Source organism: Salminus brasiliensis, chromosome 22 (genome assembly GCF_030463535.1).
Source record: "Salminus brasiliensis chromosome 22, fSalBra1.hap2, whole genome shotgun sequence".
Classification (NCBI taxonomy): Eukaryota; Metazoa; Chordata; class Actinopteri; order Characiformes; family Bryconidae; genus Salminus; species Salminus brasiliensis.
This window is the reverse complement of record NC_132899.1, coordinates 33191188-33312095: the sequence shown is the minus strand read 5'-3', so window position 1 is coordinate 33312095 and position 120908 is coordinate 33191188. Positions and strand designations below refer to the sequence as shown.

The 120908-nt window shown below is 47.1% G+C and overlaps 10 protein-coding genes across 11 annotated transcripts; 5 read left to right on the top strand and 5 right to left on the bottom strand.

The window, feature by feature from the left end:
- Positions 1-441: 441 nt before the first annotated feature.
- Positions 442-17030, top strand: mms19 (MMS19 homolog, cytosolic iron-sulfur assembly component). 2 transcript variants are annotated; one of them, XM_072667584.1, is made up of 31 exons: positions 442-538; positions 1031-1079; positions 1498-1598; positions 1778-1863; positions 1967-2041; positions 2190-2259; positions 2356-2484; positions 3004-3065; positions 3559-3645; positions 4035-4109; positions 4820-4897; positions 5005-5143; positions 5235-5389; positions 6445-6523; positions 6852-6977; positions 7738-7819; positions 8053-8150; positions 8247-8399; positions 8833-8988; positions 9620-9719; positions 10695-10797; positions 11298-11372; positions 11696-11822; positions 12064-12170; positions 12784-12840; positions 13445-13631; positions 13755-13837; positions 14027-14191; positions 15394-15453; positions 15593-15693; positions 16286-17030. In XM_072667584.1, exons 1-31 carry the CDS (start codon positions 451-453, stop codon positions 16314-16316), a joined length of 3084 nt encoding a protein of 1027 aa, XP_072523685.1. In that variant the 5' UTR covers positions 442-450; the 3' UTR covers positions 16317-17030. The 2 variants fall into 2 exon arrangements, with proteins under 2 accessions (XP_072523685.1, XP_072523686.1); XM_072667585.1 differs by lacking the exons at positions 14027-14191; positions 15394-15453; positions 15593-15693; positions 16286-17030 and having other exon boundaries at positions 13445-13696; positions 13810-13852.
- Positions 17031-19156: 2126 nt separating this feature from the next.
- Positions 19157-32886, bottom strand: zdhhc16b (zDHHC palmitoyltransferase 16b). The gene is made up of 11 exons (XM_072666695.1): positions 32808-32886; positions 32141-32690; positions 26081-26331; positions 25347-25541; positions 25114-25202; positions 24241-24269; positions 24001-24134; positions 21929-22014; positions 21719-21842; positions 20718-20788; positions 19157-20388 (listed from the first exon to the last, which is right to left on the bottom strand). The coding sequence occupies exons 3-11, from the start codon at positions 26318-26320 to the stop codon at positions 20286-20288; spliced, it is 1071 nt and encodes a 356-aa protein (XP_072522796.1). The 5' UTR covers positions 26321-26331; positions 32141-32690; positions 32808-32886; the 3' UTR covers positions 19157-20285.
- Positions 32887-34312: 1426 nt separating this feature from the next.
- On the top strand, positions 34313-41633 carry prkar1ab (protein kinase, cAMP-dependent, regulatory, type I, alpha (tissue specific extinguisher 1) b). The gene is made up of 11 exons (XM_072666696.1): positions 34313-34421; positions 35612-35791; positions 36098-36265; positions 36444-36535; positions 36667-36728; positions 36834-36880; positions 37281-37439; positions 37536-37596; positions 37756-37877; positions 37976-38057; positions 38232-41633. Exons 2-11 carry the CDS (start codon positions 35618-35620, stop codon positions 38402-38404), a joined length of 1140 nt encoding a protein of 379 aa, XP_072522797.1. The 5' UTR covers positions 34313-34421; positions 35612-35617; the 3' UTR covers positions 38405-41633.
- Positions 41634-41733: 100 nt separating this feature from the next.
- Positions 41734-60970, bottom strand: fam20a (FAM20A golgi associated secretory pathway pseudokinase). The gene is made up of 11 exons (XM_072667749.1): positions 59626-60970; positions 56766-56959; positions 56245-56295; positions 53879-53957; positions 53688-53780; positions 48826-48941; positions 48065-48245; positions 47459-47568; positions 46521-46602; positions 46328-46387; positions 41734-45272 (listed from the first exon to the last, which is right to left on the bottom strand). The coding sequence occupies exons 1-11, from the start codon at positions 59958-59960 to the stop codon at positions 44984-44986; spliced, it is 1590 nt and encodes a 529-aa protein (XP_072523850.1). The 5' UTR covers positions 59961-60970; the 3' UTR covers positions 41734-44983.
- A 4620-nt stretch (positions 60971-65590) lies between these two features.
- Positions 65591-81277, bottom strand: LOC140544207 (cilia- and flagella-associated protein 337). The gene is made up of 20 exons (XM_072667633.1): positions 81207-81277; positions 80515-80689; positions 79227-79373; positions 79015-79137; positions 78238-78409; positions 76811-76857; positions 76543-76680; positions 76137-76325; positions 74865-75056; positions 74507-74758; positions 73843-74007; positions 72185-72334; positions 71443-71627; positions 70657-70796; positions 69686-69831; positions 69373-69590; positions 68194-68354; positions 66823-66932; positions 66579-66725; positions 65591-65742 (listed from the first exon to the last, which is right to left on the bottom strand). The coding sequence occupies exons 1-20, from the start codon at positions 81275-81277 to the stop codon at positions 65605-65607; spliced, it is 3066 nt and encodes a 1021-aa protein (XP_072523734.1). The 3' UTR covers positions 65591-65604.
- A 1068-nt stretch (positions 81278-82345) lies between these two features.
- Positions 82346-88359, top strand: lrrc45 (leucine rich repeat containing 45). Its single transcript, XM_072666731.1, has 18 exons — positions 82346-82452; positions 82990-83281; positions 83366-83427; positions 83555-83625; positions 83718-83896; positions 84306-84434; positions 84889-85001; positions 85107-85165; positions 85413-85490; positions 85619-85754; positions 85889-85966; positions 86054-86165; positions 86266-86336; positions 86633-86725; positions 86810-86902; positions 87094-87267; positions 87514-87661; positions 87792-88359. Exons 2-18 carry the CDS (start codon positions 83035-83037, stop codon positions 87986-87988), a joined length of 2040 nt encoding a protein of 679 aa, XP_072522832.1. The 5' UTR covers positions 82346-82452; positions 82990-83034; the 3' UTR covers positions 87989-88359.
- A 524-nt stretch (positions 88360-88883) lies between these two features.
- On the top strand, positions 88884-95433 carry rac3b (Rac family small GTPase 3b). Its single transcript, XM_072666625.1, has 6 exons — positions 88884-89066; positions 90762-90833; positions 91782-91899; positions 91988-92050; positions 92945-93104; positions 94019-95433. The coding sequence occupies exons 1-6, from the start codon at positions 89032-89034 to the stop codon at positions 94147-94149; spliced, it is 579 nt and encodes a 192-aa protein (XP_072522726.1). The 5' UTR covers positions 88884-89031; the 3' UTR covers positions 94150-95433.
- Positions 95434-97378: 1945 nt separating this feature from the next.
- Positions 97379-102742, bottom strand: dcxr (dicarbonyl/L-xylulose reductase). The gene is made up of 8 exons (XM_072666736.1): positions 102476-102742; positions 101602-101699; positions 101257-101411; positions 100798-100840; positions 99571-99670; positions 99369-99433; positions 99121-99238; positions 97379-98426 (listed from the first exon to the last, which is right to left on the bottom strand). Exons 1-8 carry the CDS (start codon positions 102525-102527, stop codon positions 98323-98325), a joined length of 735 nt encoding a protein of 244 aa, XP_072522837.1. The 5' UTR covers positions 102528-102742; the 3' UTR covers positions 97379-98322.
- A 1173-nt stretch (positions 102743-103915) lies between these two features.
- rfng (RFNG O-fucosylpeptide 3-beta-N-acetylglucosaminyltransferase) lies at positions 103916-110777 on the bottom strand. The gene is made up of 9 exons (XM_072667662.1): positions 110328-110777; positions 108402-108899; positions 107110-107158; positions 106813-106915; positions 106435-106588; positions 106253-106338; positions 105999-106164; positions 105804-105889; positions 103916-105244 (listed from the first exon to the last, which is right to left on the bottom strand). The coding sequence occupies exons 2-9, from the start codon at positions 108822-108824 to the stop codon at positions 105178-105180; spliced, it is 1134 nt and encodes a 377-aa protein (XP_072523763.1). The 5' UTR covers positions 108825-108899; positions 110328-110777; the 3' UTR covers positions 103916-105177.
- Positions 110778-112246: 1469 nt separating this feature from the next.
- Positions 112247-120265, top strand: sgca (sarcoglycan, alpha). Its single transcript, XM_072666727.1, has 11 exons — positions 112247-112283; positions 112869-113027; positions 115611-115765; positions 115853-115922; positions 116005-116203; positions 116287-116449; positions 116572-116780; positions 117325-117351; positions 118198-118383; positions 119939-119965; positions 120069-120265. The coding sequence occupies exons 1-11, from the start codon at positions 112247-112249 to the stop codon at positions 120073-120075; spliced, it is 1239 nt and encodes a 412-aa protein (XP_072522828.1). The 3' UTR covers positions 120076-120265.
- Positions 120266-120908: the final 643 nt, after the last annotated feature.

Here is a 120908-nt window from a genome sequence, read left to right as displayed (position 1 = left end):
CGTGCGCGCGCTGTGACCAGTTTTGAATCTCCCTACAGCGCTGGATCGCGAGTCGGTTCAGTTTAAAGAGCCGATTCCAGCGGTTCGCCCAATCCAGCGACTCGTTCATACAGGGGTTATTTAATAATAAGTTAATAATATATAATAACCCGCGTTATTACAATTACAGATTTTAATGTGCGTGTCGAACACAATGGTTAGGATTGTCGACGTCATTTTTTAATTTTCAGGCAAATTGATTTTAGCTAAAAAAAAAATTGGAATTAAAAGTATTAAAGTATTGAGTATTGATCTTTTTGAATGATTATTATTAGTAAAGCATAATCACGCGAATCGATTCCCCGTTCCGTTCGTTTCCATGATTCATTTATACACGTGAATCGATTTAGTGCAATTGCGATTCGGTTGAAGGAGCCGATTCGCCCACGAGTCGGACATCGCTAGTTCGCGATGGCGGCCGAAAGCGTTCAGCTGGCCGGTCTGGTGGAGGAATTCGTGGCGGGACAGGTGGACAGCAGGGCTGCGGACGTTGCGGCAGGTATGTTATGCGTTTGCCGGTGACGTAAAGAGCCAGGTGATCTCGGAAAGAGGCACGAGCTCCCAAGATGTGGGTTAGATGCTCAGGTAGCGCGACTCGCATGTCGCCACACACACACACACACACACACACACACACACACACTCACACACACACACACTCACACACACACACATCCTGTGGGGTGAAGTTGGCTTCTTGTCTGAATCTCCCCGGTCCACCTTAAACAGGCAGCAGGCAGGTCTCGGCGGCTGCCGGGCGCAGAGTGTAACCGCTGCCCTTTTAAGGTGGACCGGGGGAGATTCGCCAACAGGAGGCTAAGTTCAGCTCAGAGGACTTTACAGGCAGGCTGAGGCTCGGTGAACCTCCCAGATCCATAAATCTGATGGTTTATGATGCATTACTTTAAAAAATGACCCAAAACACCAGCTGTCACCGACTACAACCCTCCCATACAGCAGCTGACCTGTAACCTCTCTGTCTCTCTTGTAGGGGTCAAGGCTGGACACTTCTCCGCTCTCGAGCTGGTGGAGGCGCTGGGGTAAGAGCCTGCTTTGTGAATAGCGCTGCACACAGGCCCGCATGGTGGACCCTAATTTGGGTTTTATGATGTCACAAGAACCAAAATGTTACCTGGTAGTTTAGCCCCGCCCATTAATGAATCGCATTTGAGCCTGGACTGCTTTTTGAACAGCCAATCAGAACAGCCCAGAGCTCCAGAGCTTGTAAGGGATGCATCACATGGATGTGGGTTCGATGCTTGGTTCCAGCTTGGTTAAGATGCCACTGTTGGGCTCTTGAGCGTTTGCCTTAGGCCTCCTTGCTGCAGGGGGCGCTGTAGCATGGCTGAGCCTGACGTTCTTAGACTGTGTGACGATAACTGTTGTATGTTAAGGGTTCGGGCTCACAGATGTTATCAGCCGAAAAGTGACCCAAGTGTTTCTGCTGGTTGGGTTTAGGTTGAGTCTCACAAGTTCTCAGTCTCAGACGCGAGGCCGAGGGGTGCAGCTCCTCTCTGAAGTCCTGCAGGAGTGCTACAGCGGCCTGTCTGAGAGGGAGGGTAAGCCTGTTTTCACTTTCTGCCGTGCATTTTGCATTGGAGAGCCAGCGAGCACCACCCTGATCTGGTGCCGATATCTGATGTTGTTGTTGTTGTTGTAAGCTAATCCATTCCAGCCTACGCAAATCAAGGCTGTCCGATTACTTTAGTCATTTGGTGTTCGTGACCCCTGTCCGCAGTGGAGGTCCTGATCGCCTTCTACGAGAACAGGCTAAAGGATCACTACGCCATCACGCCACACGTTCTCCGAGGACTCAAGGCCTTGGTGAGTCGCGGACGATTTAATCGATTTTTAAGAAAACCCAGCGAACAGTGAGGAGTAGAGACTCTCCGATCCAGCAAATGACCGACTGATCTCTGTCCTTCAGGCCAAGAGCACAGTGCTGCCCCCTGGTTCTGCAGTGTCCATCCTGAAATCCCTCTTCCAGGATGTAAATGTGCAGGTGAGTTACTGATAACGCTCTAAATGTAGGTACTGTGATATACACTGAGGAGGAGGAGGAGGAGGAGGAGGCGGAGCTACAGCCTCTCGTTAGGGGGAACTTTAATAACCTCCTCTGTGGTGTTCTGGTTGTCTGGTTGTTTGGACAGTCTCTGATGCTGGCCGAGCGCTCGTGTGTCTACAACATGCTGATCAGCCTCATGGAGTCCAGAGAGGAGGGTAAGGAAGCTCGGATGGAGTGCTGACCGCCGTCACATGCTCTGGCTAATGCCTCCAGCTGTCATTTTCCGTTGCTTTCCCTTTTCTTCCCCGCAGAGCTGAAGGGTTTGGGCCCGGACTTCGTGTTCGGATTTGTTCAGGCTGTGGACGGAGAGAGGGATCCTCGCAATCTCCTGCTGGCGTTCCAGATAGCCAGAAACATCATCCACAGAGGCTACGACCTCAGTGAGTACAGGGCCCACACTCGCCACGGCTGCAGGACACCAGGGTTGTGATTAAATTGCAGGTCTTGAGGGGTGGTCAGTACCAGTGTCCATCTGGGGGGGCTATAACAGGTGGTTTTAAGGTTCTGGCTGATGGGTGTATACTGTATTAAAATCTACATATAATAATGTGACCTACTAAAAGACTGGCCTGCAGCCGTCAGCCTGTCCCTAGGCTGTGGCAGCACTGGGAACCTGGGAATCTGCGACCTCCTGCTGACAGCTAAAGCTTACACAGCTGCTGTTATTTACATTGTTATAAAGTTTTATTTCCAGTTTATATCATTATTGTATGGTTTTGTCTTTTATTAATTTTTATCTGCTTATTTGTTGCATTTGTATGATATTTTTTCCCCCTATATTTTCAGTCCTCATAGCTGCCTTTATTTATTTTTTATATTTATGTTTATAATTTATTAGTAGTTTAGTTTTTATATGTATGGCTTTAGTTAATAATCGGACTGATGTGGTTCTCTTTCAGGTCAGTTTACAGAGGAGCTCTTTGAAGTCACGTCCTGCTACTTCCCCATAGACTTCACGCCTGTAAGTAGGGTTCCTAAGGGTTCCACCGTTCTTCTGCACGGGAACACAGAACCTCGGCCCTGACACCCTCTGAGAGCATGTACCCTCGGGTGCTAGGTGTCTAGGTCTAATGTAGTAGAGCCAGTGTGGAGGTTTATTTTGCAACCAATCAGCGTGTCTCTCGCCACTCCCTTTAAGAGCCAGGTGCGGTCAGACTGACCTTGGGGGGGGTTGCTATTTCAGTGATGTAAAGCGTTGGGTAAAGCGTCGCTCATTTCGAGACCACCGCGCCCATCAGCGTAGAAACATTCACAAGCAGCGCTAGTGATAGAGCCTTCAGTTCACCTGACTGAGTCACCTGTTGAATGAGGTCGCTATGGCGACATTGATTTAATTTGACCTGCTGTCGAGTGTTTTTGGAGATAAATGAATTAATATTGACATGATTGAGTCTGATTGGCTGTCTGCTCGCACCCGGGTTAAGCCCGTCATCTGCTCTTCTTCTTGTGTGCAGCCGGCCAACGACCCTCATGGGATCACGCAGGAGGAGCTCATCCTGGCTCTCCGGAGCGTCCTGGCGGGGACGCCGCGGTTCGCAGAGGTAGGTTCCGACCAAGCCTTCACAAAAATGCGGTTTAGCCCGGCCTGCTGCAGCGAGGGGCTGAGCGTAGCTGCCTGTTTGTGAACTGTGGCGTTCATAATGAATATATACGTTAATAAAGCCTCGTTTCGATGGATTCTCGTCTCCAGATGCTAAACAGTTTTCAGGCGAAACACGCTGGGTCAGCTTTTCACGAATATCTCTTGGGAATTGGGGTCAGATTTGACTGCAGAGAGTTTCTGCTTCACACACAGAGCTGCATTTCTGCCAGTCCCTCCAGAGCCCCTTTGTGTTTTCGCAAAACTGGAACCACATATTCAAATGCATCCATACCTGTGTGTGTGTGTGTGTGTGTGTGTTTCACTGATTTGCATTCTCTGTCTCTGCAGTTCCTGCTGCCGCTCATCATTGAAAAGCTCGACTCGGACGCCCAGAATGCCAAAGTGGACTCTCTGCAGACACTGGTAAAGTCTGTTCACTTGCAGGAGGACAGTGTGGAAGCAGGCAGTGATGATGATGGTTATTTTTGCCTGGTGGTTTAGTGTTTACTGGTGCAGAGACGTACGTGTGAGCAGTACAGAGCCAGGACCCCCTACAGAACTCTCTGGACCTCCTGAAAGAGTCCACTGTAGAATCCACTACTATCCAGCACGGCCCTCTATATGCTATTTGCTGTCCAGCAGGGCCCGCTATCATCCCACTGTCTAACAGGGCACTACCGCTATCCACTGTCCAGCAGGGCCCGCTATCATCCTACTGTCTAACTGGGCACTACCGCTATCCAGTATCCATTATCCATGAGGCTGTGAAAATGAGTCACCTGTAATTGGTGGGTTTCTGTGAAACCGACCAATGGGCACTTAGAAGCTTCTCGCCGTTTATACAGTAGGTCATCCCGACAGTCCACTGCTTCAGTGAAGCTGAGACTCTGCTGGACCCGTCCAGAACTATTCGTCCACCTGAATAAAGGGCTGCTTTCACAGGAAATATGAGGAATCTCTAAACGACTTTAGGGCCAGAGCATCTCTTCATGTGGTGCTCTAGGTCACATGGGGCCTGGTTATAGAGCTGGGCTGGTTTTGAACAGCGGGTGCTAACATATAAGCAAGTGCATTTAAGATGAAGATATTAAAAAGATCCAAGTGTGAAAGTCACCCACTGCTCTTTGCTCCAGGCCGCCTGCGCTCCGACATACGGACACAAAGAGCTGGCTGAGTTTCTCCCAGGCTTGTGGTCCTCCATCCGCAGGGAGGTGAGTGAATTTCGTGCAGTCGATACAGTAAGTTGAACAGATCGTACACCAGCCTGAAACCCCGTATTTAAGCTGCCGGACCCCTTCGGGCTTCGGCTCTCATGCAGGTGTTCCAGACGGCGAGTGAGCGAGTGGAGTCGGCGGGTCTGGCGGCTCTCGGTGCGCTCACCTTCTGCCTGTCCCGCTCTGTCCTCACCTCAGACTCCGAGGACGCTCTGCAGGTGTTCCTGGACCTCGTCCTCAAAGGTACCAGCTCCAGCCTCCTGATCTGTGCACTTTTCTGAGCTTGGAAGATCGTGGATAGACGCTAATGGTCTCCTCTCTCTCTCTGTCTCAGACTGTCAGCACCATCTCTACGAGCCGGACCTGAAGCTGGTTTGGCCCAGTGCAAAGCTGCTGCAGGCTGCTTGTGGTGCCTCCTACAGGTCCAGCCTGGTAGTGACTGCGGCGGTGCTGCCCGCATTGCTGGACCAGTACAGCTCCAGAACTCAGGTGGGTCAAGGCTAACCTGAGCACACCACAGCTTTTCCAACCTGAACGGAGCAGTGGGTAGGAGTAGCAGTAGTAGAAGTCCATCTAGGGTCAGGCTCTCTCCAGACCAACCACCAACAAGGGTGGGCAAAACTACCCCATCTCTCCATTACCAAAAACAGCAGAAAAGGTGACTACCCAGGTAACGTGCCCATGTGGGGCCTGTATGGGTAGTTTGGTCCATGGGTTCCACTTTGGCCTCACATATGTATCCCCACCAGGGTCAGTGATGGGACCAGGAGGGGTTCACCTGGGTTGTACACTGCCTAGATGGGACCCATGTGAGATTAAGGACTTTTTAGGTCCATTTGGAAGACCCAACTGGGTCCCAGCGACCAAACCGGCCTGGAACCGGCCTAGCCCACATTCTGCCCATGGGAGCCACGCATGAACGCGCTGGCCGGGTAAAACGGAAAGGCACTAGCTAGGACAGTGCTGCGAGGGTAACTTCTCATTCTGTCACATCAGCTAACAGCATGATGGGCGCTGGCTAGCATCGCCCACACTGAGCGATGGGGGAGAGGGAGGACCATCGTACCCACTAAGACTAAGGGAATAAGGGCAGTTAGCTCTCTGGGACTCCCGGACACTGACGGATGGCTGTGGCATCTCCGGCTGTGCAGTTCTAGCACGTAGGTTCAGCTAGAAACGTATAGGGACTTTTCAGTAGTTTTAGGCAATCAGTGTTTTACTGACTGATGTGATGGTCAGTCCACGGTGGTCACACTTCCTACCTGCTAATAAACCGCGGCCTTAAATATTGTTTTTGGCTCTTTGTCCTAAAAGGCGACGTTGTAATAAATTGTATTCTGACGTGTTTGAATCCTGACAAATGCCGTTACCGATTAAACCACAGGTCATCGGTATCGCCCGATTTTGTCGGCCAATTGATGTATCGGTCGGGCTGAAAGGTTTACACAGCGCTTAATAAAATAAGAGTGTGCGCGGCAGTCTAGAGTCGTACGCCTGGACTGTTGCACCGAGGGTCTTGTCCTGACTCGCTTCTGTCTGTTTAGTGTGCCCAGCGGCGCACTCTGCTGGAGGTTCTGCACGGATTCATCCAGCCCACTCCGAGCAGCCGGCCTGCAGAGGGAGGTATGTGCTAATAAAACGTGTTCTGGCTTATCTGCCTGCGTTTATCCCGCCAGGTATGAAAAGGCTCCACTGGCATTTGCATACCCACATTTGATCAGTTTCCCTCAAATACTTGGAATAACGGAGCTTAATTGTTGCTGTTTATGTAAAATATAAACATATATGTAAAAAGACTAAAGGTGCTGCTGCAGAGCTGCCCAGCCAGTTTGAGCAAAATCCTATCCTTAAAGTGTACTGTGTACTGTGATCTCCTGTCCAGCTGTAGACAGTGTTGGAGTTAAATGCTCTGTAGTTGGTTTAATAACAGTGGGGTTTTTTGGTCTCTCAGAGGAGAGCGTGCTGTTGCCCTTCCAGACATCTCTGTGTAGTACGGTGTTTTCCGCGTTGGCTGAGACGAGCGCAGGCCTTCAAATCACAGCTACCAAAGTTCTCACCACACTGGGACAGCAGCCCGGTGAGTACACACACACACACACACACACACTCAGTACAGCCATCTCTGTTGATCAAATACTTCCGATTTTAGCCCCGCCCGTTCAGCCTATGGCAGTTTAGCCACACCGTTCAGTCTACAGATTAGCCCACCTGTTCAGTCTACAGATTAGCCCACCCGTTCAGTCTACAGATTAGCCCACCTGTTCAGTCTACAGATTAGCCCACCTGTTCAGTCTACAGATTAGCCCACCCACTCAGTCTACAGCAGTTTAGCCTCACCCGTTCAGTCTACAGATTAGCCCACCCGTTCAGTCTACAGATTAGCCCACCTGTTCAGTCTACAGCAGTTTAGCCTCACCCGTTCAGTTTACAGATTAGCCAACCCATTTAGCCTACAGATTAGCCTCACCTGTTCAGTCTACAGATTAGCCCACCTGTTCAGTCTACAGATTAGCCCACCTGTTCAGTCTACAGATTAGCCCACCTGTTCAGTCTACAGCAGTTTAGCCCCACCCGTTCAGTCTACAGATTAGCCCACCTGTTCAGTCTACAGATTAGCCCACCTGTTCAGTCTACAGATTAGCCTCACCTGTTCAGTCTACAGATTACAGATTACAGACCTGTATGACTCAGAACAGAAGCACCTTGATGGAGGAAACCGTCCGACAGCTGAGATCCATTAATCGGGGGTTTCTTACTGGTGTTTTTGTACATGGACAACTATAAAAACCAGAGTCGCAGAAAGATTGACATGAACCGTTTGACTTGGTCCTGTTTAGGCCTGCTAGCAGAGTCTGAGGTGGAGAAGGCTGTCGATCATCTGACCAGACTAGTTCTGGAGGAGGAGGACGCTCAAGTCAGGTATGTCCATTAGCGTCAGACTGACTTGCCTTGTATGTGGTTGGATATTTGCCCATTTGGCCCATTGTCCGTTTAGCTTAATTGGGCAGCCGCGGCCTAAAGGTTAGAAAAGCGGGCTTGAGCCCAGAAGGTCACTGGTTCGATTCCCTGGACCTAAATCCAGACTGTACTCTTGTGTTACTTCTTAAATGTAGAGATCTCGAGAATGTTGTCGATACTGTCTCCTCTCTCAGTTTGGCAGTAGTGGAGTGCGCAGGGTCGCTGTCTCGGCTCCATCCCGCGGCATTCGTCTCCCGAATGGTCCCACGACTGAAGGAGGAAATCTTCTCAGGTACCTGTTCAGCCGCCTCCCTCCTTCAGTTCAGTTTTCTCAGATCACGTTTGAGTCAAGCTTCTTTATCAATAACCACTTCATTAAACCCCACAGAACACGTAGATGAGTCCACTCCGTCGCGGGGTCAGTCTAAGGGAGCTGTTCGGCAGCGCTGTGTGACGGCTCTGGCTGCAGTGTCCACTCAGCCCAGTCTGGTGCGGGAGAGCGCTCCGGTGCTACTGCAGGTTTTATCTTCAGTGCATGCAGGTACACAGCACTGGGACTTCTTCTCATTACCCCCGTATGTCCAAAAGTATTCAGACAGCCTTTATGATGAGTGAAATCAGCCCAGACACGTTCAGTTGCACCCATTGAAGAGCAATGGTCAATGAAACGGGTTGCTCTGGTCACCATGTCCGAGGCAGAGCATTAGCTAGAGGGGTATGACTCCCCCCTCAACAGTTGTGTTCTCTGCCATCCAATACCTTTGATGCTTTTGTGGGGCTGTATGCAGTCAAATCCTCCTTACAGCAATGTTCCAAGAAGAAGAGAAGGTTGATACTGGGGGGAAACTGGGACAAACTCCCAGACAGGGATTAAGCCTAGTCCTGGAAACTGACCCATAGCGTACCTGTCCACATTCCCTTTGATCACCATCACTCGTCATCACACTTCATTCGTCCTGGCCTTCTCCATGCAGGTGGCAGCAGTTTCTCCATGGAGGAGGTGACCTCGGTGTGCCACAGCCTACAGAGGATAGCCGAGCAGGCCCGAGGTGTGGAGGAGATAGGCACCTTTTTCCACGATGCCGTCATTCCTCGACTACTGGCTCTGACCCTTCAGGCAGCTCTGCAGGGTAAGCATATATATGGGACGGGTAGAACAACTGTTTAGTTCGGTGGTGTGAAACAAAAGCTCTGTTCTAGATAACCTTCCCCAGTCAGAACCAGAACAGAGTTCACAGTGGTGGTGAAGCAGACGTCTGTCTGAAGCTCTAATAAAAGCTCCTCGAGTTCTGAGAACGGTTCGGCTCCAGAACCTGCTTTTAAAACCGCATATCATTAAAATGGTGGAGGGATACATGCTGCCTTTAGGGCGTAGTGCTGCAAAAAGTAGTCCCTAAAACGTTTAGTTGAGATTTTCCACTATTTTACCTCCATTTCACTGGTGGGTTTGGATAGGAAATCAATTCTGGGCTGTAGCTGTGAAGACATCAGCGTGGGCAAGTTTCTCTACAGTGAAGCGAACTGGCGTCTTCGTCTTGTCCACAGTGGATTCATTTTAGTCGGCCTGGTTGAGTCAGAGTTTCGTACTTATGGGTTTAAATACAACAGCGTCAACCCATCCCCAGAACAGGCGAGGCGAGGTGAGGCAAGGTGTAACTACAGTACGGATGCAGTGTTGATGGGTATTATAGGTCAGTAATTAAAAATGCTCTAAAAATAAAAAGATTCTCTAATTTCTTTTCTTTTTGTTCTTTAATGCAGGTCAGAAGAGCTCAGATCACAGCAGCGCTCTGGCACAGGAGGCGGTACTGTCTGCCTTAGTTCCTGTCATAAGCACTGCCTGTGCCGCGCTGCAGACAGAGTGAGTCACTCAGACGGCAGGAAAACCACACACACACACACACACACATGCACACATGCACACACACGTTACTCAGACAAGAGCTTGCAAATCAAGAGAAATGTAATCGAGCAGATGCCACAGGAAATAAGCTTGAATCTGCAGCCTGAGCCGAGCCTCATAAAGAGCTTGTAACTGGGACTGCACGTATTTCAGTATTTCATCAGCTTTTAGTCACAGATATTCATAAATCCCTTCAGTTCAGAGCCAGAATATTAAATAATAAACTGCCTTTATAAAAGTCAGATAATCAGTCTGATAATAAACACTAAAATACAGTAGAAGAAAAATAAGTTTGTGGACACCCCTTCTAATGGATGCATTAAGCAACCTTAAGTTGCACCCATTGCTGACACAGATGTGCAAATGTGCACACACACAAACACACACACAGCTCGACTCTTCCCTGCCTAATGCCAGGCTTGGGCTGGAGAAGGGGTATATAAAGCCCCCCAGCATTGAGGAGCTGTGGAGCAGTGGAAGAACTGTGTGTTCTCTGGAATGATGGTGGTGGAGCTCCATCCAGTACGTTTAGGATGGGGCGAGGTGGGGATCATCATTCCAACGCCCTGACCTCACTAATGCTCTTGTTATTAAAAGCTATCAAATCCTCACAGCTAGTAGAAAGCCGCCTTGTCTGGACAGTAGAGACAGTTTCCCCAACAAAATCAGGATCAGCTCTTTTAATACCCTTGATTTCAGAAGAGACGAGAGAATGAGCAGGTGTCCCAATACTTTTCGTATATGATATAAGTTATGATCAATATAGAAAGCTTTGAGTATTTGGCTGATTTAAATGATCAATTATAAAATGCGTAAGGATAATATTTAATAAGATGAATAGTATGAAAATATTCATAATATTGCAGAACTTTGTATCAGGATTGTCGCCTTCCCTTTACTTGGTGATGCTAAAACTCCTCTGGTCCTCTTTAGCCTAGCTTCCCAAATGGCTGCCCAGGTCGTGTCCCTCTTCCTAGACGGAGACGTGTCCTTCCTGCCTGAAAACGCCTACCCATCCCAAATCCAACTGCTCAAGGTGAGTAGCCCGGTTCTTCCAGCCTAGCCGTACATAACGGGCAGTACAACGCCCCCTGCGCTTATGCAGCCACTGCTGGACTCCTCAGTTAGCTTTTCCAGTCAGTTCTTGAAGGTGATGAAGGTGTTGAAGCAGGAAAAATGGACAAGCGTAAGAATCTGAGACACTTTGTCAAGAACCAAACTGTGATGTTCTAGACAATGTCTGGGTCAGAACCTCTCCAGAACATCAGCAGGCAGGTCTTGTGGGGTGTTCCTGGTATGCAGTGGTCAGAGAAATCTCCAATAAGCTTACTGATGAGGCTCACTGATGCTCATGGAGGTCCCACCTCACAACTTGCAGGACTTGCTAACGTTAGTCTTGGTGCCAGGTCCCACAGCAGGACACCTTCAGAGGTCTTGTGGAGTCCATTCCTCGATGGGGATGGGTTTAATTACACATTAAAAACTGTTAATAAATGATAATCTTGCTGTTGACGCGTTTGGATGTTCTCTCTGCAGAGCGAGTCCGAGTCGTGGACCCGGTCCCAGCTGGTGTGTCTGCTCATGGCCTGTGTGTGTTCACTCCCGCGCAGCGTAAGTGTGTTCACTCTGTACACTCTCCAGGGACGGCTTTACGCTAGATGTTGGAGCGTTGCTGTGAGAATTCGATTGCATTCAGCTTTATTGAGATTGAGGGCATCAGTGAGGTCGGGCTCTGATGTTGGAAGACTAGACTAGATTAGCTCTGACACTCCAGCTCATCCCAAAAGTATTGGATGGAGTTCCAGCTCACCCATCATTCCAGTTCCACTGCCCCACAGCTCCATGCTGGGGGGCTTCATACCCCTCTAGTCCATGCCTGGCATGTACAGTGCACTGCTTGTTACAGTCGCTCACAGTGTTTTTGATGGTGTCAGGTGGACGTTCCCGAACTTGACCGGCTCCTGGGACAGTTGGAGGAGCTGAGCTGCACATGCGTGCACACGTTCTCCTACACATCCGCGGCCAAGTGCTTTGCCGGCCTGGTCAACAAGAGCTCGGCAGGTAAGCGGGAATCCTACACGCCAAGCGACCTCGGGCTCTCCAATTTCTCCGAGCTCCTTATTTTTATACGTTATGTAATTGAGTGGGGATCTGTTTTATCTGCCCCTGCCATGAAGAATAATGAATGAGTTACATGAGACCCAGTGTTTATTTACCTGATCTGCATAGTGATTTGTGAGAGTGTCTTCATGGGATGTGTGTGTGTGTGTGTGTGTGTGTGTGTGTGTGTGTGTGTGTTCAGGCCAAGCCCTAGATGCTGTTGTGGAGAAGACTCTGGAAAGGATTAGAGCAACGTTGGACTGTGAATCTTCTGCCCAGCGGATCCAAGCCTTCACTTTACTAGTCTGGGTAAAGCTACATACAGTATATCTATATACACTAATCAGCCAATGGTGTGGCAGCAGCAGAATTCATAAAATCATGCAGATACAGACCACTGTAGTCTCTGGAGCTTCTCAGAATGGTGGAATAAAGGAAACCCATCCATGCAGACAGAAACACAGAGCAGAGATTGGCCAGGCTGGACTGGTTGGAGCTGACAGAAAGGCTACAGTAGCTCAGATAGCCGCTCTGTACAGCTGGAGGATGAGCTACAACAGCAGGAGACCACGCCAGGGCCCACTTCTGTCAGCCAGGAACAGAAAGCTTGAGGCTGCAGTGGCTCGGCACAGGCTCACCAACACTGGCCAGCTGAAGACTGGAGAAATGTAGAAACGTCTAAGAATCTGGGTCAGAATTTGGTGCTAGTTTTGAACCCAACCTGCTTGACATTGATGTTCATTTGACAATAAACTGGAACCGAGATGTTTCTGAAAAACGTTCTTGCTGAGGAACCATCCCATTACTAGGGTTAGGGTTAGGGATTTCTTGTTTTCCAGAGCTTCTCTCTTTGATACAGTGGTTGAATGTTGATTGTATGAATCCGTCAGCAATCCTGAGATGTTCTTTTCTTTGTGTGTAGGTGGCCAAGGCCTTGCTTCTTCGATACCATCCTCTATCAGCAGTCTCCACTGACAAGGTAGTGAGGGTTTGCTTGAGTAATGAGTAGCATCTTCTGGACATATGCATTTCCTGAGCCCAAATAGTAATGTGAACCCATTAAAAACCATAAGGCATCTGATCCAAGAAACATCAGCACAATAAACTCATGTTTGGAGCCTGAAACTCAACAGCCAACAATTTCAGGAACGCCATAAAGTGTTGATATTCTACGTAATACCATAATTTAAGCACTGAAAGCACATCCATCAGCCATAACATAAACACCGCCTGCCTAATATTGAGTAGGTCCCCACCCTGTGCCATCAAAACAGATCAGACCCATTGAGCCATGGACTCCTGAGACCTCTGAAGGTGTCCTGCTGTGGTATCTGGCATCAATACGAACGTCAGCAGCAGCAGCAGTTGTGAGGTGGAACCTCCATGAGCATCAATGTGTCTTGGGTGCCCTTGACCCGGTCACCGCTTCACTGATTGTCCTTCCTTGGTCCCACTGCATAGCATATTTTTATTAACTTCACCAGTCAGTGGTGCTAATGTTACGGCTGATCAGTAAATCGCTGGTGCCTGGTCTCCCTTACGTCCACAGGAGTTGCCAATGACGTTCTCACTCTGTTTCTCAGATCTTCTCCCTGCTGAGCGACCCTCAGCTGGGTTCTCGGGCGGCAGACAGTTTCTCCGTCCTCATGAGCGACTCTCCGGACGTGCTGAACCGCAGCTGCCACGCAGACGTGCGCATCATGTACCGGCAGCGCTTCTTCGCCGAGAACTCGGCCAAACTCGTGCAGGGCTTCAACTCGGCGGAGAAAGGTATTCGCCCGCCGAAGCCTCCGCTGGTGCAGCTGGGATCACTCAAGACCCACAGAGCTTGAGAAGTGAGCCATCAGCTTGGGTCTGAGATGATGTGTGTCTTTGTGTCTCTTTGTGTTTCAGAGAGCAAGTCCGTGTATCTGAAGGCCTTGTCCCACATTGTAAATAATCTGCCCAGACAGGTCCAGCTCTCGGAGCTGCCGGCGGTGAGTGTGTTGGCACGCTGTGGCATTCCGACATGTTCCAGCAGAGCGATGAGATGAAACGAGGGGAACCCGAGAGAGAGACGACTCTGATGATCATAAGCATAAGCATTAGCCTCAGGAGGGGGTATCGGGGGGTGCGGTAATGCTGTGTTTCACATTAGCCTCTCTTCTCTGCTGTTCTGTGCTCAGTTGCTGCCGCTCCTGCTGGAGGCGCTGTCGTGTCCGGACCAGGCGGTGCAGCTCTCCACGCTGTCCTGCCTTCAGCCAGTGCTGCTGGACCCTCCCCCTGCTCTGACCACACAGCTGGAGGCCCTCTTCTCTCGCCTGCTGGCTCTAACCTCCAGCCCTGCTATGGTACTCCACTCACGACCTCATTAGAGAGAACCTGTCAGCCTGGTGTTCGAAGGAGTTGTTGGGCAAATGAACAGACGCAGTTCTCAGACCGTAGAGTCCAAAATCACAGATCAGAACTTTTGAGAGTCACTATATTCGTCTGTGGCTGGAGGCGCGTTTTAAATAAAATAAAATAAATTTCATTAATTAAATTACCTGTTTTTTTCCAGTCATAGTCACAGGTCCTCTTTATAAGGAGGTGGTGAATATAAGTTCTATTGAGATCCACAACACTCGCAACTCTAATAATACTGATTTTTTACTTTTATAACGCAGAAATTCACACATTTGATGCTGATTTATGAACTTTATTAATGCACATTTAATGCTGATTTATTTACTATATTATTGCTCATTTTTTACTTTATTAATGCCCATTTAATGCTGATTTATTTACTATATTATTGCTCATTTTTTACTTTATTAATGCCCATTTAATGCTGATTTATTTACTATAGTATTGCTAATTTTTTACTTTATTAATGCCCATTTAATGCTGATTTATTTACTATATTATTGCTCATTTATGAACTTAAATTAGCATTAATAAAGCATTAAATGTGCATTAATAACTGACTTTAGTATTGCTTATTTATTTACTATATTATTGCTCATTTATGAACTTTATTAATGCACATTTAATGCTGATTTATTTACTATATTATTGCTCATTTATGAACTTTATTAATGCACAATTAATGCTGATTTATTTACTATATTATTGCTCATTTATGAACTTTATTAATGCACAATTAATGCTGATTTATTTACTATATTATTGCTCATTTTGTACTTTATTAATGCACAGTTAATGCTGATTTATTTACTATATTATTGCTCATTTATGAACTTAAATTAGCATTAATAAAGCATTAAATGTGCATTAATAACTGACTTTATTATTGCTTATTTATTTACTATATTATTGCTCATTTCATATCATCACATGCCGTGTTTGTGATGTTGACTTTTATTAATAATGCAGAGTTTCTGTTTTGCCCATTTCAACACAACTTGTGGTACAGTTTGGGAGTTTTGAGAACTGTCTGTTGCTGATTAGTCTGATGTCGTTATCGGACACGTTAGCGCTGTCTGGTGAAAGGACTAACTGTCTAGTTCTCTGCTGCTGAACTTCTACTCTCTCTCCTCTTAAACGCGAGCAGAAGGTGAGGATCACTGCCCTGCGCTGTGTCCACGCTCTCTCCCGCCTCCCCGAACACATGGTAAGTGCTAGTTCATGATGTGCAGTTAGATCATGTGCTCATTAAGGTGTAAATGCCTGTTAGATCATGGAGTGCAGCCCACCCACGTGTTGCCCGCTGTTTGACTGAACCTGTGAATTCTGCGGTCCTCGTGCTGCAGGTTCTCCCGTTCCGCGCCAGAGTGCTGCGCGCCCTCGCCGCTCCTCTGGACGACAAGAAGAGACTGGTGAGGAAGGAGGCGGTGTCGGCCCGGGGAGAATGGTGAGTCTGCAATCACACAGCCATGGGAATTCACATGAACACACAGTAACTTTGATCTATAACGTGCAGCAGTGATACTGCAAAAGCATGGAGGCTTCTACCCCCCACTCCGCTTGGGCAGGCCGACGGTATTCGATCGTTATAGCAATATAAAGGTCATCAGAGAAGATCCTTCGTCTGTTTTAATTTGGTTTAGCGCAGTCCTGTGCGTGAAATGATGATGATTGAAAGCCATTCAAATCATATATAATCATATTTAAGGATGATTCCCATCTGATCCAGTGGATCAAAACCAGTCCAAGCTCATTTTCAATGGATGCTATTAATGAATCAGTTACTCCTCATCTCCCCTCACCTCCCCTCCACTCCCTGGAGCAGTTCGCTCACTGAATCAGAACTCAGGCTGGTTTTACTGACCGGGAAAAGTCCAACCCCCCCAGGAATCGAGATTTCACAGTGATTTTACTTCAGTGAATCAGTGAATCTAAAGGCCGTTCAGATTCTTCGCTTCAAGCTGAAGTTGTTCGTTAGTGAGCTGTTCGAACTGCTCCTCAGCCCAGCTGTTTCCTCTCTCTCTCTCCCTCTCCTACAGGTTTCTGTTAGGGAGTCCAGGTGGAAAGTGAAGCCCCCCTCCCTCCTCGTGCTGCTGTCTTACGCCCTGTGAAAGGCCCTGATCGGACAGACTCTGGACGCTGGCGAACAAACACCTCACTGCCCACGCAGCCTTTCCCCTCAAACCGTACTCGTTTTTGTACCGCATCTGCTCCAAACACGCACAGTCCGAGTGGAGGTCGCCTTCCTGGCCTTGACCAGGCGCTTGCAGGCAGTGGGAACCACTTGTATGGAAATGTACCGAACCCCACTGCTACGATGAATTCTTTTTCGTTTTTTTTGCCTTTAGAGCGGCTGCTCGGCCTCTTTAGTCCTGAAGGTGGTGCTGCAGTGAACAGTACTGCTGGTTTTCAAAGGTTAGGGACGCCTCAGCAGCACCTCACTGAACATCCATGTTAAGCAGGGAGCAGACGTCCTGGTTCTGGTCCTCGTCCTCAATACTGATTCAACCGGAGGACTCAGAGTTAGTTTACTGACCTTCATTCATGGCTAATTTTTTGTTTTAATTGGACTGCAGGAATTAATGACACACATTTATACAGAAAATATTAACCACCTCTCCATCCATCAGTGTTTTAAACATTGCGGACGATCTTACGGCCACAGGGTTTACTGGGTTGGTTACTAACACACACACAAGCCTCACAAAGAAACTTATGCCAAGGATGTAGTGGGTAAGATTTAGGTGTCAATAACTTGTCAATAAACTCCTCTTTGTAAACGTGTGGACTGGCCCTGACACACTTATTACAGGAGCTTTCAGGAAGCGGGTTCCCTGAAAACATCTCCAGACACAACACTGCTGTGTTTTGGGCGTAACGTGCCGTTCCCCTTTAAGAGCCAGGTGCGGTCAGGCTGACCGCGGCGGGTTGCTATTTCAGTGGCTGTGTTGACGATTCACTGCCAAAATAGCAACGAACGTCTGCCTAGGCTGGTTTCAGTCAGTGGAGCTCCTGTGTTTTCCGGTGCCAAGAAATTGACCTGAACACCCCTCGTTGTGAGACCACCGCATTCGTCGGCAGCGCTGCTGTTTAAACCATGGGGCCCGCTGTCTTCCCCTACACTCACCTCCTGCCTCCATCCTGAAGCCACCTACTGCTTTTACTGGGGTCTGAGGCGAGTTTCTGTTCCTGATGATAAAAAAAAAAGAGACATTACGAATCACTCATGGGTGCGTTAACCTTTACCAACCCCAACAACGGGCAACGGTGGCCCAGCATCGTTCGCTTATCCCCTTCTGCCTACTAACCCTGGCAGAAAGGCTAGAAACTGTGCAGGAATCCGGCCCCCCAGAACCAGAGCCGCCATCCCTGAGCTGGTGGTACAAAATAAGGGGGACCATGTGCAGAAGTGTGTTCCTCAACCCTGGTCTTGGAGGCAGGGGCAGTGTCAGGGCCCCATGATCTATAGCTAGCTAATCTAGTCTATAGGAGGGACCCTGAACTGCCCATTTTCGTGCTTTCCCAGCTCCCAACACACCCCTCCGCTCATTCACAAGCCCTGTAGAGAGACAGGGGGGTAATATAGCACTCGTGAAATACACTGACTTGTAATGACTAAAGTAATTTAAGTAATTAAGTAATTAGTCTTTGCTCATAAGACTGAAGTGTGTTACAGTGCAGTTTTAGTCTTATAACCAAGCTTAGCTTCAATATATGTTCATAACACACACAAAAATAAATGAATAAATTAGTAAATAAGCTCTTAATAAAATCTTAGCCAGCTAGCTTCACTAGCTTCACTAGCTACATTAGCTACATTAGCTTCATAGCTAACGACTAAAACCTCCTCACAGAGACACTTTCTGAATGTCCAGTTCGCTCTATCTGCTGCTTAATAAAACTTAAATCAGCAATTTTGCCATTTATGAAGAAAAAAGCCTATAAATACAAATTAATCTCCTCAGAATAATGAAGTTAATGTCGGGCGGTGTTTTTCCCTCCATAACCGCTTAGCTTAGCCCCGCTTAGCTTAGCCCCGCTTAGCTTAGCCCCGCTTAGCTTAGCTTAGCTTAGCCCCGCTTAGCTTAGCCCCGCTTAGCTTAGCTCCGCTTAGCTTAGCCCCGCTTAGCTTAGCCCCGCTTAGCTTAGCCCCGCTTAGCTTAGCTTCCCCTCAGACTGAGCGGAGCCTCTTCTCGGCTTCTGATTGGAGGACAGCGGCGGGGAGGAGTAACGTCATCTTTTTAATTATATTAAATATGATCGAAATAATTAAAAGTAAACCTTTTCTTCTTTTAACACATTTTAAACATATCTGACACAGCTGAAGACGTCTTTAAAATAGTTTGCATAAAAAATATTAATACAAAATAAAAATAAAAAAATAAAGAAAGAAAAACATATATATATATATAATTTTAATTTAATAGAAAAGCTATTTGGTTGGAACACCCCAACATTTGCAACACATGGAGGGTTGCCAGATTGCAGCAATATTTCAAAATCCAACATGGCTCAATAATAAGTGTTTATATATGTCTTTAATAATTTTAGAATTCATAGATTTTTTTGTGGCTCAACCTAAATGTTTTCAAGGCATCTTTTTAGTTATTAAATATATTTTTTAATGATATGGTCACATGACCCTATGCAGTTCATAAATAAGATTAAAGAAATAGAACTACACATTCATATCCAACCCTGCCGGGGGAGTCGGACCTCCCGTAACTTCGGGCCCATCGAAGCTCCCAAACAGCCTAGACTGCCTTCTGAAGGAGGCACAACACACAGCAGCCAACCAGAACAGAGCTCATCTGCATATTCGTCTTAAACACTTTTCCTTCTTTTTTTTAATTATTTGATGACATCACCACAGACCAGTGGGAGGAGCAACGCAAAAAGGCGACTCCACGCACGTTAATTAAAACGTTATTTATTGTATAAAAAGTACAACAGGTACAAATACGCACATGGTCGGGAGCACAGCTCCTGTATCTCCTATCGTCATGGTGATGGTTATTGCTCGTGTGCAGCACGCGCTCTCTCCGCTGAGCTCACGGTCCCGTCGCCGGCCACCGATCTGCCCCACACTGAGGAAAACAGCACGATCGGGGTGGGTTCCGCAAGGCACGGTCATCCACCCTGACTCGGCCTGACCGGCGCACCTCTTGCACCCCTTGTCTCGTTAGGAACGTTAGGAAGTTGATATGTAACACACTGGAACCGTGAGCCCACTGCAGTGCACTCGAAGGCACACCTGAAATGCCACAGGATTTCCAGAGCTCAGAGCACGGCCTCCATCAGGGACCTCCGTCAGAAACTGCTGGACATTCAAGTACCCTATAAAATATATACAGCTGTCATAAATAACTGAGCTCTAGCCACCGCTCCAGAGCTGCGGCCTGCCTGACTTCTTCACAGAGGAGCTCAGGGCCTTCCGCAGTGGCTCTCTGGCACCAAGTGCAGCTTCTGAACTACGTGCTCACTTCAGTCGCTTTAATGGCTAATTCACACTAACACACACACACACACACACACACACACACACACACACACACACACACACACACACACACACACACACACACGGTACAAAACCCATAAAACACAAAGAATCGCTTCTCACACCAGAGGCTACGTTCACATTACCAGGCAGGCACGTGTCGGAGACATGAGCGCTCTCCACTTCCGGCCGAGCTGCAGAAGCTCTAGAGTGAGATTTTCCACCATAAACAACCAAAATCACCTTCTGATGATGCATCTGGAGGGTGTGAGGAGCTACAGCTACAGCTGCTTTGGGTGGGGGTGCCCATCGCTGGTCCATACATAAAGCTACATAAAAGAAATAAGCATGTGAGCATGTGCCCTGCTGGTTAGGGGGCAGGTGGGCAGGTGAAGAGAAGGTATCAGGACCAGGCCTGAGCACTCATGTGTAATGTGAACGCAGCCGCCGCGCCGCGGTAGCGTAGCTTCACCCTTCTCGGGTCGACTGCTCGGGAAGGGCCGGACTGAAATGTGGGTCCATTCGGCCTGACTGACAGTTCATATGGCCGTGGGCTCCTTTCTGTGTGGAGGGCTGTCCCAGATGATCCCATCTCCATGGGGCGGATGGCTGGAGGGTAAGAGCACCCGCGTTAACCAGTGACTGTTGGAATAAAAATATATATATTATTATTAATAATAATAATAATAATAATAATAATAATAAATTAGAACTCATAGCCATCCATTTTACAGTAAATATCCAATCAAATCAGGTTAACGCTCACTTCACATATTTACACAATGAATACGTAGCCCACACACACACCTTACTGATCTGTTTAAAATGCCCAGGTTTAATATTTAATATAGAACTGAAATGTTTACATTACTATTTACATAAAGACACTGGATAAGGTGTGAATTCAGGTGTCGGGCGAGTGGGGAGGGGGCTTTGCTGGGGAGTAAGAGGTGCATTATACAGACTCGTACCTCCTCTTCTCTACACCAAACAGTACTCTCCAGTTATTTATTCTCCCGCTGCTATACGGGTTCCGGAACACCTGCAAGGAGAGATATTACCATTATTAATATTATTATTAATATTATTATTAGCAGTAGTAGTGATAGTAGTAGTATTAGCAGTAGTGATAGTAGTAGCAGTAGTAGTAGCAGGGATTGTGGCAGTAGTAGTGGCAATAGTAGTGGCAGTAGCAGGGATTGTGGCAGTAGTAGTGGCAGTAGTAGTAGCAGTAGTAGTGGTAGAAGCAGGGATTGTGGCAGTAGTAGTGGCAATAGTAGTGGCAGTAGCAGGGATTGTGGCAGTAGTAGTGGTAGAAGCAGGGATTGTGGCAGTAGTAGTGGCAGTAGTAGTAGTAGTAGCAGTAGCAGTAGTAGTAGCAGTAGTAGTAGCAGTAGCAGGGATTGTGGCAGTAGTAGTAGTAGTAGTAGTAGCAGTAGTAGTAGCAGTAGTAGTAGTAGCAGTAGTAGTAGCAGTAGTAGTAGCAGTAGCAGGGATTGTGGCAGTAGTAGTGGCAGTAGTAGTAGCAGTAATAGTAGTGATAGTGGTAGTAGTGGCAGTAGTAGTAGTAGTAGTCGTAGTAGTAGTGATAGTGGCAGTAGTAGTAGTAGCAGTAGCAGGGATAGTGGCAGTAGTAGTGGCAGTAGTAGTGGCAGTAGTAGTGGCAGCAGTAGTAGTAGTAGCAGTAGCAGTAGTAGTGGCAGTAGTAGTAGTAGCAGTAGCAGGGATAGTGGCAGTAGTAATGGCAGTAGTAGTGGCAGTAGCAGTGGCAGTAGTAGCAGTAGCAGTAGCAGTAGCAGTAGCAGTAGCAGTGCTGCAGTGTGGGCGGAGCTGCCTGCAGTTCTTTGTGGTTTTTAGTAAAGTCAGGATGTTGGGTGGTGATGACCACCCCTCCTCAACCCCAGTAAAAGTGCAGAGCATGTAACTGTAAAATGTCCTGGTCGCAGAGGGAGACTGAGCATGGCAGGCTCACCTTGCCCCTCTCCTTCAGTCGCTTGGCCTCTTTGCGGTTGATGTGTCGCTCCACGCTGGTCTCTCCTCGGGTGATCAGCACGGCATGCCAGATGGTCAGGCCTCCTAAGGCCAGCGCCACAGAGCTGAAAACGGTACAAATGAAAAAACGTTAAGTCTGAAACAGCTTAAAGTGATGTTTATAAAAGTGGGAGGTGAGAGGGAGTCTTACCTGGTGAGCACCCACAGGTAAAGGAGGCTCTTATGGAACAACCTCTCCTGAGATGTGAACGGAGGTGGAGGAGTCTGATAGTAGCTCTGATGGACAGAAAGGGGACGGAAGAACAGATCCTCAGCATCAGACGACCATTTAAAAGTGTAAGTGAAAGTCCAGCTACTTTAGAAAACCACGGACTCGCTCGTTACACCACGCCGTCTGACCAGAGTTGTGTACAAAGCCCTTTTTTGGTGTTATGGGGGAACTTATGTGAACTCTGTTGTGAACACACCACCTCTCCTCCGACGAACACCACAGTGTTGATCTCACCGCTCAGCTCAGAGACTCCAAAACCAACAGATGAGACGTTTAGAATGAGAATATTCCTGATTTAGATCCACGGTTTTGCCGTTTTAGAGCGAAAGAGGCACCAGGTTTCCGCCCGTAATGTAGAAAAAAACGAGAAGGGAGGCGCTGCTCTGCCTGTCTGCTCACAGTGAGGGCAAATTTCAGAATAAACACCCTAAAACCAGCTAAAACGAATAAATACATAAATAAAAAAATAAACAAATAATAAAGAAAATTCAGATTTTAATTAGGACTACTGTCAGATATTATAAAAATATTATAAGATATTATAAGATCCTTGTCAATCGAATCAATACAAATAACATCCAGCAAAACATTGTGCAGAAGTGCCTCAGGATCGTAAGAAAGAGGTTTATTTATATATTTTATGTATAAATAAGTTTATATATTTATTTTTTAATAATTGGGGGGGGGGGTAGTATGATTTGGAAGGGCCTGTGACTGACAAGAGCCCTATAAATGTAATTATTGAGGATTTTGGCAAAATTGTGGGGCCCAAAATCCCTGGCCAGCGCCCCTGGTCGCAGTATCAGAACTGGTGTCAAGAATCGCAAAATTTTCGTGGTACTGGTACCAACTGCCAAATTTTTGGTATTGTGATAACCCATTCTCCACCTAGTAGACCACCACACAGCCTACCCTCAACAACCCCCCCCCCCCCCCCCCCCCGAAAAGCTATTGCAGCTCCTCAAAAGCTCCTCCCACCTTCGATATACATCATCAGAGGGGCGAGTTCAGTCTGTGAAATGGGAAATCTCGCTCTGTAGATACTGCAGCGACACTGTAGGAGGAGGCCAGGCATGTTTACAACAGATACAGCAATGGTTACATCCTTCCTTTATCTTCTATGATCACGGTCACTGTCCCAATACTTTTACTAGAGGAGGGCTTGAGGAGTCTCTACACACCTCTGGTCACCATGAACCTCAGTGAAACACAGGCTCCAATCACTTACGTAATCTAACCTACAGACTGAGACAGTGTGTGGAGAAGGCTGCAAGTTCACTGGTAAGTGGATTGAGTTCTGGGGTCCTTTTGGACCTTCCCTGAATGTCACTAGGCTGTGCCTGCTTTCTAATCCACTTAGCCCTACTACTTGGAGTCGGGCCACCGATCAGATTAGATGGTCACGCAAGGTGAGAAGCTAATGGGGAAAGCTGCAGACAGGCGTGACGACTCGGTGTGTCCAGTGAATGCTTGCGGCCTCTCTGGGCTACCTGTCCAGGGGGCATGAGGCTATAGAGGACCCCCGCCTCAAACACTGGCTCTCCCTGCATGTGCACCTCCGCATACCGGGACGACTGCAGGGACAACAGGACGGTTCAGAAATAAACATATTGCAGAAATTACAAATACATCAAACGTGGCGTGTGGAATAACTCCAGCTCTGTCTTGGTTTTATACATGTGAAGCAACTCGTGGACCTGGATGGTAACTCACTCTTACTCATACTTGTAGGAGGCTAAAGATGCTCCACAAGGGGGCGCAATTTGTGCTCAAACAGCTTTTGGTGCTTCGCATTACTGAAACTGTGCGTTTATGTTAAATTCTACACACCTTTAGAAACTGTGCTCTAAAATGTGCAGAATCTCATTTCGCTGCCTTGTTTTCTTATTAACTCTTAGAAAATCAACAACACGTCATTCGGACGGGGTGCCAAACTTCCAGCGCACAGGGATAGAGGGAACATGTGGATTGTCTGGGGGTCGTTGGCTTACCTCGATGGCATTGTAAGCATCCAGGAACATGTCTTTGGCGCTGATGCTGCAGTAGACACAGCCCATGGTCATGTAGAGGCAGAAGGAGAAGAAGTACCGGTGGTTAAAGTGGCCCACGCAGTTATTCAGCCAGGCTGCAGGACAGACGGGTTAAGGGCAAAATGCAGAGCAGGAGTTTGATCAATTTGCAAAACAATTACAGCTGCAGGAGCTGTGCAGTAGTTCGTAGAAAAAGGATACGACAGTGATGGTCCATTTTTAAAACACACCTGTGACAAACAGAAAATGCCTGGTATTAAATTTTCCGTAGGTGGAGAGAGGAAAGAGTTAGCACAGCATAATCGTGTAATATTTACAGTTTAGAAGCAGCAGACAATATCAATTTTACTATTTAGGAAAAGGCAGGAATATAACAGATTCCAACAAGGCTAACATTACAATAAAGGGAGAGGCTGAGTATTTCTAAATTCTCTGCAAAACTCAGCCTGTGAGAAGAGTTTATTCAAACTGGGGGTTCGGTGTGAAACTGAGCTTCACTATACAGAAACTCACCTACTCTGATTTCTTTACAGTGATGGTGAAAGGAGCCAGGCGTCTGTCGCCATGACTACAACTCAGATACAGCCCATATTTTATTTCCTATCCAAACCCACCAGTGAAGCTACACAAGTCTTCTGATTTTATACGGAATGACAATGATGATGTTGTAAAAACAGAGAATCTCAACTAACACAGTTTTCTATAGGGACTACTTTTTTTGCCCTGCAGCATGTATCCCTCCACCATTTTAATGATCTGATTTTAAAAGCAGGTTCTAGAGCCGAACTCTTCTCAGAACTCTGGTAGAACAGTGTCTCAGGCATCAGGCAGCATCTTCATCACCATTAGGTGAAGAACTTTCTGTGGGGAGCTTTTATTGTTAGAGCTTCAGACGTCTGCTTCCCTTCACCTCCACTGTAGAACTCCAGCTCTGACTGGGGGGGGAGGTTATCTAGAACCGAGCGTTTCACTCAAAACCCACCGAACCCCCCACTCTGAGTGACTCTCTTCAGATCTTATTAGAGATGCTGAAGGATGCTGGTTCAGATGCTCCAAAGCCAGTGAGGAACTTACATGTTGCAGATGCTGCAGTGGTGTGTCCTGGCTGGTTTGGGGACGATACACTTCTTGCAGATGGTCACTGTTGGAATGTCACTCTTTTCCTAAAATGAAAGCGTCCGTTAACAGCATTACCGACTCCTGCAGTAACACACGGCTAACTGAACGTCTCCTAATCTGCGGGTCAAAGCCCGAAAGTCCCTATCAGACAATAAATACATGTCAATTAGTAGCATAAAAAAAAGCACCTGCGGCGGGTATCCAGGAGAGGTCATGGTGGCTTTGTAGTAGTGAAAGACCACCATCACCAGGTTCCAGTGGCCGTAACAGAGGTGCCAGAGGATCCAGTGAGTGGGGTAGGTGTCTATGATCAGCGGGATCACGCAGAGGTACACGATCACCACCACAGAGCTGGTCAGAGCGATCACCAGACACACAAACACCTTCCAGAAGACGAGAAGATGGAGGAGAAGGAGCATTAGAGACAAGCAGACTCAACAGAAAGTGTTTTCCTTCCAATTAAGATCGTCTTGTTTCTGTGATTGGGACGCAGTGTTCGCCAAAAGTATTAGGACAGCGAGGCCAGTTCCTTTGCTTTTCGCCTCTATCTAAAAGAATGAGAAAGAAAGGATAATTTCTCATCTGTCAAGCATGGTGGAGGTAGTGTGAGCTCACTAATCTTTAACGTTGAGACGATAACGAAGTCTACAGAAGCCAATTTGCACCTCATCACGCCACAAGACCATGGAGCAGGGGGACGATTTGAGGCTGATCAACAGATCTAAACCCAATTTAATAATTAAATAACTAAAACTAAAAGAAGCTGCATTTCTTCCACCAAGGCTGCCATATTGTTTAACACACCCAGCTGTAAATATTATAAAACGAACGATGAAATTCTACCCTAAAAAAAACAAAATAAGAACTGGTGTTGCTGTCCCAATACTTTTACAGTTATACCAAGTCACACTGGTCAACTCACCACCCCGAACCAGCGGGTCAGGTTGTCCACCAGCCAGTAAACGGGTTCGAACATGGAGTCGAGCACCGTGTCGCAGTTGGTGAGGGTGTTGAAGTAGAGGGAGTTCAGGATGACTTTTCCGTAGTTCCACAGATCCCGGAGTCTGCCGGCCCTCTTCGGCCGCCTCCGCCGCGGACACAGCCGGAACCAGCGCAGGGAGAGGTGCATGACCCGGGAGAAATACCACCTCCAGCTGCGCATCCCCTCCCTCCCTGAAAAATGTTACGTACTGGTGAGTAAAATTATTTCATATCTAATATTTTAAACAATAATTTTAAATAAATTTTGTTGTAAAAACATTGTAAGATTATGTAACAGTTTTTTTGATGTTTGAATTGTAATTTTACTTTTATCTAGAGACAAAAGTATTAATCTAGTCTATTTGTATGTCTTTAAGCATAAGTATTTGTTATGTTTTAAAAGAAAGAAATTCAGTGTATAAAAACAATGACGTAAAATAAAAAAAAATGTCTAGAAATAATTTACAATTTGTGTTATTATTACATCAATATTAATGAGAAACATTATCTTAAATCTGATTGAAATGTTTTAATTTCTGAAAAGAAATGAATTTTTTTATAAATAAATAAAACTAAATTAAAAATGGTAATTTTTACAAAAAGGACCCAGAAAAAAAAAAAAAACAGAAAAGCTCTGCAATCTTGGAAACCTGGAAACCATCACACACACTGGTAATTCTAGGACACACTCGTGCCGCACAAGCGCTCCACGGACACTCATTACCCTGCAGGACGAGTACTGTACGCACTTCCTGCTAAAATTTGCAGCACGACTAGAATCTAATCCCCCCTGAATCCCGCAACCTTAGAAAGTAAATACAGGCTGAGCGTAACGGAGCTCTCCGAGCAACAACAGAGTAACAGGAGACTTCTCCTCAGATCACTTTTAGGTTTAGGAGTGCTCCGACGTGGAGGACCTGATTATCTCTGAAGGGCGGATCTGGGGCTAAACCCCCTGGATCAGCATTAGAGAACCATACAGCTCTCATTAGCGGAGGTTCTGAATGCAGATTCTACTACAGATACAGTTTAGTACAGAACGCCCAGGTGTCCAATAGCATGCAGAAGTTTGGGTACCTCTGGCGCTGTCTTACACCCCACCAACAGTCCATTTCCAAGCCTTCCGCCTGCGCCGTTTAAAAAGCAGCGCTGCTTGTGACTCTCTCTTGTGAATCTCAATGCCAATGGGGTCAATTTCTCAGCAACGGAAAACACTGGAGCTCCACTGACGCTCGTACACTCCCCCACGCTTTACACCACTGAAACAGCAACCCGCCAAGGTCAGACTGACCGCACCTGGCTCTTAAAGGTAACGGCGGCGAGCGGCACGCTGGTTGGTTTATTACTGCACGATACGCCCAACAAAAACAACACACTCATGAGTCATTAAGAGACTCGGTACATGACTTTTGAGCGGTTCGAGCTCAGCAAGGCGAACTTTTCCAGTCGTTACCATAGCAAAGACACACCGACACTAGAATCGCTAAAATAGGGCCCCATGAAGCTCGGCACCTCAATAGGTTCGAGCTCTCAAACCTTAGTTAGCTTGAGGCTTGTTCACAGAAATCGTTAGGAAAGACCAGGTGATGCAAATTTCAAAGCTCTATCAAACCTCTGACCAGGCAAGCGGACAACCGTGAGCAGAGGTTCGCTGTAGCCCACTGGCACCGAAACATTCCGTTCCTCTGGATCACCAGATATCACCAAACATCTGCCTGATAGAACCGTGAGATCATCAAGCATCCCTCCTTTCTTTAGAAACCTCTGAACCCACTCCTCTCCCCCAGTAACGTCCTACAAACAAAGCCATCCTCAGGACACATATCTGCTCTCACCCAGTTTCTAATCTTCTGCTTCCATTAAAAAGGTCTGAAATAATAAAAAAAATAATAAAAGGGTCAGTAGATCATCTACAGCATCTCCATCTTCACCGATTCCATCACCTGGCACGTCTGCCCCTCTACACCTTGACTGAACGGACTGGTGTGCTGGTCTGGAGACCAAGGCTAACAGCAAAAACAAACACCCCCCCGTAAATATTTAAGCGATTTCTGTCCAATACACTTTCCATCAGGGTGGCCAGCTGGGAACGGCCGTGAAGTAACTCAGCACTGAATGAATGTCCTCAGGGCGAGGAACAAGGAGTCACCCGATACGGGGTTTCTGCATGAAAGTGAGCGGGTTATTAACTCTGAGGAGAAGAGCGGGTCCTGTGCGTCTCGCAGCTCATTAATTCTTAAGGGGGCTTTCAAAAGCTACAGGTCACCTGAGATCCGCCGCTGAGCCCAGAGAGCCCCTCCCTGTGCTGTTTCACTCATTTCCTTGATGGTGAGCTTGCAGGTAAACCTGAGAAAGCCCTTAAATCAACCTGCTTAAGTGAAGAAGACACAACAGCACCTCTAGAAACTCAGCCGGCTGAGGAGGTTTGGGATGAACCCCAGCGTCCTCAGGACGTTCTACACCTGCACTGTGGGGAGTATTCTGACGAGGGCCGCAATACCCTCTGGTACGGGAACTGCACCGCTCTAGAGTGGAAAGCTCTGCAGAGGGTGGTGGGCACAGTCACTGCATACATACAGGTCATTATCCTAAGATACCAAGTCCTTACATTGAGATACAAAGTCATTATCTTAATAAACAACACCATTACGTTGAAATACCAAGTCATTGCAAGATATGAAGTCATTATCCTGAGATATGAAATCATTATATTGTGAAACTAATTCATCATCCTGAGATATGAAGTCGGTATAGAGATAATAAGTCATTATCTTGAGATACCAAGTCACTATCTTGAGATATGGAGTCATTATGCTGAGATGCCAAGTAATTTTCCTGAGATATGGAGTCATTATCCTGAGATATGAAGTATATATTTGTATATATTTTGATACTAAGTCATTATCATGAGATATGAAGTCAATATATTGAGATACTAAGTCATTATCATGAGATATGAAGTCAATACATTGAGATACTAAGTCATTATCACGAGATATGAAGTCAATATATTTTGATACTAAGTCATTATCATGAGATATGAAGTCAATATATTGAGATACTAAGTCATTATCATGAGATATGAAGTCAATACATTGAGATACTAAGTCATTATCACGAGATATGAAGTCAATATATTGAGATACTAAGTCATTATCATGAGATACACAGTCATCTTGAAATATTAAATTATTACAATGAGATCCTTCATTATTAATTTCAGATATTAGGTCACTGTTGAGACACGTTCTCATTAGTTTGATCAACTGTCTTGTTAATTTGAGATATTACATCATTATTTTGAGATACTTATGATGAATAAAACTATTATTTTCTCATTGTTTATGCAACAGGTGGGCATGGGCTAATTATTTATGCATTCTTGCTGAAGTATTTTTGCTGAAAACTGTTTGATATGTAAATATGACGAGGCAGCCGATGCCTGGATCACGTGTCAGAGGCAATAGTCCACCCTGAAGTACTGCAGTGGAGAGTAGGTCACGGTCTAGCCACATGACAGCACCAGTAAGGGTGTGGCAGTACCCTGTTGGAGTAGTCGGAGTTTGGTACGTCAATATACAAACACAACAAGAGCGAACCAGCTCGCGGTCACGGCCTCCACACCCTCCTCCACATGCCACCTGTCTGACCCTGTACGGACCAGAAACCCAAACCTGCCCTCCGGTTCCACTGCCATGGGTATGACTGACGTGCTGTAACACTGCACTGGACCCTGTCTCTGATCTCCATCTGCACTTCACTTCACTTTCACTGCAGATAAAACACAGCTCATTAATAACAGATGTCACACTTGCTGTGAGAGTTTGATGGTGTTCAGCACCAGGAGAGCATGTGTGAGGTCGGTTCTGAGTGTGTTTGGCCACACAGTGGGTCGGGTTAGAAGAATACATTGATCTGCTGTCTTTTATACGAGGCTTAAGGTCACATCTGTTCGAATTGTCCGCTCCACCTTTCCAGATGGACAAGACAAAGACATCCATGCAGTAAACACACACACACACACACACACACACACACACACACACACACACACACACACACACATCAAGTCATTATATTGAGATACCAAGTCATTATCTTAAAATACCAAAACATTATCCTGAGATGCCAGGTCATTATTCTGAAATATGAAGTCGTTATCTTAAGATACCTAGTCGTTATCCAACAATCCTAAGTCATTGTCCTAAGATACCCAAGAAGTCCTAATAAATCATTATCTTGAGATATCAAGTCATTATCTTGAAATATTAAGTCATTATGTTGAGATACCAAGTCGTTATCCTAAGACACTAAGTCATTAGATTGAGATATGAAGTCATTACATTAAGATACCAAGTCATTATCCTGAACTACTAAGTCATTATCTTGAAATACTAAGTCATTATCCTAAGATACTGTCATTATATTGAGATAAGAAGTCATTATCTTGAGATACTAAGTCATTATCCTAAGATACTGTCATTATATTGAGATAAGAAGTCATTATCTTGAGATACTCAGTCATTATCCTAAGATAATGTCATTATATTGAGATATGAAGTCATTACGTTGAGATACCTAGCTGTTATCCAACAATACTAAGTCATTGTCTTGAAATATTAAGTCATTGTCTTGAGATACTAAGTCATTATCCTAAGATACTGTCATTATCTTGAGATATGAAGTCATTATCTTGAGATATGAAGTCATTATCTTGAGATATGAAGTCATTATCTTGAGATATGAAGTCATTATCTTGAGATATGAAGTCATTATCCTAAGATACTTCTCATTATATTGAGACATGAAGTCATTATCTTGAGATACTAAGTCATTATCCTAAGATACTGTCATTATACTGAGATAAGAAGTCATTATCTTGAGATATTTAGTCATTATCCTAAGATACTTCTCATTATATTAAGATATGAAGTCATTATCTTGAGATACTAAGTCATTATCCTAAGATACTGTCATTATATTGAGATAAGAAGTCATTATCTTGAGATACTAAGTCATTATCCTAAGATACTTCTCATTATATTGAGATATGAAGTCATTATCTTGAGATACTAAGTCATTATCCTAAGATACTTCTCATTATATTAAGATATGAAGTCATTATCTTGAGATACTAAGTCATTATCCTAAGATACTGTCATTATACTGAGATAAGAAGTCATTATCTTGAGATACTAAGTCATTATTCTAAGATACTGTCATTATATTGAGATAAGAAGTCATTATCTTAAGATACTAAGTCATTATCCTAAGATACTTCTCATTATATTGAGATATGAAGTCATTATCTTGAGATACTAAGTCATTATCCTAAGATACTTCTCATTATATTAAGATATGAAGTCATTATCTTGAGATACTAAGTCATTATCCTAAGATACTGTCATTATACTGAGATAAGAAGTCATTATCTTGAGATACTAAGTCATTATCCTAAGATACTGTCATTATATTGAGATAAGAAGTCATTATCTTGAGATACTAAGTCATTATTCTAAGATACTGTCATTATACTGAGATAAGAAGTCATTATCTTGAGATACTAAGTCATTATCCTAAGATACTGTCATTATACTGAGATAAGAAGTCATTATCTTGAGATACTAAGTCATTATCCTAAGATACTGTCATTATATTGAGATAAGAAGTCATTATCTTGAGATACTAAGTCATTATCCTAAGATACTGTCATTATACTGAGATAAGAAGTCATTATCTTGAGATACTAAGTCATTATCCTAAGATACTGTCATTATATTGAGATAGGAAGTCATTATCTTGAGATACCTGCTTGACTTCACATCTATTTGAATTGTCCGGTCCACCTTAAATGGTGCCGCAGTCACAGCAGTACCGCCTCGGCGCCAGGCTGTAAGCGCTGCAGCGTTTAAGGTGGACCGGACAATTCCCAGAAGAAGAACAGCAGCAAGGACAAAGGTGCAAACTCGCGTTTTCTAAACAAGGCAGTGGACATACTCACCAATCCCGCTTCCCTAAACTGCCAGGCCTGCACTCCTAACAGCGCTGGCCTTCAGGACATTTCTGAAACAGAAGGACTTGAGGCTTAAGCTGGGATCCTTGTCCTGTGCGCCGCTCCACGGCTTCCTGCGACGGTTTCACTCGGTTCCAAAATAAGAGTCCTCTCCTCTCCGCTACGCTCGCTAATTAAATCCCCACACAAAATATACTCGATAATAGCGCATTAAAACTCCCTGAACCACGTAAAACCAACCCAAAATTAATTTATAGTTGAATATGAATTTAATAACTGCCCAATTACACACAAAACACTTTGCTCCATCTTAATCAATACGACTGTATAAGAAACAGGCTAGCCAGCGCTAGCTAATATAAACACTGCACAGATCCGAGGAACTCACGAATTAATCAACCTGTATGACTTCAAAGAGTTTTAAGAGCTTAACTATTATTAAACATGTTCATACTTAAATATTACAGTAATAAATAAGACAAGGTTGGTGTTATTGAAACCAGTTCAGCTACTGGTTCTGTTAAAAGTCCTCCTGCACCTGTGGAACAAATAAAAAAATTACATGTTACTTTTAAGACTTGGAAATCTGAATGAATTAGTATTAAATAAAATCTACATAAATTAATGTGGACTAAATTTAAGCCAGATCATTTACCATTATAGGGCTGTTACTGCGGCTGTGAGAGGGCAGAAGAGAGTAGATCATAAGTTACACACACTTTTTATGATACATTTTACACATTTTTGTTTTACCCTCGGCGTCCAGAGCTTTCCACACTGATGGGGAATATAGTCGTCTCGCCGTCTTATCTAGAACACTAGTGGTCTAGTGCTTCCCAGCTCTGGATACGACCCTGCCTATGTTAATGTTTACTCAGCCCCCAACACACCTGATCCGGATAATCAGTAATGAACGAGGTGGTGTGCTATGTGTAGGCAGACAGACAGAGGGGTGGATGGATGGATGGATGGATGGACAGACAGAGGGGTGGATGGATGGATGGATGGATGGATGGATGATTGGATGGATGGATGGACAGACAGAGGGATGGATGGATGGATGGTTGGATGGATGGATGGATGGATGGATGGATGGTTGGATGGATGGATGGATGGATGGATGATTGGATGGATGGATGGATGGATGGATGGTTGGATGGATGGATGGATGGATGGATGATTGGATGGATGGATGGATGGATGGATGGATGGATGGATGGATGATTGGATGGATGGATGGATGGATGGATGGATGGTTGGATGGATGGATGGATGGATGGATGATTGGATGGATGGATGGATGGACAGACAGAGGGATGGATGGATGGATGGATGGATGGATGGTTGGATGGATGGATGGATGGATGGATGGATGGTTGGATGGATGGATGGATGGATGGATGGATGGACAGACAGAGGGATGGATGGATGGATGGATGGATGGATGGTTGGATGGATGGATGGATGGATGGATGGATGGATGGTTGGATGGATGGATGGATGGATGGATGGATGGTTGGATGGATGGATGGATGGATGGATGGATGGATGGATGGTTGGATGGATGGATGGATGGATGGATGATTGGATGGATGGATGGATGGATGGATGGATGGACAGATAGAGGGATGGATGGATGGATGGATGGATAGATGGATGGTTGGATGGATGATTGGATGGATGATTGGATGGTTGGATGGATGATTGGATGGATGATTGGATGGATGGATGGATGGATGGATGGATGATTGGATGGATGGATGGATGGATGGATGGATGGATGGATGGACAGATAGAGGGATGGATGGATGAATGGATGGATGGATGGATGGACAGATAGACAGACAGACAGACTGAGGGATGGTTGGGTGGATGGACAGACAGAGGGATGGTTGGATGGATGGACAGACAGACAGAGTCTTCTTCTCTGGACAGCAGGGGCAGAAGCAGGATCAGCTCTTTAATACTCTTGATTTGAGAAGAGGCAGTGAACGAGCAGCTGTCCCAATACTTTTGTCCACAGTGTTCTTCTGTTTGATGTTTATACTCTTTACTAGTTCCTCTTTACTTCGCTACGTCGCTGTTGCTACGGGCCCTTTAAGGTTGCCCCTGGTTACCGTCTCCGTGTCACAGCGAGGCGAATTGACGTCAATGGCAAATTTTTCGATTGGTGTTGACCGTTTCCGGTGGAGTGTCCGACCGACGGTCTGAGGGCAGAAAAGACAGAAAAGAGGGTGAAACCGGAGGCCGAGCAGCACCAGGAGTTTCGGTAAGACCTCACGCGACATCACCTCTTCCGCGCGGGAGCCGGTCCCGCAGGGTGTCGTGGCAGTCTGCCGTTCAACGGCGACGACCGAATCCAGGCTAACAGGCTAACAGCTAGCCGCCGCCGTCGTTTGTTTATTATACAGATGAAGATGGCGCTCGCGACCTTAAAATTGACCATTTATCGGATCGATAATGTGCCGAACATCCGAGTATTTCCACCGTGATCGATATTCAGCGCTTAATTTCAGCTAAAGGAAATAATCTGCGGCTTCGTCGCGATGAACAATAAAGCGCTGCGGAAAATCCCGGTCCACCTTAAACGGCGCAGCGCTTTGCAATGGGGCGCCCGGGTCGCCAGGCTGCAGCTCCTGCGGCATTTAAGGTGGACTGGAGAGTTGCGAAGACGAGCTGAAAACTAAACGCTATAACGTGTTTATCACTTATTATTATGTGCAGTCTAATGCCAATAACGCGTTTTTTCACTTATTACACAGTAATAAGACTGTAATAAGTGTCAGGGTCAAAAGTTTAAGGCTATTTGTCCAATAAACTCCCTATTTGTGCAGAAACCCTTGCTTTGCATTGGATTCTATTACAGTCCAAGTCAGTGCTGCTATTACAGATTATTACCATGTCATAACGTCTCATATGTTTAAATGTGGTGCTTAATTGTGTCATTTAATACAAACAACATGTTTATTGATGTTTTTCCAATATAATAACTATCCGTGTTGTACATTCAAGGCTATTGCACTGCTCTCCATCACCCCTCAGATTATTACAGATTATAATCGTGATAATCCAATTATCAAAACAACACAGGAGTGATTTCCTTCCCGTGCTGTGGAGCGGGGTGGTTCTGCTGCCGAGTACACGCTCATAGTAATTACAGAGACGGTTGCTGACCGTGGTGGTGAATGCAACCAGACGCCTGAAGCCTCTAACAGCTATCTTTAGAGCCTGATGGTTGGGAATACTCTGCCTGAGGCTGGAGGCTCTGTTTTGCTTAGATTTAGGGTCTGAAATAAGTCCCGGAACTTGGTTCGCCACTTTGTTACGGTCACCTGCGGAGTCCAGCATCATCAATACATATAAATAAATATATCAGCACATACTGATCTGACTCTGTTCCAGTGTCTGCTGTCTTCCCCGACCCCTACACCTCACTGGTCTCTTTCCTGGCGCCCTCAGGTCAGCATGGCGTCGGGCAGCGTGAGCAGCGAGGAGGAGAAGAGCCTGCGAGAGTGTGAGCTCTACGTGCAGAAACACAACATCCAGCAGCTGCTGAAGGACTGCATCGTACAGCTGTGCACCTCGCGACCCGAGAGGCCCATGGCCTTCCTGAGAGAGTACTTTGAGAGGCTTGAGAAGGTCAGAGGTGGAGGAGGGGGGTTCAGGATTGTCTACATATGTCAATAGCAAAGCTACAGGATGCAAAACTTGGGCACTTCTGAGGTATTGTTGATTTATGAAGTAAAAAAAAAAAAAAAGGCTAGTGACTGAATTGGCTGCAGGTCAGGATGATCAGATCACGCTAAGATGAGAAGCGTAATCAATTCTCCGAAATCAACAAACCGTGCCTCACAGGGTGCCCAAGCTTCAATGCGCACACACACACACGTAAACCGCCGGCCGGTGTCTCCCGCCGCTCACCCCCGCTGTTGTGCTGCCATACAGGAGGAGGCCAAGCAGCTTCTGAACCAGCAGAAGGCCAGCTCGCGCTCGGACTCGCGGGAAGACGAGGTCTCTCCTCCCATGAATCCGGTGGTGAAGGGCCGCCGGAGGAGAGGAGCCATCAGCGCCGAGGTTTACACCGAGGAGGACGCCGCCTCCTACGTCAGAAAGGTCAGTCTGCGTTGGTCTCCCAGCTGCCATGACGTCACGCCGGCCTCGTCCAGGCCATGAATCGCTCTTTTGACCGCTGTCTTGAAAGGATGCTCTGTTCCTCTGCCTCTTCGAGAGCAGCTTGGAGAGAAGTGAAGACGCTCATTTCGGTGTATTTCTCTCTCTCTCTTTTTTTAAGGTCATTCCGAAAGACTATAAAACCATGGCGGCTCTGGCCAAAGCTATCGAAAAGAACGTGCTCTTCTCACATTTGGACGACAACGAGAGAAGGTAGCGTCAGTAGCGTCAAAAAATATATATATATATATATTATAAACGATCGTACGTGTTTGTGTTTATGTATATCTGGTCATCTGACCAGCAGCTGACCTGCCGTTTCTCTTGTTGGTCCTCTCACGCAGTGATATATTTGATGCCATGTTTCCAGTCACCTACATCGCCGGGGAGATTGTTATTCAGCAAGGTACAACATTGTTCAGCTTTAACACACACACACACACACACACACACACTGATTTGAGCAATAAGCTGTTAAACACCTTGTTCTCTACCTTGTCCGTTTCCACAGGTGACGAGGGCGACAACTTCTACGTAATTGATCAGGGAGAAATGGACGTAAGTGTCCATTTCTTGTAGCTTGGTAACATCTTTTTGAAAATAATAGAAATGAATTACTGTTAGTAATTAATCATGTAAGGGTTTCTATTATTTAGTATTTGAGTGCTACCATTACCAGTGTTGTTCTTGTTGGACAGCGGTCCAGAATTGTTGAAGCTATCCACGACATACCCAAAAAAATACTGCGATGTAATTAAATGAAGATCTATCTCCATGTTGGCCACCAATTTACTGAAACTGGTATGTCCCAAAAGGTGGTCTAAACCCCTGAGAGGTCTGAGTGCAGAGTGCCGAGTGCCTCTTTCCCACTGGTTTCCACCGAAAAAAACAAAAGTACCTGCTCAGGCTTTAGTGTGCTCAATAATTTTTTACGTGAGTGTAAAAATCTGGTTGTCAGGTGTACGTGAACAACGAGTGGGCAACCAGCATCGGCGAGGGCGGCAGTTTCGGAGAGCTGGCGCTGATCTACGGCACCCCCCGGGCAGCCACAGTCAGAGCCAAGACCAACGTCAAGCTGTGGGGCATCGACAGAGACAGCTACAGGAGAATACTGATGGTAACGCTCCCTGAGCCACGGCACCAGACCAGTGCAGTCAGTGGTTACTGCCTCCTCACCTAAACCGGACTCTCTTCTCAACTTGCTTTTTTTTAGGGGAGCACTCTGAGGAAGAGGAAGATGTACGAAGAGTTCCTCAGCAAAGTGTCCATTTTAGGTAAGCTCCTCCAACAGCGTCTTACGTGAAATCCCCGAAGCGTGACCTCCTTCGCCCTGTCCTGCTTGATGCTTGATGGTCGAGCCGCCGAAAACGGGCGCAGGGGTCTCGAGCTTTAAAGGTTCCAGTAACGTAGTTTCGTGACCTGTGCTTTTGCAGAGTCTCTGGACAAGTGGGAGCGCTTGACGGTGGCTGACGCTCTGGAGCCGGTGCAGTTTGAGGACAGTCAGAAGATCGTGGTCCAGGGAGAACCTGGCGATGAGTTCTTCATCATATTGGAGGTTCTGGCCCGCTTTCCTTGCTCCGGTTCGCTGATCTTTTTTGTTGTTGTTGCCAGTTTGAGTCTCTGAAGCTTTGTTTCGTATGTATGTTCCTCCAGGGTTGTGCGGCAGTATTGCAGCGAAGGTCAGAGAATGAGGAGTTTGTGGAGGTGGGCCGGTTAGGACCCTCAGACTACTTTGGTAAGTGGTGTTTTTTTTTTGTTTTTTTGGTGGGAATCTTCTGAATCCACCTTCTTGCCCAGTTCCCCCCCAACCCTAGATCCCACCAATTAGCACAGTGCTACTGAGCTAATTGGAGTACATATGCATCCATTACTTGTTGCAAGTTGATGTTCTCTCTCACCTTATCTCTAGGTGAGATCGCCCTGTTGATGAACCGGCCCCGTGCCGCCACCGTGGTGGCCCGCGGCCCCCTCAAGTGCGTCAAGCTGGACCGGCCACGGTTCGAGCGCGTGCTGGGGCCCTGCTCGGACATCCTGAAACGCAACATCCAGCAGTACAACAGCTTCGTCTCGCTGTCCGTCTGAATCCCCCCCCCCCCTTCTCTCTGTCATACACACACACACACACACTTACACACACTTGAACCGCAGGGTCCACCCATGCAGTTGGTTTTTATTGCCCCCGCCCCCCTCCCCCGGTTCTGCTCCTCTTTTACCTTGTTTTCAGCTCACTGATGCTAACCCCCTTCAGAGCGTTCCTCTGCATTCCTAACCGAGACCCCCCCAGCCCCCCCCCCGGACCCGATCAGCGTCAGCTTCCCACGCACAGCTGACGGGACAATCAAGCAGAATTTACTCCAGCCTTTCCTGAGCGGTCCGTTCGTGTAACTGTTTAGGACCGGACATAAGGTGGACGCGTGAGATTCTATTTTTGAAGGCCCCGACTTCCTTTCGGCTCCCGTGCTTTAGTCCTCGTAGTTTTCTAAGAGTAGTTTTCTAAAAACACAAGAACTGTACGAGGAGGAGAACCTCCTTCCGCACCCCGAGCAGCAGCTGTTAGCATGCTTACGAAGGCGCTCTTTATATAAAGCCTTACGTCTCCATACCCCCTTCCCACCACCCACCCCGAAGATCTGGGTACGAACGGGTAGTGAAGTACGTCTCTGGATGAAGGAGCTGCTTTGCTGTCGTCACCATTCCAGCGTGTAGCGCCTCGAGTTCCTCCGTTGTTTCATTTGCACACGTTCTTCAATTAGATCAGTTAGATCAGCCGATTCCTGACTGCTTCACCAGCCTGATTCCAATAAAAGAGCGAGCTGAGCCTCTAAGCCGGTGCCAGAGTGCAGGTGGTTGTGACGCAGTTCAGGTGGCAGGACATCGGCCGGGTACGGATGCTCGTTCCCAACATGCTAAAAATGATTTTCCGTCAAAATTGGGAGATTTTAAATCAGCTTTATTGAGGAAATAAGTGGTTTTGAATTCGATATTCTCAGAGGTGTGACCCGACACTAGGAGGGTAGGGGCTTAACGCATGCGGCCTGGCTTTTGTCAGAAATATTGAGATTATATGAATGTTAAGATATGAACTCGTATCTTACAGGTCGTGCTGCTCGCCATCAGCAGCCGGAGTCAGAGAGAGCACAGCTGGCCTCGCTCTCTCAGGGGTGGGTGGACGGTTGATGGCACGTCCTCCCCACATCACTTCCAGTGTGACGCTGGTCAGCGCAGGCGTCTGTTAGCTGGCGTACCGATGCTGCACCGGCGGCGATTGGAAAAGAGGCGATCGCTGGCTTCATATGTGTTGGAGGAGGCGTGTGCTAGTCCTCACCCACCCTCCTAGTGTTGGGACATTGACACTAACTCCAAATTTTGAGATCCAAAAATGTGCAGCATAATCGAAACCTACAGAAATGGAGAGCATCCTTCCCCATTACCCTGCAGGAAGCGCTTCCGTGCCTCGCGGTTGTCGTAGATGAGTCGAGCGAGGCGACGGACTCGGACACTGATCTGCCTTGGTTCAGGTTTCAGAGCTCCAGTATTAGAACTGCTGTCAGTATGTTCCACACCGAGGTTCCTTGTTTGTTTTCTTTAGCTACTGTAGAAGCTTGGTGCCATAAGACATTATGGGATGCATGCTCACGTTTTCTTTTTCTGCTCTGTCCGGCAGCGGCGGTGGCGGCGGCGGCAGCATGTGCAGTTGTTGCGCTTGTGATGTAGAGAGTAGCTGGACTAGCAGCGGGGAGATGAGGTCTACGGCGTACCTGGTTAGATGTTGGTCTGCTGAGGAGAGCAGGCGTCGGGAACGTTGCATTATTTTAATCAAGGAGTCGCTAGGTTATTGAAGTAGGTGTGAAACAGGTTTGCTCCTGTATTCAGATTAGTGTGATTAGCAGGATTTTGAATAGTTAATATATTGGACCCCTTTTTTATGAAAAATGTAAACATCCCATGACCTCTGGAGTCATAGAAAGAGCTCCATATGGAGTCCCCTAAACATAAGATCAACCCTTTCACATCTTCATCTTCACTGTATTTCTGTTCTAGCTCACGTTTAACTTTTCCACAGTCAGTCTTTTTTATTTATCACTTTATTTGTATTTTTTTATCACAAGACCTCCGGAGGTCCAGACTGCTCAAGCACACCTGTTAACCCAGACAAACTAACGAGGAATTCCATTGCCGTTCACTCAATCAAAGACGTGAACAGACTCGATCAGAGTGGGGGTTTGGTGGTGTGGTGAAACGCTCGGTTCTAGATAACCCCCCCCCCTCACCCCAGTCAGAGCTGGAGTTCTACAGTGGAGGTGAAGGGAAGCAGACGTCTGAAGCTCTAATAAAAGCTCCTCACAGAAAGTTCTTCACCTAATGGTGATGAAGACGCTGCCTGATGCCTGAGACACGGTTCTACCAGAGTTCTGAGAAGAGTTCGGCTCTAGAACCTGCTTTTAGAACCAGATCATTAAAATGGTGGAGGGATACATGCTGCAGGGTGTAGTGCGGCTACAGAAAGTAGTCCCTAAAGAGAACTGGATTAGTTGAGATTCTCCACTATTTTATCATCATCATCATCATCATCACTCCATATAAAACTCAGAAGACTTGTGTAGCTGCACTGGTGGATTTTGATAGTAAATAAAATATGGGCTATATCTGTGTTGTAGTCATGGCGACCGACGCCTGCTTCCATTCACCACCGCTGTAAAGAAATCAGAGTGGGTAAGTTTCTCTACAGTGAAGCTCAGTTTCACACCAAACCCGACTCTGAATAAACTCTTCTCACAGCCTGAGTTTTGGGCAGTTCTGCAGATGATTCTGGAAGATCATTGACGTTCTCCTTTCACTTCAGCTGTCTAAATCTGGTGTGTTTGGGAGGGAAATCGCCGAACTGTGCTGGACTCTCATCACCCCAGCCCTGATTCTTGCTCACAGTTACAATAACGCTTTCCTGCACTGTATGTTTGAATGTGTGGATGGATGGATGAATGGATGGATGACTGGTTGTTTGTGTTTCTATGTACAAGACGAATATTAATCTAGCTTGCCTTGGTTTCTGTTACTGAGGAGTGTATGTACTCTCGCTGGCCCAGTTTCTGAGCTGGTTTCGTGAAGCTTGCAGTTGCCTGAGCTGCAGGTTACTGAACACAGTGGACCATTTTTGTTCTTTTTATTTTATTTAACCCAGAATATTCGCTTTGATTTCCAGTGTGTCATGCCCAGATGATTATTTTTTTTTGTTTGTTTAATTTTATTCTTTTTTTTGGTTGGTATAGATTGTCCTAATGGCAGTTTAAGCAATAAAAACGTTAATATTGAATCTTCTGTGTGATTTCTTTTTATTTAAATTTAAATTTTATTTCTTTTTTAGTAAGTTTAGTTTGATTGAAAAACCAATTTATTACAACAAACTCCTTTCTTTAATTATAGTAAACTATTACTCATATAGCACTGAAATGTACATTAAAATTACATGTATGATTCTTTAGAATTAGTATTTTCATCTACACATTATAAAACTATTCATTATAAAAAATGTCCCAGTCACAACTGATCACTGAACTGTAATCTGATAAACTTCGAAGATGTTCTCCGGTGGTAATTTTCCATCACTGGTAAAAATGACTTTCAATCTTTGTGCTGAGATGCCTTCAGTAAAACCAGGCTCGTCCAGCTATCCTCAGTGGCTTATGACATGTGTGTACCACAAGGGGGCAGCCTTAAACTGAGCACAGCAGTAAGCCTTACGCTTGTTTAGTCCCTGTCGAGAAGCACAGCCAATAGAATAGGACTCTCTGAAGCAGATAAATAAACATGACCCATGCTGCCTAATGCCAGGCGTGGGCTAGAGGGGTATAGCGCCCCCCAGCATGTGGAGCAGTGGAAGCAATGAAGGAACTGTGATCTCTGGAATGATGGTGGTGGAGCTCCATCCAGTACTTTTAGGATAGGAGGGGATGATGAGGTGGGGTGTTGATCATCATCGTCCAACATCACTCCAACAAAAGCAGAAGCAGGATAAACATTATTTTTCATTCTTGATTTCTGAAGAAACGCAGAATGAGGTGTCCCAATACTTTTGTCCATATAGTGTATGTATGTATGCGTCTGACCAGTCTTAAAGGTGCAGTAACAGACTGTTTATTGCTGAGGGCTGAAGAGAGGTTGGGAAACAGCGATGATGGATACGGGCCCGGATGAGCTGCATCACGTCTTCCGGCCTCCACTCGTTCTGCTCCTCCAGCTCCTCCCCACGCCTCCGCAGTCTCTGAGGAGAGGCAGGGGGGTTCTAGACTACTTGTTGTACTGAGGTACAGAATTTAGAGGGGCATGGCTGTACAGGAGATCTTGCCAAGAGGAGAATTACCGCTTGAGAATGTCTTCCGGCGTTGTCAGACACAAGAGGGCGCTCCCGAGGGAGTCCAAAATGAATGGGTTTATATGGAGTCATCGTTTCTAAATGTTTGATCAGTTCAATACGGGACAAATTAGGGAAATACATCATTCTACTTCCCACAAATTAAAGGAAGAACGTGGGAAAGTGATCGGACACTTTTTAATTTTTAAATGCCCCTTTTCCCAGCTAGCATGTACAGCCCATCAGTCTTCACAACAAACACACACAAACTGGCTCAACTCACCTATTATTTATTGGAACTCTGTCTTCACAATGCAGCTATTCCTGGAAATGCCCTCAATCCTGGTACCTCTGTAAACAACGTGCAATAATCTTAGTATGTGCAATCGTTTTGTTTATATAAGCGTATCTATTCTATTCTAATCCATGTATATGTTATTTTTTTATGTCTGTCTGATCCGTCTGATTGTCCAACCTGGAGGAGCGCAATCTCGTTGAGCTCAACATACGGCTTTGGCTAAATGCAGCCTACGCTAGTAGGCTAGCCCCTTTGCTAGCGTAATTAAGGCCTTTGCTTCAGCTTATGGAAGGTTATACGGCTCCGAGGGTCTATAACCAAAACACACGGCTATGAGCTAGCATTTTAAATATTTACTAATATTTACTAATATCCATAACTCCCATAAATCCCAAATACACTGACTCTGACCGAAAGTGCTTTTGGAAAGGCGCTGGGGCATTGTGGGAAATGTGGTGGCTGTCGTTGAGTGTCCTGTAATTCTGCTCAGCAATCAGGTCAAAACCCTCTACAGGTAGGAACCCCTTGCTGTGTGATCAGGTACTGCAAAACCCCTAGAAACCACTAGGGATACCATATCAACCACCTAGCAACCCCATAGAAACAACCTGGGTCAGGAAGGATAGGAACTGCTTCGGTAACACAAAAGCAACCACATGGAACAAGCGGACCCCTTTGGTTTTACATCATAGACCCCTGGAGGGACCCCTGGTGGGTTTGTTGGTGTGAAACGCTTGGTTCTAGATAGAGTTCTACAGTGGTGGTGAAGGGAACCTGTCTTTAAAATCGAATATCATTAAAATGGTGGAGGGATACATGCTGCAGGGCAAAAAAGTAGTCCCTAAAGAAACTGTATTAGTTGAGATTCTCCACTATTTTACCTTTATCATCATCATCATCATCATCATCATCATTCCATATAAAACTCTTGTTTTGAAGGCTTGTGTAGCTTCACTGGTGGGTTCGGATAGCAAATAAAATATGGGCTGTATCTGTGTTGTTGTTGTCATGGCGACCGGCCAGCGCCTGGTTCCTTTCACCACCACTGTAAAAAGAAATCAGTGGGTAAGTTTCTCTACAGTGAAGCTCAGTTTCACACCGAACCCTCTGGACTCTGGAGGACAGAGTTCACAGCTCAGTCATATTCTGAAATTTTGAGAAATCAGTGGACTTCCCCTTTTTTAACCAGGCTACGCCTTTTAGAGCGTACCCAGTAAAACCGAGCCTGACTTGACTGCGGTTCATTTACATGTCCTACGCTGCTCAGCGTTGCAATTTCACAGGTTTTAAGAACAAAAACAGGCCGTTTATGGCAGCGTCGGAGAAAGACAGGCACGCAGTAATGAGTAACATGTTCTAGCCTGCTCCGAAACCACCTTCCATCAACACTCGTGTTGCAAGAAACCGAGCACCGCAAGCTGGAACAGAGCTTCGCCTCTAGACACCTCGGATGATTTTTTTTGTGCTGGCTTTTCGAGATTCCACTTGAAAGCCCACAAGCTGCGTCTAGAGGAGACGGCCAAGGATTATCCGGCTCGCTCTCCGTCTGGAAAGAAAGCCATAAAGTCTATCTGCATTCGACGTTTTAATGGCGTGCACTTTCCTGTGGAGAAATCAAGCTCTTAACAGCTCTCTCCCCCTCCCCGAGCCTCTCTCGCGCTCTTGCTGAAACATGCTTACGCATCTTGTTTGTGTGAAGCATCATTAGCCCTTGGTTGTCGCTAATGAGTGTTCAAAAGGGGCGGAAAATGAGGATCACTCCGGCTGATGAAAGCTAATTCAGGTCCTTCTTCAGCACCATCTCTCTCAGAACCGTCACTGAACATCTGTCAATATTTAAATATTCCACTTCCCTGACCGCAAAAGCATCCGGTTTGGAAGCTCTCCGGTCCACCAGGAGCAAAGCTACCAGTCTACCAGGTCAGGTGGGCCGCTACATCCCCTCCACAGGCAAAGCATCAAGAACAACAGTAAGAAAAGTCTCGCTCGGTTCTGAGGACCCACTGTCCATCCCTCATCTCCATCCGTCCTCTCCTTCCCCTCTCCGGTCTTTCCGCCCTCTTTCCGTCTCGCCGCCGGACGCCACAAAGTCCGTGACCACCACTCGTGCCTCCCCCAGCTTCTTCAAGCACCGGCCCACCGCCCTCAGCACTCGATCTAGCCGCCGGTCCAGCGCCTGCAGGTGGGGCTCCGTCAGGATGGGCCTGAGAGTGTCCCGGCCCAAAGACTCCCTCATCACGTCGCTCAGCCGGTACTCGGGCCGAGCCAGCAGCCGGAGACGCAGCAGGGTGGAGCGCTTGATGCTGCAGAAGAGGCCAAGTTATTTAAGCAGTGATGCTAATGTTGCTAACAGCACATTAACATGAGCATTAACAGTGAGAGCTAGTCAGGCTAAAGTACAGCCTTCAAACATGGTGGAGGTAGTTTCCTCATCAACAGCTCACAGTGAGAGCTAGTCAGGCTGAAGTACAGCCTTCAAACATGGTGGAGGTAGTTTCCTCATCAACAGCTCACAGTGAGAGCTAGCCAGGCTGAAGTACAGCCTTCAAACATGGTGGAGGTAGTTTCCTCATCAACAGCTCACAGTGAGAGCTAGTCAGGCTGAAGTACAGCCTTCAAACATGGTGGAGGTAGTTTCCTCATCAACAGTTCACAGTGAGAGCTAGCCAGGTAAAGTACAGCCTTCAAACATGGTGAAGGTAGTTTCCTCATCAACAGCTCACAGTGAGAGCTAGCCAGGCTAAAGTATAGCCTTCAAACATGGTGGAGGTAGTTTCCTAATCAACAGCTCACAGTGAGAGCTAGCCAGGCTACAGTACAGCCTTCAAACATGGTGGAGGTAGTTTCACCAACAGCTCACAGTGAGAGCTAGCCAGGCTAAAGTACAGCTTCGGAGTTTGATAGTTGATATTTGCTGCTCTACTTTGTGGTGTAAAAGAAATGCACAGTGTTTGACACAGTAGCCTCTTTTCACTGGTCATAAGTATTTGGACGCAGATCTTTCCATGTGTCTTGGTGGAAAAGCTGGCCTGCTTCAAACGGCATAGAACTGAACTGAACTAATAGAGTTCAGTTACCAGACTGTGTATTGACTGTGTAGAGTTTACGCCCACTCTGCTTTCAGATGAACTGCTCGGAAATGTGGGGGACGCTTATATAAAATATTAATAATCTAAGTTATAAACTTTAATACTTAAAGTGTATTTATTTATTTTTTGTTTGTTATATTTTGTTTATATATATTTGTTTATAATACTTAAATAAACTAAATACTTATTCTTAGAAGTATCTCTAAATGCCTGCCTGCCTAAAAAGGTGGGCTGTGTGGACACGTCAGTGTTGGTGAGGGGACACTTACATGCAGCACTGAGTCAGGGGTGCCAGAATGGACATCTCATCATGAGAATGCCGTCCGAACCTGTGACACACACACACACACACACACATACACACACACACACACATACACACACACATTAGCTTATCTATGCAAACTGACCGGCTGTACAAATCACACACATCTGTAAACGTGGCTGGCTAAGAGCACAAACCCTCTGGCGTTGTCCAGGTGAAGCAGAAAGCCATCGTCCCCAAACTTGGTGAAGATTTCGTAGTGGTGTCGGTCCATGTTCCCTACAACAGAAAGAGGTGAGAGGGTTCTGTGATTTCCTGAATGAGCCTGGAGAAGATGTGACGTGTGAAAGGGGTCTAATGTTGGTTTGAACTGCTCCTGGTTTCAGGAACGATAAAAGGAACAATGTTGCGACTTTGTCCCCCAAACTGTGACCTGTTGCTACGTTTCATTTGAAATCGGAATTTGGATCCAAGTAAGAATGGAACCAAATTTCAACTGGAACGTCCCCACAAGTCCAATTTCCTACTCGGAAAGTGGGGAGAGCCTCACCAACCATGAGTTCAAAATCCAAGCTGGCTGCACCGCACTTCGGTCTTTCGGTGAATCATCAAATCAGTTGTGCACTCAATACTGTCCAACGTCTGTCTGTGGACGGGTTTCCATGATGGTTGGACGTGTGAAATACCGTATAGTGCGTTGTTATTCACTGGTATTGCTAACAGTGCAAACCCAAAACGTAAAAAGTGGGAGGTTTTGTGGTTAGATTCGCTGTAAAACACCTGGAAACTATCGTCAAACCAGTTGTCCTTAGCTTAATGTTTTTTGGAAATGTTTTGAAATAGTGTACGATTATCGTAATGCCCCAACTCGCGTGTGACGTTATTCCCTGGATATGAATGCAATGAACCCTCAGCAGTATCTGCTTCCAAGCCAGCAGACTCGCTGCTGTCACAGTAAATGGATCATTTGTGGTATGTATGAAAGTGTCGGCTGGAGTCTCGGTAAAATGTACTGAAGGAATAGCAGGGAAGGCATGAAATATCAGGAATTTCTGGAACTGGACACTTTTATGAGACTTGGAGAGCACAGTACTGGCTGCAGTGAGTCAGCCGTGAGAAGACTGAGCCACAGTACCTGTGAGGAAGTCAAAGATGGTCATGTCGATGATGTTGAGCAGTCTGTTTCCAGAGCTGTAAGGGTAGAGCCTCTTAATCGTGTCGCAGTACGATGGATTCACCTCCCACCTTCATCAAAGAAAGAACAGATCTTAGCGATGGGGTCTATCGCAGATTTCTCTGGTCTAAATATTTACCAGTAATGCACCCAGAAATGGGTGTCAAACTGGGTTCCTTCCAGGCCACAGGTCTGCAGAGGATAGTGTTCCTCCTAATTAATCACACCTGATTTAACTCAAAAGCCAATCAGCAAGGTCTCCTGAGAGTTCCACGAGGGTTAATGCTCGTCCCTGGAGAGCTGTGGAGCCCTGTTCGACACCCGTGAGAAAATCAAACAATCAATTCGATCTGAAAACCTCTTTTTGGATCTGTCCACTCTGTCTGATCTGGGTGACTGTTGTAGTGTTTGTTAGCTACATTAGCCTCGTAGCTCCAGTTTAAAATTTAAGAGGCAAAATTCAGACGACAAACGTTAGCTGGCTGATCGACTACATCTATGGTAGAACTGCGGAAATTGTAATTTAGCCAAAGCAGTGCTTTAATTCCTTGTGTATTTCAGGCTTACTCCTCTCTCCCGGTGAAGGTGTAGGAGCGGATCCAGGGGTTGGGGATGGAGATACGAGGAGCGATGCTCAGGCCGGGCAGGTAAGCAGACATGGATCCCTCCAGCAGGTCTGGGTGGCCACACACTGCGTACTCCGTCTTACAGACGTACAGACACTTGGCAAAGAAGCATGTGTTGTTTGCTGAACAACAAGAGAAAGGCACATATATACAATAATATTTTATATAAAATATATAAACAGAGTTTATAATGATAAAGAAATGTCAAAAATATATACCTTTAACCTATTCTCACTGGCCATTTTATGAGAAACACCAATCTGTTGCTGCACAGGTTATCAGCACCCCTTTATCTTCTGTATCAAGGTACCACCACAAGAGTCTGTAGCAGTACACCTATACGGTACATGTTTCTGATAAAATGGCCACTACATGTAGGACCAACAAGGTGTTCCAGTCATTCAGAGTCATTCAGAGTGGGGTTTGGTGTGAAACGCTCCGTTCTAGAGAACCTTACTCCGTCAGAAACCAGCCGTCTGAAGCTCTAATAAAAGCTTGTCTACAGAGAGGCTCAGTTTCCCACCGAACCCGACTCTGAATAAACTCTTCTCACAGCCTGAGTTATGGGAGGAATTTTGAGATATTGGTGGATTTCCACTTTAATGTCCTATCAGCTGACTAAATTGCTGTGGCGCTTTCATAACCAGAGCTGTGTACAGCAGTACGCACGAGTTCAACACGAGTGTGAGTGTGAGAGCTTGCCTGGCGAGGTGAAGAAGACGCTGCGGAGATCATCGCTGTGAGTGGTGTATAAGATCTCTCCCGTCACATTGACGAATCTGCCGACCACAGGAGGAACTCTGCGGAAATCCAGCACCCTGAGCACAACGAGAAACACGGCGATCTTTATTTAGGCGAAGGCGCCAACACATAAGACACTGATGCCCCAGCCATCCGTCAGTGATAGCGATAGGCGCGATAGGAGGAGTACTAGCGAACAGCGGGACTAGAAATGACTGAACTTAGGGAAAAAAAGATTGGGAAATAATAATAATAATAATAATAAAAATAATAAAAGATAGACGGGGCCCAAGTGGTCCAAGACCTTCTCTATCTAATGCTGTGGTGCTCAAACCTGGTCCGAACCCTGTACATGTTGTCATACGCAGCTACATTCGCTATAATCTCATTCTGAAGTTATTATTAATCTTAAGACTTATTATTTTTTTGTAAATTCATGCTAAACACTAGCTACATTAAAACTAACATGCATAGCTAACTATAAATAAAAACAGTGAAGGCAGAATGTTAGCTAGGTAGCCAGCTAGTGCTAAGTTAGCTAAATTAGCTACAATTATTACGCAGATAAGATCACTGTCTGTTCAAAATGACTGAATATTTCGCTCCACAATTTCCATAAATATCATAAAATGGGCTTCCAACCACCACCAGTGAGCCTGCGGTCAGACAGTGGATACAACCTTTTCGCGCTAGCTAGCTCCGAGGCTAACTCTCAGCCCCACATCAGCAGCTCAGCAAAAATATAGCTAGCTAGTTTATTATAATTTTTTTTTTACTTTATTTCGATGTGTAATTTATGTCAAGCAACGATTCTATTAACATTTAGTAATAAAACATCGGATGGAAAACATTTTATGGACGTTAGCTCACCGATTCCTGTCAGGAGCTGCTGACAGGAATCCGCTAGTTAGCTAATTAGCTCCAGCTAACAGCAGCTACCTAGCTAAGATAGCTAGCCAGCCGACTCTGTTGTAAGCAGCTCGTTCAGGTGCTGTTAATTAACACTAATAATTAATAATAATCAATAATCTGCCCACTAGACTATAAACATGACTGAGAAACTACCCAGAACCGTGGAAATCAGCAGGGTGAGAACACTGCTACAGAGACGCCATCAGCTAAGCTAAGCTAAGCTAAGCTAAGCTCTTGTCTTATTACGTTAGCTAGCGCTGAGTGAGTGATGATGTAATTTAATAACCTATATTATATTAATAACCTAATAAAAGCTCCATTGTCATCTTTCACACAACAATCATATAAATAATAAATTAAAATAACAAATTCAAGAGAAAACCTCTGTAAGGAGCTCCAAGGTAATAAGATGTGGCCACAAGTTAAGGTTTTCACAGTTTTCATTAATATATTAAAATGAATTACAAATTAATATCTTATATTGTGACCTCTATTTATTCATTTATGTTTTCAATAAATCAATTTTCCAGCTCAATACTTTAATATGTTTCTTGTGCCCTCAACTTATTAAAACGTGGTCACAATATATTTTCTTGTGGCTTCAATATATTTTCTTGTGGCCTCAGTATATTATCTTGTGCCCTCAAATTATTAATATGTGGTCACAATATATTTTCTTGTGGCTTCAATATATTTTCTTGTGGCCTTAGTATATTATCTTGTGCCCTCAAATTATTAATATGTGGTCACAATATATTTTCTTGTGGCTTCAATATATTTTCTTGTGACCTCAGTATATTATCTTGTGCCCTCAAATTATTATTATGTGGTCACAATATATTCAAATGCGGCTTCAATGTATTATTTTGTGCCCTCCAATTATTAATAGGTGGTCACAATATAGATAATTGTGTCTTCAATATATTTTCTTGTGGCCTCAGTATTTTATCTTGTGCCCTCAAATTATTAATATGTGGTCACAATATATTTTCTTGTGGCTTCAATATATTTTCTTGTGACCTCAGTATATTATCTTGTGCCCTCAAATTATTAATATGTGGTCACAATATATTTTCTTGTGGCTTCAATATATTTTCTTGTGACCTCAGTATATTATCTTGTGCCCTCAAATTATTAATATGTGGTCACAATATATTTTCTTGTGGCTTCAATATATTTTCTTGTGACCTCAGTATATTATCTTGTGCCCTCAAATTATTATTATGTGGTCACAATATATTCAAATGCGGCTTCAATGTATTATTTTGTGCCCTCCAATTATTAATAGGTGGTCACAATATAGATAATTGTGTCTTCAATATATTTTCTTGTGGCCTCAGTATTTTATCTTGTGCCCTCAAATTATTAATATGTGGTCACAATATATTCAAATGCGGCTTCAATGTATTATTTTGTGCCCTCCAATTATTAATAGGTGGTCACAATATAGATAATTGTGTCTTCAATATATTTTCTTGTGGCCTCAGTATATTATCTTGTGCCCTCAAATTATTATTATGTGGTCACAATATATTCAAATGCGGCTTCAATGTATTATTTTGTGCCCTTTAATTATTAAGATGTGGTTACAATATATTAATTTTTGGCCTCAATTTAATAATGTATGGCCTCAATATATTATCTTGTGCCCTCAAATTGTTAATATGTGGCCACAACATATATTTAAATGTGGCTTCAATTTAATAATTTGTGGCCTCAATTTATTATCTTGTGCCCCCAAATTAGTAATACATGCTCACAATAGATTAAATTGTGGCAGAAATATATTAATTTATTCATTTAATGAATATGTTTTATTTCTTATCTCACAATGTTAAAAAAAATTATCTGATGACAACAAAATATTGTGCCATGGCTGCAATATATATTAAAATATTACCATGTGGCCTAAATATAGCATTAATAAATGGTCTCACTGGTCCCACTGCAGGAGGGCGTGCAAATTCAGTAAAGGTATATATTATTGTCTTGTATCTTATATTAGATATAGCACGTCATGCTAGACGTGTTATATCTAATTCTCATTTTTTATAAATAAATGATATTTAGCAGTTTTATCTGCTAAATATAATTAAATTTATTCCAATCTTGCATTATTATTACCATGACATGTTGGATTATTGACTTCTGGTGAAATCTGGTGAGAATTCCTGTATTTTTTAATATCGCAATATATAATAATATATAGCAGAAAAGAAAATATGTATCGCAATGCTATTTTTTTCTAGTTTGTCTCAATATATTGGGCGGTATGTATACAATATTTTATTTATGGCCTAAATATCTTATCTCCTCAGTCCTCAGTATATATCATTTGGTGAGCTTGACTTTATGTCATAGCTTTAATATAGAATCAATATATTACATTATGGCCCACATCCTGTAACTGTAACTCCTCGAGGCTTCACTTTAAAGCTGACTGGTGGAGAGATAGAGACCCCCCCGCCCCCCTCCTCGTCTCCATCCCCCTTCATAATTACTCACTTTCATAATGAAAGCTCTGTCTCAAGTCTAATCTCGCCCGGCCTGTTGAGACTGCCTCATTACAATGCAGCCCTGACACACCAGCCTGCTGCCGATCAGACTTCAGCAGCGCTGCATTTCAGAATGAAGCTCTTTGTCTCGACACGTTTAAGATGTTGTGCAAACAGCTGAGTGGTCTCGGCCCGCAGAGCGCCGGGCGTCTGATCCGCGGTGTGTGTGGGCGGCCTGGGTTCTAACTTTATCGCTCACCTTTAGGAGGATCTGCAGCGTAGACTACACAGCGGGAGGGAAAACACTCATTACAGGGGAGGCTCTTTCTCAATAACTGCTTATTTCAGAGACACTCGGCGACACTCGCCAACGTCTGACGGCCCAACTCACAACAACAGGCTGCCAATTAGGCCTTTAGCTGCTGACGGCTGCCCCGGGTGGAAACCGCTGAGCAGATTAGCACTGCGCTTCCAGGAACGCCACACGTACTTCCCAGGAGAACCCAATCATTCCTGAGCATAACCTGGCTGTATAACCTGGCTGTATAACCTCGCGGTATAACCTCCCTGTATAACCTCGCGGTATAACCTCGTGGTATAACCTGGCTGTATACCCTTATTGTATAACCTTGCGGTATAACCTCACTATATAACCTCGCTGTATAACCTCACTATATAACCTCGCTGTATAACCTCACTGTATAACCTCGCTGTATAACCTCGCTGTATAACCTCGCTGTATAACCTCACTATATAACCTCGCTGTATAACCTCGCTGTATAACCTCACTGTATAACCTCACTGTATAACCTCGCGGTATAACCTGGCTGTATAACCTCGCTGTATAACCTGGCTGTATAACCTGGCTGTATAACCTCATTGTATAACCTCGCGGTATAACCTGGCTGTATAACCTGGCTGTATAACCTTGCGGTATAACCTGGCTGTATAACCTCACTATATAACCTTGCTGTATAACCTTGCGGTATAACCTCACTATATACCCTCGCTGTATAACCTGGCTGTATACCCTTATTGTATAACCTTGCGGTATAACCTCACTATATAACCTCGCTGTATAACCTCACTATATAACCTCGCTGTATAACCTTGCTGTATAACCTTGCTGTATAACCTTGCGGTATAACCTCACTATATACCCTCGCTGTATAACCTGGCTGTATACCCTTATTGTATAACCTTGCGGTATAACCTCACTATATAACCTCGCTGTATAACCTCACTGTATAACCTCACTATATAACCTCGCTGTATAACCTTGCTGTATAACCTTGCTGTATAACCTTGCTGTATAACCTCACTATATAACCTCGCTGTATAACCTCGCTGTATAACCTAGCTGTATAACCTCGCTGTTGGGGGTTGGGGGTGTCCTGATGGAAAGTGAGGAATTACCTGTCCAGGTGGAAGGAGGCAATCTCTGCGTTGTGTCTCTGAAAATCGACGAAATAGAAGAAGTCCTCAGGTGTCTCCTCGTGTCGCTCCTGTCTAAACAACAAACGGACACGGTCATTTACAGCGTGCTCTGACCCGTCACACACTGTACGTCCACTGGTTACACTCTACGCCCTTACAGTTAGCCTCACCTCATAGGTTTGAACATAGCTTTCCCAAAGTCCTGCAGCTTCAGCGCCAGCTTCAGGTGATGCCCACTGGGCTTGACCACTGAGGAGGGGGACACAGATTTGTATTACAAATGACTGAGTGCAATCAAATGCTCACAGGGATGTTTAGAGTAGAGGCTGGGGGCAAGCTCTTGGTAGATACCCAGATTCCCAGAAGAAATGCTGGACGTATAGCTGCGTATCTTCAAGGGTTTTGGAGTGAGCGAGTGAACGAGGGAACGAGTGCACGAGTGAGCGAGTGTGCGAGACTCCTGGCACTGATGGCTTAATTACATACAGTGTTTTTGAGGCCGGTGCTCGGTGAGCCTTGCGCTCCGTTGCTGCTCGTCCATTTTCCTTGAGGTTGTGGCATTCCATGGAAAGCTGCCTCCAACCCCAAACCACAGCGAGAGCCTTTTTTTAGCCTCTCCGAGACTCAGCGGCCTAAACAGCGCACAGCCGCCATCAGGATCCAGGAAACAGGTGACTCATGAATCAGCGCGAAAGCTGATTGCAATCAAGCAAAGTAGAACAACAAAGCCTGGAAGAGCTCTAAACGTAGGAGGCTAAACAAATACCAGGACCAATTAAAGGAGAACTCCACCAACTTCTCAAACTTTGCTGCATAATTAAAATGCTGCGATGTAAACAAAGTGATACAGCGCTGGTGAGCAGAAGCAGAGCTCTAATAAAAGCTCCTAATGGTGATGAAGACGCTGCCTGATGCCTGAGACACGGTTCTACCAGAGTTCTGAGAAGAGTTCGGCTCTAGAACCTGCTTTTAAAATCAGATCATTAAAAGGGTGGAGGGATACGTGCTGCAGGGCAAAGAAGTAGTCCCTACAGAAAACTGGATTAGTTGAGATTCTCCACTGTTTTACCTTTATCATCATCATCATCATCATCATTCCATATAAACCTCAGAAGACTCGTGTAGCTTCACTGGTGGGTTCAGATAGTAAATAAATTATGGGCTGTATCTGTGTTGTAGTCATGGCGACCAGCCAACCCCTGGTTTCAATTCACCACCACTGTACAGAAATCAGAGTAGGTGAGTTTCTACGAAGCTGAGTTTCCTATTCCTTTAATTCTGAGGGGAAAATCTTTGGAGAAAAGGGAAAACAGAGGTTGGAGTAAAAGTCCCTGCAAGGGCCTGTTTGGTTTCGGGAGGGGAGCCGACGGGGGGCGGTGGTGTTGGTGATGTGGTGGCAGAACTACCCTCACTATGATTCCAGGGCTACATTTCTCTGCACTTCAGAGGGATTCTTTGACGTTTACAGACGCCGGTTGTTTGTAGCTGCACGGTTTCTGTGGCTCAGCCAGAAGCTGCTATAAAAGGCTGCAATCCCATAATATCATTCTATAGAAAGCCAGCAGAGCATTCCATACAGGGAGGAGAGGGCACAAACGAGTAGAAGTTGCCTTTGGTCATCTCCTCGTGTTCACATGGTGGAGGTAGTTTCATCATCAACAGCTCACAGTGAGAGCTAGCCAGGCTAAAGTACAGCTTCCAAACATGGTGGAGGTAGTTTCATCATCAACAGATCACAGTGAGAGCTAGCCAGGCTGAAGTACAGCCTCCAAACATGGTGGAGGTAGTTTCATCAACAGCTCATAGTGAGAGCTAGCCAGGCTAAAGTACAGCTTCCAAACATGGTGGAGGTAGTTTCATCAACAACTCACAGTGAGAGCTAGCCAGGCTAAAGTACAGCCTCCAAACATGGTGGAGGTAGTTTCATCAACAGCTCATAGTGAGAGCTAGCCAGGCTGAAGTACAGCTTCCAAACATGGTGGAGGTAGTTTCATCATCAACAGCTCACAGTGAGAGCTAGCCAGGCTGAAGTACAGCTTCCAAACATGGTGGAGGTAGTTTCATCATCAACAGATCACAGTGAGAGCTAGCCAGGCTGAAGTACAGCCTCCAAACATGGTGGAGGTAGTTTCATCAACAGCTCATAGTGAGAGCTAGCCAGGCTAAAGTACAGCTTCCAAACATGGTGGAGGTAGTTTCATCAACAACTCACAGTGAGAGCTAGCCAGGCTAAAGTACAGCCTCCAAACATGGTGGAGGTAGTTTCATCAACAGCTCATAGTGAGAGCTAGCCAGGCTGAAGTACAGCTTCCAAACATGGTGGAGGTAGTTTCATCATCAACAGCTCACAGTGAGAGCTAGCCAGGCTGAAGTACAGCTTCCAAACATGGTGGAGGTAGTTTCATCAACAACTCACAGTGAGAGCTAGCCAGGCTAAAGTACAGCCTCCAAACATGGTGGAGGTAGTTTCATCAACAGCTCATAGTGAGAGCTAGCCAGGCTGAAGTATTAGTTTTATATGTATATAAAAATGTACCTTGGGAGCAGTCACATGATCCCTTTAAGGCTTTCTCATCTTGAGTGTAATCTGAAAAAGATGAAGGTGTCTATCAGACGTTAGCTCTTCAGACAGACACTAAATGTAAGTTTTATAATTTTAATAATTAATATATATATTATTAGACTACAGCATTGTTACATTTATTACATAATATTCATACACTATTCGATTTTGTTACTTTAGAGCTATAATATTATATTCATATAATAAACCACTATTAGATTCTTATGAATATTTTATTATTATATTCAACAGATTCTCAGAATAAAAATGCATATATAAATATTACAAAATTAGATTACAATATATTTCCTAACTATAACAGATTTTTAGACTATAATAAAAACTAATAATTATAAAAAGTAACAGATGTTGAAAATGGTTGGTTTTACAGATCATTTGATTGCAGCAGGACACTGCTAGACTATCAGACATGACTGGATTTATTAGAATAACAGATTATTAGATTACTGTAGCTGGTTCTGGTAAATACTCACCCGCTCCGATGATGGGGGCGCTCTGCATGTCCTGCAGTAGCGTGTCGACGTTGCGGTCGTCTCTGGAGTACAGGGCATAGCGGTTGATCCCCAAGTGGAATTTCAGCCAGCTGGCATCGGGGTTAAAGGTCACCGGCTGCTCAGGCACTGAGATATTGGACGCAGCCGCGGCCTCGATGTACAACTTCTGCTGCCTGCGGATGGGGTGGTGGTGTGTGTGTGGGGGGGGATACAGTTATTATTCACCAGCTTCTTACTGGAATTTCCATTCCACCTTAAATGGTGGAGCTTTTTAGGCCCACCGGCAAATATTTGCAGCTGGACGGATCGATACTGTGACATGACGGCTCAAGGTCTGACCGGAAACAGCTTTACGAAGCCTGGTTTGCAGACGTTAGTCTTCCTGATATGTGCAGCTCTCTTAGGAGCACATGCCCTCGTCTGGGTTCTGACCTCTGAAGGTCTGACCTCCTGGAATACGTCGATTATCGCGAGGTTCAGCCTGGTCCACCACTGCTGATGTTTTCAGACCGAAGCTTCTGTAAATAATGAGCTGATTGATGACAGACTCCTAAAAAGAGGTGACCACTGCCTTCCATGCTTACCCCTCGCAATCAGTGTAGCTGACCTCAGCACAGCCACAAACCACAGGCCAGCGAGAGCTTGCACACCACACCCCACACTCGGTTTCAGCTGCATACGACTGACCAATCATTTAGGATCGCCGAAGGAAGCCAGAACTGTCCGCCATTTAGTCTAATCTTGCCAAATGGTCGCTACGCTGTTGCTACGTTGTTGCCATGTGGTTGCTATGGTATCCCAGGTGGCTGCTATGGTGTTGTTATGTAATATTGTTAAGTAATTGCCATAGCGTTCTTCAGTAGGTACAATAATATTGCTACGTGGTATCTCAGACCGCCTTCATTGAGCTTCAGTCTGTCCGGTAAGTGCAGCTCATGGAAGTTCCTCTACAACTTGACAGCCAAGCCTGTCAAGTCTGTCAATCACTTCATTCCTGAGTGTAGCCCCGCCTTCTTACGCTAGAGCAGAGTAAGGGTTCAATTAAAACGGGCCGATATCAGCACAGGGAGAACTGAATGGCAACACTAGCAACTAGCAACTAACTAGCAACACCGCATCATCCACTAAACAACTCGAGAGCAATCACAGAAGAATGCTATGGCAACTACTTAACAATATATCTTAAACAATTACCAACACCATAGTAGCCACCTGGGATACCAGGTGGTTGCTAAGTTGTCACCGTAGTGTTGTTCGGTGGCTGCTCTTGAGTTGTTTAGTGGATGATATGGTGTTGCTAAATAGTTGCTATGTCATTGCTACATGGTTGCCATGGTATTCCTGGTGGTTACTAATGGAATTGCTTAGTGGCCGTCAAGTAGTTGCCATACCATTGTTAGGTGGTTGCTACTGAGTTAGTCAGTGGTTGCATTTAGGTGTGTTATGGTGTTAGAGAGTTAGCGCCCCCTGCTGGGCTGGTGGGCTCATGTAAGTGTTTTAGGGTTGTTTTTGCTCTCTCGTGGACGGATCTAGCCTTATTAAAAGTCTTATTCCTCCACGTTCTGTGAGGGGGCTTCAGATCAGGCTGTTCTCATTTAGATCGCAGCCAGAGGGGAACCGATCAAAGCCTCCCACGAAACCACACTGACAGCCAGGGTGCAGATGGAAAAGGCCCCCTGTGTTTTCTTATGAGGACGCACTGTAAATGCTAATATGCCAGTCACGGTCCGTGCTACTGTGGTGTGTGCACACGTACGAAAGCGACAGGTCTTCTCAACCACTTCCGGGGTCATTTACATATCCCTGATTTGCGCTAAGATAGGGTTGAATCCTCTTCAGAGCTCTGTATCATCACTTAAGACAGCGAGGGCCGGCCCTTCCTTCCGCTCGTGGTGAAAAGGACGGGGTCATTTTTCCGCTGCTGTTGATGACCGAACGAGTCACAGTGACCCTGCACACGCTCCTGACCCTCAAACAGAATCCACGTGGCCTAAGACTCGCAGTTAGAGTGGGTTATTAATCACAGGGTTGTGGGGTCAATACCCACGTCTGCTAAGCTGACACTGTTGGGACCTTAAGCAAGGCGGTTAACCCTCTTTTTTGCAGGGGTGCTGTACCACAGCTTTCTAAGCTAGGCATTATACTTATTAAGGTAAGGTTGCAATGGTATGGAATTTTAACGGTATGCTAACTATCTCAGAGCTTTGTGGTATTAGAGTATTTCACAATTTAAAGTAAAGTTCATTTCCCAACTTTCCAGCACAAAATCAAATAATATTATCATTTATTTTTAGACAGGAGCCATATTTACAATAAAACGTGACAGGGTGGTAAGTGGTTAAGTTCCTGACCCAATCAAATTGAAACATCATTGCCTTATTTGCATAAATAGGTCTGTATTTTGCTTGACGGACCCTGTCTAATGCGAAAACGCGAAAACGTCCCCTTTGTGAGGTCATTTAATGCAACAGTACATTACGTACAGGCAAAAACGTTTGTGTTACGGGGTGGTAAGTCAAACTGAGGGACGCACACAAATGTCTACAAAAAAAAAATATACATATCCAAATTCGTTTATGTGAACTCCCCCTATCACTAGCAATGCCCCCAACACAAGGAGGGTGAAGACTAGCACCTAATTAGGACTAGGCATCGCTAGTTAGCCTAGCGTGTTCGGAGGAAAGCCTACCTCCCCCTTCTTCGGCTTTCCTCTGATAACGTACATCATATTACACCACCAGGACGCTATCAGGGTATGTTGACTGTCCCAAGGTCCGTCTGTGGCCAACAGAACATTGCAAGAACTTGGGAACATCACATCCTCTGCAGTTGCACTCACCTCTCCCAGCGGGTCACTTTCCTCCGATAGTACCCCATCAGCTCCTCTTCCTCCAGCAGCCTCTCGTCCGGCACCAGCTCTGGCAGACGGATGTTGAACAGCGGGTGTCCAAAAAGCCTTTCCAACTTGGACCCCTGCTCTGTGAAGTTGGTGCTTGGGGTCCATTTGTGGCCAACTTGTCCTTCAGACCTGACACTGCCATTAACTGCCTGGCAGGTGCAACCATTCCTGGACAGGTGATACCAGGTTCTCAGCCTGGGGAGCAGCACAAAATAGACATCAGCTGCCAGGACAGTGGTCAAGGTGATGGCCAGCAGGAACCGGTCCCTCCTCATGCCTGCGTTGAGACGGTCTCACGAAGCAGACCAAGGTAGCCGGTCTATCATCCCGGAGGGTTCTTTTGTGGGAGGAGACAATGTCACGTTGACCCTAACTGAACCTGCCACTTGGCTGAGATGGGCTTTGAAGGTAGACCTCCACCATACCGGGTTGATCTGTGGGAGAAAACAGTCTCTGGTTGATCTGATTCCACCGGTTACCTCAGTGAGAAGGTCTGAGAAGGTAGACGACCCATCAAGCAGGGTTCGTTGGTGGATCAAGACTGGTGGGTTCTTCTGTGGATCTGGTTCCACTTGGTCATGGTGGGTTCTTCTCTAGGCTAAGGCAGACTCTGGCTGATCCGAGCCCACCTGTTACTGGACCACCCACCAAGCTGGGATTCTTTGGAGCATCAAGACAAGCTCAGGCTTACCTAATCCCACTTCTTAGAGTTGAAATTATCGTAGAAGGCAGACAATCCACCATCCTCGGTCCTTCTGATCCCACTGCTTACAGAGCTGAGGTGGTCTTAGAACCACGGACTGATTCCTTAGACTGACCTGATTCCACTCGTCCCTTGGTCAAGATGGTTTCTGAAGGTAAACCTCTGGCTAGGTGAGGGTGATTTCATCCAGCTTGCAATGGACCAGGATTCGCAACGTCTTCTCAACTCTCGCACCAAGTGTCGAGGTTCTTGTCTCCAACGGGACTCGGCCAGGCAGTTCCGCCCCCCTGGGAAGTAGGACTCTGAGGAGGCTGAGTGAGGCAGTGCCTCTGTATGTGCATGTCTCTCTCTCTACCTCTCTCTCTCTCTCTATCTCTCTCTCTCTCGGCTGACTGAGACCATGCCCTCAGCCACTGTTCTGGGCTGCTCTCCTGCTCTCTTCTGACTGAAGCCTGGAAACGCTCTCGCGCTCTTCTCTCGCCTCTGGGCACTGCTCCAGCTGCACCTTCTCACTTCCCATGTAGGCACAGCCTCTGGTCAAACACACGCCGTCACGGAGCGCGAGAGTGAGCGAGTGACAGAGACGAGGGGGGAGAGAGAGAGAGAGAGAGAGAGAGAGGGAGGAAGAGAGGGAGGACCCACAATCTCTCTCTCTCTCTCTCTCTCTTGAGAGTCGGTGCAAACAAGCCCAGCGCTCCTACGTCGTCTTTTCGCTCGCAGAAATGACAGGGAGGAACGTGGCGGCGTTCTCCTCGGCTTTGAGCGCCGGCTGGAGAGGAACAGCTGAAATTTGAATGTGGCATTGCTGCGGAATGCTGGAGCGCCGGATGGGAAATACAGAAGGCATTTCCCAGCCTGCATCTGTACTTCTCCTGCCATGATATTTTTGAACATCTGATATTTGTTTGTGAGAGAGTATGTGTGTGTGTGTGTGTACTTGTTTTCATATATCTCCTGGACAGAAAGGTCCTAACTTTGCCAAAAGCAGAAGACTTTTTGAGAAGTGATTTTTTACAAAAGCTCCATGTTTGAGTTTCTAAAACTTCTTAAGTTAAATATTTTTAGGTTAACCCCTTATACTACACCCTAAGGAGTTAAAGAAGTTAGGAAATGAATCACCTTGCGTGTTTAAGGTGGTAGTAAATTCAGGCTCGGGACTCATACTTTGAGAAGAGTGCAGTACAGTGCAGCTGAATCTGCAGGTGTATGTAAGCTTACGGTCATACTGGTCTACCAGCAGTGGCAGAAATGTGGCCCGGTCCACACAAGATTCTCCTCATTCTTGCAGTACTGCAGGACTCACATAACTATTCCTACTAACACATATTCTGACCTGGACTCCCCATCCTGTATCCCTTTATATGGACAAAAGTATTGAGACACCTGCTGATTAATTCTTTCTTCTGAAATCAAGGGTGTTAAAAAGAGTTGATCCTGATTTTGTTGGAGTAACTGTCTCTACTGTCCAGGGAAGAAGGCTGTCTACTAGATTTGGGAGGAGAACTGCTGTGAGGATTTGATTGCATTCAGCAACAAGAGTTACAAGAGTTAGTGAGGTCAGGATGTTGGATGCATCCCAAAAGTACTGGATGGAGCTCCACCATCCATCATTCCAGAGAAGACAGTTCTTCCACTGCTCCACAGCTCCTCAATGCTGGGGGGCTTTAAATACCCCTCCTCTAGCCCAGGCCTGGCATTAGGCAGAGGGCAGCGCTTCTTTGCAGGGACTAGACAAGCTGTGTGTCTCAGTCAGCAATGGGTGCAGCTTCAAGTAGCTGAATGCCTTCATGAGAAGGGGTGGGTGTCCACAAACATTTGGGAAAACAGTATAGCGTAACATGCGTAACATGTAGGGATGTACCATGTCCCGGCATTCCACCAAAAAACGAGTGCTGCAATGGGACGACTTTCTTGGGCCGTGTAGTGGGGACTGTATTGTTGTCCTTCAGGACAGCAAGATCTCCGAGGCAGTGAGGAATGAAGACGGAAACCCGAGGACTATATTTAACCGCTGTAAAACACAGCTCTTTCCCCAAACTACCAAACAGTCAGATGTGCCATTCCACAGGCACGGCGCTATTCCGGAGAGCGGTCCGAGCTCATTTCTGACAAACAGCTTCGGCGACGGTGGCTCAATCAACAAGGAATTGACGTCGTTGATGTTTCCAGATGTTTAGCAGTGGGGGGGGGGGGGGGGGGGGGGGGGGGGTTGTGGGTAACACCCTGTCTGTTACTACTACCGCACCGTGAACTCATCGCTGGCTCTTTTCCAGCGATTAAAAGGAGGGCGGTGGAAGGGGATGGGGGTGGTCTGTGGTGCGGGGGTGGTGGACTTTCTCCAAGAAATCCATCCATCGCATCTGCTACCAGAAGTTTGGACGGTTGGACAGCTCTAAGCCTCGACTCAGAAAAAAGGAACAGGCAGTCAGTGTTTTCTCCCTCTCGGAGCTTCGGGGAGACCATCAGACTGATGCTCCTCTCTCCAGGCCGCTCAGCTTGCTGTCTTGGATTATTTACAGAGAGCAGGGGCTCAAGATTCCGGGATGTTTTCCAGCACATAACAGCGCGTCAAAAGTTGTCTTTCGGGAGAAATCTTGGAGCGAAAGCGAAAATAAACTTTTCCCACATTCAAAAAACTCGAAAAACTCTCTGCCGTCGTAAAAACAGCGGCCCAAACCGCCGGCGGGAGGGTTAGTGGTACGGACGTGCCGTGCTGGAAACCTACATACTTTGAATACGTGCATACACAACATGGCCAAAAGTTTGTGGACATGTACTTTTCATTCTTCTGAAAGGAAGCCTGTAAACAGGGACTCTGCTGCAGTAGACAACGCTGCTCTTCTGGGAAGCTTTTTTCTGGGAAGATCTTCTGGCGAACCGTCAATCCGGCAGCTTGATTTAGGGGGAGTGTCGGTGTGTCTTTGCTATGATAACGACGGGAAAAGTTCGCCTTGCTCGGCTCGAAATGCTCAGAAGTCATGTACCGAGTCTCTTAATGAATTGTGGGTGTGTTTTTTTTTGGGGCGTAACGTGCAGTAATGAACCAATCAGCGTGTCGCTTGCCACCATTCCCTTTAAGAGCCAGGTGCGGTCAGTCTGACCTTGGCGGGTTGCTATTTCAGTGGTGTAAAGTGTGTGTGTGTGTGTGTGTGTGTGTGGGGGGGGTTCGGGCTGCACGCGCCTGTGTTGACAATTCACTGCCAATCCGGGATGCCCCAACTCTACCAACCTACCCAGTCCGAGACAGCATGACCAGTTGTGCTCTCTCAGGCTCCGGCTGCTGATGGTAAAGTGGCCTCTCGGAGCCCCCACTATAACTACTAACCCTCTACACTGAGTTCAGAGTTCTCAAACTATTAATAATAAGGCAAATATTATTATTAATAATAATCAGAGGTTCTAAATATTGATGACTGGCTGTTAACTGAGGCCTGTTCTTATTAAGCCCCAACCACGATTCCTCCACCCTGCCGGCATGCTGCAGGATAAGGAGTCAGGCCCTTAGTTCCTTTCCCATTTCCTATTTCATTTTTGGTCACATCCAGATCCAGGTTGCATAAAACCAGCGGGAGTTTCCACATTCCCAGACGGGGAGCTCGGCCAGCCCTGGGATTCCAGCGTCATGTTTTTTATCTGGACTAATTCACTCCCGCGACCTCCCAGCTTCCTCGTCACTGGATAGGTAGAACAACTGATAAATCAAAACATGGGCCGCTCTCGTGTTCAGCCGGAACGCTCAGGAATGTCTGAACCAGCGCCTGCCAAGATCCGAGGAGCAGACCCGGCCTGGTGCTGGAGCTCCCCGTGAAGACCGACGTCAATCCGCTGCTGTACGTTGACGCACTGCGAAGAATGGGAGGCATTGTTCCAGCTGGGCTCATTTCAGCCGAACCCACGTACGGTGGCATGCAAAAGTTTGGGCACCCCTGATCAAAATCTCGGGTTCTGTGAAAAAGTAGGTGAGCAGGAGATGAGCTGATCTCCAAAAGACATGAAGTTAAAGACGAGACTTGGGAAAGTCCAGGTGATGCAAACTCCTCAAACCTCGTCCCAACGATCAATCAGCGGCCGTGGGCTCCTCTAAGCAGCTGCCGAGGGGCTGGTTCCTCAGTTCCTGCAGCTCCCACTCATAGCGCCCCCTAGCACTAGCAATGCTCCGACACAAGTAGGATGAGGACTTAACACATGCCTCTTTTCGGTTGCCGGGTGGCCAATGCACTCTGAGGAAAGTGCCAGGCCCCCAGCTAACAGGTGCCCGTGAGCAATGAGGGAAGAGAGCGCCATCTAGCCAGCCGGAGAGAGCGCAGCCAGTTGTGCTCTTTCAGACTCCGGCTGCTGATGGCAAAGCGGCGTGGCTCGGGATTCGAAGTCGCGACCCCCCCGGGCCGTAGCGGCGTGGCTTTAGCGCATCACTGAGTGAGGTGAGGTGAGGTGAGATCAGGTGGAGGTTCCTTTTGTTTTACTGTTGTTGTAACATGTGGAGTCCGGCCGTCCGAGCGTTCTCCTCCGGGGTCCAGGTTTCAGAGTGTTCTCAGAGAGCAGGACTGTGGACTGGAATCGCCATGTGGGCAACCCTAATGTCCCTGCAGCCAGGACACAGTCCACACTGCAGGACAAGCTGCCGTCCTGGGCCTCAGGATCGAGGGGGAACTCTGGCAGGCTTGCTGGTGAACGCTGGGGGCTATGCAGTATGTCTCAGCCCCGGTCACCCTGTTCTGGAATGTTCTATTCCCTATTCACATGGTTCTAGAATGTCCCCTAATTCAATCACACTGTTCTAGAATGTTCTCTTCCCCATTTACACTGTTCTAGAATGCTCTATTCCCCATTTACACGGTTCTAGAATGCTCTATTCCCCATTTACATTGTTCTAGAATGCTCTATTCCCCATTTACAAGGTTCTAGAATGTCCCCTGATTCAATCACACTGTTCTAGAATGTTCTCTTCCCCATTTACACTGTTCTAGAATGTTCTCTTCCCCATTTACATTGTTCTAGAATGCTCTATTCCCCATTTACACTGTTCTAGAATGCTCTATTCCCCATTTACACGGTTCTAGAATGCTCCCTAATTCAATCACACTGTTCTAGAATGTTCTCTTCCCTGTTCACACTGGTTCACCTGTCGGTCGGCCCTAGCTGCCAGTATCCCAGTGCTGGTGTTTATTGGAGAACACTGGGTCAGCACGCCCCGGCCTCAGGAGCGCGACCTTTGCCTAGTTACTGGGGCTCCCAGAGAGGGCAGAGCTGTCGCTGGAGAGCAGAGGCGAGCTCAGTTCAGTGGCACAGGAGTAACACTGCGACCCACTCAGCATCCAAGGCCTTGACGGAACGTCCTCCGGCTGCTTCCAGTCCTGGTGGAGATAGAGAGGACAAAAGTAAATGGACACAGGGGCACAGACACTGGCTGATAGAACAGGACGCTTTGGAGCACATGACCCATAATGGTCCCTCTGGAGCTCCTTCCAGTGCTTTGGGGAAGAGCTGGAGTCAGTACCTGACCTCGCTGACGCTCTCACTCCTCACAACAATGTTCCGACAGCTAGTGTAAAGCCTTCCCAGAAGAGATCATTCAAACACAATCAAACAAGCCGAGCCTCCTCGGACTTTTCTTCTCAGAGTAAATAAAGTCTGGTGGTATTTTTTATACGCGGGTTAATCCTCAATCTGGCAACCCAGGCCAAAGCCCGTCTCCTGTAATGCTGCAGTTGCCATAACAATGTGTACCCTCGCGCTCAGGCTGTGCAGTAGCCGGTGCTGGCAGGCGGCGACGCCTCCGCGCTCGTTCACACATGCTCTCGTGCTCGGCCCGGCGCTCCCTCGGTTTACAGTCTAAGCCAATCAAAATCGACATGTTAATGAGCTTATGCATATTCATGAACAACGCTCTACTTGTTTGAGTGCCAAAATGAATAGAGAATGCAGAACAGCAGAACCACTTATTCTCAATTTTTGTATTTATGTGTGATCTGATTGGCCGAGCGGTAGAACCGTCTATCCTCGATTTGTATCTACGTGTGATCTGATTGGCCGAGCAGTAGAACCGTCTATCCTCGATTTGTATCTACGTGTGATCTGATTGGCCGAGCAGCAGAACCGTCTATCCTCAATTTGTATCTACGTGTGATCTGATTGGCCCAACCCTCCCATCTTTCCCAGTGCAGAGCCGAGGTGATGTAAAGGAACTAACCGGCAGCTTCAGGGCCTGGAAGGGCGTGCACTCACTGCCCATGCGGTACAGCTTAGCGATGTCGATGTCTCCGAACACCTGCCGCCTGTCCTGCTTCACGGTCGTCCTCCTCTGCAGCTCCACGCTCACGTGCTCTGCCAGAGCACCCTGGGAAAAACAACGACAGCGGGGAACGAAATTACGGCCGGACGCGACTTTTACAGGACTTCAAATGAAGGGAAATGAGTGACCGGCGTGTTCTGACCCTGTGGAGACGAACTTTTGTGGAGATGGAACTGCTGAGAGGTGCTGCTCGGCTCTCCCTGTGAGGAGTTTGAAGGGGCAGTTGGTGGTCTTCAGGGGTAGGGGCTGACTCTGCAGTGGTAAAGATGGTTATATAGAGTTAATTACAGGTAGACACTCTCACTGACCACTGACTTTATGTTTATTTGGGTTTATTCTAATGTTATATAGAGTTAATTACAGGTAGACACTCTCACTGACCACTGACTTTATGTTTATTTGGGTTTATTCTAATGTTATATAGAGTTAATTACAGGTAGACACTCTCACTGACCACTGACTTTATGTTTATTTGGGTTTATTCTAATGTTATATAGAGTTAATTACAGGTAGACACTCTCACTGACCACTGACTTTATGTTTATTTGGGTTTATTCTAATGTTATATAGAGTTAATTACAGGTAGACACTCTCACTGACCACTGACTTTATGTTTATTTGGGTTTATTCTAATGTTATATAGAGTTAATTACAGGTAGACACTCTCACTGACCTCTGACTTTATGTTTATTTGGGTTTATTCTAATGTTATATAGAGTTAATTACAGGTAGACACTCTCACTGACCACTGACTTTATGTTTATTTGGGTTTATTCTAATGTTATATAGAGTTAATTACAGGTAGACACACTCACTGACCACTGACTTTATGTTTATTTGGGTTTATTCTAATGTTATATAGAGTTAATTACAGGTAGACACTCTCACTGACCACTGACTTTATGTTTATTTGGGTTTATTCTAATGTTATATAGAGTTAATTACAGGTAGACACTCTCACTGACCTCTGACTTTATGTTTATTTGGGTTTATTCTAATGTTATATAGAGTTAATTACAGGTAGACACTCTCACTGACCACTGACTTTATGTTTATTTGGGTTTATTCTAATGTTATATAGACTTAATTACAGGTAGACACTCTCACTGACCGCTGACTTTATGTTTATTTGGGTTTATTCTAATGTTATATAGAGTTAATTACAGGTAGACACTCTCACTGACCACTGACTTTATGTTTATTAGGGTTTATTCTAATGTTATATAGAGTTAATTACAGGTAGACACTCTCACTGACCACTCACTTTATGTTTATTTGGGTTTATTCTAATGTTATTTAGAGTTAATTACAGTAATTACATCTACCCATCTACCCTACTTCGCACGTCTCGGCATTAGACCGCTATTAGACCCCCCGTTCATTTCAGGTTATATTCTAAATATATATCAATTCAATTCTTTAGTTATAGAATCATTCTTCCAACAATGTGTAATAGTGATGAATATTAGACATTGGCCGATGTGCTTTCACGTCTGCGTCTGTTCAGACTCACCTGTTTGCTGACCGTCGTCCTCATCAGGGCCTCTCATCGCTCTGGCCACGCCCCCTGAATTTTGCCCCCAGCCAGTGAGATCAGGCAGGTCTTTGATGTTCTGTGATTGGTTGGGTTCTCTGGTGTCCTTGTCTTCCTCTGTGGATGAACTCGTGAGCTGTCTACAAACACAGAATGGCAGGGTGATGAATGATTAACTGAGGCGTACACAAACCGTCTGCTCGTCTGAGGATGCCCTCCATGCAGGTCATGTCGTGACAGGTCATGATGGAACGACCTCGGTGCGACGTTGAAGATTAACTTAAGGACTGAAGGACTAATTTACTTAACCACGAGCGCTTGAGGGTCCAAATCCTCCATTCTTCTCTTATTTAAGCCCAATAATAACCTTTTGTGTGGGTTTATGAACCATAAACTGCCAAAAGTCATCATCTAAGAATGAACCACACTGTACCTTGAAGACTGACATATGCAAATGAGCTCCATTCTGACTGGCTGCCCTGCATATTGCGCCTCGGTCAAAAAAGCAGCTAGGGCTGAAACACTTGTTCTGACTTCTGCACGAATGGGCGGAGCTGAATTGCCGTAGGCCGAATAGACAGAGCTACGTTATATGGACAAAAGTATTGGGACGCTTACGCACCTTACTTACACACACAATGGGACTGAATCAAACACCAGAATTCCGTGATTAAGAGGCGTGTCCCGATACTTTCGTCCATATAGTGTGCAGTACAGTGCAGTCCTCCTCCGCTAAGGAGGCGATAATAGCACCTCTGTCCTGGCAGATGGTGTATTCGTCCGCTACGGCGTCCAAGCACTACCTCTGCCATCTGGTTTAGCTTAGCCGTCGGGATGTCCGACCATCAGCAACATTCACACCCCCAATTTATTTGTTAGAGCCTCTCAGTGCGGGGAGCTGCCAGCTGACGAGAACCATCATATGTCCCAGATCTGTGTGCACGGATCAGCCAGAACATTAAAACCACCTGCCAAATATTGTGTAGGTCCCCTTCGAGGCATCTGGCACCAAGGCTAACGTCAGCAGCGGGATTGGTGGGACCTCCATGACCATCAGTGAGGGCCTTGTCCTTCCCTGTAGCACCACTACATACAGTGGGGCACACCCTGCCTGACCCAGTTATCTAGAACATCACATGGCAGCTATTTCCACTGTACCTGTTGTCCTGATGTCTGCGTGGGCCGTTCAGATCCCACAAGCCTTCCTGTCCAAAAGAGCCCACACAGCCTCCACAACTGGTCCACAGACAGGCGCTGCGGTCGGCAGATGCACTGACCAGGAACAGTTCTCTGCCACGCTGCAGGACCTCCATGCCAACTATCGCACCCTCATGGGCTCTCCAGGAGCGTACCAGCGGGGGTTGCTCACTGACAGCCTGAGGGAGAGAGAAGGAGATCAGTCGAACTCAGCAGAGGGCTAGCGCCGGTCCCCTACCCAGAACCAATGGCGTTGCAGTGCTGTCCTGCTGACCTCCTCTCTATGGGACAGGCCGTACTCGGAGATGTCCCACAGCTGGATGAAGCCCGTAGTGTCTCCAGTGATCAGCAAGCTGTTGTCCTGGTTGGTACGCAAAGCCTTCACGCACTCTTCCTCTCGCTGCGGTGCGTAGAACTGCACTGTGGGACGAGAGAAAGATGGAGGATCATATCCCAGTAAACCAAACCCAGGCATGAGCACGGTTAGCGGCGGTAAATGGGACGTCCTGGAATTGGGAAAGGGATGGAATGCTTATTACTAGGTTAGCTACATTGAGCTTACACCGCTATGGTAGTTAGCTAGGCTACAGAAACCTGAGGCTTGGTCAGCGCTCTCATCCCCAAGCTAACTAGCTAGCTACCCACCATTCACATGAAGGCCCCGATCTTTTTAGCGATCTTTAGGCTAGCTAGCTAGTTAATCGCCAACCCACAAGGTAGCTAATTACCATCTGACGGATTCCAGACCTTACTACCAAGCTAACTAGCTAGCTAGCCACCTAGCCTCTGTAGGGTTGCAGTTGGCTAACTTGTGGGTTGGTGATTCACCTCACGTAGGTTTTTCATGCTCCCCTTGTTTGGCCAACCCCCCTTTTTAATGGTCAGCACCCTGTATATGACCGAAGATCATCACACAGTAGTCCTGGCACTGCGAAGTGTGAACGCCCGCCCGCTCGGTGGGGCCACGCCCGAGGCAGGCGCAGGGTGTCATTTTAGCATTACAGTAAGCCCTGTAATGAACGTGTGTGTAGGCCTGTGTTGTGACACTCGGCGCTGATGCAGAGCTTGTGGCAGCAGCTGTGGGAGGGTCCCCAGTACACCGGCTGAGGGGCCGAGGCGTGGAGAGCTGAGAAGAACGACTATTATCCAACTTCGTAATTGTGGTGTTTGACTGGCTGTCACTTGCTCTCACTCATTACAGCGTCTGAGTGTGTGTGTGTGTGTGTGTGTGTGAAGTGTGTGTACCGTGGTTGTGTGTGGGCTCACAGACGCTCCACCAGCACACGTAGCCAGCCTGAGAGCTGAGCAGAAGAGCTGCGTTACGCCACTGCTGGTCCTCCGCTCGCTTCTGCAGGAACAGCAACCTGTCAACGGGGGGATACACCCTAGACACACACCAACACACACACACGTAGTCATAATTATCATACTGTATACCTCAAACATATTATTTATATATATATATATACATACATACATACATACATATGTAATAACTGTATATAGTATGTATGTGTAGTACCTAAATGTATTAAGAATATATCCCATATGTATATATATATATATATGTGTGTGTGTGTGTGTGTGTGTGTAGTTAGAATATGGCCCATATGTGTTATTTATGTAAGTACCTATATTTAATAATAATATGCCCCATTTGTGTTTTATATATATGTAAGTACTTGTATGTAACAATAATAAGCCCTGTATGTATTTATGTATATGTAAGTATCTATATGTAATTATAATATGCCTCATATGTTCCTATATGTAATAATAATATGTACCTATTGGTAATTATAAAATATATGTATGTATTATATATATTTAAGTACCTATATGTATTAAAAAATAAGCCTCATAAGTATGATATATAAATATGTATCTTTATATAATAATAATAATAATAATAACATGCCCCACATGCATTTTATATTGATGCATGTACTTATCCCATATGTAATAATACTAATAATGATAATAAGCCTCATATGTATTTTATATATGTTAGACCAGGCTGAGTGGACTAACTTCCCAGGCTGTGGCCGCTGAAGTCGAGTGACAGGCCTCTGAGTGTCCAGCGCCCAGACAATGATCTCTCCATCGTAGCTGCCTGTGGCCAGCAGACGCTTACTGGGACAGTGGTCTGAAGCCAGGATGTCCTCGCTGTGCAACCGGCCAGACTTCCAGGACACATCTGCTTTCACGTACATGTCCTACACACACACACACACACACACACACAGACAGACACACACTTCATCAGCACCCCTTTACCCCATTCATCAATGGAAAGGGACATTTCTCAGGTGGTCAGTTGTGACCTAACCCTGGTGGGTTAGGAGCGGGTCTACGGCCCAGAAACTGACCACTGCTAAAGGGCTAGAGGATGCCAAACACACACTCAGCATCGACAGCTGAGCTACAGTACAAGAGAGGGGTTTCTGATAAAATGGCCAGTGAGTAAAAACCACAGGAACGCTTCTGGGTCAGCGGTCTGACGGTGTTTTGCTGTGGGAGGCACAGGAGGCCCCTGTTATGGCTGCTAGAGGACAGGTTCTGCTGCCTCAGCTCCTGTGCTCCGTCAGATCAGCCATGAAGACGGGCCTTTCCATCAGGCATGCCTCTGAGCCCAAACCACGAGAACCGCAGGCCCGAGCAAGGGCTAGGAAAGGTCGCACCTGAAAGCCTGGAACCCGTGTTTATCCTGGCTGGGGCTCTAAAGCTAGCGCTGAAGGGGGCGTGTGTGAAGGGAAAAAAAACACGCCCTCACGTGCGAACCGCCGATGCTGTACCGAGCGACCAGCCGACTCCAGCCCACGGCCAGAAGCTGGTTGTCATGGAGACAGATGACCCCCGTGACCTCCGCGTCCGACACAACCTCCAGTTTGTGGAGCAGGTGGCCGTTCAGCAAGCTCCACACCTACAACACACACACACACACACACACACACACACACACAGCGGGTGGAGAAGTTCTTTAGTTTAGCTCCTCCAGATTTCTGATCACTTTCTTTAACGCCGCTATTCCTGGGAGAACGCCGTTGCCATGGAAATCAGGTTCGGGAGGTTCATGAATAGCAGCGACTATGACACTTATCAGACGAGCAGATCGGTCTTTCGCCAGAGTGGTTCATTTCCAGTCCCCCCGACGGGCTCTGACTGCTTCTGGTCACTGAATACACCCCAGAACTGCTGAGGGTTGGGTCGGTTCCACACCCAGGACCCAGTTCTATGGGCTAGATGAGCAACCGCACCCTGTGTGATTACTGTTACCCACATTTATGGTTACTTTGATCCGGCGCTGGGTTGTTTATAACCCTTTTGTTGGGTTATTTATGTCTTCTCATATATATATATGTGTGTGTGTGTGTGTGTGTGTGTGTATACACCAAATATTCCAAAAATGTATATATAAATATAAAATCTGGAAAAAATTAAGAGACCACCGTTTTGTTCCAGGCATTTCATCTAACAGAGCTGAGTCAGCTGAATCTGCAGACTATGACTGGCACCAAGTCCCAACAGCAATGTGAGAGACTAGTGGAGAGCCGGCCGAGACAGGAGAGCTGTGATTGGCCGTCGAGGCTATTATATCACCATAGTGATTTCTGAATGCTCTCAAAGTTCAAAGTAAAATATTAGTGCTGTGTTGTTTCATTTTGAATAATACATTCTCAATAATCATAATAACAATATTTTAATAATAAATACATAAATAAAAATAATTATGATAAATATTTTATTTGGAATTTGGGGGAAATGTTGTCACATAGTAAAACCAGAGAGATAATGTAGGGTGGTCTCTTATATATATATATATATATATAAAGCTCAGGAAAAAAATATGATTTATTATTAAAATATTATTTTTTTTTTTGTTATTTTTATTAAGAATTTATTAGTCCAATTTAAACAACACAATATTAATATTTTACTTTGAACGCATATTTAAAATGATTTTTAACCCTAATTTTTCATCCAGTTTCTCCCCAATTTGGACCATCAATTACCCAACCCATACATCACCCCCCCTCCAATCGCACGGGCCAACACCCCGCCCCCTCCGACGTAAGTGCAGTCGCGCCTCTCATTTTCCGAACTGCCGCAGATGCAACATCGCCAGGCCACCAACCAACTCGCCTGGAGGGAAGCGCCGCATACCCGGCTCCAACGCACCAGCTAATGATGTGGGGGGAGACAGCGCCATCTACCCACCCTGGAGAGAGAGCAAGGCCAACTGTGCTCTCTCTTGGGGCCTCAGCTGCCCCTGGGATTCGAACCAGTGACCCTCTGATCATAGCGCCGTACTCCGCTGGGCCACTCGGGACCCCGAATTATGAAGAAAAATACATGATAATAAATTATTAGCACGCTAAATCAACGTTTTTTGCTAACAGGAAGTGACGAAGGGATGTTGCCATGGCTCACCTTAACGGTGCCGTTGGAAGCTGCAGTGATGAGCCTGCGCTGGCTGGGGTCGGCGGTCATGGCTGTGATCTCCGCCTGACCGTGAGCGTTCCTCAGCTCCACGCACTTTCTGCCCGTGTCCACATCCCACACCACCACGGAGGAGTCGGCCCAGGCTGTCACTACCTGTCCGCACACACACACACACACACACACACACACACACACAGAAAATAACAGCAGAAGGGGGGTCTTAGCCTGGAATGGGCCCACTCACACTGAAGGGTTAAGGAAGGCTTCAGATGGGTCTGTGTCATATTACATGTCCAAAAGTATGCAGACACTTGCTCCTGCAGTCCCAGCCAACGTGTTAATGGGTGGAGCGTTCCAGGTGGGCACTGTGTCGTCTCTGGGACCCAGCTGGGCGTCCCGAATGGGCTCTATTGTTACAGCCCACCTTAAACCTAGGCCCCATATACAGTGTGCATCCCTGATGGGGCCCATGCTTAACCCCTCTGGGAAGGCTTTACACCAGGTGTCAGAAAGGGTTTGTGAAAAGGGTTTGATTGCATTCAGCCCCACAAGTGCGGGAGCGTCCATCAGCAGCCCACGTTTGGCACTGGACACAGTGACCTTAGGCTCATGTCCAGTATGCCAAGAGCGGCCCGAGGAACTGGAACTCTACCTGTTTGAGGGTGGGGACGTACAGGGTGCAGGAGAAGGCTGAGGTCCCGCTGGTGGAGGTGGGGGGGGTGTTCTCTAGGCGCAGCAGGGCCAGGTACTCTCTGCAGCTGACCAGCAGTGCAGGAGCTCCAGCCAGGCTCAGCAGCAGCGGGAAGCCACCCTGCTCCAGGATACGTCCAGCCTGAAGGTTGGGGAACCTTAGTGGAAGAGTCTTCACACAGAGCTGGGAAGGGATGTCCCATATCTTCAGCACCTGGAGGGAGAGACCACAGGTAAAGCTGCCCTGCTACCGGCGTTCCCCAAGGGTCCGTTCTTGGCCCACTTGTGTTCTACACTAAGCTCTGTGTGCTTTTACTCACAGCATCCTTGGAATAGCTGAAGATCTTGCTCAGACCTTGGTGGATGACCACGTCCACCACTGTAGTCCTGTGACCTTGCAGCACGGCGACGGGCCGAGAGGTGACGTAGCGGTTCCATATCCTGAGAGCTGGGTCCAGCCCCGCGGTCACCATCAGGCCGAGAGGCCAGCTGATATCAAAGCACAGGACTCCCTGCGGAGAACATGAGGGTCGGGCGGCGTTAGGGTTGAGGCCATTGGCACGGCGTGTTGGATCTAGCTCTGAACTCTGAGTTTTGAGTTTCGGTCGTCTAGACGGTACATTAAAGTGCGTTTACCGTGGAAACAGCTCGTTATTTTGTCACTATATTACAGAATAAAAGCTTTAATGGTGCTTTCACTCACTCTTTTTTCTTTATTAGGAACCAAACACACCCTTCTGGAAAGCCGCAGTAACAAACTGAAAACATCACCACCCTTCTGAGTCATGTGGCGACGTCACGCTCTTTCTCCACAGCTAAAGGACGAGGCCGGGCTCTGGACTTTGATTCGGGGGTGAAGCAATCTGTGAAACTGTGCGGTGGAAACTCTCGCGCAGACTGAATAAATACAGCAGCGCTCCCAACACGGCCCAGAGCGGCTCGTCTGGCGGCCAGACAGAATGAGTGTTTCTAATAAAGTGGCCAGTGAGTGGAAGCACAAGGTAGGTGTTTCTAATAAAGTGGCCAGTGAGTGGAAGCACAAGGTAGGGGTTTCTAATAAAGCGGCCAGTTAGTGGAAGCACAAAGTAGGGGTTTCTAATAAAGTGGCCAGTGAGTGGAAGCACAAGGTAGGTGTTTCTAATAAAGTGGCCAGTGAGTGGAAGCAAAAGGTAGGGGTTTCTAATAAAGTGGCCAGTGAGTGGAAGCACATGACAGGGGTTTCTAATAAAGCGGCCAGTGTGTGGAAGCACAAGGTAGGGGTTTCTAATAAAGTGGCCAGTGTGTGGAAGCACAAGGTAGGGGTTTCTGATAAAGTGGCCAGTGAGTGGAAGCACATGACAGGTGTTTCTAATAAAGTGGCCAGTGAGTGGAAGCACAAGGTAGGGGTTTCTAATAAAGTGGCCAGTGAGTGGAAGCACAAGGTAGGGGTTTCTAATAAAGTGGCCAGTGAGTGGAAGCACAAGGTAGGGGTTTCTAATAAAGTGGCCAGTGAGTGGAAGCATAAGGCTGGGGTTTCTAATAAAGTGGCCAGTGTGTGGAAGCACAAGGCAGGTGTTTCTAATAAAGCGGCCAGTGAGTCTGTCTGTACTAACCTTCTCAATTTTCCAAGAGTAACTTTCCCTCCTCTGATTCACGTCCATGATGACCACTGAGCTGGTCAGGCTCTCTGATGATGTAACGATGACCTCAGCTTGAGGCTCATATCTGATTCTGTTGATGGGCTCAGTGTGGAGCTTTGGGGTTTGCTGGTACGAGACCAGTGAGGTCTGGCCACAGATGTCCTGCAGGGGTGTAGAGACCAAACATTCAGGTAGGTAAGGTAGGTGTTTCCGATAAAGTGGCCAGTGAGTGGAAGCACAAGGTAGGTGTTTCCGATAAAGTGGCCAGTGAGTGGAAGCACAAGGTAGGTGTTTCCAATAAAGTGGCCAGTGAGACAAAGCACAAGGTAGGTGTTTCCAATAAAGTGGCCAGTGAGTTCACACTGCGTTACATGCTTACCGGCAGAAACACTCGCTGGGGGCCACTTTGGCTGGAAAAGGGAGTCTCAAACAGGCCTTTGAGAGGCTGCAGGAACCACAGCAAGTTCACAGCTCCTCTCTCATCCCCCCAAATCAGCACACACCTCTCTCCTGGAGCCTGGGGCGAGAACCGAATAAGCTCATGGTGAGTCAGTCAATAGCAGGCTTGCGGAAACCGCGAGGGGGTGTTTATGAGCATTAAGTCAAATCTCATTTAAACAGTGGCTAGCGCCGGCCGCCGGACCTACCTCCACATTGTACCAGTAGCAAAGAGCGGTCGCCACGTGACTGAGTCCTGCGAAATCACAGAAACAGAGTATGAGCACAATACTTTAAAGGGTCCATATGCTACATTTTCCCTGTATTTGTGTTTCATCCCTTAAGGTCCGGTTCTGATGTTCGTGTTGGTTTGTGAACCATAAACAGTCATAATTCACTCTTACTTTGCCATTATCCCATCCTTAACCTGAGCGCATGTGTTCAACGGATCATGTACTGTGCCTTTAAAACACGGATTCATGTATTTCAACTCTGTTTTGATTGGCTGTGCTGGATTGGGCCTCAAAAAAAAAACACTCAAAAAATGGTTTGGACTAAAACTGAAACGCTGAAAACGACTGAGCATGACTGAGCAATGATGGGCGGAGCTAAACTGCTGTACTTTAAATAAGATGGTATGTAATGTAAATACAGTCAATTTTGTGACATCACAAATCAAAAATGTATTCAAAACAGGCTGTTTCTACTTTTAAAGTGTTTACATAAGGCATCAGAATCTTTTTTTTATATATAAAAAATGGGCATAAATTGGTTTTACATTAAATTCAATACGATATTTATTTATTTATTTGTTTGTTTGTTTATTTAGAGAACAGGCTACACAATACATTTGAGAATATATTTTCTCTACATTAAATTAGAGCAATTTTTTGTGTTTGAGAAGAAACAGAAGGGAAAAAATGTTATGCAAATTAATTAAATAAGATGATGTCATAACGGGATTCCATCCAATCAGTGTTTTTTAATGCACTTCCTGTTTTAAAGGAGCAGTTCAGTAAAAACTCTGATCATCAGGACTGATCTCTGAGCCCAGATTCAGTCCATCAACCAAGACAGGTTCGGTATCTGACGTGCACTTCTTTGATTTACAACAGGAGATGCTAGGCTAACCCTGCTAACAAACACTGGGCTTAGACTGTCACCAATTTACTCATTTCTATAAATACGCCCCACAACTGTCCGTCTCTTAGTGTGTCTCTCAGAAATCTTCATTAGCCGGTGGATGGATGTGGTTTAGGAGACGGTGGGACTTCCTTTAGTCTATAAACCCAAACAGAACCAGAACCACAGAGCTGAGGAACGCTGGAGGAACGCTGGAGGAACGCTGGAGGAACGCTGGAGGAACGCTGGAGGAACGCTGGAGGAACCGGAACCACTCTCACCTCAGCACAGATTTTGATTGTGTGTTTAACAAGGTGAGATTGGTGACAGCCCAAGTCCAGTGTCCGTTAGCGACGTTAGCCTAGCATCTCTCGTTGCAAACTACAGAAGCACACGCCCGATCTCGACCCTGTCTCAGCCGAGCGACTGAATCTGGGGTCGGGGATCAATCATGGTCACCAGGTTTTTTTTGCTGAACAGCTCCTTTAACCTAGCTCGGGTCAGGGCAGCGTACCGGACAAGTGGCTCTCCTTGAAACAGGCGCTGGTGGACACGTGGATCAGGTGGACGTCCCGGCTCATGGAGGCCACTGCAATCTTGTGGACGTTCGGCATGTAGACAGCATCGGTAATCCAGCCTCGGTACCGCCTTGCCGAGCCTCCTTGCTCTCCGGCGCCCCCACACAGCTTGAAAAGGAGACCAATGAGTTCAGTTTTGAGATACACTGGGTGTCCAAAAGTTTATGGACACCTTCTAATGAATGTGTACAGACACACACACACACACACACACACACACAGCTTGTCTACTGCAGAGAGGCACTGCCATTAGAATAGGACTCCCTGGAGCAGGGCTAGAGGGGTGTAAGCCCCCCAGCAGCATTGAGAACTGCATCCTCTGGAGTGATGGATGGGACGAGTCGGGGATGAGGTGAGGTGGTGATCAGCATCCAACATCCTTGACCTCACCAGTGCTTAAAAAAAAAGCTCAAAAAAGACATGAGCGGGTGTCCCAATACTTTTGTCCTACTTCATTACTCATGACTCATAACAGCAACAGGTGACATAGAGATGGACTGTAATATGCTGCTACGTTAGCCATGTAGCTACAGGGCTAAAACCAAAGAAGCAGAAATTTAGGCATAATAAATGTCTGATTAATTCTTAAAATTATTATGGAGAGAACTTAATTAATGTGTATTTGAATGGATCATTGAATGTATTTACTGAAGCATTTAAAAATAATATTATAATAATAAAATCATATTAATACACAATAAAAGTCTTCTTACCTCCAGTGACCTGATGACCTGAAGACGGCTGTTCCACACAGTGAGCGTGCCCCCTTTGCTGACAGTGACGTAGCGCAGTGGGGGTGGCTGACTCACTTCCACTATGCGGGTCACTGGCTCCCGCTGTTGAGGTCAGTGAGGGTGTGGTTAGGCTGCTGTGCTGTCCGGCCTCCCCCTCAGTCAGACAGTCATGGCACACAGGCCTCACTCACCTTGTTGTGCCGGCAGGGGCGTATCAGTGGTTCCGAGCTGATGCCGCTGTGTTTGGCCTCGGGCGAGGCATCGCCCTGACCGCTCTGCTGCAGGACGTGGGTGCACAGCTTCTCCCATCCTACACCGCCATCACACGAGGAGTCCAGCTACGACAGGGAGGAGGAACACACAAGACTGCTGTCGGCTGGATGGGTGGGGCTAGACTGCTGTAGGCTGAATGGGCGGGGCTAGACTGCTGTAGGCTGAATGGGCGGGGCTAGAGTGCTGTAGGCTGAATGGGTGGGGCTAGACTACTGTAGGCTGAATGGGCGGGGCTAGACTGCTGTAGGTTGAATGGGTGGGGCTAGACTACTGTAGGCTGAATGGGTGGGGCTAGACTACTGTAGGCTGAATGGGTGGGGGTAGAGTGCTGTAGGCTGAATGGGCGGGGCTAGACTGCTGTAGGCTGAATGGGTGGGGGTAGAGTGCTGTAGGCTGAATGGGCGGGGCTAGACTACTGTAGGCTGAATGGGTGTGGTTAAACTGCAGCAGGCTGAATGGGTGGGGCTAGACTACTGTAGGCTGAATGGGTGGGGGTAGAGTGCTGTAGGCTGAATGGGCGGGGCTAGACTGCTGTAGGCTGAATGGGCGGGGCTAGACTGTGGTATGTTGAATGGGCGGGGCTAGACTGCTGTAAGTTGAATGGGCGGGGCTAGACTACTGTAGGCTGAATGGGTGTGGTTAAACTGCAGCAGGCTGAATGGGTGGGGCTAGACTACTGTAGGCTGAATGGGTGGGGGTAGAGTGCTGTAGGCTGAATGGGCGGGGCTAGACTGCTGTAGGCTGAATGGGCGGGGCTAGACTGTGGTATGTTGAATGGGCGGGGCTAGACTGCTGTAAGTTGAATGGGCGGGGCTAGACTGCGGTAGGTGGAATGGATGGGGCTAGACTGCTGTAGGTTGAATGGGCGGGGCTAGACTGCTGTAGGCTGAATGGGCGGGGCTAGACTGCTGTAGGCTGAATGGACGAGAGGCTAGACTGCTGTAGGTTGAATGGGTGGGGCTAGACTGCTGTAGGTTGAATGGGCGGGGCTAGACTGCTGTAGGCTGAATGGGCGGGGCTAGACTGCTGTAGGCTGAATGGGCGGGGCTAGACTGTTGTAGGTTGAATGGGCGGGGCTAGACTGCTGTAGGCTGAATGGGTGGAGCTAGACTACTGTAAGCTGAATGGGTGTGGTTAAACTGCTGTAGGCTGAATGGGTGGAGCTAGACTGCTGTTGGTCAAAAGTGGCTCCTGTCAGACCCCTACCTCACTCACTAGCTCCTCTATCTCATCACTCCAGCCCTCTTCTCCGGTCACATCGGTCAGAGCGGAGCGGAGCTGCTCCAGGCTCAGAGACGGCTGCCTGGAGAAGGAGTCCCTGAGGAGCTGCAGGTGATGGAGCTGCAGTGAGTCATGGAGGCCAGGGCTCCGGTCAGTGTACCTGCACACCACAGGAATCGTACAAACATATGATCAACCGAGGGCTAGATCCCAAATTGCCCCCTACTCTCTATGTAGTGCGCACTATAAGTCAGGGAATAACTATCCATGGTTATTCGACCTCTGACTTACCCACAGTTACCCTGCCTGACTCGCTGGGTAACAGCCACTATGCTACCTGGGGCGTAGGAGCCATAGCTTCACGACCTACATAGTGCCCTATATAGGGAGCATGGAGCCTTTTGAGACCCTAACTGTCTTTTTTATGCTCATGTGGTCAGTCTGAGGTCAGTCTGATTGCCTAGTGGGATTGGAACTTTGGCGCCACCTTGTGCAGCACACCTGTAAATGCAAGGCCCTGGCCCAAGGCCATTCATGGAGGAGGGATATGAGTATGAAGATTTACCATCATCATATTTTATAGAAGACACGTGTAGCTTCACTGGCGTCCGTCTACTGGCACCAAGAGTGGTTCCTCCACACCTTAGGCCTCTTCATCTTTAACAGTCTAGACTCACCGAATGGTTCTGCTGGGGGTTTCCTCCTCATGCACACTCCACGGGTCTCCTTTGGACCGCCGTCCATCCATAGCCCGAGACCCTGAAGATAGGTCTTCCAGACCTGGATCCTCTAGGCCGGCTGTGATGTTCTTCTGGTCGCCCCAGCGCTGGCTGGACGCAGCTCTACCCCGAAACTCCTCCTGCGGCCTCCGTCTCTCTCCTGCTCTGTGTGTTTGCTCGTCTGCATTCCCAATGGCTGCAGCTCAAACAGCGAGGAGCCGGTGGTCAGCTGTCCAGATTAATCATCCATCAGTCGCCAAGGAGACCTCACACAACAAAGGTCCAGCTGAAGCCAGCAGTGCGCTCACCTGAGTCTGTACGACTCAATCCTATACAGCCTACAGCTGATTAGCCCCGCCCACCACCCATAAGGACTGAAGTGCTATGAGCCTGGGCTGCTTTTAGACCCAGGAAAGACCCCCGGGAGGCCGGGTTGCCGGGTTGCCAGGTTGGCGCAGCTCTGAGGGAGGTCAGCTTTAAGGAAATGTTAATGATGAAAGGGTTAATGATGGACTAGGAATGACCTCAGGTCGCTTAACATGTAAACCGAGTCACACAGCGTGGTCTCCCATAGTTTTCGAGAAGCTCTGGGCCTTTCGGTGGAGGGATACATGCAGGGTATTGCGTGGCAAAAAGTAGTGCCCCAAAGGAACGGTGTGCATTTTACCATTTTAGAAATGTTCATAGGGGTTAAAAGGTGAAGTTTGAGGCCATGAAAGCTCCTAGAAAGTTCCTTGGTGGAGGGATACATGCTGCAGGGCGAAAAAATAGTCCCTGAAGAAAACGGTATTAGCTGATATTCTCCCCTATTTTACCAACACCACCATCATCATCATCATTTCTCTTTTCATATAAAACACATGCGGATAGTAAACCATAGGTAAATATATCTGTGTTGCCATGGCGATTTTTATTTTTTAAAATGATTATTTTTTAAATTATTATTATTAATTATTATTAAAAACACAAAAAATTCTATTAGAGATATTTCTCCATAACATATCCGCAATATAATAAATAAAACAACAACAACAAAAAAAAAAAACAATTGTTGTCGTTGTATTGGTGCCGTACTACATTTCCCGCAATGCAGCGCGGTCCCGGCAGCCGCCTCTGTTCCTGGATACCTGACAACTGTTAGCCAGGCAGGCTGTAAACGACGCTAGCTGTCAAAACAGCGGGGGTTTAAGGATGCAGGTCAACGGTACGGAGTGAGATCCTGGATTTGGACCTTTGTCTGACTTGTTCTGGGCGATTTTACGGGTTCTAGATAGTATTGGAGCCGGCTGGCTAATGTTAGCTAGCTGGCTAGCACAATAACAATGAAGCGATCTGTCTAATTTCGGGTTTATTCGGGTTGTTTTTAATGTGTGTTCGGGTTTTAGGCATTATTTGAGATGATTAAATATATTAAGGGTTAAAATGAACTCGTTTAAAGTTTGCTTTTTAAGTTTACAGCTTATTTTTGGAATTATCCGTTCCACCTTAAATGCTGCAGCAGTTACATTCTGGCGCCTCAGGCGCCAGAATGTAACTGCTGCAGCATTTAAGGTGGAACGGATAATTCCAAAAATAAGCCAACTTTATCAGCCTAAAACGTAATTTTTTTGTATTTCCACCCCCAAATAACCACCTAAACTCCATGTTTGCTTCTCTTAAACACCCTTAAGCATCTCACACCTGATCCATTGCCTCTAATGACTGACCATAACATACAGTCCTCTGATTTGTCCATCTGCAGCCCTGCCTTAGAGTGAGAGAGAAGGCCCGAAGGCCCGGCCCGGCCATGGACGACTTCAGACGGGCCTATCTTCGGCTGTGCAAGGAGGCCGGGGTGGAGCCCCAGGAGTCGGTCCTGATGCAGCTCCATGAGGCCAGGGGGAGGGCGGCGGTGGCGGCGTCCGGAGGAACCAGGCTGGACCTCGGTGGCCAGAGCCTGACCGTGGAGACGTGTGCCGTGCTGGGCAGGACGCTGCAGAAGGACACCCTGTTCACCGAGCTCGCTCTCAGTGACTGCATGCTGAGTGAAGAAGGTGAGAGGAGCTCGATTGATTAGACTGATTGACTGTATATCAAAGGGATGTCGGCTTATGATCAGCACCGCCTGTCATTCCCAGGCGCCAAGCTTTTCCTGAATGGGCTGTGTTCTAATACCACGGTCAGAGTGCTGGATCTCAAGGTAAACATGCAGATATATGACAAATAGGAAAGGGCGGCGTATTAAAAGTAGCAGTATGGCATGCATACATGTGTATGAGCATATTATTATTATTATTATTGTTATTAATATTGCATTAATATCTTAGGGAAACAACCTGAGAGGAGCCGGAGCCGAGGCCTTGGGGAAGGTGTTGGTGAGGAACAAGACATTACGAAGGTGGATGGAGACTTTAGCACTGAACTCTGAAGCTGTACCTCAGTCAGCTCACACGTCAGACGTCTGATTTGGCATGTGCTGCTTGTTTACAGGCTTGTTTTGGAGTGGAACGCTCTCGGCATGTGGGAAGAGGGGTTTTCCATATTCTGTGAGGGTCTCGCCTCCAATGGTTGCCTCGGCCAGCTTGACCTGCGCAACAACCAGATCAACCACCAGGGGGCGGCAGAGCTCGCCTTAGCTCTGAAACGGAACTCCGTCCTACAAGAGCTGGGTGAGGGTCCACAGACAGCCTATATAGCCAGAAATGTAGTTGACAGAAGTATTGGGACACCTGCGCGTTCGCCACTCCACCTCATCACATCCAATGTACTGGATGGAGCTCCACCATCCATCATTCCATTCTATCTACAGGGACTAGACAAGCTGTGTGTGTGTGTGTGCATTTGCACATCTGTGTCAGCAATGGATGCAGTAACTGAAAGCCTATATAGCCAGAAATGTAGTTGACAAAAGTATTGGGACACCTGCGCATTCGTTGTTTCTTTATTTGGGGGCGCGCTGCTGTGAGGATTTGATCGAGCGTTAGTGATGTTTAGAAAGAGGGGTGTCCACAAACATTTGGACAAGTAGGGCATGTCAGCATGGCCATGCCATGACGTGTTTCTCTGTGTCTGAGGCAGATCTGCGGTGGAACAACATCGGCCTGCTGGGCGGCCGCGCCTTGCTGGACGCTCTGCAGCAGAACCGCAGTCTTCTCCGGCTGGAGATGGCCGGCAACAACGTCCCCAGCGACATCCTCAGATCCATCGGTCAGACACTTTCAGCAGTTGTACTGCAGCTCAGATGACTGGACGTGATGACGTCATAGGTCTAATCAGCCCTGTTGCCTCTCCTTCGGCAAAAAAGTAGTCCCGAGGCCGGGATCGGTGTCTGAGGTTTGCCGCTGTAGTGGTGAAACTCAGCCACCCTTGGCTCGGACGACCCTAGCGAGTGACCCTGGGGGGCTCCACTGTTAGGCCGGTACCTTATAAACATGCCCTTCGCGCTCTCTGACTGGTGCTCGCTTATTTATACCTGCAGCCAACCCTGAAATGCCCGTGTGTTAATTTAATCATCTTTATGTAGTACAAATGATTATATTTATTTATTAATAGGGGGGCGTCCAGATTTAGTATTTATTGATCGTAATATGATCCTCCAGATTTGTTTGTAGCGATGGGACCCCCGGGGGGACACGCCTTGATTTTAACCTCTCCTCTTCAGAGCAGTCCACGGAGCACAACGCAGACCGGCAGTCCACTCTGAGAGAGAGCCGCTCTAGAACCCAAGTGCTCAGCAAGGAGATCCAGACTCTGAAGGAGGAGAAGGGTCGGCAGGTGGGTCCTGCTGCCCCCCAACCGCCCCCCCCGCCTTTTTCACTTGAAGCGCCGCCCTCCTCAGTCGCTAACGCTCTGTTTATTTACTGCTCTCTCACTGTTCAGCTTCTGAGCCTGATGGAGACCATCGATCAGCAGAAGGATGAAATGGGCAGAAGCAGCAGGTCAGTGTGCAGCGGTCAGGCCTGAGGGTGTAATGCTGCTGAGTGTTTCTAGGTGGCTCCTGTTATATACCAGGTGGTTGCTAGGGCCATTGCTAAGGTGTTGCAGGTGGTTTATAGGGTGTTGCGGTAGCATGGTTGGGCGTTGAGTAGTGAGGCTCATTTCTGGCCTCTCTCTCTCTCTCTCTCTCTCTCTCTCTCTCTCTCTCTCTCTCTCTCTCTCTCTCTCTCTCTCTCTCTCTCTCTCTAGAAACTCGTCCATCCGCGTGGGGCAGCTACAGGAAGCCCTGAACGAGCGGAAATCGGCCGTGAACTCCCTCACAGCCAAGTGAGCAGACTCGCACGCCTCTAGCCGCACCGTAGGCTCTTCCCTCCTGCTTGCACCGTGCCGTAACAGTCCCTGTGTGGTATGTGTGTGTGTGTGTGTGTGTGTCTGTGTTTGTTTGGGCTGGACAGGCTGCAGATGAACGAGGCTGCGCTGGCTCTGGCTGAGCAGAAGGTCAGTAACCTGGGGGATCAGCTGACCAGAGTGAAGCTGGAGAAGAACGAACTGCTGGAGCGACATTCCCGAGAAATAAAGAAGCAGCAAGAGGTTCTGCAGTCTCGTTTCATTTCCGGGGGGTCCTATTACCTACAGACACCTGTGATTTAGTGATTAGGAGGTGTCCCAATACTTTTGTCCCCTTAGTGTTAAATCTGTGCTGTGATGCTGGGTTTGGTTTGTAGGAGACCCTCCTGTGTGAAGGGAAGCTTTTGAGGGAGGTGAACAGTCTGTCTGAGAAGAACCACCAGCTGAAGAACAAGGTACTGTGTGTGTGTGTGTGTGTGTGTGTGTGTGTGTGTGTGTGTGTGTGTGTGTGTTAATGTGAAGTGTGTATCCTTACGCTGCAGCTTGAAGAGAGTGAGCGACGGTGCAAATCTCAGCAAGATCAAATCTTCGAGCTGAAGCAGGAGCTCACAAACTCCACTGCAGAGCTGAAACTGCGCCTCGCCCAGGCTGAGGGTACCATCATCACACACACACACACACACACACACACACACACACACACACACACACAGCATCTCAGGCTGATGTTTCTTATACCACCGTTTGTTTTTAGAGCGCTTGGACACGGAGAAGAGAAGATCCAAGCAGGCTCTTGAGGATATGGACAGTTTACGGCAGAAAGAGGTAATTCCACAGCAGGTAGCAACACCCCGGCAACCAAAAAACCCAGGACCATAGCAACAGCCTAGCTGTATCAGTTCCACCTCAATCCAGCAGCTTGTAGTATTGCTCCGCCGCCTCAGCCCACATGCTTCTCTACCTTCAGATCAAGCTGAAGCTTCTGGAGCTCTCAGCTTGTCCAGAAAAGCAGGTGTACAGCCCTCCATGAGGGGCCGCAACGCCTGGGTAACATAGCAACCACCCAGCAACACCCAGGCAACCTAATCTAAAAGACTCTTTATTTATCTCTTCCTGTGTAGGTGGACCACATCAACAGGCACCTGGAGGAGCGCGAGAGGGCTCTGCAAGACCGCATTCTCAAGCTGGAGGGTCAGCGGATCCAGCTGGAGGAGGCAAGTGAACCCGCCTTTCACGAGAAGGGGCAGGAGAAGCTTTCGTAGGTTTTCAGCTGACCACCTTGCTTCGTTTCCGGGCAGGAGCTGAGCCGAGCGAAGGCCGCCATGGTAACGGAGAGAGCGCAGGCGGAGGAAGAGATGGGGAAAGTGAGGGCGCAGGTGCGCCTGGAGGAGGTACGGAGCTCAATGAATAGCTGCTGTAGGCTGAATGGGTGGGGCTAGGCTGCTGTAGGCTGAATGGGTGGGGCTAGGCTGCTGTAGGCTGAATGGGTGGGGCTAGACTGCTGTAGGCGGAATGGGTGGGGCCAAGCAGCAGTTCGGACGTTGTTTCCTGACTTCCCCCACCTGTGTCTCCGAACCTGCAGCAGCAGCATCTGAGCAGCATGGAGGAAAAGCTCCGGAGCGCCCGTCAGTCCCGGGACGAGGCTCAGAGCCACTGCACCCAGCAGAAGCAGACCATAGCCGAGCTGCACGCTCGCACAGGCCAGCAGAGCATCGAGATGGATGCGCTCCGCCGCAGGATAGACGAGCTGCAGCAGGTGCTTCACCTCCTCCTCAAAGCTCCACTGCTCCACAACCCCATGGGCTTAACACCCCTCTAGCTCACGCTGACCTTAGGCTCACCTGTTCACGGCTGCTCCGGAGCCCGTCGTTAGGGACCGAGCACAGCTGTGTATGTCAGGTCACCTGAAAGCAGCTGAATTTGCTCATTGCTTGGGGCGTCCACAAACGTTTTTTTGGTAAAGAAGTGTATATTCCTGTCTGTTCTGTTCTGCTGCCTGTAGGAGCTGTCGGGGAAGGAGCAGGATAAGATGGCGGAGGTGGCGCGGGTCAGGGTGGAGCTGCAGGAGCAGATCGGCCACCTTCAGGCAGAGAGGACGGCTCAGAGCAGCCTGAAGGAGAAGATCGCTGCTCTGGAGAGAGAAATGAAGGGTATGTCTTGGCTCAGAAATTGGACTGCAGTCCAGGAGACGCACGGAAGCACGCCGCTAGTGTCCACATATTTGTGGACACGCTATAGAATCCCTTCCCTAAACCACTGTGTTATGTGGGTGTTTTGCAGCACTCGGCACCTCCCACCGCGAGGCTCTACTGGACAAAGAGAGCGAGATATCGTCTCTGCTGGAGCGGCTGCGCATGAAGGAGGGCGAGATTCAGCGCATGCGGGAGGACGAGGCGCAGAGGGCCAGCTTCCTTCAGAACGCCATCCTTACCTACGTCCAGGGCTCCCCGCTGGGACACCACAGCCCCAAAAAGTGACTCGCCCGAGACGGCGCCACTAACCGGCACGTCGACCTATCTGCTCAATAAATCCTCCTGGCTGGGGTTAGGATGTTTGCTGTGTGGGTTAATGTTGAGATTTGATTCCACGCCTTTTTGGAGCATTTCTATTGGCCTGATCATCATGTTTACGCGGCGATTTTAGGAGGGATATCTCAGGATAAGCAAATTCGAGTTTCATCGGAGGAAATGCAACTAATTATATTTATATTTAATCCATATTCGGGTCAAAACCTGGGAGAAATTTTACGATTTTACTATAAATTACTGTTTTTTTTTACTATTTTATACCTAATTATTTTATTTCTTGTACTGTTTTTACACAATAAAATATTCACCGAAAAAAATAACATGACTTGTGGTTCGTACAATTACTTCCGAACCTTACCCATGTGTCCTAAAATTCATAGGGAAGGCTGGAATCATGGCGAAATAGTGACAAACCTGGAAAAACGGACGCACTTCTTTTTGGGGACTATTTTTTTCACTACACCCTGCAAGTATCCCTCCGCCATGAGCGTATTTTTTCCATTTTTTCCATTAACTTGCAAAAATATTTTCTTAAAACTTGCTAAACTGTATCTCCAGCATCAGACCGTGTGTCCCTAATCATAAGATGCCTTAACTTTCTATAAGGGAGCTTTAAGAGGCGGTGAATTTTTGGGGGGTTTGTTTTTTAGACGTCTGGTTCCATTCGCCGCCACTCTGCGCAATTCCCACCAGTGATTTTCTTCACATTTTGAGGGCTAATTTTTAAAAAATATTTACAACTCGGTGCATTTCACTTCCATATGTGTCCGAATAACCCCGATAACCGGACACAGCGATGGCCCCTTTAACGCCGCTCGGCACTTTCCGTAGCTTTCCGGATGCTCCGAAGCGGCCACGGAGGGCTGGGACCGTGTGTATGATAGCTAGCTTAGCTACTCGGGGTATTTTGCGGCTCCCCGTCTCCAGCTGGAATCGTTCAGCCACTGAAAATTAGAGGATTTGGGCAAATTTGGGTGAAGCTACGTTTACAAATGCAAGCTATTAAATGCGTGGTGGTCGGCGACGGGTGAGTGACGTTCGTTTTGTTAAGGGAGAGAGAGAGGGAGCAGCATCCTCAGGAAAAAACACTGGTGGAGGGAAGCTAGAACCTGGTTCTAGGATAAAGACACATCTGTGGACTTGTTGTGCTGTTGTTTTAGTCATCTCGTGAAGGAAACCACCTGTTTTAGTCGATATTAGGAGGTATTTAGCGTTAGCTTCGTGCTCGCCAGCCTCTTTTTTCTAATTGTCCGTTCCACCTTAAATGGTGCAGCAGTTACATTAAGGCGCCTCAGGCGCCTTAATGTAACTGCTGCACCATTTAAGGTGGAACGGACAATTAGTTTACGAAGCTAATTTAATTCATTTTTAATTAAAAATATATTTAAAAATTACCAAATAATTCAGAATTTGTTTTATTTGTTCTACAACAATTATTAATTAATTAAAAATGAAGTAATAATTATTAGCTCACGGCGTTGCCTTAATGTAACTGCTGCACCATTTAAGGTGGAACGGACAATTAGTTTACGAAGCTAATTTAATTCATTTTTAATTAAAAATATATTTAAAAATTACCAAATAATTCAGAATTTGTTTTATTTGTTCTACAACAATTATTAATTAATTAAAAATGAAGTAATAATTATTAGCTCACGGCGTTGCCTTAATGTAACTGCTGCACTATTTAAGGTGGAACGGACAATTAGTTTTACGAAGCTAATTTAATTCATTTGTAATTAAAAATATATTTAAAAATTACCAAATAATTCAGATTTTTTTTTTTGTTCTACAACAATTATTAATTAATTAAAAATGAATGAATAATTATTAGCTCACGGCGTTGCCTTAATGTAACTGCTGCGCTATTTAAGGTGGAACGGACAATTAGTTTACGAAGCTAATTTAATTCATTTGTAATTAAAAATATATTTAAAAATTACCAAATAATTCAGAATTTGTTTTATTTGTTCTACAACAATTATTAATTAATTAAAAATGAATGAATAATTATTAGCTCACAGCGTTGCCTTAATGTAACTGCTGCACCATTTAAGGTGGAACGGACAATTAGTTTACGAAGCTAATTTAATTCATTTGTAATTAAAAATATATTTAAAAATTACCAAATAATTCAGAATTTGTTCTATTTGTTCTGCAACAATTATTAATTAATTAATTAATTAGAAATGAATGAATGATTATTAGCTCATGGTGCGGTGCTTTCCGTGGAGGAAAGATGACGGTGAATCGATACTGAAGAACCGATACATCCGAACATACGAACTTTTTACTTTAAGTTTAAGTTTTTTATTTAATAATTTTTTTTGTATTTAATTCTTATAAACATCTGTATTTAAAATGTATATTTTAATTAAATTATTATTATTAATTAATAAAAAAATATTTATATATATATATATATATATATATTAAGAAGTAAAAGAGGGACAGAAGGAGAGTGGCCTTGGGCAGCTTGAATCTGGGACAGAGTCTGTCACTGAAACACACACACACACACACACACACACACACACACACACATATATATATATGAGAGAGAGAAAGAGAGAGAGAGTGGGGTGAGGGGTGAAGGAAACCCCATTCCCAGTCCCTATATTGGGATTATTATTGGATAATAATAACTGGACCCGGTCTTAACTGGGATGACTGGGATTGTTGTTGTTTGGCTAACTGGTCCTCTCTGCTTTTCCCTCCTCAGGGCTGTGGGTAAGACCTGCCTACTCATCAGCTACACCACCAATGCCTTTCCTGGGGAGTACATACCCACAGTGTGAGTACCCTCAGGCCTGCTTAGTGTTAACCTTTAGCCTAAGATGCCCACCTAGACCCCAATCCCCCCACCCCATACGAACTGAGGCTAAATACAGGATAATCACTTATTATCCCGTATGTAGTCAATTTATCCTCAGGGTTCGAACCCACAACCTTCTGACTGCCCAGTATGAACCCTGGGCACTGTACCGATATTTATAATGAGCTCGGCTTCAGCGGGTTTTCTGCAGTGAAACTGACCCACTCTGATTTCTTTAATAGAACCAGACATTGTTGGTCGCCATGACAACAGCACAGATAAAGCCCATAATTTATCTTCTTAGAATACGATCTTTAGTCTTCTGAGTTTTATATGAAATGATGATGATGATGATGATGATAAAGGTAAAATAGTGGAGGATCTCAACTAATGCAGTTTCTTTAGGGACTATTTTTTACCATTTTAATGATCTGGTTCTAAAAGCAGGTTCTAGAGCCGAACTCTTCTCAGAACTCTGGTAGAACCGTGTCTCAGGCATCAGGCAGCGTCTTCATCACCATTAGGTGAAGAACTTTCTGGGAGGAGCTTTTATTATTAGAGCTTCAGACGTCTGCTTCCCTTCACCTCCACTGTAGAACCACAGCTCTGACTGGGGGAGGTTATCTAGAACCGAACCACATCCTATTCACATCCTAACTGGTTAATTATGCGGAGAAATGTAAGGAATTCTTTGGGAATTTGAGGAATTTGGCCTTAGGTCACCACGCAGGAATGCTGGGAGGGGGGTCATTTAGAGGTAATGGAGCATGCGGTAATCCTTATTGGCGTCCAATTCCAAAGCCGGCCGACGCCTCGGGCCGTTCTCGCTCTCTGCGGACGTTAAGGGCTCTTCACCTCTGGTCACTGGTTTGGAATGCAGGTCAGATTCTTCGAAGCCTGACCTAACGGAGGCATCTTTCTGTCCAGATTCGATAACTACTCCGCCAATGTTATGGTGGACGGGAAGCCGGTCAATCTCGGCCTGTGGGACACAGCAGGACAGGAAGACTACGACCGCCTTCGCCCGCTCTCGTATCCACAGACGGTCTGCATCTGAATCTCTTATTGGCTTGAAATCCTGCGTCTTACAGTTTGTGATGCTAATGTCATGCCTTTCTGTTATTTCTTCACAGGACGTGTTCTTAATATGCTTCTCCTTAGTGAGCCCAGCGTCCTTTGAGAACGTCCGTGCAAAGGTGTGTGTGTGTGTGTGTGTGTGTGTGTGTGTGTGTGTGTGTGTGTGTGTGTGTGTGTGTGTGTGTGTGCGCGCGCAGTACCTTCCTGGCAGCTAAAGAGTTAATTTTCATATCGCAAGGCTAGCTGGCTTAGGATGCTTAGAATGAATTTTTTAGATTAGACAGTACATGCTGACTTCATATAGGCTAGTCATCTTTAGTCATGCTACACTATGTGGACAAAAGTATTGGGACACCTCCGCACTGTTCCACCTACACCTAGCGGGTAACGACCTCCCGTTCTAAACCCATAGGCATTCATACAGAGTCGGCTCGAACACCCGAGCTTCCACTCTTCTAGGAGGGCTTTCTACAATGTTTTGTTGATGCTTTGTGAGCATCTCAGAGGTCAGACGCTGATGGTGGTCGAGAGGACCTGGCTCGCGGTGTCTGTTACCTGTCTAGGTCATCCCAAAGGTGTTGGATGAGGCACAGTCAGTCCTTTTACTGGACCGAAGGAGCCGACCTAGGCCAACCTCTGATAAACACCCTCATAGCATCATCAGCATGATCCCTCCTCCACCAAACTTTACAGCCGGCACAGTGCAGTCACAGGCAGGTTACGTTCTCGGGCTGCCAGATGGAGAAGCGTGATTCCTCACCCCACAGAACACCACTCACAGCTGATGGAGGAAGATCTAGGATGGAGGGGTCTCCTATTACATACAGAACCACGCTGAGCTCTTTAGAACCTCCCGTTCTGCTGACTGTACGTTTAGGGACTGAATCAGACACCTGAATTCAGTGATTAAGAGGTGTGTCCCAATACTTTTGTCCACGTGTTGGACCTAGGTAACACTGTCTAGACTGATTACACTGACGAGTTGCCTGCCCTGCTCCTTCCTCTGTGTGCAGTGGTATCCAGAGGTGAGACATCACTGCCCCAACACGCCAATCATCCTGGTGGGCACCAAGTTGGACCTCCGTGACGACAAGGACACCATCGAGAGGCTGCGGGACAAAAAGCTCTCCCCCATCACCTACCCCCAGGGTCTGGCCATGGCCCGGGAGATCGGTAAGGGCAGGAATGCGAGTTCTGTGGCGATGTTTTGGCGTGGGGAGGGGGGGAGTTGGGGGTGGGTTGGGTTAGGTATGGGGTCTGGAGCAGGTGTGTGTACCGCAGGATGAGCCGAGCTGGCCCCAGGCTGGAGATCCAGATGAGCAGTGAGCCGAACTCTCGGAGCGGGTGGGTTCATGGGGTGGGTCGGCTTGTGCTCTGGCTCAGAGGACAGAGGCCCATTGTGAGAAGCGTGGGTGGGGACCCAGCGGCCTCTGTGAGCAGCACCACCCGCCCGCTGGAACAGAGGGCTCCTTTGTGGCGCCTGTGGTAAAGCCCTGTGAGAAACAATAGGAGCCTGACTTGCACAAGAACACGGCCCCCAGATAATCGCCCTAGTACCCGAATCCAGTCCGGAGCACACCTGATCCGGGTAAATACACGATATGGCCATATGTTTGTGGACACCCCTTCTAATGAATGGAGTTCAGCTACACACAAACGCACACAGAGCTTGTCTAGTCCCTGTAGAGAGCACCATTAGGCACCAGGTCTAATGCCAGGGGTGGGCTAGAGGGGTAAAAAGCCCCCCCAGCATTGAGCTGTGGAGCAGTGGGACTGGGTTGATGAGGGTGCTCCATCCTATACTTTTGGGCTGATGATGATGAGGTGGGGTGGTGATAGTGATCATCATCATCATCATCCTCCAACATCCTGACCTCACTTAACGCTCACTCTTGTCGCTGAATGCAGTTCCCTGGAAACAATGAATCAGCAGGTGTCCCAATACTTTTGTCAATATAGCGTATTGGTGAATTAGGCCTAATGTTGGCGTCGTCCTCTGTCCTGTTCACTTCGGACACATTCCCGCTGCTCCTCCTCCTCCTCCTCCTCTTCCTCACAGTGTGCACTTGTCCGTTTGCGTCGTCTAGGAGCTGTGAAGTACCTGGAGTGCTCGGCGCTGACCCAGCGCGGCCTGAAGACCGTGTTCGATGAGGCCATCCGCGCCGTCCTCTGCCCCCCGCCCGTCAAGAAACGAGGCAAGAGGTGCACCCTGTTCTGAACGCTGGGACGACCCAGAGGACGATCCAAGCAGCATCCTGCCCTCCCCCAAACTCCCCCACCCCCCCTTTTATACACACACACACACACACACACACACATACACTACACACACACACACTACACAACACTGCAGCAACTCTAAAGAGAGGCTTCCTGAGAGAACCCTACACCAAACACTACGTCCAGCTGGCTCCGAGACCGGCACCTCCGGTTCCAGAGGGTTTTTTATTTTCTCCATGTGGAGAGTTAATAAGTGTGTGTGTGTGTGTGTGTGTGTGTGTGTGTGTGTGTGTGTGTGTGTGTGTGTGTGTGTGTTGGCATGGTTTGACCCGAGGGGTAAAGGTCGGTCAGTGTGGTAGGCGGCTCTTTTTTAAGTGTTTGTGTTTCGCACAATAACACAACGATGTCCCTTTCACAATGTTTAGTGGTGTGTGTGTGTGTGTGTGTGTGTGTGTGTGTGTGTGTGTGTGTGTGTGTGTGTGTGGTCTGTTGAAGAACACTGGCCCGAGCTCATGTTTAGATGGTTGTGTAGAGCGCTCGCCGTGGCTCACACAATACACTTCTCATAAGGGACTACTTTTTGCCGAACTACACCCTAAAGGCAGCATGTATCCCTCCACCATTTTAATGATCTGGTTCTAAAAGCAGGTTCTAGAGCCGAACTCTTCTCAGAACTCTGGTAGAACAGTGTCTCAGGCATCAGGCAGCGTCTTCATCACCATCAGGTTAAGAACTTTCTGTGAGGAGCTTTTATTATTAGAGCTTCAGACGTCTGCTTCCCTTCACCTCCACTGTAGAACCACAGTTCTGACGGGGGGGGGGGGGGATGGGGTTATCTAGAACCGCGCTTTGGTTTTAACCACATCTCTTAATTGTTGAATTAAGCGAGAATTTGAAGGTTTCTGTGGGATTCCCCTTCAGAAAGGGCCGTCCAGAGATGGTGGAAACGCAACGCGGCCAAAGTAGATCCAGAGGCCGTCCGGATATTGAGCACATGCTGGCGGAGGGGTCCGCCGCGGGGTCCGTAGATGTGTGAGCATTTACTAACGAAACTGTGAGTATGTGTGTGTGTGTGTGTGTGTGTGTGAGGTTTTTGGGTGTGTATGGTCACTGTCCGTGTCCTGCAGTGGTGCTACAGCAGAGCTACAGTGTTTCTGGAGCTGCAGGAGAGGAAGGAGGTTCACAGCTGCCAAAAGACATTTCAGTGCCGGGAGGTGAGGAGGAGGAGATCCAACACTGTTCCACACGAGGAGCCTTCATCAATAAATCTGCTCATGTCTTACTCATCCTCTCACATCTGTCCTGCTTTCTGCTTACGCTTTGATCTAGGCTTTGATCTAGACTCAGCAATCGCTGCGCTTGTGATATAAACTCTGGGTTTGCTCTTCACTTGTTGGAAGTTCACTTGTTCACTTGTTAGAAGCTCCAGTGCAGCAGCAATAATAATAATAATAATAATAAAAATAATAACAATATTTCTAATAATTAGGGACGCACCGATACGATACTAGGATCAGATATCGGTCCGGATACTAACTAAACAGCTCTGACAGTGGGCGGGGCAAGTTTCGTAAAAAAAAAAAAAAAAAAAAAAAAGAAATTACTGTGCTTTCTGGAGGTTCTAGATAGGCTGTGAGTGTGAGCAATCATGTAAGCAGTAAATGGCACTGTAGTCCCTCTGGAGGTTCTAGATAGGCTGTGAGTGTGAGCAATCATGTAAGCACAGTAAATGGCACTGTAGTCCCTCTGGAGGTTCTAGATAGGCTGAGTGTGAGTAGAAGAGTCTCGCTAGTTTTTCCTGAGGTTCTAGATAGGCTGTGAGTGTGAGCTATAGTGTAAGCAGAATAAACGACACTGTAGTCCTTCCGGAGGTTCTAGATAGGCTGAGTGTGAGCAGAATAATAAAAATATTTCTAATAATTAGGGACGCACCGATACGATACTAGGATCAGATATCGGTCCGGATACTAACTAAACAGCTCTGACAGTGGGCGGGGCAAGTTTCGTAAAAAAAAAAAAAAATGAAAAAATGAAATTACTGTGCTTTCTGGAGGTTCTAGATAGGCTGTGAGTGTGAGCAATCATGTAAGCACAGTAAATGGCACTGTAGTCCCTCTGGAGGTTCTAGATAGGCTGTGAGTGTGAGCAATCATGTAAGCACAGTAAATGGCACTGTAGTCCCTCTGTAGGTTCTAGATAGGCTGAGTGTGAGTAGAAGAGTCTCGCTAGTTTTTCCTGAAGTTCTAGATGGGCTGTGAGTGTGAGCTATAGTGTAAGCAGAATAAACGACACTAGTCCTTCCGGAGGTTCTAGATAGGCTGAGTGTGAGCATAATAATAAAAATATTTCTAATAATTAGGGACGCACCGATCCGATAGTAGGATCAGATATCGGTCCGGATACTAACTAAACACAATTTGGAATCAACCAATCGCGCTCTGACAGTGGGCGGGGCAAGTTTCGTAAAAAAAAATAAAAATAAAATCACTGTGCTTTCTGGAGGTTCTAGATAGGCTGAGTGTGAGCAGAATAATAATAATAATAAAATAATAAATGATAATTATAATAATTAGGGACGCACCGATCCGATACTAGGATCAGATATCGGTCCGGATGCTAACTAAATCAGCTGGATCAGGTGCCGGAAAATTCTTCTCTAATCCGAGAGACCGATCCATTGACGAAACCGCCGCCGATCAGAGTGACCGACAGACATAAGGGTAGAGGTGCTGCAGTGGACACACACTAGTGTACTAGGGGTACTATTTTATCGTAAATATCGTGATCATTGTTTGTTATCGTGGTTTTTACGAGCTTATCGCTTTTATGAGTGTATGGTGGATATCGTATCGGATTATCGGCACGTTTATTTTGAGTAAATATTACGGTGCTCAGTATGGGAGTGAATTTGGACGGAATTTTGTGAAAAATATCGTAAATCGTATAAAAAATGTCTTTAAACTGGGTGAAGTGATGTTTCCATAGCGCCCGGCTCTGCTAGGTCCAGTAGGCACTTGTGCCGATCCCAATCCCAAATGACTCTTTGCTGGACAAAGTAGCCCTTCTTTTAAGACCTACGTAGGGGGTAGAGAGGAATTTGAGATGCTGCCGAAAATATCCGTCACTAGGGCTCGCTTCCCGGTGCACCTGATCTCCCTAGCGACGGCCGGATGTTGTGGGTGTGGCTAATTTAGCTGCTCGGGCTAAAGAGAAGGAGAAGGAGACTATTAGAACACTAGAGGTCTTTATTTCTGAGGTTCTCGTAGATCAGCGTCAGTCTAGTGCAGAGTCATTCTTTATAAATCAGAACTGCTTTTGGAGCTTCACTGGTAGAACCAACACAATCAGGAACCAACCAATCACGCGCCGACAGTGGGCGGGGCCAGTTTCATTAAAAAAAAAAAAAAAATGCTTTCTGGAGGTTCTAGATAGGCTGTGAGTGTGAGGAATTGTGTAAGCAAAATAAATGGCACTGTAGTCCCTCTGGAGGTTCTAGATAGGCTGTAATTGTGAGAAGAAGAGTCACGCTAGTCCTTCCTGAAGTTCTAGATAGGCTGTGAGTGTGATCAATCATGTAAGCAGAATAAATGGCACTGTAGTCCTTCAGGAGGTTCTAGACATGCTGTGTGAGCAGAAGAACTGTCTCGCTAGTTTTTCCTGAGGTTCTAGATAGGCTGAGTGTGGGCAGAAGAACAGTCATGCTAGTCCTCCCTGAAGTTCTAGATAGGCTGTGAGTGTGAGGAATTGTGTAAGCAAAATAAATGGCACTGTAGTCCCTCTGGAGGTTCTAGATAGGCTGTGAGCAGAAGAAGAGTCACGCTAGTCCTTCCTGAGGTTCTAGATAGGCCGAGTATGCGCAGAACAACAGTCATACTAGTCCTTTCTGAAGTTCTAGATGAGTGTGAGCAGAAGAAGGGTGATGGTAGGTTCTAGATAGGTTGTGGACTAAATGATACACCTGAATTCAGCGATTAGTCCGTATAGCAGAAATCGTCGCTTCCATGGGAAAACCTTGTATCTCCAGAACAGAAGAAGGCTTTCAGTGGAAGTGGAGGTCAGCATTTCTATTGGTCCGTTCATTCTGGATGATTTTGAAGGGGAGGGGACGGGGACAGGGACGATGGGTGGGACGTGACGCTGGACGAGGACTTGGGAAGCTCAAGCTGCAGATCTAGCTGGCCAGGAAGCCTCCATCTATAGGCAGGGTCACCCCATTGGTCATGCCGCTCTTGTCACTGAGGAGGAACAGGATGGAGTTGACCACGTCTTCCACCTCTGAAAGGAACCGCAGACACGCCTCATCAGACGCCGAGTTCACCCAGGGCTAACCGGTGGGCTATACGCTTCTATTACCTGTTAGCTACATTAGCCTCATAGCTCCAGTGCTAATTGGTGGGGTATACGCTTCTATTACCTGTTAGCTACATTAGCCTCATAGCTCCAGTGCTAATTGGTGGGGTATACGCTTCTATTACCTGTTAGCTACATTAGCCTCATAGCGCTAGTGCTAATTGGTGGGGTATATGCTTCTATTACCTGTTAGCTACATTAGCCTCATAGCTCCAGTGCTAATTGGTGGGCTATACACTTCTATTACCTGTTAGCTACATTAGCCTCATAGCTCCAGTGCTAATTGGTGGGCTATACACTTCTATTACCTGTTAGCTACATTAGCCTCATAGCTCCAGTGCTAATTGGTGGGGTATACGCTTCTATTACCTGTTAGCTACATTAGCCTCATAGCTCCAGTGCTAATTGGTGGGGTATACGCTTCTATTACCTGTTAGCTACATTAGCCTCATAGCTCCAGTGCTAATTGGTGGGGTATACGCTTCTATTACCTGTTAGCTACATTAGCCTCATAGCTCCAGTGCTAATTGGTGGGGTATACGCTTCTATTACCTGTTAGCTACATTAGCCTCATAGCTCTAGTGCTAATTGGTGGGCTATAAGCCTCTCAGTGGCTCACCGGCGAATCTGCCCAGCGGGATGCGGGAGGTCATGGTGCCGGCCTTCTCCGGGTCACTCCATCCGATTCTGCCCATGTCGGTCATCACCACTGTCGGATTCACGGAGTTCACTCGAACCTGCACAGAGTCGAGCCCTCAGAAATGAGGCGGCCCCCCACCCAGTGTGTGTGTGTGTGTGTGTGTGTGTGTGTGTGTGTGTGTGTGTGTGTGAGAGAGAGAGAGAGAGAGCGAGCTGTCGGTGAGTCACCTGGTGCGGCCCCAGCTCCAGAGCCATCACCCTGGTCAGCATGTCCAGAGCTCCTTTGGTGGCGCCTCCATAAAGACAATCAGAGGACGAAGTCATGGTCAGACACCTTCAGCACAACAATGAACACCAGGTAGAGTGTGTGTGTGTGTGTGTGTGTGTGTGTGTGTGTGTGTGTGTGTGTGTGTGTGTGTGGGGTCCTCACAGTAAACCGCGTGGTCCTTGAAGGCGCACTGCGAGGCCTGGCTGGACACGTTGACGATGGAGCCGCCGAGGCCGCGGTCCTTCATCCCTCTGGCCACGATCTGTGACAGTGAGAGGTGACGGGGTTTCAGTCACGTGACCTGGGTTCTGGAAAGGGGGTATATGGGGAGTATATGGGGGGTATGTAGAGGGTATGTAGAGGGTATGTGGGGGGATGTGGAGAGTATGTAGGGGTATATGGGGGTATGTGCGGGGTATGTGGGGAGTATGTAGGGGTATGTAGGGAGTATGTAGAGGGTATATGGGGGATATGTGCGGGGTATATGGGGAGTATGTAGAGGGTATATGCGGGGTATGTAGAGGGTATATGGGGGATATGTAGGGAGTATGTAGAGGGTATATGGGGGATATGTAGGGTGTATATTGGGGATATGTAGGGTGTATATTGGGGGTATGTATGGGGTATGTAGGGAGTATGTGGGGGGTATATGGGGAGTATGTAGAGGGTATATGGGGGTATGTAGGGTGTATATTGGGGGTATGTAGAGGGTATATGGGGGTATGTAGGGTGTATATTGGGGGTATGTAGAGGGTATATGGGGTATGTAGGGTGTATATTGGGGGTATGTATGGGGTATGTAGGGGGTATATTGGGGTATGTAGGGAGTATGTAGGGGTATATGGGGGGTATGTAGGGGTATATGGGGGGTGTGTGGGGAGTATGTAGGGGTATATGGGGGGTATGTAGGGAGTATGTAGGGGTATATGGGGGGTATGTAGGGAGTATGTAGGGGGTATATGGGGGAATGTGGGGAGTATGTAGGGGGTATATGGGGGGTATGTAGGGGGTATATGGGGGTATGTAGGGGGTATGTAGGGAGTATATGGGGTGTATGTAGGGAGTATATTTGGGGTATGTAGGGAGTATATGGGGGTATGTAGGGGGTATATGGGGGGTATGTAGGGAGTATGTAGGGGGTATATGTGGAGTATATAGGGGGTATATGGGGGTATGTAGGGAGTATGTAGGGGGTATATGGGGGTATGTAGGGAGTATGTAGGGGGTATATGGGGTATGTAGGGGGTATATGGGGGGTATGTAGGGAGTATGTAGGGGGTATATGTGGGGTATGTAGGGAGTATGTAGGGGGTATGTAGGGGGTATGTAGGGGGTATATGGGGGGTATGTAGGGGGTATATGTGGGGCGGCGGCTGTGCGTTTGCTTACCTGGGCGACGTGCAGCGCTGCTTTCACGTTCACACTGAAGGACCTGCAGGGACAGAAAGCCCAGCGGCAGTTACTCCCACAGGAAAGCACTGAAATGCGTCCGTAAACTTTTCCCCCAAACTCCCGACCCCGCTCCTCTGCAGGTCGCAGTGTTCGAGCGACAGCCTGCTGATGGAGCTTCCTGCTTCCTGAACCGATCCGACAGTTTATGGAAAATGATCGGAATGTTATGCCATAGCAACACCTTAGCAACCAGCTCCTATACTATAGCAACGGCTTAGCAACACCTTACAAAGCAACACTGCAGGAACTGCACTCTATATATAGTATTATTATTATTATTATTATTATTATTATTATTAATACGCGTCCCCGAGCACCACGTCCCCGAGCACCACGTCCCCGAGCCACGCCTCAGCCCGGCAGTAATCTAACGTCAGATGTCAGAAGCAGTCTCACATGTCGAACTGGTCCTCCGTGACCTCGAGGAAAGGCTGCAGTTTGGCGCAGCCGGCGTTGTTCACCAGCAGATCCACAGGGCCCACGTCCTTCAGCGCCTCCGCCGTGGCGCCCCAGTCCGACAGGTCCACACACACCGGCCTGATGGAAGGACACTGAGGACCGACAGTCAACGAACACTCACAGGCAAGCAGGTTTCAAGACTCACACACACTCACACACACACACACTCACACACACACACATGCTTAGACACTAGGGGGCGCTTGTGAGACAGTCCAGAATGAATAGCTTCCTAAGGGGCTATAGGCTAGAAACTGGGCCTGCATCCAAACGTGCGCTTACCTCCAGCACGAGACTCTCCAAGTCTGCCTTGGTGCGCGTGACCGCAGTGACCTCGGCGCCGCAGCGGGCCAGAGCGAGGGCGGTGGCCCGGCCGATGCCTGCGGGAACACAGAGAGGCCTAAAATGCACTGCTTTCAGACGCAGACTCTCCAGATGCACATTTGGCAAGGCCTAACGTATGTAGGACACTATGTAGGGAGTAGGGAGCCATCTGAGGTTCACAGTCCCTCCACCTTGGTAACTAGTTCCCAAGAAGTTGGCTCCCTACTCCCTACATAGTGCCCTACATACGTTAGGTCAGAGGCAGATATATGAACACTAGGGAATACCAAATGACTTTGCTTGACATTATGCACTTTTTAGGGGAAGGGGCCCATATTTTAGGATGCAAAGTGCACTACATAGGGAGTAGGGAGCCATTTCAGACTCACTGTGTTTTTTCCTGCTCGGCTCAGACAGGGCTTGTTCATTAATTCCTTTCATAACTAATTAACTAGAAAACCGCTTCAAGGCTCTGACTCTCCCTACTCCCCTATCTAGTGCACAGGGTGATATATATATATATATATATATATATATAGTGTGGCTTCTACACCCTCCCCATGTTCAGTAGGGACTTAAACACACTTGGCTCGATCCTAAATGTCTCTTTACTTTTACATTATGCGCAGTTTGGTTGCAGAAGCGATCATGTAAAGACATATGTAGCTAGTGCACTACATAGGGAGTAGGGAGCCTAACGCAGGCAGGAAGTTCACCACCTGACCTGCTTTTCTGCCAAACTCTGTGATTTAACGTCTGTGTAAAGAAGCCAAAAATGAAAATAAATAAAATATAAAAGTAATGAATCAAGTGAAAATAAGACCTTAAGTACCTTTCCCGGCTCCGGTCACCAGGGCTCGCTTCCCGCTGAAGGTGATCTCCATGGCGGGACCGGATGTTGTGAGCGCGGAGGAGAAGCAGACAGTGGAGGCGATGGAGAGGCCAGTCGCTCCTCCTCAGTTAAAGCAGCTGGTTCTGAGGGGCAGGAGGGGAACAGCGGCTCTGCCAGCCCCGACCTGCCTCCTCCTCCTCCTCCTCCTCCAGCGGGGGTTGGAGCTGACTGGGCGAAGTTCAGCCTCGGTGGAGGTCAAGAGGGAGGGGGCTGACCCGAGGGGGCTGACCCGGGGGGGCTGACCCGGGCGGGCTGACCCGGGAGGGTGGGGTAGAGCGGTTATCTCCACCAGGATACCGCGGGCTCGGTTTATGACCTCCACCTTTAGAGCTCCAGCAGTAAATACAGAGAAACTGCTGAATATGGAGGGGGAGGGGGTGGGGGTGAGGGTGAGGGTGTGGGTGGGGGTGGGGGTGAGGGTGGGGGTGTGGGTGGTGGTCAGAGCTGAAGTGCTGACTCTATTAACCCTTTACTGAGTCCTGAAGTACACACGAGGAGCCCACTGCCAGCAGAATGAGGCCAATAAAGCTGGGTGGGCCAGTATGACCAGTGTGACCAAGCTGGGTCGGCCAGTATGACCAGTGTGACCAAGCTGGGTGGGCCAGTATGACCAGTATGACCAAGCTGGGTCGGCCAGTATGACCAGTATGACCAAGCTGGGTCGGCCAGTATGACCAAGCATGACCAAGCTGGGTGGGCAAGTATGACCAGTATCACCAAGCTGGGTCGGCCAGTATGACCAGTATCACCAAGCTCGGTGGGCCAGTATGACCAAGCTGGGTCAGCCAGTATGACCAGTATGACCAAGCTGGGTTGGCCAGTATGACCAGTATCACCAAGCTGGGTGGGCCAGTATGACCAGTATGACCAAGCTGGGTTTTCTGAACGTTGTAAGTTTTGGTTCTTAGGACCGTCCATCTGTCAAAAGTTTCTGGACGCTCACAGTGTTTTTATGTAACGCTTCACTTATTCAGACGTCTGCTCATTCATTGTTTTCTAACAGGTACCTAAGTAACTGTCTCTACTGTCTAGATTTTGAAGGAGCATTGCTGTGAGGATTTGATTGCATTCAGCAACAAGATTTTGTGTTCTGCATCCCAAAAGTATCCCATCACTCCATAGAACCCAGTTCCTCCACAGCTCCACAGCTCAGTGCTGCTGGGGGGGGTGTGTGCTGTACACCCCTCCTCTAGCCCACGCCTGGCATTAGGCAGCATGGGGCCAATGGCGGTACTTCTCTACAGGGACTAGATAAGCCGTGTGTGCGCATTTGCAGATCGTTGTACTGTTAAGTAATACAAGAATGCATTCTTTAGAAGGGGTGTCCACAAATATTTGGACATGTGGTGCAGTTGGAATGGAATTGACCAGAAGCAACTTAAGCAACTTGATTTATTCACATGGAGGAAAAAAACAAAAGAGGACAGACAGGAACAACAACAAACGAGAGGAAGTCAGTTAGTGACCGTATTTGGCAGCATGTTAGCGTTCTGCTAAGTGACGGTGGGTTTTGGTGGGTTTCACGTGAGCCACTGACCGGCCTGCAGCGAGCAGCCACGCCGTTGTGGCGCACAAATGGAGAAAATACTCAAAGATAAAAAAATACTTTTGGCAGGAATCAAAACTAGCTTTACAAAAATCGGTGCTTCAGACCGAAGCCTTTCCAAATCCAACAGAATTCCCTTCCCTGAAAAGAAGGTGGGATTTACTTTGGTAACCGTTGGCCATCGTGTGGATCTCTAAACACACACAGTGTTGGGTTTGGTGTGAAACGGCCCACTTTGCAGCGATGGCGGATGGAACAGGGTGTCGGTCGGGGCTCCGAGCGGCCTGATGGTTGAAGGTAGAATCCCGAGCCATGCCGCTTTGCCATCGGTGGCCGGAGTCTGGGGGAGCACAGCCGGCCGCGCTCTCTCCCCTAATCGGTCCTAAGCGGCGATAGCTGGTGTGGTGGAGCCCGGGACCCGGTCCTTTTCGTCCGAGCGCATCCGCTGCCCGGCCCCAAGTGGAGAATCTCAGCTAATACAGTTTCTTTAGGGACTACTTTTTTGTATCCCTCCACCATTTTAATGATCTGGTTCTAAAAGCAGGTTCTAGAGCCGAGCTCTTCTCAGAACTCTGGTAGAACCGTGTCTCAGGCATCAGGCAGCGTCTTCATCACCATCAGGTGAAGAACTTTCTGTGAGGAGCTTTTATTATTAGAGCTTGCTTCCGCTCACCGAGGTTATCTAGAACCGAGCTTTTGGAATACGACGCAAACCCCAACAGAGGCTGGACTTGTTTATGACCCCTCAGTTCTGCCCCTATTTAAAATACACCAGGCACGTTCCTTCCTCCGCCCCCGGCTCTCTTGGTGTGTGCTCTAATCCTCAGACCAGAGAAATGTCTGTACGTAGGTAAAAATAAGGGTAAAAATCCGATGCCGTACCGCAGCGCTGCAGAGGGAGCGGTGTGTAGGTACAGAGCGGAGCTGCAGTTACTGATTCAGCCAAACCTCCACCTGTAGCAACGTCAGCAACGTCAGCTCCCAACCCACTGGAGGGCTACAGATACGGCTGGTAGGGACTGTAGTGGAAAACACCGCTGAGCAGCCCTTCTTCTGGAATGGAGCTCAGTGGAGATGGGAGGGAAGCCTGTGGAGGTCAGTGATGAACACTGTGGGGACACCAGGGAGTCTCGGGGTAGAGCAGGCAGTGGACGGTCTTAAAGCTGTGGGTGGAAAAATACTCCATCAGTGAACTGCAGGAATGAAATTCATTCATATCATCAATTTTAACCAGCAAAATATTAAAAAATGGAATATTGTGTGTAATATAAAATATAATAATAATAATAATTTCATTCAGAAAGTTACTGTTAGGAACTGTAAACTTAAAAATGTTAACTTTTATGTTAATTTCATGTAAAGAATGATATTTCAAGCCTTTTTTAGTTTTACTTTTGCTCTTTTAGTGGCTTTTAGTTCCTGAAAATAGTTTCAGAAATCCAGAATCTAAAATTATTACAATATTTACTTATATTAATATTTAACAAATGAATAAACAAGCAAACAAAATCAACCAAAATTAAAACAAAAGGCCTGAAATGTCACTTTTTGCGTTGTTCTGCTGACACGGTTTGATTATTAATTCATTCAAACACAAAATTAAATATTTTAATAATGAACAATTCTGGATTTCTGATTTTCAGCAGCTAAAAGCCTCACTGATCAACAGTAACACAGACATCCCAACACTGTTCCATCCATAAATCAGACTTTACTGATTACCGTGAAGGATCGTCAGCCAAGGAGAACCCTCCGGCGATGCTGACCACGTTCCTCCTGTTCTCGAAGCCGCCGTAGCTGAGGGTCACCTGCAGGCGGGACGGAGCACACAGGTTAGAGACAGGCCGAGGGACCACACTGCTACAGGTCTGCAGCTCCGTCTAAGCGGGCAGGAAGGGGGACGCATGCGACAGTGACCTGTTGGAGGACGTTGTCGGTGGGCAGCCTCTGCAGGTTCTCCAGGTGGGAGTGGAAGAGCCGCGTGTGCGTCAGAGGAACCTCCAGCAAGGCCTCGATGATGTAACCGATGGTGCAGTCGTCCGGGAGACGGATCTTCTCCGCCGTCGTGATGAAGTTCCCCAGACTGGAACGAACAGCAAACAGCAGAACGTCATATAAAGCGGCCGAGCGCTCTTCCGAGAAAAGGTGCAGCTGTACCTCGCCTAGCGTACCTCGCCCATGGACTCATCTTGAGCGCCAGGCCGCGACTGATGCAGAAGCCAGCGCCTCCGGTGGCAAACCAGAACTTGACGGACGTCTGCGAAGCGCATGGAAACACGGCTATGAGGTCGGTGTATATGTACTAGATTAAAAAATAAATAAATAAATAAATAAATAAAGCAAGCTAGCTCACCGTCCCGTCGCTCTTGACCCTCTCAGCAGCCTCTATGGGGTGGTCCAGGCTGGGCCGGCCCAGATACACGTCCTGCGTATGCGAGTAGGAGGACAGCAGCTGCAGGAGGCTGGGCAGGATCACGTAGTTGTCGTCGTCCATGTGACAGAACCACCTAGAGAGGAGTGGAAGGAGAGTCGGATCAGTGACCAGCGTCACATGGGAGCGAGGCCTACTGTGCTCTCTCTGGCTCCGGCTGCCGATGGCAGGACGCAGCTCGGAGCTGGGGTTCCTTATTTTAGTGGTACGCAGAACCCTTTTTTAATTAAGAGTGTTTCCTCATGACTAGGTAGGGGGTGTTTGGGGGGCTCGGGCACCGAGACGGGCACAAAACTCAACTTTTTCTGCGACTCGATGAACTTGTCATACTCCACAGACATCTTACAGCACAGGGCCTGACGGGTGTGGGCGGCGGAGCAGTTGGTGTTGATGACGTTGCCACCTGGGATGATGAGAGGACAAGGAAAGAAACCCAGAGGTGAGACGAGGTGGGACTCGATCTGGGCTAGATAGAGGGCACCATCATGATGGTGGTGGAGCTCCGTCCAATAAATAACCCTCGATTTTAGAAGAAACTGGGAGAGCAGTGAGCAGGTGTCCCAATACTTTTGTCCACAGAAGTGAAAGCGACATTACCTGCTTTCCTCCTCAGCTCCTTATCCTCGCCGTCCGTGAAGATAAACGTCTGAAAGAGACAAAAAGGGGTTAGTGTATGCCTGCGCCTCCCCCCCTAGAACCCCCCCCCAGGGCCTAAAACATTGCTGTGAGGAGGATTTGATTGGATGGCAGGGAGCACAGACCCACTGCTCCACTGCTCAGCACTGGGGGGGGGGGGCTCTACAGCCCCTCTAGACCTTAGGGATCATGGCATGTCATTCTAATGGTTCCTATAAACGTTATCCAAGCTGTGGAAAAACATCTGGACTCACTTAGCAGACGTGCGGTCCAGATACTTTTGTCACGCCAATGTCAGTGTGATTTCTTTGGGCCTCTCTGGAAAAATAAGCCGCCGCTGGAACAAAAGCCTCTTTCAGAATATCTGGTTGGTGAGGAGGCACAATTTAACCCCTTACAAACCCAGATACAGCCCGGTACCGTCGTGTAGCTGCAGCAGCTAAACTGCATATCATACACCGCTCCCAGATTATTCTCCTGCTTTACTGCAGTGGGGTGAACGTGAGATGCACGTCCCACCTGTAGGGGGAGCCCAGGAGCTCTGAAAGCGCTCGGGCCTCTGAGTTTGACTAGAACCCGAAATCTGGCAGCAGGAGGCGGGTTGTGAAACTGCATATTTGTCAATGACGCAACAGAAAGACAGAACACAAACACTGAGGAAACGCGCTGCATTAACCCCCCCCCCACCACCCACCCACACACACACACACACACCCCCCCACCCCCCGAAACTGGCCTCGATCCGGGGACCGCCGGCCACCCTTCTGGTGCCTCAGCAAACACACAGCACTCTTACACACATGCGTCTGCAGGTCTCAGGTTGCTGAGGAACTTCCTCCCTTGGCAAGGGGTGACAAGAACCCACCCCTCCCCCCCAAAATATTCCCCCCTCCCCCTCAAAATATCCCCCCTCCCCCTAACACTATCCTCACCAGGCATGCAGCCAGAGAGCTGCGGTTCCACACCCCCCCCCTCCTCTAGCCTTCCCCATTAGCACCTTTAAGGACTCGCCCTTCACCCTTCATCTCACACGGTCTTCCTCAAATGTACAGTAGAAAACCTAGCCCCGCCCATCCAGCCTACATCAGTTTAGCTCCGCCCATCCAGCCTACAGCAGTTAAGCCCCACCCATTCAGCCTACAGCACTTTAGCCCCGCCCATCCAGCCTACAGCACTTTAGCCCCGCCCACACAGCCTACATTACTACTGCAAGTACGTTGGAATGACGGAATGACGGGCGCCTCCCCCCTCACCTGCTCCTTGGCTTCCGACACCCATGTCTGGAAAAGCAGCTGCAGCCGTGACCGGTGGTACTTCCTGGTGGTCTTAACGGCGATAAAAATGTCCTTCAGCTCCAGAGGGTCTCTAGAGCGAGAGCCAGGAAGGCCGGCAGGTGCCGCGTCCCTGTCCTGCGCCCTCCGCCGCCCCTGGGGTCCAGCCACAGGAGGGGGTGGCCGGGTGACGCCGGAATCCTTGCCGCGGCCAGTGGCATTGCGGGTGCTGTGGGGTCCGGGCCCCTTCCTTGCCCCGGCAGGCCGGGCGGGGGGCCGGGGCTGGGGGGGCTCCCCCTGGCGCTGAGGCGTCTGCAGGGTGGGGATCAGCAGCAGCAGCAGGGCGCAGAGGGCCAGGGAGAACAGGAAGCAGCGTTTGCTGATGCCAACGGGGGACAGGTGCATCCTTCCTCAGCTCAGCCGCCGGGGCTCGGCCACCGCGTCCCTCCGGTACCCATCTTCAGTGCAACGAGCCGGACCCTGCGCAGGAGACAGAGGGGGGGGGGGATAAGTAAGGACTGACCACCACAACTACCACTGAAGATCAGGAGGAGCTCGGAGAGACAGCTTTGGGGGCGTGTCTACAGAGATGAGTGAATTGGTGACAGTCTAAGTCCAGTGCCTGTTAGCAACATTAGCCTAGCATGTCCCGCTGTAGATGAAAGAAGCACAGGTCAGATATCAACGGCCGGCGCTGGCAGGCGGTCGCCAGCTGCCCTCGTCAACCCCAGGAGAGGCCTTTGCCATCAATGTGAGCCATTTCCTGTCGTCTATTTTCAGCGCGCCAGCGATCCCTCCACGGGCAGCCGGCCGTCAGTCACAACAGCCCTGCTCTGCATCAGCTGGACCCACACCAAAGCATCGCTACGCACAGCTACGCCCCCTAGGGGTCACTCTGTGGGTGGACTGGACCTGTACTGCTTGAGTGAGTGAGTGAGTGTGTGTGTGTGTGTGTGTGTGTGTGTTCACACCGCACTCAGTAACGCAGATCAGGGTGTAGGATCCAGCAGCAGCTACTTACTATACAAAAGGACAAAAGTATTGGGACGCCTGCTGCGTCCTTGTTTCTTCCCAAATCAAAAGGTATCGAAGGGAGTTGATCCTCTGGTCTCTACTGTCCAGGGAAGAAGGGATTTATACTAGATTTTGGAGGAGGAACATTGCTGTGAGGATTTGATTGATTGAGGTCAGGATGTGTGTGTCAGCAATGGGTGCAAGTTAAAGTAGCTAAATATATAATAATAATAATAATAATAATGATGATAATAATAATAATAATAATAATAATGATGATAATAATAATAATAATAATAATGATAATAATAATAATTATAATAATAATAATAATGATATTAATAATAATAATAATAATAATGATAATAATAATAATAATAATGATAATAATAATGATGATAATGATAATAATAATAATAATGATGATAATAATAATGATAATAATAATAATAATAATGATGATAATAATAATAATGATGATAATAATAATAATAATGATAATAATAATAATAATAATAATGATAATAATAATGATAATAATAATAATAATAATGATAATAATAATAATAATGATAATAATAATAATGATAATTATAATAATAGTTTGGTTTGTAGCCTCGATATTTAGCTAATATCGTGATATCGAGAGGAGGACCGGTGGTATCGCCCATCTCCACAAGCTAACGCCAGCTAGCACTAGCTAACCCCGCTGAACCCCGCTCCTCAGCGGGCACCAGGCTGCTCCCCCGGGTCGGTACTGGGAACAGGCCGGACTTTGAGCTCGGTCTGAGTGTCAGAGGGGTTTCAGACGGAGCCTCTGGGTCTCTGAAGGAGCCCGGGCTGGTGTGGACGGGACGGGTCGGGACGGGAGCGGACCGGGAGAGCGCGCCTCACCGCAGGGCAGCAGATGTGGAGCTGGGCTGTGTTCCCGGAGCGCCTCTGCCTTCATCCTCCTCCTCCTCCAAACCCAGGAAACAGCGAACAGAGCTCCACACAGCGAATCCGCGGCTCTTCTGTACAGCAACGGCTGTAAAAGTCCACTGGGTCGACCTACAGATCCGAAACCCGCCCGGAAACCCGCCTGTTATTGTCCGCGCTGCAGCCCGCACTGCTGGGGGCAGCTTACCGCCCCGCCCCGCTCCGCTCCGCTCCGGCTGCCTGGCCGTAAACCTCCGTTAATCCATCCCTGAAATACGCGTCAAAAGCCACCGGCGACCCCGCGGGCTATCTGCCGGACATCCATCGCTGCCCACTGCGTGAGATGACCGCTGTCTCCGTCTCTCGGTCCTGCGCCAAGACATTTGGGCTGCGGGGCGAGTAAAGCCTGCCCTGAGCTACCGCGGCTTTCTACTAAACGCGCCCGGGGAAAGCTGCAGCCTCGCTCTACCGTAATTACCCGAGAATAGGCGCGCACTCAAATCCCATTAATACTTAATATACTATGATGAAATTTAATAAGAAATAATTATAAATCGAATCCAATTAGAATAAATAAAAGCAATGTTTATTTGCCACTTACAGAGCCATAATGTAAGATAAAAAAAAAAATAATAAAAATAAATAAATATATATATATATATATATATAGAGAGAGAGAGAGAGAGAGAGAGATAGAGAGAGAGAGACAGAGAGAAAGAAAACTAAATTTTATATAAATTTTAATAATTTGGTGGTATTGCTGACCCCCCCCCCCCCCCCATCCCAATCTAGAGCTCAGGAAGCAGCAGCAGCAGCAGCAGCATCCGGCGCCATCTAGTGGTGAATCAGGTGAAATGCTGCTGAGTGTTTAGTAGGTTAGTAGATTACACCCCAGACACCCTCCAAACCCCCCACAGCCAAACCCACTACCACACACCACACCGTCCTCTAAGCAAGGACTTCTGCAGGAACAACGAGCTGAACTCTAATCGGGAGCATTTTTACTAATGTTGAAATAAATATACACCATAAGTCCACATGTTTGCAGACACCCCTTCCCCCTACTACTTTAGGTGGCACCTATTGCGGAGACAGATCCGCTAACGCAGAGGGTCCGCCTGAACAGGACTCAACATGGACCTATTAGCACCTAATAATGGGGGTATACAGCCCCCCTGCATTGAGCTGTGGAGCAGGGGGGGAACTGTGTGCTCTGGAATGATGGAGGAGGTGGTTATTATTAAATAAGTAATCAAAATACATATATTAAATACATTTTAAGGAGTCAAATACTAATATTAATATAATAATACAGAAAACATTATTTTTTAATGCATTAGCGTTCATTCTGCCGCTCCCCGATCCGCGCATGCGCAGAACTGCACCTGACCGCTGCTAGCCGAGCATGTAGGCTAACATGTTAGCTAATGTAGTTAATGACACCTGAATTATGAGCGTTTACTAAAACAGCAACTCCCCATTATTACTAAGCACAAATGCTACATATACTACAACCCTAAATATCATAGTTTATATATGTTTTATTAGCTCTATTAGAAATGCTGTGTAATAAAGCCAGTGTGGTGTAGCTAGCTAGCATGATGCTAACTAACGTAATTTGCCCTGAGAGAGGGGGGCTCCTGCAGGGGTCCCGCAGAAAGCCCCCAACACAGGGCTGCGGCAAAGAACTGCAATACCCATGACAGAGAGCAGGAATAGCAGAACTTCCTCACAGTGGAGAACACACACACACACACACACACACACACACACACACACACACACTCTGATATATGGGCCCACACGAGCAGCAAAAATAGCCCCCCTCAGCTGGGGGGCTGAGCAGAGCCCACTGTCTTTTCCAGCTGGCCTTGTCAATCAGGGGTCAGGGCGAAATGGCAGGCTGGAGGAACTGGACTCTAGCTCTCACAGGCAAGTATCTGAACTTCTTCATTATTATTATTATTATTATTAATATTATTATTAATGACTGCCATGATAAAGACCCTCACTTAAGAGGCGGAGAGTGATGTAGGCTGCAGCTGGTGTGGGTGTAGGCTGTGGGTGTAGGCTGTGGGTTCTCTGGGAGCTGAGGGTCGATGGAGGCTGTAATGCTGAGGGTGTGGGTCAGAGGGGGACAGGAGTGTGTTTATGTTTCTACAGGATCAATCAACTGTTCAAATGGAGAAATGATCAAAGGATGTGACGTTAACGGGGGTATTAAAGCCCCCTAACCTGCAGGACCTACATCATCATCATTATTATTATTATTATTATTATTATAATTTATTCAGTCCAATCTACCTTTCTTTGTGTGGGTTTACACTATAAAACTAAAACAGGTGTTTATTGTTACTGTCCCTTTAATGGATGGTGTATGCAAATGAGTTCTATGTGGATTGGCTGCCCTGATCTGTATTGTCCTGTTCACAAAACTCTTTAAATATTATATATTTGTTAAAAAGTGTTTTTAATGTTTTTATGATTATTATGATTATTATGATGATTATTATTATTATATTGAAGTGTTTGTTGCTCTGTCTGCAGTGTGTGTAGTCAGCCTGCTGGTGGTCCAGGCCGACATTATAACGTACGCCCCTGTAGGCCAGCTGTTTGTGTATGAGCTGCAGAGGGAAGGTTTCCAGAATGAATTCGAGCCTTTCCTCAAACATTACGGTGAGTGCTTGCACTAACTGGCCACTTTATTAGAAACACCTCCTATGTGCATTTACTGGCCACTTTATTAGAAACACCTACCTTGTGCATTTACTGGCCACTTTATTAGAAACACCTCCTATGTGCATTTACTGGCCACTTTATTAGAAACACCTCCTATGTGCATTTACTGGCCACTTTATTAGAAACACCTCCTATGTGCATTTACTGGCCACTTTATTAGAAACACCTCCTATGTGCATTTACTGGCCACTTTATTAGAAACACCTACTATGTGCATTTACTGGCCACTTTATTAGAAACACCTCCTATGTGCATTTACTGGCCACTTTATTAGAAACACCTACTATGTGCACTAACTGGCCACTTTATTAGAAACACCTCCTATGTGCATTTACTGGCCACTTTATTAGAAACACCTCCTATGTGCATTTACTGGCCACTTTATTAGAAACACCTACCTTGTGCATTTACTGGCCACTTTATTAGAAACACCTCCTATGTGCATTTACTGGCCACTTTATTAGAAACACCTACTATGTGCATTTACTGGCCACTTTATTAGAAACACCTCCTATGTGCACTAACTGGCCACTTTATTAGAAACACCTCCTATGTGCATTTACTGGCCACTTTATTAGAAACACCTACTATGTGCATTTACTGGCCACTTTATTAGAAACACCTCCTATGTGCATTTACTGGCCACTTTATTAGAAACACCTACCTTGTGCATTTACTGGCCACTTTATTAGAAACACCTACCTTGTGCTTCTTCACTGGCCACTTTATTAGAAACACCTCCTATGTGCATTTACTGGCCACTTTATTAGAAACACCTACTATGTGCATTTACTGGCCACTTTATTAGAAACACCTCCTATGTGCATTTACTGGCCACTTTATTAGAAACACCTACTATGTGCACTAACTGGCCACTTTATTAGAAACACCTCCTATGTGCATTTACTGGCCACTTTATTAGAAACACCTCCTATGTGCATTTACTGGCCACTTTATTAGAAACACCTCCTATGTGCATTTACTGGCCACTTTATTAGAAACACCTACTATGTGCATTTACTGGCCACTTTATTAGAAACACCTCCTATGTGCATTTACTGGCCACTTTATTAGAAACACCTACTATGTGCACTAACTGGCCACTTTATTAGAAACACCTCCTATGTACATTTACTGGCCACTTTATTAGAAACACCTACCTTGTGCTTCTTCACTGGCCACTTTATTAGAAACACCTCCTATGTGCATTTACTGGCCACTTTATTAGAAACACCTACCTTGTGCATTTACTGGCCACTTTATTAGAAACACCTACCTTGTGCATTTACTGGCCACTTTATTAGAAACACCTACTATGTGCATTTACTGGCCACTTTATTAGAAACACCTACCTTGTGCATTTACTGGCCACTTTATTAGAAACACCTCCTATGTGCATTTACTGGCCACTTTATTAGAAACACCTACCTTGTGCATTTACTGGCCACTTTATTAGAAACACCTACCTTGTGCATTTACTGGCCACTTTATTAGAAACACCTCCTATGTGCATTTACTGGCCACTTTATTAGAAACACCTACCTTGTGCATTTACTGGCCACTTTATTAGAAACACCTCCTATGTACATTTACTGGCCACTTTATTAGAAACACCTACCTTGTGCTTCTTCACTGGCCACTTTATTAGAAACACCTCCTATGTGCATTTACTGGCCACTTTATTAGAAACACCTACCTTGTGCATTTACTGGCCACTTTATTAGAAACACCTACCTTGTGCATTTACTGGCCACTTTATTAGAAACACCTACTATGTGCATTTACTGGCCACTTTATTAGAAACACCTACTATGTGCATTTACTGGCCACTTTATTAGAAACACCTCCTATGTGCATTTACTGGCCACTTTATTAGAAACACCTACCTTGTGCATTTACTGGCCACTTTATTAGAAACACCTACCTTGTGCATTTACTGGCCACTTTATTAGAAACACCTCCTATGTGCATTTACTGGCCACTTTATTAGAAACACCTACCTTGTGCATTTACTGGCCACTTTATTAGAAACACCTCCTATGTGCATTTACTGGCCACTTTATTAGAAACACCTCCTATGTGCATTTACTGGCCACTTTATTAGAAACACCTACCTTGTACATTTACTGGCCACTTTATTAGAAACACCTACCTTGTGCATTTACTGGCCACTTTATTAGAAACACCTACTATGTGCATTTACTGGCCACTTTATTAGAAACACCTCCTATGTGCATTTACTGGCCACTTTATTAGAAACACCTACCTTGTGCATTTACTGGCCACTTTATTAGAAACACCTACCTTGTGCATTTACTGGCCACTTTATTAGAAACACCTACCTTGTGCATTTACTGGCCACTTTATTAGAAACACCTACTATGTGCATTTACTGGCCACTTTATTAGAAACACCTCCTATGTGCATTTACTGGCCACTTTATTAGAAACACCTCCTATGTGCATTTGCTGGCCACTTTATTAGAAACCCTTATCATTTCTCGATCTTCTGGACGCTCAGGGAGGGTCTATAACGACCCGATGGTGTTCAAGTGTAACAGGCAGCTGTTCCCGGACCTCCCCCGCTGGCTGCGCTTCACCCAGCGCCACCCCTATGACAACGGCTTCCTGTACGGCACCCCGCTGCAGGAAGACCTGGGCAAGAACATAGTGGAGGTACTCCACCTGCCTCACACGTTCAGGGTTCAGAGGGAGCTGCGTTGCTGGGAGTTCCTCTAACGCTTGTTTCTCTTCTCTCCTGAGATCTTCGTGACGAACAAGAGAAGTTACGAGACCTTCAAGGAGCGGCTGGTCATAAACGTGGGGCCTGCAGGTACAGGAGGGGGGAAGCGACAGCCTTGCTGCGTTTATCGGGTTCCTCCGTCGCTCATCCCACGCTACGTCTCTGTCCACAGCCAAACTGATGCCCTACCAGGCCGAGTTCTTCATCGGGCTGAGGGAGATCGAGAAGGTGCTGCCCTCTGAGGTTCAGGACGAGATAAAGCAGGACGTTCAGATGATCTGGGGCACCGACCGGCTGGACTACGTCAACATCACCTCCGCCTTGGACCGGGGCGGCCGTGTCCCCCTGCCGCTAGCTGGACACTATGAGGGGTGAGTCCTGTGAGGTGTAAAAAATGACCGCTGCACATTGTGTATCCTGACACTGTGTGTGTGTGTGTGTGTGTATCTATCAGTGTGTATGTGAAGCTGGGGTCAGATCAGCCCTACTCCAAGTGCTTGCTGAGGCTGCAGACGGCAGACCACCACAGGGAGTGCAAGGCCGGTGGCAAAATCACCGGAGACTGCAGCGTCTGCACCATCCCCGCTAACTGCGTGACCTGGTGCAAATCGGCCCTGGTGAGTACGTCAACACAGCAGTGCACCTCACACACGCTGACCACTTGGCCACTTTATCAGAAACAGCTCAGTTCTTTCCTTCAGCTGAATTCTCTCTCTCTCTCACTTCCCCCCCTCCCCAGATCGATCTGTCCAGGCCCGTGCCCCCTCCTCCAGCCCCGACTGTTGGGTCAGGCATCCTGGAGTGGGGCGGCGAGTTCAACCCCCCGGACTCTCCACCTGAGAGAGACTTCTTGCCCGACTACATCGTCACTGTAATCGTTCCCTTTGCTCTCGCCGTCGTCCTCTGCCTCATTCTGGCCTACGTGATGTGCTGCAGGAGGGAAGGAGTGTGAGTGTGTTCTGCTTATTGCTGCGATGGACTCACCCTCGCTCTCGTAGCCTAGATTTGGCTAAACCCTGACTAACAGACTTGCACTGGTTCTTCTAGCGATGCCAGAGAAGAACCACTTTGGGTTCTTTACCAGTTTAAACACATGTGAATCCTGATGGAACCCAAAAATACATCTAACATGGCATTGCTGAAGGAGCAGCTGTAGCTTGTACCTTTATTTATCAGGTTTATTAGCACTTAGCTGATTGCAAGGCCTTCCTCCACATTCGGCCCAGTCTCAGAACAAAGCACGCATTAGGAGACCAGGTGTTGCCCAAAAACGTTCAGAGAGGAGCTCACAAGTTCACGTTAGTTAGAGGAGCACTGGCTACGCTACCTGGACGTGGCAGAAAGAGGCAGTTAGCACTCCCATAGCACAGTAAGGAGCATGCTAAACACCGACGGTCTCCATCCACGTAAATAACCCACCTGGCCCGGTTCTGGAGCGGTAGAGCTTGTGAGTTCATGTGTTTACTCTCTCCTCTCTCTTCTGTTTTCGCAGTCAGAAACGAGACGCCTTGACTGCAGAGTACGTACACATCATTTCATCCTCACTGCCTTTCATTCTGTGGAGCAGATATGAGCAGATGTGACGTCCACCTCCTTTCCACTTCATTACAAACCCTCTCCTTGTGTACATGAGCCCCCTGATCCCATCACTCTAGCCCCCGTGAGAGGGTTTCTACTGCAGAAGCTCCAGATCCCATCAGAACAGATAAAGCAGCTGAACATGAATCCAGTAGAAAGGAGAAACAAGAGCTTCTCATTCTGAAGAAAGAAAGTAGTGAGATCTTGTCGGTGAGCTAGTCTGAAGAACAGAGCTTGGTTCCTCCAGGGTTCTCCTGGACGCCCCCCAGTCCAGCCAGCACAGCATGGAGGATGTGTTCCCCTCCATCATCATCATCATCAGCAGCAGCAGCAGCAGCTCACCTGTTTTCCCATCATTAAGCCCTGATTTACCCCCAAACCAGGTGTTGATCTGAGGAGAACTCTAAATAATACTAGACTCCATGAGAGAGGAGAACTTTGGAGATGTTCTAATGATGAACACAGTGATGGAGAACCACCTCCACTATTATTAGTGTTTATTCTAATATCAGCGATTTACCTCTCTGGATTTCACAGGGGACTAAAACTTTTGCACAGAATATATGTGTATATATATTTTTTATGAGCTCCACCTTTTAGGTCCACTCTACCCTATTCATTATCGGTCAGCGTCTGACCACAGTGCTGGTCTCGAACTGCACAGGCAGGGTGGAGCTACAATGGAGGGGTTTCTGATAAAGTGGCCAGGCTGTGGATATTACACCTAAGCCCAATGCTTCTTTTTGCCGCCTGCTGGAACCTCTCTGACCGCCTCTTCTTCCTCCAGCATCCAGCTCTACCATCACCACACCATCCACCAAAACACCAGCGAGTTGAGGACGATGGCGGACGGGCGCTCCGGCGTGCCTCAGCCCCTGTCCACACTGCCCATGTTCAACGCCCGCACTGGGGAGACGGCGCCTCCTCGGTATCCCTCCGACAGCGTCCACATCCCGCTCATCATGGCCCAGCAGTGAGTCCACCACGGTACCGCGGTACCTGTGGCACTATGGCACAGTACCTCACTTGTTAGCTTGCAGCTGGAGAGTCGGTTTAGTCAAAAGGCAAAGGTCAAAGGTCACCACCCACAGTTTCCTGTTAGCCTGTGAGCTGTTTGTATTTAAATGTTAGCATAGCTAACAGAGGACTAGCTTATGTTTATTAGTTTGATTAGCCTAAAGCCTGCAAACCTGCTAGCCTACAGTTAGCCTGTTATCTAGAGTTAGCTTGTCTTAGCCTGAATTAAACCTGCTACCTAGAATTAGCCTGTCTTTAGTTTAGTTAAACCTGTTAGCGAGAGTTAGCCTGGCTTAGTCTGAGTTAGCCTGTCTTAGCCTGAGTTAGCCTGTTATCTAGAGTTAGCCTGTCTTAGCCTGAGTTAGCCTGTCTTAGTCTGAGTTTAACCTGCTAGCTAGAGTCAGCCTGTCTTAGCCTGTTATCTAGAGTTAGCCTGTCTTAGCCTGAGTTAGCCTGTCTTAGCCTGAGTTAGCCTGTTATCTAGAGTTAGCCTGTCTTAGCCTGTTATCTAGAGTTAGCCTGTCTTAGCCTGAGTTAGCCTGTCTTAGCCTGAGTTAGCCTGTCTTAGCCTGAGTTAACCTGTTATCTAGAGTTAGCCTGTCTTAGCCTGTTATCTAGAGTTAGCCTGTCTTAGCCTGAGTTAGCCTGTCTTAGCCTGAGTTAGCCTGTTATCTAGAGTTAGCCTGTCTTAGCCTGTTATCTAGAGTTAGCCTGTTATCTAGAGTTAGCCTGTCTTAGCCTGAGTTAGCCTGTTATCTAGAGTTAGCCTGTCTTAGCCTGAGTTAGCCTGTCTTGGCCTGAGTTAGCCTGTTATCTAGAGTTAGCCTGTCTTAGCCTGTTATCTAGAGTTAGCCTGTTATCTAGAGTTAGCCTGTCTTAGCCTGAGTTAGCCTGTCTTGGCCTGAGTTAGCCTGTTATCTAGAGTTAGCCTGTCTTAGTCTGAGTTAGCCTGTTAGCTAGAGTCAGCCTGTCTTAGTCTGAGTTTAACCTGCTAGCTAGAGTCAGCCTGTCTTAGCCTGAGTTTAACCTGCTAGCTAGAGTCAGCCTGTCTAGAGTTAGCCTGTCTTAGTCTGAGTTAGCCTGTTAGCTAGAGTCAGCCTGTCTTAGTCTGAGTTTAACCTGCTAGCTAGAGTCAGCCTGTCTTAGCCTGAGTTTAACCTGCTAGCTAGAGTCAGCCTGTCTTAGCCTGAGTTAGCCTGTTATCTAGAGTTAGCCTGTCTTAGCCTGAGTTAGCCTGTCTTAGCCTGAGTTAGCCTGTCTTAGCCTGAGTTAGCCTGTTAGTTTTAGGTTAGCTTGTTTAAAGGGCCTGTAACCTGTAGAGCTCCTCCTCTGGTTGGAGCTGTGTTGATGTACTGATCACTCCCCAGTCTGAAACTAAGCTACGATAACAGCCTCGTTTACACGGGCGTAGCGCTCCGGCCTCTTCCACTGAAGGTGTGAGAACCCCGGCCTGCTCTCTGAGGCAGCCGTAAGATAGCCGCCGGTTCTCATCACTCGCTTTCTCTCCACAGGGAGCCGAACGTTGACACCCTGCCCAGGTAATCCACAGACGCGCCTCTGCTGGGACTCTGTGGTCGCTTATGAGTCCATCTGTAATTTCTGCATTCCTGCTGTAAAAGCAGCTCTCCTTCTGCTCGGTAGGAAATGACCGCACTCCAGCTGACCTGAGGAACAGTCCTGTGGAGTCCAGCAGCCAGCGGAGCTTTTCTGTGTCACCTGCTGCTGTTTGTCTGACCTGTGTTTTATAAGGCGTTGTGGGCTGTGTAGCCTATATATCTCAGATGCTCAGTCCTGGATCAGCCACCCTGCATGCTGTTTACCGTTTGAGAAAAAAACAAAACGTTGGATTTTTATCTTCATTTTAAAGAAATTTAATAAAATGTGTTGGTTAAATTCTGACCGCTCCGTCTTCTCTGATAGGTCAGACCGTACGAAGATCCAGGCCTAACAGTACCTTCAGCATACGGCTGTAGTCTAGCGTGAGGGACAGAACTCGAGTTCAGGGCCAGACCACCGCTCCACGAGCAGAGGTAGGATCAAGAGGATGCCCCTTGAGATTAGAAGCGGGCCAGGGTCCTGGAGGTCCGGCGTCCAGCACGTTTCACACCACCCCCCCTTCAAAATGTGCTGGTCTCCGGCCTCCGTCCAGGAATGGCAGGAACCCCTCTAAGCGAGAGTTAGTTCTCGGGTGGCGCAACTGTCTAAGTGATGAGTCCTAGAGAGCATAACCGCTAGGACTCATAACCCCTCCTTCAGGGTGTCTGTTAGCTGTTTGATATGGTTAGACCCTTCAGATAGGGGGTGGGGGTGGGGGGTGACCACCCAATTGCGGCCTCAGCCAGTACTGTAGTGGACGTTTCCCTTTCAGGACGTTTTCCATCGTCAGGGATTCCCAAGACGGGGAAGTGGTGGCTTGGCTGTATAGTATGTCCTTTGATCACATGGTTGTGGGTTCTATACCCTTCAGCTCAAGGCTACTAA

Bases quoted from the DNA above. Each gene is read 5' to 3' on its own strand.
- mms19 (XM_072667584.1), top strand. From the start codon at position 451: ATGGCGGCCGAAAGCGTTCAGCTGGCCGGTCTGGTGGAGGAATTCGTG. The intron at 11,373-11,695 runs GTAAGTGTGTTC...TGATGGTGTCAG, and splicing joins TGTGTTCACTCCCGCGCAGC to GTGGACGTTCCCGAACTTGA. The intron at 15,694-16,285 runs GTGAGTCTGCAA...CCTCTCCTACAG, and splicing joins GTGTCGGCCCGGGGAGAATG to GTTTCTGTTAGGGAGTCCAG.
- zdhhc16b (XM_072666695.1), bottom strand. From the start codon at position 26,320: ATGCGCAGCTGGAGGTGGTATTTCTCCCGGGTCATGCACCTCTCCCTG. The intron at 24,270-25,113 runs GTAAGTTCCTCA...TGTTTGTCACAG, and splicing joins CACTGCAGCATCTGCAACAT to GTGTGTTTTAAAAATGGACC. The intron at 20,789-21,718 runs GTGAGCCTGCCA...CTCTCCTTGCAG, and splicing joins GACTGAAGGAGAGGGGCAAG to GTGTTCCGGAACCCGTATAG.
- prkar1ab (XM_072666696.1), top strand. From the start codon at position 35,618: ATGGCGTCGGGCAGCGTGAGCAGCGAGGAGGAGAAGAGCCTGCGAGAG. The intron at 36,266-36,443 runs GTCAGTCTGCGT...TCTTTTTTTAAG, and splicing joins CCGCCTCCTACGTCAGAAAG to GTCATTCCGAAAGACTATAA. The intron at 36,729-36,833 runs GTACAACATTGT...CCGTTTCCACAG, and splicing joins GGAGATTGTTATTCAGCAAG to GTGACGAGGGCGACAACTTC.
- fam20a (XM_072667749.1), bottom strand. From the start codon at position 59,960: ATGAGGAGGGACCGGTTCCTGCTGGCCATCACCTTGACCACTGTCCTG. The intron at 53,958-56,244 runs GTACATTTTTAT...CCCCCTCCTCAG, and splicing joins ATCATGTGACTGCTCCCAAG to TGGTCAAGCCCAGTGGGCAT. The intron at 46,388-46,520 runs GTTTGTGCTCTT...TGTGTGTCACAG, and splicing joins CACCTGGACAACGCCAGAGG to GTTCGGACGGCATTCTCATG.
- LOC140544207 (XM_072667633.1), bottom strand. From the start codon at position 81,277: ATGGATGGACGGCGGTCCAAAGGAGACCCGTGGAGTGTGCATGAGGAG. The intron at 72,335-73,842 runs GTGAGCCATGGC...TGTGTGTTGTAG, and splicing joins CTTCCAACGGCACCGTTAAG to GTGTGGAGCTTGCTGAACGG. The intron at 68,355-69,372 runs GTACAGTGGAAA...CTGTGTTTGTAG, and splicing joins CGCAGACATCAGGACAACAG to ACAGCTCACGAGTTCATCCA.
- lrrc45 (XM_072666731.1), top strand. From the start codon at position 83,035: ATGGACGACTTCAGACGGGCCTATCTTCGGCTGTGCAAGGAGGCCGGG. The intron at 83,428-83,554 runs GTAAACATGCAG...TTAATATCTTAG, and splicing joins TCAGAGTGCTGGATCTCAAG to GGAAACAACCTGAGAGGAGC. The intron at 86,726-86,809 runs GCAAGTGAACCC...GTTTCCGGGCAG, and splicing joins AGCGGATCCAGCTGGAGGAG to GAGCTGAGCCGAGCGAAGGC.
- rac3b (XM_072666625.1), top strand. From the start codon at position 89,032: ATGCAAGCTATTAAATGCGTGGTGGTCGGCGACGG. The intron at 91,900-91,987 runs GTCTGCATCTGA...ATTTCTTCACAG, and splicing joins CGCTCTCGTATCCACAGACG to GACGTGTTCTTAATATGCTT. The intron at 92,051-92,944 runs GTGTGTGTGTGT...CTCTGTGTGCAG, and splicing joins TTGAGAACGTCCGTGCAAAG to TGGTATCCAGAGGTGAGACA.
- dcxr (XM_072666736.1), bottom strand. From the start codon at position 102,527: ATGGAGATCACCTTCAGCGGGAAGCGAGCCCTGGTGACCGGAGCCGGG. The intron at 99,434-99,570 runs GTGAGGACCCCA...GTCTTTATGGAG, and splicing joins CAAGGACCACGCGGTTTACT to GCGCCACCAAAGGAGCTCTG. The intron at 98,427-99,120 runs GTGAGCCACTGA...GGTTCCTTTCAG, and splicing joins CCCGCTGGGCAGATTCGCCG to AGGTGGAAGACGTGGTCAAC.
- rfng (XM_072667662.1), bottom strand. From the start codon at position 108,824: ATGCACCTGTCCCCCGTTGGCATCAGCAAACGCTGCTTCCTGTTCTCC. The intron at 106,916-107,109 runs GTAATGTCGCTT...TCATCATCCCAG, and splicing joins GGAGCTGAGGAGGAAAGCAG to GTGGCAACGTCATCAACACC. The intron at 106,339-106,434 runs GTGAGCTAGCTT...TGCGCTTCGCAG, and splicing joins GGGTCAAGAGCGACGGGACG to ACGTCCGTCAAGTTCTGGTT.
- sgca (XM_072666727.1), top strand. From the start codon at position 112,247: ATGGCAGGCTGGAGGAACTGGACTCTAGCTCTCACAG. The intron at 115,766-115,852 runs GTACTCCACCTG...TTCTCTCCTGAG, and splicing joins TGGGCAAGAACATAGTGGAG to ATCTTCGTGACGAACAAGAG. The intron at 116,204-116,286 runs GTGAGTCCTGTG...TGTATCTATCAG, and splicing joins CTAGCTGGACACTATGAGGG to TGTGTATGTGAAGCTGGGGT.